Source organism: Halichoerus grypus, chromosome 13, assembly GCF_964656455.1.
Source record: "Halichoerus grypus chromosome 13, mHalGry1.hap1.1, whole genome shotgun sequence".
Classification (NCBI taxonomy): Eukaryota; Metazoa; Chordata; class Mammalia; order Carnivora; family Phocidae; genus Halichoerus; species Halichoerus grypus.
Genome location: NC_135724.1, coordinates 91,233,868 through 91,378,046, shown reverse-complemented (window position 1 = coordinate 91,378,046; position 144,179 = coordinate 91,233,868). Strand labels below are relative to the sequence as shown.

The 144,179-nt window shown below is 46.9% G+C and overlaps 2 long non-coding RNA genes across 5 annotated transcripts; both read right to left on the bottom strand.

The window, feature by feature from the left end:
- Positions 1-34,785: 34,785 nt before the first annotated feature.
- Positions 34,786-67,931, bottom strand: LOC118549926 (uncharacterized). 3 transcript variants are annotated; one of them, XR_013443563.1, is made up of 5 exons: positions 66,943-67,002; positions 49,747-49,787; positions 49,371-49,652; positions 42,603-42,781; positions 34,786-38,289 (listed from the first exon to the last, which is right to left on the bottom strand). It is a non-coding gene; the product is annotated as an uncharacterized LOC118549926 (long non-coding RNA). The 3 variants fall into 3 exon arrangements; XR_013443561.1 differs by lacking the exons at positions 49,747-49,787; positions 66,943-67,002 and adding an exon at positions 67,744-67,931; XR_013443562.1 differs by lacking the exons at positions 49,371-49,652; positions 49,747-49,787; positions 66,943-67,002 and adding an exon at positions 67,744-67,931.
- Positions 67,932-75,351: 7,420 nt separating this feature from the next.
- Positions 75,352-107,992, bottom strand: LOC144379814 (uncharacterized). Of its 2 annotated transcripts, none has more exons than XR_013443211.1 (4): positions 107,662-107,992; positions 106,625-106,795; positions 79,583-79,654; positions 75,352-75,627 (listed from the first exon to the last, which is right to left on the bottom strand). It is a non-coding gene; the product is annotated as an uncharacterized LOC144379814 (long non-coding RNA). The 2 variants fall into 2 exon arrangements; XR_013443209.1 differs by having other exon boundaries at positions 106,637-106,795.
- Positions 107,993-144,179: the final 36,187 nt, after the last annotated feature.

The following is a 144,179-nucleotide window of genomic DNA, read 5'->3' as shown; positions in this document are numbered from 1 at the left end:
GTTGGCACTACAAAGGGCGAAGATTTTGCTTCAAGTCAACTGACTTCCATTTGCATACTTCCCGTACTGGAACCAACGTAAAATGCATTTCCTTTATCCCCTGTTTGTCCCTATTCTTATAATCATTAAAGCCTGATCTTTAGAGTTAAATCTGGGAAATACAGGACCCATTAGACTTGACTTTCTGAAATAACTCTGTTAGGTATTCATGTTTTATTCAGACTAGAAATGTGGGGCCTATTGATTTAACTCTAAATATCACACTCTTCAATTAGAGTAGGTGTTTACTTTCCTGCGGGTTGGGGGGCTTTGTGTGGTCTAACAGGCGCTGCTCACTAAAGTTCCATAGATGAGTGCAATAGTGCAAATCACTGATTTTTTTTTTTTTTTTTTAGTGGACCAGTGAACAATGCAGAGCACAAGTAGATTCCTGTTGATCCAAACAAAAACAGATGTCTTCTCTAGCAGGGAGAGGCCTGGGTAGTCTTTGTCCATGAGTTTCTTTTCAGTAAAATGCAATTGCTATATGACGAGAATGACTCTCATGTGTTGGGGTGGTCCAAGAGGAAAGTGTTTGCTCTTGCCCAGTCTTTTCTAGGGAATCAAATTCTCATTCTAGGGCCCTGATTAACCTCAGCATTCATGGGTACCACATCCTTCAGTCTTCAGGGGAAAAAACACTAGGTACCGCCCATCATGTCCACACCACAAAGAGCACAGCCTAACTCCAATGAGAAATCCTTGAGATCCACTAAGTCTTTCCTAAGTGTTATAGAATAGATCATGGCCTGCACCACACACCCAACAGAGCACATATCGAAGAGTAAGGTAAATCCAAAATCAAGATCCATTTCCATTCAACATGAAGCCGCTCTGAGCTTTCATCTCCTTGTCCAGAAATTCGAGACTATATATTACTCATTATAAAGAGTTAGTGTGGCTTTCACATGAAACAACCCCCCCACCAAGTGTCAAAACACCTGGAAGATACTCAGTAAATCTGAGTCTCCCTTCTGTCCTGCTTCAGAATTAAGGGAGGGGGGTGAGGAAGAGCACTCGGAAAGGGGGGGGATTGGAAATTTTTAAACAAATAATTCTTAGTAAGAAAACTGACAGATTTTCACTTGGATTTACTAATTTTCTGAATATCTGATGTGATGTGCACCTAGATCTTGGCCACACAATAGGGAAGGTGCTGGGTGAGGCCCTGTTCAACCGCAGGATGATGACTCAATGATGCACAGTTCTGACGGTCTCTCTTCACAAGCACAGGATAGCGTATACTCATTTATATGGGGAGATAAATCCCTCTTGCGTTCTATGGATGACTAGGGGCCGTAAGAATTTTTTCTGCATGAGATAGCTGGGCCAGATACTGCCACCACTTTTCGGCAGAAGAGTAAAGTGAAGGCAGAGATGCTAAGCGGTTGGATAACGGCAGGTGGGTGGCACCGTAGGGCAAAGCGGGAGGCGAAGCCTCTTCTGCTGACACTGATCTACTGGTTTTTTTCTACTACCCATCCCTTTATAAATAAAAGAAATCCGTATGAGAAGAATATGCAATCATAGTGATGATTATTAACGGTTATTAGTGGCTTACCATATGCCACTCTGTAGTAGGTATTTTTAATACACTGGGCTAAGGGAGGCCCAGACAGCTGGTCAAATATTATTTATGGGTGTGTCTGTGAGGGTGGTTCTGGATGAGATTAGCATTTGAATTGGTAGCATTTCCTGGGCCTCTGGCTTGCACGGGGCAGATCACAGAACTTCTCAGCCTCCATAATTTTATGAATCCATCTCTCATAATAAATCTCTTTCTCTCTATCTGCATAGAGCCTATTGGTTCTGTTTATCCGGAGAAGCCTAATGTACCTGTTTTGTTTAGGGTGTCACAAATTTCTGGCACGGACCTGATAGGCTAGACCGCAGTTCCTTCTGCCCTGGGAGAGGCTGCAGTAAAGGAACGGTGAACTGTAACTAGCGAATCTGCAATTTCTCATAGCGCTGTGCTCAGCAGCCCGCAGGGCTGTCGATGGGGAGTACGGGAAACGCAGACCCCACGGCGGGGTCTCAGATAATGGATGTCTAGGATGTCTGTGCACAACTGCATTCAAAACAAATCGAGAGTGTAGCGCACATACTCACTGAACACGACACTCAAAGGATGTTAGGCCATACTTGATTTATTTGCCATCCCACGCTGGGCAACATGTCCCCTGGGAAATGGCAAGGTGGAAACCCTTGGTTAGCAAGAATGGTTTCTGGCCAGAGGAAGTGTTAGAAGTTGGCTTTATTCAGCAGAACGTGGGCTGGTGCTTTAATTTGAAAAAAAAAAAGGGGGGGGTGGGGAAGTGCCTGGGTGTCTCAGTCGTTAAGCATCTGCCTTCGGCTCAGGTCATGATCCCAGGGTCCTGGGATGGAACCCCGCATTGGGCTCCCTGCTCAGCAGGAAGCCTGCTTCTCCCTCTCCCACTCCCCCTGCTTGTGTTCCCTCTCTCGCTGTCTCTCTCTCTCTGTCAAATAAATAAATAAAATCTTAAAAAAAAAAAGAAAAAGAAAACAATCACATAGGGACTGGACAATGGGGCTTTAGCAAAGGTCAGTAACATACAGACACTTGATTTGTCACCACACTGACTGATCCGGGAGAGGCAACCTTCCAGAAGGCTGAGGCACACCGTGAGGGGGGAAGAGGAATTACGGATGGAGGCTCGAGGTGCCCTCACCAGTGTGGCCCCAGCCCTAGCGGTCCAACTACTTCCATGGCAAATCCAAACAGCAGTTTAGGAAACGTAATTAGAAAAGAAGGAATCAAGGATATGGATGGAAATGATCATCTTTGCTGGCTGCTTTTCCCACTTGACAATAACTAGAAGAGAGGATCCCTTCCCTGTTTAATGGCTGAGCTGTGTAAATCTGAAATCTCCTCTTGCTTTATCATTTCATGAGGTTCTCAGCTCAGCTATGATTTATATTTCCTCCAGCTCCTAAAGCCAGAACTACCATCTGAGCATCCGTATGATCGAAGTGATGTGCATCAATAAAAAGCCACTAAGTCACTAAATTCCCTGCATATTCGAGGAGCAGTAAGAGAGAGGGATCCTCTCTCATCTCTGCCTCGGGCGATGCAAATGCTTTTTGAGGAGGAAAGTTTTCAGGATCTTCCCTGCCAGATCTTGTGTGTGCCTTAATTCAGAATCTAAGCCAATATGTATTCAGTTGTTTGCAATGCTTTAGAAAGAAAAGGACACATGCCCAGCTCTGACACACAGTAACTCGAAACTGTCAGATCTTAGCTTAAAACAAGTTATTCTGTGGACAATTCAAGAGCAAGAAAATAAAATGAAAAAAGAAGCCACACCACTATTCACTCTGGGCTGTGCTCATCAGGGAAGGCCGGGGTGCCTGCTCATGGGACAAGGGAGATGAAGACAGCAGGTGCTGGAGCCCCTTGCCATCTGGGTCGCCTGGGGCACACTCCCCACCTTCTGTGTGCACTGGTTTCCCGAGCCAGGAAAACAGGATTCCCAATAGTATTCTCCCCACGGTGTCGTCGGAAGACTAAATGAGTTAGAATATACCGAGCACAGAGAATACCGCCGGGGACGTTGGCACGCACGCAGGGCCGGGTCTGCGCACACCGTCGCTGACACTACTACATACAGAGGTGGTCCCTGTGGCTGACTGTGCCCAGCCCATCACACGATCACATTCCCCCGTAGTGAGAACCGAGCCAAGCACAGAACGGAAGTCAGCCTGACTCCAAAGCCCTGCTCTCATCTCAGGACTAGGTGCATCATTTGCTGGGATAAATATGCTTCCCTAATGGGGTCATGCTGGACCCCTCATCTGATATAGACCCCAACGTCCTGGATTTTGAGTTGATGCTCTGGAAGGGTGAGTTTTCGGGTCTTGGGAAGGGGTAAATGTATTTTGCATAGAGGAAGAGTATAAGTAATCTGGGGCCAGAGGGTAGACAGTGGTTACTTTAAAATACGTCCACAAATCTTCAACACGTCTCCCTCAAACAGGTGGAGAATGATTCCCTCTCACTGAGGGTGGGCTGGATTTAGTGAGTAGCTTGTCTTGAATACAGTATGTCAGAAGTGACAGTGTGTGTCCTTGAAATTAAGGCACGGAAGTCTCTGTGTCTGTCTCTGTCTCTGCCTCTCTGTCTCTCTCAAATCGCTCACTCTGGGGAAATCCAGCTATCACGTCACAAGAACATTTAATTGGCCCTTATGGAGAGGTCCACGGGATAGGGTAAATTCTCCTGAGCAGCTGAGCCATTCCCAGATTCCTGACCCACTGGAAGTCTGTTTTAATACATGCATATTTTTCTGAGTAGCTAAGTTGTGGGTGATGTGTTATGCAGTTAGACATTCCGTAAGTCTTTGGTGGTGTAAAGCATTTCTCCAGTAGTTAGCAAATGGAGATCTGGAGATCTGCCATGGTGCCTCCTCGCGGTAGGCCTTCTAGCAACACCTGCTGGCTGCACTCTTCCTGAAGGAAAGGGAACATTCACGGGCACTCCTCATGGCGAGCTCAAGCCATGTCCGTCATTCTTGGCCTGCCCAGAGTGCAGGCCCCTAGTGGCTGTTTTCTGCTGAGCTCTCCTCCCAGTCCCATGTCTGGATACGCGAGCTAAGTCTGGCCAGCAGGCGTACCCCACCTCGTGTCCACGGCACTACTGCTCCGCACCGGGCCCCGAGAGCAAGGGCTTCTTGCTGAACCAAGGCTTTCCTCCCGCTGGACTCGAAGCTACGGTGACGTAAGCCCTGAAACCATGGGGGCCCCAGCACGTGGAGCCCGACAGCAAATGGGGAACCAGGAGCGAGACACAGAAAGAAACCAAGCCCCAAGAAAGCCCTCAATCCAGCTTCACCGTAAACCTTACCAGCCCTTTTCGGCTCTGGGATCCAACCAACGTCCTTTTTTAATGTTAATAAAATTCCATCTGAGTTTTCCTCATTTGTACGAGAAAAAGTCTAATTAATGTTGGGACCTGCGTGAGAGGTGCGGGATCCTGCTTCCCACACCTGTCCGCAGCTTCTCCACCTAAATCTTCGGGGAGGTCTCTGTCTCCGTTCCTGTGGTCCAAAGAGTCCTCTCTAGCAGATCCCATTCCGAAAACACACCACTGTCATCTTAGCCTCGTACACCCAGCCTCCAGGAGCTCGTTCCTAGGTGCAGTGCCTTAACCCATGTGATGCAGATGCTATTTCAAAGCCAAGGTCTTTCTCCCTTAGAAGCCGGCTTTCTACACATTTCTAAGCAAAGAGCAGGGCCATTTTAATTTTCCGTGAGACAGTTCATCCATCAGAAGACATTGCCTTAAGCGTTCTCAAGCCAGACTCAAAAACAAAGGGCTTCCCTGGGGCAGGGACGTCTTAAACACGTTAACATCTTTTTATTAGGTCTTTAGCATCTCATTATTGTCTAGTCCAGCAGAAACCAGAGGCCTGGACACAATTACCGCAGAGATAAGTTGGTGGGCGCTATCTCTGGGCCAGCATGGATTTATTTATATTTCTTTTTCAAGAAGGAGAAGAGTTAAGGGCTTGCTAATGATGTGTGGTGGGCCTCTGGGGTCCTGGGAGCTACAATTTATGCACAGTGTAATTACTAGCCCATAAAAGCAAAAACCCATCACTTCATCAGAAAAAGAGGTATAAAAAGATTGCCACTCTGGAAATACATTTCTCATCCTCCCTGGGAAGATCTTCAAAGAAATTTGGCAACGAAAAGAAAACATGCCTTTAACCTGATGTGGCTGAAAACAACAGTGTGTTACAAAAGGCAGCGAAGCTCATTACTTGCCCACTGACCCCTCCGATGGGGGAGCGGTGGGGACGGTGCCTTTCACCATGTCCTCCACAACGGCTGATGTGCTCCTAACAGTGCTTGGCCAACAATAAAATTTCACTATTAATACCCATTGTCTACATCCTACTACCAAGGGCAGAAACCACACGCGTTCTACTTTGGTAGCCCCCAAGCTCCAAGAGCGTTATGCTACCCATGGTGGAGGTTCGGTGAGTATCTCTGGACTACATGCACTCCATGGGGACCAGAGGGAACTTGGATCACAGTATCTAACTACTGAGGTCCAAGACCCCACCCACCAAAAACTCACTTGACCATAGAGGCTCCATATTTCTAGGATCACCTGCAGTGAAAAGGAATTCACAGGAGATGTTCCAGGAAACATATCAAGCATGGGACAACTCATGAAGGTGCTCAGGCCATCACTGGATCTTCCTGCTTTCCTTCCTCCTATCCTTTCCTCTTTCCTCCCTCCCTCCCTTCCCTGTGACGCAGTCCTAGAGCTTCTGAAGCTTCCGGTTGAGTGAGGTGAAAACCTATACACATATAAATACCTACAAGGACATATGGCAAGTCAAACATTTGTGAGGTCCTTTTTACAAAGGCAGCCTTTCCTGGTTCTCCTCCAGAGGGACTGCACGACTTACACATTTAACACGTGGCAATTCAATTACATATGATAAGAATAAAAGAAAAATAAAATCTGTCTGGGACTCCTGCTATACCCCTTTAGACTTCCTCTACCCCCTTTGACCCCTAAGGACCCAAGGAAATTAGCAACAGCCAAATGCAAGGAGAAAAAAGAAAATTCACTCTTGGGTCTTGAGTCTCAAAGAGCCCAAATCCTTGTGATTGAAATTTAATTTGAGGAATCTCAAAGGCTCGTTTGATGATCGGCAGGTTTGCCCTACACACTCGCATGCAGAGCTAACCTGTGCATAGGTGGATTCTGCTAGACCATTATCATCTCCACCCTACATATAGGATGTTAAGGCATCAGAAGTTAGTGGAACTTGCCAAAGTTTGAAGAGCTAGAAAGCCGTGAAGTCACATTTGAAACCATGCCTAAAAATCTAACTACGTCCCAGGGATGGCTAAGCACTTACATCCCTCAACTATTTCTCTGGTTATCTGATTCCCAGGGCCCTCAGCATCCCAAATGCTCTCTGGAAGAGTGCGTTCCAATCGCCCAACATCACTTTTATGAGCTGGAATGGGACAGAATTCTAGGACAGAGGGACAGACTGAGGTCTATCATTTTTGCCCACTTTTTAATAGAGACCAGTGTATATGAATTTCCCACTTTTCAATAAACCGTCCTCTTAGAAGTGTGGTGAGAAACGCCCCATGCCCCTCGGCCCCCGGGCTGGTGGGGGGCACTCAGGCTGGCTGGAGGGCTGTGTGATGGGGTCAGATGCTAGGCAGTCCCGGGTGATGCCGCCCACCAGGAAGGTGAGCCTCGCTTAAGCTTGTCAGGAGAAGCAGGAATCGATTTTTCTGAAATTGTCCATTTGTGCACGTGGGCTACCAAAGTTTTCTCCCATGGGAGGTGTGGCTGCCTCCAAAGGCCTCCACTGAAGGCTGGCTGAAATAAGAAGGAAATGTCTCTTCCCAGACCTGCTCTACTCTGGGAAAGCAACTTAAACTAGGCTTTCATTCTCTCCTGAAGAGTCTGTGATTGAGCCAAGTGCAATTCATCACATAGATGAATGTGGAGCCCGATGCGGGGCTCGATCTCATGACCCTGAGCTTACGACCTGAGCCAAAATCAAGAGTCCAATGCTTAACCGACTGAGCCACCCGGGTGCCCCAACATTTTAACATACAAAACTCATGTTTCTGGATGGTAGACTTGGAGTGTGGCTAAATTTAGGTGGGTTTTTTTTTTTTTTTCCTGAGTCTAAAGGGTGAATTCATTTAAAGAAAAACAAATAAGTATATAAAGGCACAGCGTTGTGTGCTGTTGGCCAAACTGTGAAGGTGGCATGAACACACATCAGGAAATGCTGTCCCTGGGAGCGTTATTTCTGCTCATGAGCAAGGTATTTATATCGCAGGGGGAGGGAAGGCTCCCTCCGGAACCCGGGAGGGTCCCTGCTGTCAGTCACCCACTCCTCAGCGTGCTCATCTGGGACAGAAGGAGGGACAATGAAAGGGAGTGAAGGTTGGACGTGTAGATAAGCAGAGACAGACAGCCGCAGCTTGATGTGCAGGGGGGAGGCTCAGGCTTGGAGGGCCAGAGGGAGGGGAAGGCAGGGAACAGGGGAGTGTAACCTTCGGTGCGGACCGTCTGTGCTTCCCGATAATTCCTTCCGAGCTTGTCTCCGGTTCCTTGCCTGGCCCTGCCTTGCACTTTTGCTAGCTCTGCTTCTTCTCCACGGCACCCTGTTAACGGCGTCCCTTTGTTGTCTGAAGAAATCTCCCCCCAGCTTGGGCTGGATTAAAATTTAATAAAACATTGGGTTGCCACAGGACTAACAAGCAACTGACAGCTGTTTAATTAAAACTTAAAACTTGATTAGATGGCACCACAGAGGGAAAACACTCCAGAGGGAAAGCATAAAACTGTTAAAAATCAAGCCTGAAGGAAAGACGTTATTTAAAGACGTCGTGGAAACTGTAAGTCAGCTGGTGCTTTGTGGGATCCGATGGCCACCCTTGGGTTGACTTCCCAGCCCCCATAGAGGCCCCGTGTCTGCCTGCCCCCGGGCTGCCCTGGGGGCTCCATCAAGGTAAGAAGGGGCCGATGCTAATTCTGTGTGCCAAAGTGCGGGAAAGGGCCCAAAACCCAGGGCGAGCCTCAAGACAAAACACAGAACAGCACAGCAACCACTCATCTCTCGTGGACTCCCGTCTGAGGTTGAGGGTCCAGCGCAGGGGGTGTGGGGGGGGCAGGGCAAAGCACACTGTCCCCTTCCTCAGCCCCGGACCTTCCACGGTGACCCAAGACCCAGCATCGAAGATGCATCGCAGAAGAGTACAAAGAGTTAAGACCCATTTGGGGAATATCCTACTGTTTAAAAAAGAAGAAGAGAAAAACACCATCCTTGAGGGAAAGTACAATGGAGAATTTTGATCCCTTCCCTTCCCCCAGATCAACTCAATCTGTCTCTTTTGGATAAGAACAGAGCAAGGAATAAGATTCTTTGAAACTTATATTGATGTGAATTATACATCACTCAAGGTTATAAGTTATAGGACTGTTTCTGCCACATCGTACTCGCCAAAAGGAAACACGTGGTGTTCGGTGGAGCCTGAGAGTATGCAAGTCAGAAGAACCTGAAGGAATTCTTTTTTTTTTTTTTTTAAGATTTTATGTATTCATTTGTCAAAGAGAGAGAGAGAGAGAGCCCACAAACAGGGGGAGGAGGCAGAGGGAGAAGCAGGCTCCCTGCTGAGCAGGGACGCGGGGCTCGATCCCAGGACCCTGAGATCATGACCTCAGCCGAAGGCAGCCGCTTCACCGACTGAGCCACCCCGTCATCCCTGAAGGAATTTTTCTGGTGCCTCATCCACAAAATAAAAACTCATGAGGACAATTATGACAAGTATTTTTTTTTTCTGTTTGATCAATGATTAACCACCTTCTCCTTCAGAGAGAAGAGGTAAGCAATATTAATCAACGGAAGCAGCTTAATGGCTAAGTCAGATGTTCTGCTAAATTACTCTAATCCCAAGAAATTCTGATGTGCCTTCCGGATGCACACATGTAATATTTCAGGACATGGGTGCAGAGTTATGGAGGTGCTTCCTGTAAAAGGCTCTCTTCTCAGCTTCCCTCGTCCCGTCCCATCCAACTACATCATGTCTTCTTCACCTGTGCAACAGACCTTCGTTCAATGAGAGGAAAATGCTCTATCATCGGTGCCTATCAGGCAGAGTTGTGGCTACTGAGCACTGGACATGTGGCCAGTGTGACTGAGAAACTGAGTTTTGAAGTGATTTAAATTCAGATCGCCACGCGTGGCCCTCATCCTGCCGGGCATGGTTGTGTACGCGTCGATGTATTTCTTAAGACCAACATAAAACGACACAGAAAGTAGACGGTCCCGTTCCTCTTTAGAAAAACACAAAAATGGTACTTACTACTTATTGAAAGAAAAGCCCAATCTTTCTCATCCTTTAACGAGACAGGAGGAAACCGTTCGTTTTGGCTTTTTATTTGCTTTTCTGATTTTACAAAGGACTCTTAAAATCCAGAAAGAGGGACTGTCCAACGCAGGCAGCTTGGTTTCCGTTACAAGAATCGCAGTATTTGGCAACCTACCAACCCGCAGCAATCTTAAGGGTGGCCCCCCTGTTTCCAAGGATCGCCCCAAGATTAGGATGCGTGTCTACTTTTTTAAGAGCCACGGACCATTAATTGAGCAGTGTCCAACCAGTACCCCTGTCCTAGTCAAAGCTGACAATCACATGCTCTTCCCTAAAAGATGCTACTGGCTGGGATGCCGGGGTCCATGGGAATTGAAGGTTTGAAATACGTTTGCTTTATAATAATAACCCTGCTTCTTGCTGTGCTCGAGGGGTCACTCCCTGGAAACTTATGCTCGGGCGGATACTAGCTGTACCAACCCGGAAATGGAAATGAGAGGGGCTAGTTAAATCGGCACAGCTGGAGATTTCTGCTATGCGTGTAGCTCGTGGACACCAACTCTTGTAAGTTCCATCTGAAAGGAGGGGGCCCCCAGCGAGCAATTTTCATCATTTGTTTGAAGCTGGTTCCGTTCCTGGACAGGAAATATCATGCATGTGCCCACTTGACACTTCAAGGTAAGGGCTCGTGTTCAGTGCTGCGAGGCCGGGGAAGCACGTCGGAAGGGTCGAGGCCATCGCCAGATGGGGTGACTTATAGCGTATGGTGCCCACTTGCCTCGTTTTCACACAGCCGCCACTCGCGTGGGGTCTGACTGCCTTTAAACAAACAAAACCATCTGGAGGAAAAAGAACAAAGCTGGAGGCTTCCCACTCCCTGGCCTCCAACTGTATCCCAAAGCGATAATAATCAAAATGGCATGGCACCGGCCTAAAGACAGACATAGAGCAACAGAACGGAACAGACGGCCCCGGAATGAACGGCTATACGGTCACCGGATCTTCCACAAGGTGGGCCAGGGCGGCGTCAACCGGACGGAGGGCTGGGTGGTCTCCGCATCCAAACAGCGAAAACAAGCAAGCCACACTACAGCCCACAAAGATCGCCCTGGGAAAGCTCTGGACAAGGGGCAAGCAGCCCGTAAGGCGCAGATGCCGCTCGCGTGGGCTCACAGACCCACAGATGTGCTTGTGGGGCGGGACGGCGTCGGCGGGGAGGCCGAGCATGCCTGCGGGTGGGCAGTGGGGGGATGCAGGAACTCTCACTTTTCCACGACCCTGAAATTGCTCTATGAATTGAAATCTATTCGAGGGAGAGAGGGGCCGGAGGCAGTGAAAGCCTCGGAGCTGTCTTACTTATGACACCGCCCAGCACCCTGTCACAGTGGTTTCAGCCCCCACGGAAACCTCAAAGCTCCTGCGTACTCAGCATATTTGGTTCCATCCGCAGCACGCTGATGGGGGTACAAGTGCCCCCAATGTGTAAGCCCACCCTGCGTGCCGCCCCCATGTGAACTGTCTGAGCACGTCCCCCATTGCTTCCACTTGCTCTGTGGTGAATACAAACACCTTTCCAGTTCCCCAAACACACCAAACACGCCCCCACCTCAGGGACTTTGCACCTCCTGTTCCCTGTCCTGGGAAAGGGTCTCTTCCAGACGAAGACCTACTCATTCCTTCACTTCCTCCAGCTCTCTACTCCGACTCCACTCGCCCGCGAGGCCCTCCACAACCACTCCCCAGAGCATCCCCCTTGCCCCACGCCCCTCCCCCCTGCCCCCCTGCTTCATTTTGACTTATAATACATACAAATCCTGTGGTCGCATATATTTATCTCTGGATCTTTCTATTTTGCATCTCCCTACTCTAAGGATTATTGATCTGAAGGCACTCGGGAGTCCAGAGATAGATTTCATGATCTCGGGTGCAATAAAAATGGCGTTTTTATGTTAGCAAACTTCTAATGTAAATTTAACATTTCCTTCAAGGATTCTATTATAAACATAGGCAACAAACCACAGTGGTATTAGCAGTATCTGCGACTTTATCACCAGTGGAAATCACAGATATTTTCATATCATGTTACAGTCACAGCAGATGTTTCAAAGTGTCAATTACACCCAGCCCTATTTCAAAATTAGAGTAGCTGTTGGACCTGCCACTTGATCTTGTTACTAATGCAGTAATAAAGAAGTGCATGTGTTCCTATTTCACGGATTTCGATAACGACATCTCCGCGTAATTCACTGCCTTTACAATGCTACGTATTTTAAGTACGCATTTAAGCGCATGAACGTGAGCTGGATCTACAGCCTACCCCACATTCTGACAAAAGGATCTACAGCGCAAACGAGATTAAGATGCACCCATGCTCACTTTGCTATAAGTTCCATGTGGTGTTCCTCTGTCTAGAACAGTGCCTGGCATGTCCTCAGAATCCAGCATGATTTCACTGCACCAAGTTACGGAATGACTTTTGTGGACGAGGAAATGGAAGCTAGCTCGAAGAATGTGGACAAGCTCACGAGGGCCCCGGGGCTGGGAGGTGGGAGAGGCAGGATTATCTCAGCCCCGGGGCACAGGCTCTCCCAGCCCAAATGGCCCCTCAGGCAACAGGGTGGGTCCCCCTTCTAATCTGCAGGGGTGGGAAAAATTTCCCTTCTTCCCTTCTGGGTTCTCTGGCCAGTCTAATAATGACATTGACACGAGGAAGATTAAGAGAAGGAAAACAAATTTAATTTCATAAGTATGGGAGCTCCCCAAAGATAGGAGACTCATGGCAAGTCGGGCAGTTGGGGCTTCTGTGCCATCCTGAGCAGAGGAATGGGGGAGGGCCTGGGGCTTCAAAGTGGAGGAGGCTGACTCCCAGGACAAAGAGGGGCGCAGGGGTCAGGTGATTAGGTGTCTGCCACACAGATCAGTCTTTCAAAGAAAAAGCTATCTCTGGGAATAGCTCTCGATCTAAATTCGTAAGGGGAGTCAAGGGGGAAGTAAAAGTTGTTCTTGAGTCTGCTGGGTCTTAATTGCCTTCAGCTCAAAAATAATCCACATGGCACAGTGGCACATTTTGGGGTCCCGTATTCTGCTCCCCCTCAAATGGACCAGAAGCTTCCATAGAACCACGCTCTGAAGCAGGAAGACAGAGAATCTTCTCTGCTGTGTGCCTGAAGACTGCAGATTGGACGCCACTGGGATCAGAGCCCACCCACTCCAACCCCTTCTGCCACAGCTCAGGACCATCAAAAGGAGATCTCAGGGGGTCTCCCTGGCCATATGAGGGCTTGGACTCCTGCCTACCCGTTCAAAGCCCGGCAGATCCCAACGCCGACAGCATCTTCAGCAGCCAGTGTGGACTGGGCTTGCTGCCCGTTCTGAATGCAGAGCCTCCCAGGAAAGAGGATGGGGTCACCCACTCACGCTGCATCCCCTCCAGCTGTGACAGGCTGGCCAGGACCATGTGCACACAGAACACCGAGCTCCAGCAGACCCACCACGCACAGTCAAGGTGGTTGTGCGTCATTCCCACACGCGAGGCCCCGCTCTGGCCCCCCATGCTTGTTAACTGATTCACCAGCCTCGCACACCACACAGAACTTGTAAGGCAAAATCCCACCCCCACCCCCTTGTGCTTTGTCGTCTGTAAGGGGCTTTCAGAGACAACCTCAGGTAAGCTCCAGACACACAGCACACAGCGGGGGTAAGATTCGTTTTGAAAGGAAAATGCTACAGAACAAAACAAAGGACGAGCAAAGCACAGTTCTCATCGGGCATCCCCACAGTCCTTGGACCACAGGTTTTCCTTGTCAATCTCTGGCCCATGAGGCTGGTGCTGGGAAATACAAACTGATCTAAACCTACTCATTGGCTGACTTGGGTCTATAGATGGTACTCATTCCCCCACTTGAAGAACAAATAAATAAACACATATGAAATCATTAAAAAGTCAGCTTCACATTGATCCCAAATGAATTGCTAGGTGAAAGCACAGACACAGAGCATCTCAAGTGTCCACGAAAGATTTCCCTTGCTCAGGCAGGGGTTTGGAGTGACTGAGCTGTAACTCAGCACTACTCAACGGGTTGATATAAATCAGCTCAGAATATTGGCTCCATGGCCCCTTGAGTTCCTCTCCCAACAAGCCCCTCGCAGGGTGAGGGGCCCTCGGGAAGGATCCACGGTAGCCTCTCTGGGAACATGACAGCTGAGCTGAGACCTGAATGAGAAGCAGGCTTACTAGGAAAACCCTTTGGGAGCAGGCTCTCCCAGAACCACTAGTGCAATGGCCTAAGGCAGACCCGAGCCGAGCTGGGGTGCTCACAACAGGGGGGCAGAAAGCCAGTGCGTTTGGTCACTCAGCAGGGGACAAGGAGGCTGTTTCAATCTAACACTGAAGAGGGAGGGGACCGGTCCCGACCGGCCGTGCAGACTGGAGAAAGTGGGGTGCCCTCCGAGCATGATGGGACACAAGAGAGCATCATAAGGCGGACAGTGTGTGAGACCCGTGGCCGTGGGGACACTAACCACCCTTCCCTTTGTGGATTAACACACGCCTTTTGCATATTAAAGGCTCTGAGTAGTTCATCAGTAATGAACCCATTTAATTTATTGCGATAAATAGAATAACGTCCCCCAGGATGCCTGCATCCCGATCCTCAGAACCTGGGAATATGTTGCCCAATGTAATCACAAGGGTCCTTCTAAGTGAAAGAGGGGGACAGGAATGCCAGAGTCAGACTGGTGTGGCTTGAGAAGGCCTCGACCAGCCTTGCCGGCTCAAAGATGGAGGGGGTCCCCAGCCAAGGGATGCAGGCAGCCTCTGGGAGCTGGGAAAGGCAAGAGAATGGATTCTGCCCTGGAGCCCCCAGGGGGAACACAGCCCTGTGCGCACCTTCATTTTAGCCCCGGGGGACCCATGAGGGACTTCAGATACACAGAGCTGTAAGATAACACATTCACTTTGTTTTAAGCCACTGTCTGTGGTTGATTTGTTACAGCAGCAAGAGGAGACGGATACAGTTTATTCCTTCAGTGATCCTCCAGCTTTACTGGACCCCAGAACACCTTCTGAAAAAGGGCTGAGAGGAAGAAGAGTGTCCCAGATGGGAAGTGAACAAAATGTCTGAACGACGATCATGTTATCAGCTTTGTCAAATGCTCGAGGAAAAGGATCCTCCTTTCTTCCCTGGGCGCCTCACGGGTGAGAATCACATCAGAGGATGTGTAACAAAGCGCTTGGGCATGACGAATCCCTGTAATAATGCAGAGTGCAATTATCACCTGGCCGCCCGTACGGCTTTACCTGAGATCAAAAGCCTCCTCTTAAGCTCTGCCCTTGTGACAAACATCACCGCCAAACACCAAACAGAACTGTCCAGAAGGAATTTAAACAAAGGACAGGATTAGAAATCTCCGAGCCAAACGGAAGCATTGGCCTTTTCAGTTCCAGAATGAGGGCTGAAACTGATGTCACCCGCAGGAAGTCAGGGGTTGCTCATGGAGACGTCTGCATGCTCGGGGCAATCTGGAGAGAAAGCCATCCTCCCAAGAGCACATACCACACGAGGTCCATTAGCTCAGACGACTGTCTTGTGCCTCGACCTGCTACAAGGCCCGATCTCCAAATATCTCAAGTCAGAAATCTCAACATCCGGTAAAATTCCTAACCTCCAGTCTTGAAAATGAATGCACAAGACATAACATGTTGGATGGTCAAACACAGCACGCCCACGGGCCGCGTCTGCCCGAGAACCCAAAATGCACAGCACACGCGGTGAGGCAGGCCCGTGACTCAGCGCTCCATGGTCAACGACACGGTTCCCTCTACAACTGATCCTGTTCACTAAGCACCAGGCATTCTGCTGTGCTCTCTGAGCCGGGCAGTATCACTCCCATAACCAGATGGGAATACTGAGGCTCAGGGAAACCTGCCTGGTGCTCACAGCCCGTAGGGGGCAAAGCAGAGATCTGAATGTAAATTTTCCTGAATCCAGATACAATTCTCTGAACTGCGGTGCTCCCCACCCACCCCCGATCCTTCCACTTCTCCTCCAGCATATCAACTCTTCAACCTCTCCTGCTCGGGCATAGACCACAGCCAGAGTGGCGACAGGACCAGATGACCCCGTGGCATCTGCAGCAGACCCTGGCAGGTGTCTCTGCTCCTAGCCTGCCACCCCCTGCCGGGAGCGAGCGTCCAGAACAGCCCGTCACAGAATGACCGAGCCCCAGCAGTTCTCGCTGGAGACGCACCTGCTACGTGTTAAGTAAAAGCTGCTGTTTCCCCAGCAGACGTCTCTGTTTGGGTTTGCATACATCCGCGTGCTACACACAGAGATCGTGTTTAATTAAACACGGCGAGCTGGTTCGAAGCATCCTGACCATCGGGGAGGTGCCGTCTCCCACCCTCTCCCGCCTTCCTGCTGGAGCTTCCCGGGAAGGCGCTGACCAGTGCGGCTCGTCCTGTCTGCGGAAGCAAGAGCGTCTTCTCTCTGCTTCATCTCTCCTTCCCCCCACCCCACCCCCGACAGAACAGGAAGCAACAGAGGCATCACCGGCCCCGGTAATCTCTCAGTAACTAACTCTCATCACTTACTATTTATCTCAGGTTACGGCTTTTCCATGGAAAAGCCCAGCGTGCTGTCTTCGGGCCCCACAGGTGAGGGTCTGTGGTCACATATGGGGATCGCCTTGCCGACTGCCTGCCACCCAGAAACTTCCGATCATCTTCAGAGTCATCTGTAGGGAGGACTAAAAAGAGACTGGGGCCTTCCCACCAAAGTAGGGGACTCGGGGTTGGTTAAAAACCGAAATCAACACTTCCGAGGCCACCGTAGGCACCTTCATCAGAGTGGCCACAACATCTCATGGCCTCGGCGTCCCTGAAGCAGGCTGTCTCCACCTCGGTCCTACGGACACGTGGGGCCAGACGCTTCCCTGTTGTGAAGGGGCAGAGCGTATCCAAGGCCTGGCCTCTGCCCACCAGGTGCCAACGGCAGGAGCCCCTGCCCTCGGGCAGGGTACAGAACAGTCTGCAGACCTCGCTGACTGTCCCCTGGTGGCAGGATCCTCCAGGCTGAGGATGACTGCCTAAGGCTACAGACATTGATCAGAACATCACTGACCCATAACCATCCACAGAGCTTGCAAATGTGGGTGCTGTTTGTTTGCTTGTATGTTTGAACCAATTTTTAAAATAAATAAATTTTTAAAAAAATAGCCAGTTGATTTGGGCGTGTGTTTGAAAAACTTGGAGGCTCTGGCTATCTTTGACTCCCCTTCCTACTCGGAGGTGATCAGCTGGAGCCGGTCCCCATCCCTCTTTTATTTAAATAGGAACGCGTTCTCCAGACTGCCCGTCTCTGTGCTTCCCTAATTTCTCTCACCCCTCCCCTGCATCACGTTCCATCACCTACGGGACAATTATATTTTAAGACTGTTGGACAGATGGCATCCGAAGCCCTATGCCGAGCACCGTGTTTCATAAACATGGGACCATGGCCATGCCCTCAGGAGCCAAAATGATCCCCACAGAAGTCAGGAATCATAGCGGGCGGGCGTCCTCGCTGGGTGAGTTTTCCAGTGCTCTGAAACCCTGTTTCCTTAAAACTTGGCAGGCAAAAACAAACAAACAAACAAACAAAAAAGGTCACAGCCAGCTTGATTTGGGCAACAAGGACAGCCTTCTCATACTCTGTCCAGACCCACGCAGAAGAAATGAGGCTAGCTGTAGAGGGCTACATCCGAAGTGTACACGTGAAAGAAGCTCACAAGTGACAGGCACAGGGAAACAGGGATATGGCCATGAAATCACAGTGTGGAGGCATGGCCCCTCTGAGATTAGACTGTGTTCTGTCCCATTAGGTCTCCTACCGCCTGGGCAGCTGACTGAGCTAATTTGCTACCTCTATCTGTGAGTTCTCCTACCGCTTGGAGAGAAAGCAGGACCTTATCATCAATCATCGCTTAGAATGATTCACTTTATCAGCCAAGAGTGAAAATTTTCCAGAGCTAGAGATGGTTCGGGGGACAGTGGGGAGGTGGGCAAGTCAGCCTGATCCCAGGGCAGACTTTCCCTCGGTTTCCTGGGAGTGGCCCTACTCCGGGTGCCATCCGTAATAAAAGCTCTAAGAAAACAGAAGCAGGGTGGGACCCCCACAACAGTAAAGGACAGTTATGCGAAACCTCGGTAAACATCCCGGGCAATGATGAAAGACTTCATTGTTGTTTCCCCCTCAGATCTGAAACAAGGCAAGGACGTCCACTCTCACTAACTTTATTCAAAAATGTTCTGGAGATCTCAGAGCCCTGCAAAAAAACAAAATTGAAATAGAATAGAATAGAAAGCATAACATCAAATAAGGAAAATAGGTCTGGAGGTCAGAAGACAATTGTTCCTACTTACAGGTGATAGAAAATCTCAGGGAATCTACAAAACAGTTACTAAACTTTTTTTTTTTTGCAAGATTTTTGCCAGGTTATGGATATAAAATTTTAAAATACTCAGTTGGAAAAAAAAATAAAATAAAAGAGTTGGATTTACAAACAGCAGTCAATTAGAAAATGAAATCTTAAAAAAGTTATGGTGGATCCAAAATATAAAATACAAATACTTAGGGATAAATCTAACAGAAACTTTCAAGATTTAGACACAACAAAACATTGTGGAGAGAAATGAAGTAAAATTTACGGAAGTAAAAAGGAATACCATGTTCATAGGTGGAAAATCTCAGAATGATTACAATTTTAATTCTCACCATGTGGATCTAAACTCAATGTAGCCCACATCAAAACAACAGCAGACCTGGGTGGAAATTGACATGTTGGTCCTACAGTTTGTGTGGAAATTCAAGCAACCTAGAATAACCAAAGTATTTTTTTAAAACAAAGTTGGAGGACTTAACATATCTGATTTCCAGATTTACTCTAACGTTATAAAACAGATATGTTTGCAAGAGGTAGACATAATCATCAATAGCATGAGATAGTATTGAGAAGTAGATCCACATACGTACGGTCTTGATGTTTGACAACCGTGACAAGACAATTCAATGGGGAAAGAAGAGCTTTTTCAATAAATGGAAATGGGTCAACTGGATATCTGTATTTAAAAGTGAACACCATCCTTATCTCATACCATACATAAAAAAATAACACACACTATCATATCACTAAATATAATCTTATAAAATTATAAAATTTCTGTAAGAAAATATATGACAAATTTTTAGCCAACTTGACTACAGTAAATGTTTCTTAGATGAAACACTAAAAGTAGGAATCACAGAATATGATGTATCAGACTTCATCAAAATGTAAAACTTTGGATCCTTGAAAAACACCATTAAGAAAACAAAAAGGCGAACCACAAGCTCATTCACAACACATACACCAGATAAAGACTCCCTATAAAGAGTTCCTGTGATTTCACAACAAAACAAACAACCCAACATGAAAATGGACAAAGAATTTGAAAAGACACTTTACAGAAGAGGAAACATGAATCATCAGTGAGCACAGGAAAAGATGCTTGAAATCATTAGACAATAGAGAAATGTGAATTAGTATCAAAACAAGAGAACGTGGCAAAGCCATCAGAGTGGCTAAATTTGAAGTAAACAGACAAACTGACCATACTGAGTGCGGGCAGAGATGAAGCAGGGGGCTGTTCTCAGACGGAAGACGGAATAGCAGAAGGCACAGCGCTTTTGGAAAACAGGTCAGCATGTTTCTAATCTTAAGCACATACACAGCACACGACCGTCCTTTCCTCTTCTAGCTATTTACCTAAGAGCAAAAAAAAACCCTCCCCCGTGCTCACAAAGGCTTGTGCATGGATGTTCAGTAGCTTTATTTTTAAAACTAAAAACTAGAAACAACTCAAATGTCGATCGACGGGTGATTAAAAAAACAAGTTTTGGTATGTCCCCATAGGGAGCATCATCAGCAAGAAAGAAGAACACCGTGGATGAGCCTCGAAGTCACTACAGTGAGTGAGAGAAGGCTGGGACCCCTGGGTGGCTCTGTCGGTTAAGAGTCCGACTCTTGATTTTGGCTCAGGTCATGATCTCAGGGTCCTGGATCGAGCCCCGCATCTGGCTCCATGCTCCGTGGGGAGTCTGCTTGAGATTCTCTCTCTCTCCCTCTGCTCCTCCCCCTCCCTGTGCACACTCTCTTTCTCTCTAATAAATAGATAAATCTTTTTTTAAAAAAAAGGCTTGCAAATAAGATTTCATAATGCCCACCTGTATAAAATTCTGTAAAAAGCTAATCTCTAGAATGTGTGTGTGTATGTGTATATGGGTATGTGTGCATATACACATGTGTGTATATCCATAGGGCCTATGTATGCACACACACACATAAAACATAAATTTGAAAGAGAAAGCTAATTGCAAATGGACCTTCCCAGTATAATAGTACAAGACTACCACATCATATCATACTATCATATATCATATGCCATCATATCTATTATATATGACATAATATATCTGCACCAAACCATTGAGTGGGGATGATAACCTTCCATTTACAAATACAGCATTTCCAGAATGTGTATATATATACAATGTATTAGAATACCTCTAATATATTTCAGAATGACCAAATTCAGGAGAAGAGCTCCCTCCAGGGAGGGAGAGACCAGAAGGCAATCCTGGAATTGGTACCTTCAGGCTTTGATTGCTTCTGTTATGTCTTAAACACGACAGTTTTGAACACGGGGTGTTAAAGAAAGTACAGGATACTTGGCAAAATATTAAGATTTGACAAACAGAATGATAGGTGCATGGGTGTTTGTCATACTGCAGTGTGTAGCTGTGGGTAAACAGGAAACAGAGTATTTAAAAATAGAATGCTGTCATCCCGATTCTCATTTTTTCATGGATGGTGCTCAGCCGTTTGAATGTCAACGACATACCTCATCAGGAACGCTCCCAGCAATCCCCTGACTCTTAATTCCTCTCGTAACAGCTACACCGAGCGCCTACCACTATATTACAACCACAGGAAAATTATTTTGGGTTCTTTCTGTTTTTCCTCTCCTTTACTCCATTAAAGCACAATCTACCTTGTGGATTGGTTTGGGTGACCTTATTTTTGCTTAGCTAACACTTCTCCAGAGCCAAAAACAATAACTCTTGATAATGAGCAAATGTGCAGGTGCTTCAGTTTCCTTGGTTGCCAAACCCACAGCCATTTCTCACACTAACAGCCCATGCTAACTTCCAGGCTCACTAGATTTTGTAGAAATCACCGTGACAAGCCTGGGTACAGCTAAGACAGTTGACCCAGTTGCATATTTTTTTTCTGTCTCTGTCTTTGGCAACATCCCAAAACCCTTCCAGGAAAGGGAGGTGCAGAAATAATCTTACACGGATTCTCTAAATGCCGCCTTTAGGAGTTGTCCCTCTCTCTGATTTCCCCATTAATGTCCAGAATGAAAGCTTTTATCGTGCATAATAATTTATACATCCCTTGGAAGCATAGCTATTTCGGAATCTACTAACGTGGAATGTGAAATCCGTGCTTACTGACTTAAGAAAGAATGTGATAGACCCTGACAGTGTTTGCAATGAATGGGTGTCAGTCTGTAAGAGTTTTCTCCTCCTTGTCCCTGGGGTGGATGTTTTTGGGTTTATTTGAGCCAGAAACTGGGGAATCTGCATTATGGTTTGTTTAATTTAATGATATTTTGAATAAATAACACATTCCCACACAATTAAAATTTCAAAAGGCATACAGCGGTGATACAGTGAAGACTCCGTCTCCCACTGCCGTACCCCAGATCCCCCACTCCCCTGCTTTAGGTCAGCAGTGTTAAGTTTCTTTATTAATCTGCAAAGATAATGCAATGCACCTACAATGAGTAAGTGTGCGTGCTCCTTCTCGTGCACAGAGCCATAACACTCGGTCTGGTCCAAAGGGAGAAGGAGTTCTGGCGGATCTCCAGTGGCCAAGGAAAACCCTGACCCGGGAGTGATGCACGACACGTCCGCTACAGTGTCACTGGCCAGAGGGGCCGCATGTCCCATCTGACCACAGGGGGCCCGCAACGCGATCCTGCCACCTGCCCAGAAGTCAAACGTCAAGAATGGTGGGTGAACAGCCCATGAACAGCAAGACTTAGGGGAGCCGGGGTCCCCACCCCGCTCTGAGGACTCAGAACCCGATCATAACTCTCCATCACTGATTCATGGCCCTCTCTCGGACAGGGCAGCACGTACAATAAAGGAAGCAAAGAGGAGGACCCTGGCATGGAGCGCTCGAGTTTTCCAAAGTCTCTGCTTCCGCGTGAAGCAGGCCCTCTGCCACGTGGAGCAAGGTTGCCCCGCCCCTGCACCAGGTACAAGCTTGCCCCGCCCCTGCACCAGGTACAAGGTTGCCCCACCCCTGCGTCAGGTACAAGGTTGCCCCGCCCCTGCGTCAGGTACAAGGTTGCCCCGCCCCTGCACCAGGTACAAGGTTGCCCCGCCCCTGCGTCAGGTACAAGGTTGCCCCGCCCCTGCACCAGGTACAAGGTTGCCCCGCCCCTGCGTCAGGTACAAGGTTGCCCCGCCCCTGCGTCAGGTACAAGGTTGCCCCGCCCCAGCAGCAGGTACAAGGTGGCCCCGCCCCTGCACCAGGTACAAGGTTGCCCCGCCCGAGAACCAGGTACAAGGTTGCCCCGACCATGCACCAGGTACAAGGTTGCCCCACCCCTGCGTCAGGTACAAGTTTGCCCCGCCCCTGCGTCAGGTACAAGGTTGCCCCGCCCCTGCAGCAGGTACAAGGTGGCCCCACCCCTGCGTCAGGTACAAGGTTGCCCCGCCCCTGCACCAGGTACAAGGTTGCCCCGCCCCTGCGTCAGGTACAAGGTTGCCCCGCCCCTGCACCAGGTACAAGGTTGCCCCGCCCCTGCGTCAGGTACAAGGTTGCCCCGCCCCTGTGTCAGGTACAAGGTTGCCCCGCCCCAGCAGCAGGTACAAGGTGGCCCCGCCCCTGCACCAGGTACAAGGTTGCCCCGCCCGAGAACCAGGTACAAGGTTGCCCCGACCATGCACCAGGTACAAGGTTGCCCCACCCCTGCGTCAGGTACAAGTTTGCCCCGCCCCTGCGTCAGCTACAAGGTTGCCCCGCCCCTGCAGCAGGTACAAGGTGGCCTCACCCCTGCGTCAGGTACAAGGTGGCCCCGACCCTGCGTCACGTACAAGGTGGCCCCGCCCCTGCACCAGGTACAAGATTGCCCCGCCCCTGCACCAGGTACAAGGTTGCCCCGCCCCTGCGTCAGGTACAAGGTTGCGCCGCCCCTGCACCAGGTACAAGGTGGCCCCGCCCCTGTGTCAGGTACAAGGTTGCCCCGCCCTGCGTCAGGTACAAGGTTGCCCCGTCCTGCGTCAGGTACAAGGTGGCCCCGCCCCTTGTCAGGTACAAGGTTGCCCCGCCCCTGCACCTGGTACAATTGCCCCGCCCTGTGTCAGGTACAAGGTTGCCCCGCCCCTGCGTCAGGTACAAGGTTGCCCCGCCCCTGCACCAGGTACAAGGTTGCCCCGCCCCTGCGTCAGGTACAAGGTTGCCCCGCCCCTGCGTTCAGGTAAAAGGTTGCCCCGCCCCTGCACCTGGTACAAGGTGGCTCCGCCCCTGCACCAGGTACAATATTGCCCCGCCCCTAGGTCAGGTACAAGGTTGGCCCGCCCCTGCACCAGGTACAAGGTTTCCGCGCCCCTGCGTCAGGTACAAGGTTGCCCCGCCCCTGCGTCAGGTACAAGGTGGCCCCGCCTCTGCATCACGTAAAACGTGGCCCCGCCCCTGCACCAGGTACAAGATTGCCCCGCCCCTGCACCAGGTACAAGGTTGCCCCGCCCCTGCGTCAGGTACAAGGTGGCCCCGCCCCTGCACCAGGTACAAGGTTGCCCCACCCCTGCACCAGGTACAAGATTGCCGCGCCCCTGCGTCAGGTACAAGGTTGCCCCGCCCCTCCGTCAGGTACAAGGTTGCCCCGCCCCTGCACCAAGTACAAGGTGGCCCCGCCCCTGCAACAGGTACAAGGTTGCCCCGCCCCTGCGTCAGGTACAAGGTGGCCCCACCCCTGAGTCATGTACAAGGTTGCCCCGCCCCTGCACCTGGTACAAGGTTGCCCCGCCCCTGCGTCAGGTACAAGGTGGCCCCGCCCCTGCACCAGGTACAAGCTTGCCCCGCCCCTGCGTCAGGTACAAGGTTTCCCCGTCCTGTGTCAGGTACAAGGTTGCCCCGCCCCTGCGTCAGGTACAAGGTTGCCCCGCCCCTGCACCTGGTACAAGGTTGCCCCGCCCTGCGTCAGGTACAAGGTTGCCCCGCCCCTGCACCAGGTACAAGGTTGCCCCGCCCCTGCGTCAGGTACAAGGTTGCCCCGCCCCTGCGTCAGGTACAAGGTTGCCCCGCCCTTGCACCTGGTACAAGGTTGCCCCGCCCTGCGTCAGGTACAAGGTTGCCCCGCCCCTGCGTCAGGTACTAGGTTGCCACGCCCCTGCACCAGGTACAAGGTTGCCCCGCCCCTGCGTCAGATACAAGGTTGCCCCGCCCCTGCGTCAGGTACAAGGTGGCCCCGCCCCTGCACCAGGTACAAGCTTGCCCCGCCCCTGCGTCAGGTACAAGGTTGCCCCGCCCCTGCGTCAGGTACAAGGTTGCCCCGCCCCTGCACCTGGTACAAGGTTGCCCCGCCCTGCGTCAGGTACAAGGTTGCCCCGCCCCTGCGTCAGGTACTAGGTTGCCCCGCCCCTGCACCAGGTACAAGGTTGCCCCGCCCCTGCGTCAGGTACAAGGTTGCCCCGCCCCTGCGTTCAGGTAAAAGTTTGCCCCGCCCCTGCACCTGGTACAAGGTGGCTCCGCCCCTGCACCAGGTACAAGGTGGCCCCGCCCCTGCACCAGGTACAATATTGCCCCGCCCCTAGGTCAGGTACAAAGTTTGCCCACCCCTGCACCAGGTACAAGGTTGCCCCGCCCCTGCGTCAGGTACAAGGTGGCCCCACCCCTGCACCAGGTACAAGCTTGCCCCGCCCCTGCGTCAGGTACAAGGTTTCCCCGTCCTGTGTCAGGTACAAGGTTGCCCCGCCCCTGCGTCAGGTACAAGGTTGCCCCGCCCCTGCACCTGGTACAAGGTTGCCCCGCCCTGCGTCAGGTACAAGGTTGCCCCGCCCCTGCGTCAGGTACAAGGTTGCCCCGCCCCTGCACCAGGTACAAGGTTGCCCCGCCCCTGCGTCAGGTACAAGGTTGCCCCGCCCCTGCGTCAGGTACAAGGTTGCCCCGCCCTTGCACCTGGTACAAGGTTGCCCCGCCCTGCGTCAGGTACTAGGTTGCCACGCCCCTGCACCAGGTACAAGGTTGCCCCGCCCCTGCGTCAGATAAAAGGTTACCCCGCCCCTGCGTCAGGTACAAGGTGGCCCCGCCCCTGCACCAGGTACAAGCTTGCCCCGCCCCTGCGTCAGGTACAAGGTTGCCCCGCCCCTGCGTCAGGTACAAGGTTGCCCCGCCCCTGCACCTGGTACAAGGTTGCCCCGCCCTGCGTCAGGTACAAGGTTGCCCCGCCCCTGCGTCAGGTACTAGGTTGCCCCGCCCCTGCACCAGGTACAAGGTTGCCCCGCCCCTGCGTCAGGTACAAGGTTGCCCCGCCCCTGCGTTCAGGTAAAAGTTTGCCCCGCCCCTGCACCTGGTACAAGGTGGCTCCGCCCCTGCACCAGGTACAAGGTGGCCCCGCCCCTGCACCAGGTACAATATTGCCCCGCCCCTAGGTCAGGTACAAAGTTTGCCCGCCCCTGCACCAGGTACAAGGTTGCCGCGCCCCTGCGTCAGGTACAAGGTTGCCCCGCCCCTGCAGCAGGTACAAGGTTGCCCCGCCCCTCCGTCAGGTACAAGGTGGCCCCGCCCCTGCGTCACGTACAAGGTGGCCCCGCCCCTGCACCAGGTACAAGGTTGCCCCGCCCCTGCACCAGGTACAAGGTTGCCCCGCCCCTGCGTCAGGTACAAGGTTGCCCCGCCCCTGCACCAGGTACAAGGTGCCACGCCCCTGCGTCAGGTACAAGGTTGCCCCGCCCCTCCGTCAGGTACAAGGTTGCCCCGCCCCTGCACCAGGTACAAGGTTGCCCCGCCCCTGCACCAGGTAGAAGGTGGCTCCGCCCCTGCACCAGGTAGAAGGTGGCCCCGCCCCTGCACCAGGTACAATATTGCCCCGCCCCTAGGTCAGGTACAAGGTTGCCCCGCCCCTGCACCAGGTACAAGGTGGCCCCGCCCCTGCGTCAGGTACAAGGTTGCCCCGCCCCTGCATCAGGTACAAGGTTGCCCCGCCCCTGCACCAGGTACAAGGTTGCCCCGCCCCTGCATCAGGTACAAGGTTGCCCCGCCCCTGCACCAGGTACAAGGTTGCCCCGCCCCTGCGTCACGTACAAGGTTGCCCCGCCCCTGTACCAGGTACAAGGTTGCCCCGCCCCGGCGCCAGGTACAAGGTTGCCCCGCCCCGGCACCAGGTACAAGGTTGCCCCGCCCCTGCGTCAGGTACAAGGTTGCCCCGGAGGCTCCATCACTAGAGGGCGGGTTGGCTCGTGCACGTGAGAACAGCTGTGAAGGAGGCCAGGGCACAGCTGGGCTCTGCTGGTTGGCTAGCTTCTCCACGGAGGCCTCGGAGGGCAAGGGAAACCCCAGCCACTCGCAGGGCCTCGGGCAGAGGAGGACCAAAGTGCCGCTGCGTCCGCCATCAGGAGCCATGCGCCCCCACTCCCGCCTCGCCCTGGCTTCTCGGGAGCAACACCTTCACGCGCAGAGGCTGGTGCTGTGCTTTCCATTCGGGAAATTCTGGTAACGAGATGGCACAGTCTTTGTCGGTGACTGCGCTGCAAAAGGTCGCACGTGGGCTGGCTGCAGAGAAGCAGGTCCGAAGTTGCTCAGACACCCCCCTGCAACTGCGTCGGGGTAGTCACTGCGTGGGACAAAGAGGTAGAGCTCAAAGTCCAAGCGCCGTGGAAGTCGTCGCTGCAGCCCAGACCTGGCTCAGGAGCCCCCAAAACCCTGTACCCAACCCCCTATTCTACCTCTCCACCGCATGCCTAACAGGCATCTCAGACTCAAAATGCCCGAGACGGAAGTCCCGCTCTTCACCACCTCCAGCCACCATGTGCCCTTCACGTGACCTTCCCCAGCCCGGTTAATAACCCCTCCACCCTTCCAGGCTGCAGCTGGGCCATCTTTGACCGCTCCTGTCCGGAGCAGCTCACAGGGCACCATCAGGCACCCGCAGAAATCCCCGTGACCACTGGTGATTCTTTAAATGTCACTAGAGCAAAGAAAGAGATCAAACACAAGACTAAAGATGTATGTGTGTCCCTATATATGTACATACACAAACATCCATACACGTGCACATGCGTGCATGCACACACACATACACACATACATATACATGTAGATTCAGGACAAAGAGCACAAGCGAACTACGCAAAAACTATAGTTCAAAGAAAGGACACGTCCTGAGCATCCCCTGAGTGCAAGGACACTGGGGTTGCAAAGACAGACCTAAACTCCAGGAAGCTTGAGGATTTAGTGAGGGAGTTACGATTAGCCCACCAGCAGAATGGCATTCTGAATGCCATTCGAGTAAAAAATCAAATCAGAATTCTTATAATGTTCAATTAACCTGGGGTCTCTCCAACACTTCTCATCTGGGCAGAAATTCCATGGAAGGGATTTGCTGGCTCTTGTAAACCCAAAGCGTGTAAATAGTCCTAAGTGATGAGCTCTCCTTCAGAAGAAATGAAACACTCTGTCTCCAATTAATGAAAATCCAATAATTTGGTCACATCTCCTACTGGGTTCATTGTGTTAATTACAAAAGCCTCAAACTCATTTTTAGAGGACATGGTTTCTCAACCTGGGCACTACTGATATGATAGACTAGATAATTATTTTTGGTAAGGCGGGAGGCGGGGGCTGTCCTGGGCTCTGTAGGATGTTCATTCAGCAGCTTTCCGGGACTCTACCCACGAGATGCCGGTAACATCCCAGCATGACAACCAACAATGTATCCACACTTCGCCCGATGTCCTCTTGGGGCTACAATGACCCCAGTGGCAAACCACTGGCCAAGGATAATTGCTCTAAAGTAATTCAGTCTAACCACGCAATTAGAATGAACTATGTGTCTGTGACTCTCCTTTGCTGATTGGCTCCATTCCAGCTCTCCTGAAATATTTTATGTGCAAATGCGCCCATATCCTCACCGGCAATTATTTGACGAGGAAAAATTCATTTGTTCCGACTAATTATGAGTGAAATGCATGTGTGAGGCGATGAACATGGTGATCAAAGTGGTGTGCTTCCCTTTTGTCCCCAAAACCAAAGTGGTCTGGGGTAAGACCTGGCCTCCACCTTCATCACCCGAGGAGCTGTTTTTCTGGGCTCCAGGAGAGGGGAAAATGAATTCGCTCGGCGTTCCGGAACACACCGACAGAGCTAGAGAGAGGGTTTCCGGAGACGGCCTCAGTAGCGCATTTTTCAGACGTGACGGAGATGCCACGTAGTGACAAAGTCGACACGGGAGTTGGTGCAAGACTCCGGAGGACGAAGGCCACTAATGAGCCCCAGAATGAAAGGTGACGTCCCTTCTGGCTGAGCTGGCCCGGCTCCATCCACTCTGCACTAATGAGGGGCTGTGGGCCATTCGGTGGCCACTGGGGGGCCGGACCTTTGCCATTAGGAGCGTGCCTCCCTCTCCCCAGCACTCACCACCACAGGGCGGGTGGAGAGCACACTGGCAAACAAACCGAGTCAGTATCTCAACAAAGAGTGCATTTCTACTGCAGCTGAGAGGAGTCAAGCTCACAGCCCTGGGAGCTAGTGTCTTTAAAAACTCTGCTGAGCCCCAGAGCAAAACCGTGTCCTCTCTCTGATCTAGGCAGACTGACCTGCCCCAAAGAAGGGGGTCAGAGCCCGGAGACCACGCTCTTTGAATAGAGAATCCAGTCACATAGTCTATTAGGCATTGCCTAATTAAAGAAGCATAATATCTGAAGTTCGGGCGGTCCTAGAAACTCCAGGTCAGCACTGCTATGATGAGGCAAGACCCGAAGACCCCCAGTCGTCACTGCAGGTCCCACGGGAGCACACAGCTCGGGCAGACTCACGTCCCACGGACATGCGCTCAGCACCGAACAAGGACCGCATGCTTGCTCTGTGCTAAGCACTCGTGAGCAGGGGTGACCCAGACAAGGGTGGCCCCTGTTCCTTCTACTTGAGTGGGAGGAGGTAACTCTTAGGCAGTGAGCGTGACCTGAGTCCTGAGTGCCCCTCCCCACGCACCTCCAGCCCCCCACCTCACCGGCACACGACGGCCCCCGTGGCTGGGTGGGCCCAGTGGCTAGATCTGCCACGACCCTGTGAACAGCGGCAATGTGTCTTCCTTGCAGGCAACAGCCTCTCATTGCCTTACCAGACACTTTGAGGCCCAGCGACATTCAAATCAGCAGGTGCTCCCTGAGCCTCGTCCCCTGGGCAACTATGGTGGTCAGAGTCACCCAACCGGCCCGAGGGGGCCCCCGTGGTCTTAGGGAGAAATAAACCTGTGTTATTTACAATCACTGACATTTTAAAGTTGCTGGACTTCAGCATGAGCTGGTCTACGAGGCCGACTCAGAGATCGTGTAGACACAAAGATGTGAAGGAGAAGAGAGTAATTCAGAAGAAGAATAACTCAGTGCAGGGAAGCTTTTCCGAGGGCATGATATCTGAGTCGAGATCTCAGCGTTTGAGACATGGGAAGAGCAAGAGCAAAGGCCCTGAGGTGGCAACAGCATGTCATGTCCAAGCAATCTGCACACACACACACACACACACACACACCCTTAACACAAGGGCGCAGGTGGGAAGAGACAAGTAGGAGGCGGAGGATGAGGAAGGACTGCCCTGTGGACCCCTGCAGACACATCCAGGAGATCCAGGCCATCAGTGGTGTGAGTCCAAGCCCTAGCTGCCTTTTCCGGAGAGCGTGCTCCGCGCTGGGCCTTCTCTGGGTAGAGAGAGCTAACACCTTCCGACTGACTGCTAGCACAAACTGAAGGCAAGACACGCTTCAGCTGCTGAAACAACCGGACTGAGAGGCGTGCATGTTTCCCGGGTGGGCCGCGGCTGACGGATGGATCTACATGGCCTGAAACCTGGCGTTTTAAACAGCATCCCTCCCTGCGCCCTCCGATGGGAGGGGCCAGGGGCCTTTTCTGTTTGTATCCCAAAAGTGCCCTCTGAGAAAGCTACTGTTACCAGCAAATGACACTAAATGAAACGGGATAGAAGAGTTAAGTGACGTCCCTGAGATGTTGCGTTCCTGCTCCTTCCGCACCACACGCATTTCCTTGGGACTGGAACTGCATCCCGTCCGGGGCTCACTTTTCAGCCACCACAGGAAACGCTGAAACTCTGCATGCCTGCAGGTGATCAGCCCTCAGAAGCAGGTGTGAGCATGCTCAGAGCGCACAACCTCCTTCAGCTCCAGCGATCGCATCAGCTTGCGACCCCTCCCTCTGATGGAGCGTTCTCCAACGCTCCAGGAACCCCCTAGCAATCCAGAATAGGGAAACCCGTTGTGCCCCTGGTCTAAAGTTTCAAAAGCATCGCTGTCACCTTTGGGCACAGTGTTCCCTTGGGTACTTACAATTCTCCAGCCCGTGCTAATCTACGAGCTCCAGGTTCGAACTAAAGGAAGAAAAAAGAAATCAAATCTCCCAGAACATCCCCAAATCTTTTGACCTTGAATTCCTCCCTAGACCAGGTATTTTGACCTGAGTAACAGGGTTATCACTGAAGACATTTCCCAAGCGCAGGACAAGATGACTTTGATTTCACGTGTCTCTGGGTGGTTCGCATCCCAAACTCTTGTCACTGTGGTTGCCGTGTGTGTGGACGAATAAAAATAAAACGTAGAGGATCTCACTTACTTCATTCCAATATAACATGATATAATTATATTGTAAATACATCAGATATTTTCATTAATTCCAAAGAACATATTTATTTGTTCTTGTTCATGCCGAATACAAGGCATCTCACCCCAAAATCGTCGGGACAGACAAGGGTACAGGGGAAGCAGCCTGAATCCGTCTGAACTCATCTGGACCTTGAATGCTGCCCTCTGAGCTCCCCTACCCAGGACCAGCCTGGCTGCCGTTTAAATCATCCGCATACAGATGGCCTTGTCTCTGTTATTTCTGTGTTGGGAGAGTCACGCCATGTATTGCTAATACTTGCTGATAACCACACTCCAAATGTGATGAAACACCACCAGCCAAGAACAGCTATTACGCTTAGCAGACTGATTAGCAAGAAAGGGGAGCTGTGAACTCCACACAGGGTAAACGGGATGTTTTAATTTACACTAGCTGATCTATCATCATTTTGTTTTAATGCAATGGCTTGTTACACATATAACTAATAATGCTAAACAGTGAAATGTCAAGCTTCAACTCTTAATAGCCTCATTTGAATTACATTTGTATTTATTGTCCCTCTAATTATTTTCCCGGCCATCTGAGCAGGACATGTCCCTACACCATAGAGCTGGCTAGCTCCCTGCCACAGGGATCGTTAAAATACCCAGGCCCTTGCGAAGTCAAAATGATGGCAGGAGGGACCTTGGCAAGAAACTCTCTGCTAAAGCCTACATTTTCCTTTCTTTTCAAGATCCCATTTTGAGAAAATGCCTTCAGAAATTGCAAGCCAGTCACTAACTGGTTAAATGGTCACTAGGCCACATTTTTAATTATACGCACAACTTTCAAATGGACAGCATAATGGACAGCTTCTCCTTCCAAGGCCTCTGTCCAGATTCACATACTAAAGCTCGCCGCTGTGATCTCCCTAGGAAACTCCATAGAATCTCTGTTTGGGCTCATTCACAATAAGCAAACAGTTCCTGAGCACCTGGAGCCAAATGCTTCCAGCCTGGAGGCAGGTACCAGCTGTGAAACTGTTCTACACGAAAGTGTATCTGTTCACAAACCACGGTGCAGTCACGCACGCGTGCTGGGTACGTGAGCTGGTTCCAACCGCTTCTAATCCCAGCCCTCCCCTCTTCCATGCAGTGTGGGTGGGGCTGGCCCTGCTCCCCAAGTGCAGGAGGGGGCACAGGCGCCCTGCCCATCAGAGCACTCCATCCACGTGGGTGGAGATGTCCACCAGACCCCCTGGGGCAGGGAGTTATGGGCAGGAGGTTAAAAAAAACTTTTAGAAATCATAGGTGGGATTTAGAGCTATGGGGAGGTGAGCTGGGGGCTTCCAGCTTTTGGTACATAAAGAAAGTCTGCGGAGATGAAGCTGACACAGGGGACAGAGCCAAAAGATGGTCAAAAAGTTGGTCCTGATGGAAACATTTTAGACCCTGGATCAAGTTATGTCTCAATTTTATTGTTTTCATAGACTTTATTTTTTTTAAAAGATTTATTTTAGAGAGAGAGAGATGGGCAGAGGGAAAGGGAGAAAGAATTTCAAGCAGACTCCCCACTGAGGGCAGAGCCCTATATGGGACTCGATCCCACGACCCTGAGATCATACCTGAGCCAAAATCAAGAGTCGAAAGCTTAACCAACTGAGCCCCCCGGGCGCCCCTCATAGAATTTACTTTTTAGAGAGGTTTTAGGTTCACCACAAAATTGAGCAGCAAGTACAGAACTTTCCCATGTCCCCCCTGCCCCCACACATACATAGCCCATCACCAACACCCCCACCAGAGTGGGACACTTGCTATAATCGATGAACCTACAGTGACGCACGACAGTCACCCACCAAGGCTCACTCTTTGCCAAGAGTTTTGGCAAATGGATAATGACATGTGTCTACCATTATAATGTCACACAGACTAGTTTCACTGCCCCCCAAGCCCCCTGTGCTCCGCTGCTCATCCCTCGCCACTAAGCGATGGCAACCGTGGCCCCTTGCGCTGTGTCCAGAGTCGTGCCTTTTCCTGAATGTCATAGAGTTGGAATCATCAGAGTTGCAATCGTATACCCTGTAGCCTTTTCAGATTGGCTTCTCTCACGCTGTCATATGCATGTAAGGTTCCTCAGTCTTTTCCTGGCTTGCTAGCTCTTCTTTGCATCCCGCAATAACAGTCCATTGTCTGCATGGGCCATAGTCTGTTTATCCACCCACCTACCTGGTTGCTTCCAAGTTTTGGCAATTGTGCACAAAGCTGCTATAAACATCCAGGTGCAGGTGTTTGCGTGGACCTAAGTTTTCAGCTCCTTTGGTGCCTCGGCTTTGTAGTTCCGTGAGCCTATCATTATCTTTATTAAGCAAGCCATTAGCAGCTGGGTGTGCTGTCATTTGTAATCACGGGAGTCCCGGTTCCAACGCGACTTCCCGAGTTATATGTGAGTCAGAAACTACCTGAGTCGCCAATCTTCACTCTGCCTGGTTTTGTCTGCTTTAAGGAGGGATAAGAATACCCCGGCTCGGCATATCACAGAATAGTCACCCTTGGTGACTGGGGGACCATGTCAGCACACGAGGTTCTCGGTGGGCAGCACCCCAGGGGTTACACGTGCCCCACCTGTCTGCGTCCCAGCCCTCAGCCCGGACTGCACATGGGCAGGGACCCCCTCCGTCACTCCCAGCACCACTCAAAGGGTCCGGGCGTCTGGACCCAGGCCTTTCGTGCTGCTTCATGATGGTAACCGGACATCACCACAGATGGAGAGCAAGATACCAGACCACCCCAAAACCAGTTGGGTGCGGGAGGCGGGCCAGAGGGTTATGAGTGAAGTCCCCTCTGGCTAAAGCTTCCTCAGCCAGTGGCCGCCATGTTGAATAGCAGGGATCCAGATCGTTACCATCATGGCAGAACGTTCCAGCAGTCAAGGCCGCTCTTGAGCCTTACGGTGTCATTTGAGACATTGGTTGAGCTTCTCTCCCTGTACTCCCTACTGCACACCTGGGGGCATGCAATTGTTGTTCGACTCCGTGCTGGATTTTAGGCTGGTCCCCATGGTTCACGGGCCGTTGTCATCAGACCTGCACCTGCTATAACCACGTCCCAGTGGGTGCTTGCTCGCACTGGGGAGAAGAAGATGATAACGCAAGGTGTACGAAGGAGGAAAACATGATGCTGTGCGGTGTAAAGAATGCAACAGAAGGTTCTCTCAAGTGGTGAGAAATAGGCAGCTCACACCAGCGGGCCGATGTCAGGCTGGAGCGCCTTCCCCACAGCAGCTGGGTTCTGTCACACATACAGCTGTGACTGGTAGAGTAACTTCACAGATGACGTTGAGACACCACGTGGGACACCGCAAGGCCAGGCTCCCGCAGCACATGGTCTGGTGCTCGCGGGCAGGTGGGACTTCCTATACGTGCGGCGTGGTGTGCTGCCGACAAGGCTGCCTGGCCACTGGCTCTGATCCAAAGCCGGCTCTGCTAGAACCAGCCTCTTCCCCCCTCACCCCTGCCCGGACCACCTGTGTCTTCACAGCCCGGGCGCTTTACCCCCCAGGGTGCGGTCATTCAAACGCACACTCATGCCCCTCTTTTCAGAATACTGTATGTTTTCATATAGTCACTTGGACGTACCTGAATAAATTATAAAAAGTTTCAAACTCAAAAGCAAGTGTATCCTCATCTTTCAAGTTGATCGGAAAACAAAACATGAGCGAACCCTCTAGATAGCAAAGTGAATTCAGCTATTGTCCCGCGAGGTGCCCATTCTCCCTGTCCCCCTCCACCCGCCCTCTGGCCTCATGAGGAGAAAATTCAGCAGAATTTTTTAGGTAAGAGAGATCATTCTTTATTCACTTTCTTTTTCTGTTATTCTTTTTTTAAAGATTTTATTTATTTATTTGAAAGAGAGATAGGACGAGGCAGGACTCGATCCCAGGACCCTGAGATCATGCCCTGAGCCGAAGGCAGATGCTTAACCGACTGAGCCACCCACATGCCCCTATTCACTTTCTTTTTCTTTTTCAGTAAAACATAAATTTTTTTCCTAGGACTTTAATTATGCTTCTTACTGAAATAAATTATATTTAGCTTTGAGAAACTTGAATTCTTTCAGTTTCAGTTAACATTGATCAACTGTTGAAATATTTGGTAAAATTCAACCACAATTCACTGGGTACTTTGGATTTTAATGACCTTCTTTCCTCCTTTCTTTCATTCTTTCTTTCTGTCTTTTTAAAAGATTTTATTTTTAAGTCATCTCTACACCCAATGTGGGGCTTGAACTCACGACCCCAAGATCCAGAGCTGCACACTCCACCAACTGAGCCAGCCAGGCGCCCCGGTTTGCTTATTTCTAAGTGGACAGGGTGGATTTTTGCAGAACTGACTACGTTCTGACTCTGATCCAGAATGCGACCATTACCTTGAGAAGAACAGAATCTAACCAGAATAAGGGTAAACAAAGCATAGCATTTATTGGTGGTACACTGGACTCATTTGTGAAATCAAACATTGTCATAATAAGGCCAAAAGTACCCTGAGCTCCAGAACCTAAGACGAAAGAATTCCTCCACCTGGTTTTTCAACTAGACCTACAGCCTCCAATCAAATTCTTTTTTTTTTTTTTTTAAAGTAGGCTCTACACCCAATGTGGGGCTTGAACTCACAACCCTGAGATTAAAAGCCTCACGCTCTGCCGACTTAGCCAGCCAAGTGCCCCTCAAATTCTCGAGAGAGAATCTGATTGATCCTTCCCCTCACCCTCCAGGACTATTTTGGGTAAAATAAATACAATATTGAAAACAGAAGTCCTTGAATTTGCTAGAATGGGAAGGTTTTCCTTCAGGCAAACAGTTTAACAGGAAAGCTCTAGGCGGCTTGTGGAATTACAGTCAGACCCCGTCCAGGAGTCCGAGCACCAGAAGGCTCTATGAAAAGGGGGAACACCATGAGTCCAGGAGGAGCGGTCATCTTTTCAGTTGGTTGCTGGCTTTGGAGCCCCGAGATCTTCCAGCTCGGCATCCCTCTCTCCTCCCGCCCAGACCTGGGGGCGGGACGGGTCTCTGCACACGCATCCATCACTGGGCCCACGGTGATGTTCCGATGGCAGCCGCCTCCTCCATCTGTCTCATGACATCCCCGCCCACAGCTGCTGTTCAAACGTTCGTTAGTGTCTGGAAGTGTCCCCCAGCGTTGTTTTATGCCTTTTAGACAGCTAATTAGAAGCATCCGAGGTCCGTCAGAATTAAGTGTGAATTTGTCTCTTCAAACCTGTCTTCCACCTTTTGATGAGACTCTGGGCCTGGGACGGAGAGGGAGGGAGACCCAAGGGTGAAGAATGGATTTGCCTTAGACGCTGGGGCAGTTCATCTGTTACCGCAGCGTGATGCGCTGGTTATGTTTGCAAGGTTTTGCAAAATCGGCGCAGGCCTTTAGGACTGGTTCCTCTGTGAACTTCATGAACAGAGGTAGAGAACAACCGGCCAGAAACTACCCCTGGGTATGGATTTACTTGCAGGGGCCCATCGGTTCTCTGAGCTACTAGGAGAGCTTTTAATGGAAGACCATAATGCACCCCACTAGTACACTCACACTCCCTCCTCCGTGGTGGTGTTGTCTTCCAGAATATTCCTTGATCCCCAGCTACCCCCTCAGGGTCTGTGGAAACACTCTTCCTCTCTTGTGTGAATTTCTGGGCTTTGGTTTTCCTCTTTCGTCTTGTAAAGGAAGATATGTTGAGATAATTTTGTTGTTGTTATTGTTAGAGAGAGAGAGCATGCATGTGCGTGCACGGGGAGGGGGGAAAGGGGCAGAGGGAGAGAGAATCCTAAGCAGTCTCCCTGCCTAGCACGATGCGGGGCTCGATCTCACGACCTTGAGATCATGACCTGAGCCAATATCAAGAGTCAAACCCCTGAGCCACCCAGGTGCCCCTAAGAGAATTAATTTTTTAAAACTTTTAAAAATAGATCCTTTGTGACATAGAATAATGTCCTTAATGTTATGGGATTCCATTAGGTTTAACATTTTAGGAAAACACCAGACCATCTTACATTCCCACCAGCAGTGTATGAAGGAGAATTCTAGCACCTCCATGCACCTGCCAACACTTGGTCCAGCCAGTCTGTCAGTTTAGACACCGTAGTATGCATGCAGTGGTTCTTGCTCCGGTTTTAATTTCCATTTCCTAATACCCACATACCCGTGCTGTTTATGCTTCTCATTGTTTGAAGAAAGAGGGTAGGCTGGACCATTTTATATATATATATAAATACTTCCTATAACTATATATTCCCTGCCCTGGAGAGTCTCTCCTCCTTGGAGGAAGCCTGTAGGTGTGCTAAAAAGCATGAACTTTGGAGTAAGACTCGGGTTTGAATCCTGCCTCCATCACCCAGTCCCTGTGTGGCCTTGGAAAAGTGACCACATCTGGAAACTGGAAGTAAGAGTATTGCCGACCTCAGGAGTTTGTGAGGCTTAAATGGGATCATGCACGTGAGCAAAATGCAGACCAGAGAGCACATGGTCTAGAAATTGCACAGGGTAGCATTTTACCCCGTGGGCACCTATTTCAACATCCGTGACCAGCTGCACATATAGTCACAAGATGGGCCATGGGATCGTTCGGCCAGCCAGATGGCATCTAACAGGTAACCAGCCCCGTGGTGCATTCCCAGCAGGAGGAGTCCAGATGATTTCCACCCGAAATGAGGCACAAGGCGTATGTTGTTATACTCTAGCTTGAGGGAAGAGTTTAATAATTCAGGCCCACTCAGGTACCTTCCCCAAATGTGACATAAGGGGTATCGCTCATTTGATGACTTCTGTCTGCAGAATGCACCCCGTCCCAGAGTGCACGGAATAGAAAATCGGAATTATGATTATGCTGTGAAGCAGAAAAGGCAGAGGCAATTATAACTCTAAAATCCTCTTCAAGCCTTCCGGGAAAGAAAAGGTATCTGAACACTTACTGCTGAAATGACGTAGGTGGGTCTATGCTCTTGCCTCTGAACTGGTTAACTGGAAGGTATCTTTTGGTTCAGCCAAAGAGTTCATGACAGCTCTCGAAACTACAGACGGGAAAGGCCCAAATCAGCCTCGGACGGTCACATTCGATTCTCCGTAGAACAAACTCCATCCCGGTTCATGTCCTGGGGCTGCAGCAGCCAGGCTGACTCTCAGGATGGGCAGACGACAGCGGCCTCCCAGAGACATTGAATCTCAGAAAGTTCTCCAAATTCAGAAGACTCCGGGAGACGGGGGGGAGGGAGAGGAGGCTGACAGAGAACTTAATTGTCACTTGTAGATGCTGCGGTGTCACTCAGATTCACCTCCAAGTAGGGAAACAACCAGAAAGATTTCACATGGCCCCGCCGTGCAGGAGGTCGCCAGCCATGCAATGTTATGTATGTGGGGCAAGAAGGCGCCTCCCCGCTGGATTCATTCTCTCTGCGAAGGAGCATTTAGAGAAATTAACCATGATGGTAAGAGAAACTGACTTACAGAAGTGGGGAAGAAAAAAAAAAGATTCTCGGAGGAAAAGGTAAACTTAAAAGTTGTCAAAGGATACACAGCATTTGGTGTCTCTCTGCCTTATTAATATTTATTTTTATTTTTTTAAAAGGTTTTATTTATTTGACAGAGAGAAAGACAGCCAGAGAGGGAACACAAGCAGGGGGAGTGGGAGAAGGAGAAGCAGGCTTCCCGCAGAGCAGGGAGCCCGATGCGGGGCTCGATCGCAGGACCCTGGGATCATGACCTGAGCCGAAGGCAGACGCTTAACGACTGAGCCACCCAGGCGCCCCTGTCTTATTAATATTTATTAAACCCAGGGAGGGGCAATGCCCCCAAATGAGACCCACCCCCCACCTCAGCTGCAAAATGACATCACCCGTGAGCCCCTGTTCACAACTGCTCTGTGCTGTTTCTTGCTCTGCAAACTTTAATAACAATTAAAGATGCCCGTAAGACAGAGCTCATAAAGCACCTTGGTACAGTAGTTCCTGTCCAGAGGATAAGGGCAAACAGGGAAATCTGCATTTAGATCCATTTACACGATCCATTACCCAGGACTCTAACTGTGCCACTGGGCGTCCCTAGCTCTAACCAACAAATTGGGATTTTTAACTTGGGCCTGCCTTCCAGAAATGGTGATTGAAAGAGAAAATATATTGTGCTTTAATGCTGGGGACTTAAGAAGCCATCCCTGTCTTGGCTACTTGCTCCTGCTGGAAAATGTTTCCCAGAGTAAATGTGGCCTCACGGACGAGGGAGAAAATCTCATGGGACACAGGGATCCGAGCTCACAGGTGGAAGGCGTGGAAAATGATACTCAGTTCTTGACACCAGCACAATGGCACACGATTCCCGAATGGAAATAAAAGAAAGAACGATGCCCCTGTCCTTCTGCACAAGCTCTTCAACTTCCAGACAACTGTTTCACTCAAGAGTTGCGGTTGGAGTATTTCCACTAAAAAATGGCATGAAATGAAACCAACCCAAAGGATCTTATCATTTCGATGGGGAGATAGAGTGGAGAGAAACCAGGGACAGCAGCGTTGGTGAGATTCTGCCCTGAAACAGGGTGCCCCGTGCAAGTCATGAGTTGTCCCTGTGGCTTCCCCTGGGAAGTCCCTGTCCCGCTCTGGTCGGCAGAATAACAGCCCCCCGAAATATCCCCGCTGTGATCCCCGGAACTACGAATATTCCAGGTTATGTGGCAAAGCGGAAGGAAGGTTGCAGATGAAATTAAGGTTACTAGTGAGATGACCTTGAGATGGAGAGATGCCCCTGGATCACCCAGGGGGTCCCAATGTAATCAGAAGGTCCCTAAATGGGGGAGAGGCAGAAGAGCCAGGCCGAGCGATTCACTTTGACAGGGACTGGGCCCACGACGCCAGCTTTGGAGACGGAGAAGATGAGGAATATGGGCGCCCTCTAGAAGGTGGAAGGACAGGTGCCCCCCCCCCCGCCCACCACCAGAGCCTCCAGAAGGATTCAGCCCTGCCAAAACCCTGGTATTAGGCCAATGGGGCCCATATTAGATTCTGTCCTACAAAACTGTAAGACAACAACTGTGTGTTGTTTTAAGCCACTAAATTTGTCGTGATTTCTTAGGGCAGAACAGGGGACTGACACATCCATCTATCCCCACCACAAGAGCCTCTAGATGACAGAAGGCAATGCACAGCAAGGTGTTCTGAAGAGCAGAAAGCATTTAACAAGTGGAGGGTTCTCAATATTGTCATAAACTAATATCCATTAGGGACTAACGCTTATTAGGCTTTAAGGAAACATCTGTTGCCTTATATAACGAGGGCATGGTACGTTACGTTAGAAAAGAGAAGATCCCACGTAACTAGGAACAATCATAAGCCACTCTGAGTTTGGCAGGGGTGGTCAGTGGTGGCACTAACAGGCTCCCTCCACACGCATCAGCATGGGAACCAGCAGGGCCTAACCCTGGCCAGAGAATGTGCAGTGACATCCACCGGGCTGTTACTAGAACTCTTTCTATATTCTCTCTCCTGGAGGCTAAGCTGGGGGAGGAGAACCCACAGACCCTGGCGGCGATGTCGTTCAGGATCTGGAGGAGTCACCTTTCAAGGAAGCAGACACAGAAGAAGGTGGAGCTCAGAGCTGTAGAGAGCCAGAATCCTGGAAACACTCCTTGGGCACCTGGGTCCACCCATTCCTGAAACTAGTGCAGCCCCTATCTCTGTCCCAAGCACCCTTGCTGAGCTTCCCTTGGGGATAAGCAAGATGAGGAAATATGAAAAGGTCTTCCTAAAAAGACCTTCAAGAGGGAAGCACCAAAGACACCCAGAGGTGCTTGAGCCAGCGGTGGATTTGTTCTCGGAATCCTACTAGGGGGCGACCTGGGGAACTGATCTGGAATGTCAATCCATGGAATTTGCTCTTGGAATCCTAGAGGGGGACCTGGGGAACCGATCTACAATGTCAATCCATGGACTTCGCTCTTGGAATCCTAGAGGAGGACCTGGGGAATCAATCTGGAATGCCAATCCATGGACTTTGCTCTTGGAATCCTAGAGGAGGACCTGGGGAACCAATCTGGAATGCCAATCCATGGACTTTGCTCTTGGAATCCTAGAGGAGGACCTGGGGAATCAATCTGGAATGCCAATCCATGGACTTTGCTCTTGGAATCCTAGAGGAGGACCTGGGGAATCAATCTGGAATGCCAATCCATGGACTTTGCTCTTGGAATCCTAGAGGGGGACCTGGGGAACCAATCTGGAATGCCAAGGGCCACTCCATTCCGCCTCCCTCAAGGATTCTGGGTTTTGTTGCCTGAGATATAGTCAAATATCCATCTCTATCTTCCTACCTGCTTATGCATTTATTTAACAGGACAGTGGAGTGAATAACTTATGAACATGGATTCAAGCCCCAGGACGATAAGTAAATTCAACTTTCTGTGTCTCAGTCTCCCCACCTGTAAATGGGAGTAATACTCCCTACCTCATCAGAGTGTTGTGCAGATCAAAAAACCCCACCTAGCAGGAGGCACCTGCTCAGCACATTGCAATCCCCAGGTGCGTGCCTGGAAGCTCCCTAAATTACAGGGAAAAAAAAAACCCAGGAACCAGCCTCCAAATAGCCACAGTTACATACTTCAACTTAACAAAATGATTAAATCAGATCATTCTTAAACCAAAAAGCTAATTTGGAAATTTAATTATTTTGAAAGACAGGTCTCCCGTGGCTTACTTATTCCATGATGCTGGAGGAGGAGAAAAAGTTAAAAGCTTTCTAATCATATCAACTTTCTGTTTTAAAAACCCGGTTCTCATTTATAAGTCTGTCAAGGGATTATCAAGCTAGTTGCTTTATGCTCTTAATTCACAAAGCAGAAATAAGTTAGTGCAAATGCATTAGATCATGGTCCCTTAAATCACTCCTTTTTAAGTTGAAGCGATTAAACTCATTCATTTTTATGGAGGTTGTTAATAAACCCATTTATCAGAAATTTGACTTTATTAAGTTTAGCCCGTAGTCTTCATGAAATAACTCAAGGAAGATTCTACAGCCCCTGCCTCATGTCTGTACACCTGACCTTACTTCATCAGCAAAGCCAATGACGAGAAAACAAAAATGCAGAATTCATCCGAGAGATGTCAAACAGAAAGATCTCCACTTTCTTATGGCTGAATAAGAAACGTGGAGTCTAAACAAACCAAAACCCACAGAAACAGGGGATGGATTGGTGGTTGCCAGAGGCGGTGGGGGGTGGAGGGGGCGGAGAGCGGTGGTTGAAGGAGGTCAAAGGACACCCTTCTGGTTATAGGGTGAATGCGTGCTAGGGATGTAACATTCAGCATGGTGACTACAGTTCATAATACTTTCCTGTGTATTTGAAAGTTGCTAAAAGAGTAGATTTCACAAGTTTTCAGTACACACACACATATTATAATGATGTAGGTGATGGATGTGTTAGTAAGTAAGTAAGTTAGACTTATCGTGGTCATCATTGTGCAATAAAGTGGTCCCCCCTTACCTGTGGGGGATCCGTTCCAAGACCCCTAGTGGATGCCCTACATCATGAGTAGTCCTGAACTCATAGTACGTACTATGCTTTTTCCTACATATACAGACGTGTGATAAGGTTTAGTTTATAAATCAGGTACAATAGTAGTTTAACAACAGTAAGAATGAAACAGAACAATGATAATAATATATTGTAATAAAAGCTATGTGCATATGCTCTCTCTGTCTCTCGAAATAGCTTCTGTACTCACCCTTCTTCTTGTAACGACGGTGTGGATGATGAGATGCCCGTGTGATGAGAAGTGAGGTGAACGACGTAGGCGTGTAACATCACGTTAGGCTGCTACTGACCCCGTGATGCATCAAAAGGAGCATTATCAGCTTCCAGACCCCAGTGGATCCCAGGTGACTGACACCATGGAAAGCAAAACTGCAGATAAAGAGGGAGAGACTATTGTATATACATACATAAAATCTCTACGGTTTATACCTTAAACTTACACAATATGATAGGTCAACTCTATCTCAACAAAGCTATAAAATGAAGAAGAAAAAAATCTGAATGTAATAACTATCTATGAGATACCACTTGAAATTATGGTTCTGAATTCTTTTTCCCGTTCACACTTTCCCACGTGACCTCCTGGCCACATCGCGGTGAAAAGTCAGGGGGCAAGAGGACGGGACCCATTCATCCAACAATGGATTCTGGCTCTAGATCTTGGAGATACAGCCTTGAGGACAACGCTGCCTGCTCATACGGACATTGCCTTCTTGGGAGTGTGACCTAAATCCAGTTGTCTACTGGTGTGGAAGGAAGGAAGGAAGGCCATGAGGAAGGAAGAGGGTGAGTAGCTAGACCGCCATGTAACCTGGACAGCCAAGATGAGAGGGGACCGCTCTTTCTGACTCCTACACACAATGTTCCACACTCTCTTGCACATTCTTCTACAGGCCAGGCAGGCACAAGCGTGGATGAACCAGTGGACTGAGCCACCACAGGCCCCCATGGCACCAGCACCATTTCATGAACATGGACTAGCAAGCAGAGGGGCCCCTCAGCTGACAACAGGGTCTGAAACGGTGGGGACCAGAGTCTAGGGTCTGCACTTTTCATCTTCAGAACTGACAAAACATAACAGGTAAATTATATCCCTTAAGTTCCATCCATTTTCTTGGCAATCCCTAGTTCTTAGGAGAAATAAGAGACCGGGATCTATCTACAAGAAGGTTTGACCGGAAGAATTTTCTCGTTCTTTTATTGTCTATTGGCTGGCCACACTGGGTACCTGGGAGGGGTGAGGTGTGGGCAGATAAACAATGATGGAAATGGAGCCCAGGAAACTGGGCTTAAAAATACGTGTGCACAAGTGTGCTTGGGTGGTTCAGTCAGTTAAGTGTCTGCCTTTGGCTCAGGTCATGATCCCAGGGTCCTGGGATTGAGCCCCACATTGGGCTCCCTGCTCCTTGGGGAGCCTGCTTCTCCCTCTGCCTCTGCCTCTCTCTCTCTCTCTCTCTCTGTCTCTCATGAATAAATAAATAAAATCTCTTTTAAAATACGTATGCACGAGCATGCACGCATGCACACACACACACATACACATGTGTGCATGCACTTAGTTAAGGAACGTAGAAATCACTGAATTTCATTGCTTGATATCCCTCTAAGAGATCAATGAAATTTTATCCCAGGTTCTGTATTCATTATTCCCTCCTCCTGGAATGTTCCTCTTCCAAAATGTCTTTTTTCTTTTCCTTCCAAAACTCCAAAACTGACTCCTTCTAATTTTTCAAGTTTCTGTGAATATGTCGGCATCTTCAGAAAGTTGCCCCTGGCCATCCTCCTCGTAGTGGGAATTCCCAAGTATTTCTCAACCAAATCCCCCAAATTCGTTTGCCTCGTAAACTTCTACGCGGCTTGAGCTATCTTAGGTCTATGTTCTGTTTTCTCCTAGTAGAGGATAAGCTCCTGCACATCGGGAGTCTGGTCTAGCCCCATTTTTGCTGCTGTAATCCTGGTGCCTAGAAGAGAGCCCAGAGCACTCCGCATACGTCTGTTGAACCAGTGAACGAATGTAGTTATGTCCTAGATGAGTAGACGGGAGCCCACAAATGTTAAATATCTTGACCCGACCATGAAGGTCACTAGTGGTAGGGCTGGGATACAAATGTGTGACACTTGACTGTTAACGTGCTTGAGTTTGTGGACTCCTGGGGGGAAAAAAATCCTCACATTTGCATTTTTTTTTCTTTTACATTTGGATCCTTGATGCTTGTAAAGACTTGAATACTGATGATGTGGAGACGCCGAGAGATGTCAAAAATGCATTTTTTTTCGCACCATCAAGTCTTGCCACCCGGGAAGAAATTAACATTGAGGATTTTCTGAATCACTAACATTTCACCTCCACAAGAGGTTTTAGGAACTCTCCTCTCCCACAAACGACATTAGCAATTTAGAAAATGATTTAAAATAAAAGGGCATTTCCGAATATTGCCAATAACAGTTAGCAAATCTCATTAATGAGATACTCTGATGTGGAAATCACTACAATTCTTTTTCGGAGCAAAATACTGTAATTAAGCCATTGTGTGTCTGTGTTATTTAGCAAATGAATAACCACACTAAGCCCCTGAGGCTTACTGCTCCTTTGGAGCATCAAGCTAATACCCTCGCAGTCTTGTCTGGAACTCAATTTAATGAGCAATATATTCTGAGCCATGCTCAGGGCAACTGACTGCTTTATGCAAGGAGATAGTAGGGCAACAGCAAAATTACCCAGTGCACTGCAGGCCATAAAACAGGAAGGACAACGGATCCCTACTTAGACCACCCTGGTGTCTCCAACGACGGCCACCGCGCATCCAGCGTGTGAGACAGCAGGCATGTTCCCTGCTCCGGGAAGTCCACTGCCTGTGGCATTTACAAAAAGCAGAATATCCACTTGAACTACGACAATGGCATCACCCGTGCCCCGTCCAACCTCCCCTAGTCTAGGCCCGCGGAAAAGCTAAAGACGTGCGTGCTGGACCGAGGAGACGGGTTACAGCTGGACCCCCGAACAGCGCGGATTTGAACTGCGCTCATCCACTCGCAGGGGGGCTTTTTCCGATGAATACAGTCCAGTCCTGTAAATGTATTTTTCTGCCCCTTATTAATGTCTTCCTTTTCCCCAGCTTACTTTACTGTAAGAATACACTACGTGATACATACAACGTGCAAAATCTGGGTTAATCCACTGTTTATGGGAGCGGTAAGAATTCCGGTCAGCAGTGGGCTGTTAGGAGTTAAGTTTCTGGAAAGCCGAAAGTGGTACTCAAATTTTCCACTGTGCAGGGGGTTCGCACCCCTAACACCCCCCGCCTCCGTGTCCAAAGACCAGTGGTAATGAGGCATGGAGCCCTGTTAGGTCCAGCTAGCCTCACAGAGGTACAACATCAACCACGGCGGAGGACGGCGCAGTGAACGAAGAATGAACTCCCCAGAAGACTGGCCTGAATGGGTCCTAAAAAAGGGACCATAACAAAGCTTGTGCTCAGTATCCTTCTATGCGGTCATTCCCGGGGACCCAGGGCTGATGAGTAAAAGATGACCGCGAGGTGGCAGTCCCACACAAAGCGTCTCTTCCGGGGCAGCTTGGAGAGGATTGCATTTAGGGATGTCCCTGGCAGCCTGAGACCTTCCAGAAGCTGCGGGGGGTGGGGGGGCACCGCCCACGAGGGAGGGGGGCAGGGAAGTGCTGGGGGGAAGGGAGGCTGGGGGCGGTCAGAGCTCCCCGGTGAGGGGAGGCAAGTGTGAGACCAGCCACCTCCCACCAGCTCTCAGCCCTACAGGGAGGGAAGCAAAAACAAAAGGATCCGAAAACCCCGGAGAACCCCCCAGCACAAGTCCAGAATGGCCCTTCACACAGCCACCGGAGCTCAGTTCTTTACGGGAAGGGAGCCAACAAGTCAACCACATCTGCGTGATGTTTCCCTCCTCTTAAGAAACGTTCAGAAGCCATAATGGCAAAATGGCAAAGTCTATAACGAAGCTGATGGGAGAGAAGCGGATAGTTGCACGATAACCGCTGCATATGTAAGCATGCTTGAAGTAATTCAAAATCTAAGAAATAAAATTAAAACCAAATTTCTGCTGAGGAGAAAGCCTTTCACTTCCAAGAAGATGCGGGGCACACCGATGAACCCGCAGCGGGGCTGGAAGTAACTACCAATTTTTTTTTTCAGTTTGCCTCCGATGTTGCCGTGTCTCTTAGCACTGCACAGTTTTGCTTTGCCTTCCTGGCTCTCTAAGGGTGGCACCTGTCCCAGACTGGATCCAAGGCTTGTCCCCATCACCACGAATCCTCCCATTTCCTATCGCCTAAGTCCTCACCCCCTGGAGACCTCAAGCTCCCATACACATCAGCTCCTGTCAAACAGCATTGCCTCCTGGAGTCTTAAAAATAGGTTAAATTCTTAGAAAGCCTTACTAAAGGCGAACGGAGTTGAATCTTACAGGAGAGTTTAGTGTTCAGGGTGCATATGGTAAAAAAAAAAAAAAAAAAATGAGCCACTGTTAAAAAAAAAAAATCACCTCTGAATATCCCTTAAGCCAGGCACAAAGTACCTAACCCGTAGCTTTTGCCAGGGAAGATCCACACTTCCTCCAGACCCTGAGACCCCAGAGTCGCACACGTGGGAGATGCCTGGGCCCTGAGCTTCCTGAGCAAACGGCGAGTCACCCAGGAGAGCTGCTTCGCCTGCCCCCGCCCGCTCCCTGCCGCAGACGCCTCGGAGTGCAACGGCCGGCAGAATTGTATTTAAACTATTATTTCAGTCTCCCTCTTTTCTACAAGTGCTTACAAGTAAATGTGTGCGTGTTCGGGGTGTGTAGCCTCGGACTCTGCACGCTTTATCTGCCAGAGCAGCTGAGCCCCCAGCATTCCAGGACTCCAGGGTGACAGGGCCTCCAGACAAAGTCCCCCAGGTGGCAGAAAGAGCAGGAGCCTTCTCCCGGTGAGATGATCTGGGATATCTGGAGACCTGGAGGTTCGGGAGGAGCCAAGTCCCGTGCACAACGGCCTCCGGGTCTGGGGGGTGGGAGAAAGGGCAGAGGGTGAAGAGAGAGCACTCACGCACAAGACAACAAGCCCAGGATTTACCGAGAGCCGCCCAGTGCCACGGACTGACTTCTCTGGCCGGACTCACTCGGCCTACACGAGACATGGGAGTCTGGCGGCCTTGGCATTCTAAGGGTGGGCCGCCACCCCACGGGATGCGTCCCAGGGAGTGTCTGGGCTCAGGGCTCTTGCCCTCCCTTCCTCCTCTCACAGCTAGAAATGCTTCCAAATCTTCACACGTCTTGCTCCTCCTCGGCCTCAGCATTAAACTTCGGGTCAGCGCTGCCGAAAGTCACACCCACCCTAGCCAGTGACTGGCTCCTCTCCAAGTGGCCGTCCTCCCAGGACACTCTCCCCAGCAGCTCCGCACCCAGCCTCACCACCTCCACTATCAATGCTCCCGCTGCCCAGAAAGCGATGGGCCTCCAGCTCATAGACAACCCTTGTTTCTGCTCAAACGCCAGAAGACTTTCTGGATTCAGAAACCCCTGCAAACAGAAACCCCAGAAAGATGGCCTTTAGATCTCCAAAGAAGACAGCAGCGCCCTCAGGAAGAATGCGGCTTTGTTCTTCCTTGTATCTTGAGCTGGGATTATAATAGAACCCAGTGGGTGGGATCTTTAAAAAATGTATCTTAGGGCTCTGCTATTCTCCCAGACTCTAGAAGCACACACTCTTGTTCCTGGGGGGGACCGCTGAGCTTTTCACTCAGTGCCCATTCCAATGGGGAGGTCGAGGCAGGCTCCATAGGGTGGTTTCTGGCCATTCAAGATGATGCAGTTCATTTCCTTTGAGACTTGCTTCCCAATGGCACAGACAGAAGTCATGCAAGGAACAGCCCCCTGTCCTATCTGGTGGCACAGGACAAGGAGGGAGACAGGATACTGAAATGTAAGCTTGTCTCATATTGATGTTACTCGGTTTAAAGGTTTTTGTTGTCTTCTCCCATAACCTTCTGTCCCATCTAAAGAAAATAAAGAACTCATCCTCACAAACCAAAATGACCATGATTTGTATTATCCTCTCTTTTTAAAAACATTTACAGTTCACTCAGTCCTAGAGTCCAACAAACTATGTATTTTTTTTTAATTTTATTTTACAAGGATTTATTCTGGGTGGGGGAATACAGAGATGTCGATCACAACATTATTGCCCCCAGCAACAAATTATGAAACAAGATAACCAAAAGAGAATTATGGGATTTTATAGGGTAACTTTCATACTGTGGGAAAGATTTTCTTCCATGGTTGCAACGAGATGCACGAGAACGACGTCCCCTATTTCTGATAGAGCCGTGTGTGCTGGTGATGTCTGGAGGCTCTGCAGCCACATTGAGATCATGAGGGAGTCAGTTTACTGGTGTGCTTGAATGCAAAGACCAAGGAAATCCTCCAGGTGTCGTTGTGGCCTGGAAGATGCATGTTCAATAAATGGGGTAGGGGCGCCTGGGTAGCTCAGTTGGTTGAGCATCCGACTCTTGGTTTCAGCTCAGGTCATGATCTCAGGGTCATGAGATCAAGTCCAGCATCAGGCTCTGAGCTGGGCGTGAAGCCTGCTTAAGATTCTCTCCCTCTCCCTCTGCCCCCCCACCCCCACTCTCTCTCTCTCTCTCTCTCTCAAATAAATAAATAGATATTTTAAAATAAATAAATAAACGGGGTAGCAGAAAGCCCAGAGGATTCCGTGGATGGCTTTCACGACAAAGGTGACAACTTGTCTTGCCTGTTGAATACTTTGAGGCAAAGCTCCTATCTGCTTCCGGGTTTCACCCAGAATTTAGTCCCATAAACTCCAAGAATGACCTTTAAGAGAGAGAAGAAAGCACGCCAACTAGAAATGCCAAGCTCATCTGCTTAATATTCTGAAGTCTTGAGATACCACTGGTCTTAGCAAAGGGCCAGCGCCCGGCATTCCTACCTGCAACACGACCACGTCGGAGCACAAAGGGCCAATTACTCCAAGGTCAGCATCCCCTTTGCTTTGCACATGACATGTACATCTCATTCCTGCTTTGTACATCATTTCTGTTTTCTCCAAGCCTCTCCCCCTGCACCTCAGGAAAGGGACGATGGGAAGAAGCCTGCCAAGCAGAAGTCTGAGATATCCAGTGTTGGAAACGCTATTCTGATTCTGCTGAGGTTCTCGTTCTTCCGGCTCTCAACGAGGCCTTACTTCCCGCCGGCTACTGTACATAAGCACCTGAAAATAGGAAGATGCATTCTCGATCAAACAGAAGGCTCATTCTAGAACAGTGCGTGTCTGTTTTGACCACTGTTCATTTTCCATGGCTTACCTTGCCATGAGGATAGCAGATAAAAAACTGAGCAATGAAAGCTAAAGAGAAGAAAAGGAAGAAAACAGAGTGATGTGTTAAACTGTCCATGAAGACCCTCGACTTGACTACCTAATAGATGGAACGCAATCAACATGGCCAACTACTAAGATTTTGCCCCCAACCAAGTCAGCATGCCCTCTGCCCTCCGCGGTGCCTTCCACGAATAAATAATAGCATAATGATCCCACTCAAAAATAAAAGCACTAAATTTTATTGAGCACCTGTGATGTGTGAAGCACTGTTCTAAACATTCTACATTTCCCTTCTCATTTAATCTTCCCCAGGTCTCCACGGTAGAGATGGCATTACGATTCCCATTTGCCAGATAAGGAAACTCATCTGAAATGTCCCCACGGAAGGAAATTGGACGGTGATGATGACCAGGGGAGAAAAAGTTTGTACCCTGCTTTAGCAAGTGGAAGGTAGCAGAGCATCTTTTGAACAACAATAGACATTCTCCGCTGAAAATATACTCGCTGAAGTATGCAGATGTAGTGACCAAAATACGCCATTTAATCCCAGACATTCTATGTCTCAGAAACCTAATAAAGTTCGTTATCCTTAGGAGTTGGCGTCAGGGAAAAAAAAAAATGGTTTAGGCTTGGTGGTATTCATAGCATTCGCCACAGAAAATCAAATAAACCTACAACTGCACAACATGCCCGTGACCTCCCTACTCACAGACACACCGACTCCACATCTTACGTTCTATTTATATTTCTGCAGGATATTCTTCATCCATGTATTTGTTGATCGACCCCCTCACGTATGAAATTACATAAAGATAGGAAAGTCGTCGGTGTAAGAAAATACCCACTGCTGAACTCCTGGCTAAGAAATTAGTCCTGTGGGAAGGAGCCATCACATCAACATCTTTTTTTTTTTAATTTTTTATTTAAATTCAATATAGTAAACATATAGTGTATTACTAGTTTCAGGGCTAGAATTTAGCGATTCATCACTTGCATATAACACCCAGTGCTCATCACATCAGGTGCCCTCCTTAATGCCCATCCCCCCGTGACCCCATCCCCCCACCCACCTCCCATCCAGCAACCCTCATTTTGTTTCCTAGAGTTGAGTCTCGCGGTTTGTCTCTCTCTGTTTTCATCTTATTTTATTTTTCCTTTCCTTTCCCCATGCTCATCGGTTTTGTTTCTTAAATTCCACATAGGTGAGATCATGTGGTATTTGTCTTTGATGCCTTCACGAGCAGACTCCAGCCAGCTCTCAGACATAAATGGGGGGGAAACGATAGCGATGTGACTCTCCTACCTTTCAAGATTTCCTGAGACACGCCCGGGGGAGAGTGGAGAACTCTCCGAGTCCAAGCAAAGCTACAGACCACGAGGATCCAGCAGGATCCAACCCTTCACACCACAAGTGTTGGCAGTTATCAACCGAAGACGGGAAGAGGCAGCAGAGAGCCCAGCACGCGCAGTGGCCCCGGGCAGGTGCTCTGGGACGATGCTGACGTCCTGCGCGATGGGAACGAGCGCTCCTCCTTGCGGCACCTGGGCCTGGCGCCCGTTGGCCACACAGTTCTCTCTGTCCACACTGCTCCTGAAAATGGTCATTTCATTCTCTTCACTCCATTCACTTGCATTCATCCTCTAAAAGTCCGTGCAGGAAGCCTTCCATGGGTCCACACAGCTCTGGTCCACCTCTCTCGCTCCAGTGTGCACTTAATAGCAAACTGTAGTTCCACACCTCATCTCTTAACTGATTATTTAATACCCCTTCCCTCAAGAGCCTATGATTCCTCTAACACTGAGGACCGTGTCTATCGTGGTCATCACTGCAGTCCCAAGCCCTTAACACTGCTGTGCAGCGGGGGCCATATGGCCGGCAAGCGCTTGCTGGATTATCCGGTGAGTGAGCCCCAGAGGCAGTTGGGAAAGTAAATGCTCATTTTTCCAGGTGTGAAACAGCCCTGACCAATGAGACAGAACCAGGTAGGGGCTGGGGGCTTCTGGAATTACTTGACTGTCCTGATAAAAGAGACAAGCATCCCTGGTTTTGGCTCCTTCCATACTACGTCCTGCCTTGAATATGGCTGTGATGCTTGGTATTAGGCAGCCATCCTGGGACCATGAGGGAAAGTCAGAGCCAATCATATGGCATGGGGGCCTAATGTTTCTGAAAAACCAAACTGACGTCAGCAGCTGCTGAGATCCAGACATCTTGCTAAGTAAGCAAAACAAAGCACTATCTCAAGTGGGTTAAGTTACCCGAGTTTTCTGCTACTTGCAGTGAAAGCATTTCTAACAGATGGTAGTATGTGTTGGGTGAAGCTATCTCAACACCTTGAGATTTCATCATCTGAAATTAAAAAGGAGATCAGATACCTTACACTCAGTAGATCAGATATCTCTAACACTCACTAAAACTGATTCTAAGGCAATCCACAATCCGATAGCTGGTGGAGAGAGAAGGAAGAGATATAAACACACAGTTACAAAGAAGGTGTCTTAATTTTTATGCTGGTCTCACTAAGAGGGAGGCTCTCACTTATCTCTTCCTCTAACATTACTACGAGTACTTCACCCACAACAAACATATAGTTGTTATCAACGAAGTACATAGAGGGTGATGTGTAGTTTTTAAAGCAGCCTCTCGCCCCTCCTTCATCCCGATATTAATTATGTAACTAGTTATGTAACGGATCGACATCCACATACTTGAATCCTGATCTTTTGATTTCATCATGTCAGTTCATTTCCTTTAAAATTAAAAAAATCGAAGAACAATGTTTCTCTAATCTATGACTAGCTATAATTAACTTCAAAAATATCTGTCCTTCAGCCACATAGAGTACTTTTTATAGTTGTTGGAGGCGTTACTGGTAAAGTACACATTGACACTTCATTCGAAGAGCTATTAATAAGGCAAGACTTGGATGTTTTTTCTGTGCTGAAAGTTCATTCCCCACCTCCCAGCCTTTGAGTGACTGCTGTATTTTTAGCCAACCAAGCTTAACCGCTGTGATCACGGAGTCAGGATCTGAGATTGAGTTTCTTACAGAAATCAAGAATGAGCTGGAGTTTTCCCATGCGCATATACAAACAGGCTGTCTTTTTTTATATCTGAGCTCAAATATTATACTGTATTCTGTTCTATCTAATTGCACTAAAATTTCTGACACAATATCCATTAGATATGAAATTTACATGCAGATAGCAAATAAATAGAATTTTGCCACTGCTCCTTGGTCAGTGGTTCTTATGGTCAGCAAATCCTATTAGGGGCTTTATTAGCCTGCTCCGTGATGGAAATGCTTTATCTGATCCTAGGACTTCAGCTGTGGAATCCAGCCCAGCTGCATTGCAAAATGGAATCTAACTCCTATGGCTTTTTTTTCTCCAACAGGAAGCCACCAAAATTGAGTTATTGAATTTACACTGTCAGTAGCATTAGGAATATCTGCACAATCTCATTTCTCACTAAGTCACAAATGTTCTCCTTTTCCCCTCCATTCCAGAACATAATTATAACTGGCTCGTGAGCACGAAGGTATACAAGTTGACCGATTCAAACCTGAAACTACCACAAACCGAGGTAAGACTAAGCCAGAGGAAAGGGACAGGGGTCTGCAGGAGAAGCTGCCCTAGGAAGCCTTGCAAGACTACCCCACAAAACTTCCTTAGTGACAGAAGCTACCTGTCTCCCACCTTCAGGTTGAACTCTGGCAAGAAACAGCTCAGATTCACAGAATTGACAAATCACAAGCAGTCCTGATTTAGTGCGACCTTTAAGACCAGCTGCCTTCTGTTTCTACACAAGGAAGGAAAAAACCTATTTCGAGATGAGCTGAACTCAGGTGTGCACCACACAAACCCTAAAAATAAGCTGAACACTGGAGAATTCCTGTGTGTCTCAGGAATTGAAGTTTAAAAAGTTATTTCAGATTTTGGGGGGGGGGAATTAAAAAAGAACCCACTAAAAAATAACAATAATAAGCCCATGAGATGCTAACATAAATGACGTATTTATGAAAAATAACTATTTTTAAAAAACAAAAAAAAATCTGTGACAGGAGGGACACAGTTTTGCATTTTTGCAAATCTCTAAATGTCTGGCTTAAGACAAGATGACTGGATTTTCACATCAGTTTCTACATTCAATCTGTTGCAATACCACACATCATGCTGCTTCTGGAAAACTTCACGGCATACACATGAAGAATGAAAGTGAAAAAGCTAATAACAACACGCTGCTGCTGATAATAATGGTGATGATTAGAGTGTTAGGAACCCCAGGGGTCCCTGGAACCCACATTGAGAACCACTGCTTTAGCTCAACATCATTTCACAGATGAGCAGCATCCTTTGGGTGTAAACGGCCAGTTATCATCACTCTGATGTCCACAGGGTTGGAAAGCTGTTCACAAGAGGATCTGCTTGGCTCAGGATCACGTCACACCCTCTGTCACATCCCTTTCATCCAACCCTCTGCCAAAAGAAGCAAGTAGCCCATTTTTAGTGTCTCTAAATTGGTTCTACCAAACCTCGGTATAGGAAGATGTAGAAACTGAGACCCAAAGAAATCATGTTATGTCCAAAATCTAAGCCCTGATAAGGGGAACAAGAAGATGGCTATAAAGTCACGGAAGATGATCATGGACCAGTCCCCAGCCCTCAGCTGCCTTGATGATGGTTTGGCTGAACTAGGTCTATGGCTCACATGTTAATCTGCTTCATCTTCCCTAATGGACTGAAGGATTCTGGGATTTCAGGGTTTGAGGAAGAAGATATTCCGGAGAGACAAACTTCAGGGAGTTAGAGGGTCTTGAGAATATCTTTCTTCCCTTGCTAACCATTTCTTCCGCATCAGTCCTAAAGGAAAGTCCCTAATGAGGAGATCCCAAATCTGGAGCAGGATCCCCTGCGTCATCCACCTGCCAAGCAGAGGCACCAACACATCGATCCGTCCCACAACTAACATCTGCCCTCCTGAAATCTTCACACGGGCGATAAATACGTATGAAAAATAGGAGTCATACAGGTGGGACAAGGAATGGGGGTTCTGACTTGGAGCATCTCAAATTTGATAGGATTTGTCAAATCGCACGTTACTACTTTCTATCACAAGATAGCACAGCACATGAGTTCCCTGTTGGATCCAAAAGCTGAAGGGGTGTTTGTTCCACAGATACTTATGTATTGAGCCCTGTTCTTCGCCCTGGGTGAAGGTGAGGAACTCGGGCACAGTTTCTGCCTGCACGAAGCTGACGTTCCAGTGAGCATCACCGATGCTAAATAAATAAGCAATAAGACCACCCCAGGGAGGAGTGATGAATGCAGGGAAGACAATGAAGCTGGGTCATGGGAGAGACTGCTTCACATGGGATCTCTTTGGGACAGAAGAGAAGGCTCTTCAGAAAGAGGGGGTGTTGGGGCTTGGACCTCTCCGAGGAGGAGAAACCAGCTATGCAGAGATCCACGCAAACAGCATTCTAGGCGGAGGGAAGAACAATCACAAACTGTCTTGAGATGGGGACAAGTGTGGTGATTCACGGAGCCCCCGGAGGGTCCACGTGGCTGGAACCCGGGAGCAGGGAACGTTGCAAGAGGAGGTCAGAGAGGACGGTGAGGTTTTGGAGAAGTTCCCGAGTTTGAGTTTCCTCACCATCTGCCATGACTCCTCTGTTCAAAATCAAATCCTTCTCAAATCTGCAGGGAAAAAAAATTGGCGTTTCTACTTTATATCCAAGCCAAATTTCAAATACTCCAATCAGCATTAAATCAGATCCCAAGCAATTCAAAATGGTCACTTTTCTGGCTCAGTGAAACTTCTCCTTCCTCCAGAGAAACAGCTCCTAACATTGATCCTGACGCCCCAGCCCCAAGGGCAGGCAGAAAGTTTCTTAAGCTAAGCTCAGGGGAGCCCAAGGACTGTATAAAAGTCTTCATTCCCATTTAGAGGGAAAGCCGCAATGTATTTATTAAGTATGAATGCAAGCATATTGCCACGATAAGAACTGCGAAGGACCCTGCAGGTTGGGGCAAGATTTTTAATTTAGTATTTCAAATTTAATTCAATTCAACAAATATTTAATGAGCTCTAACAAGCTGCCAGTCCTGTGCTGGGGATGCAGAAATGAGCAGTCAGTGACCCTCAGTGAGAAGCATATAATCAAAATGACAGACACAATTCAGATAATCAGTTCTGGTGTTGGGAATAAAATGTAAAGAGAGCAAAGAAGAGGGTGGGATAAATATTTGCAAAGAGCCTTATGGGGCTAGACCATGTGGATCAAAAAAAAAATGCATGTCTGCATAATTAAAATATCTCATTATATAATTATGGATTATAAATTATAATGGTATGTAATACATTATCTTCTTCCTTTCTCTCATTAAGTGATCTCTGAAGTCATCTGTCTAAATGACAGTGAGCAGTAGTCAACCTCAAACAGGACAGAAGTATTTTTAAAATGAAATTACCAGAGACAAAGGCATATTCCGTTTATGGAAGAGATCCAAGGCAAGTGTCACCAAATGACACCAAACTCCTCTAGTTGGGATGAAATCACATAATGCACCCCATATGCCTGATTACTGCTGCCCCTTTGAATTTTTTTAAGAACTGTTTACTGCATAGGGTCATTGCAAAGAAACTATAAAGCTATAAATGTGGAACAGGTCACCTGACCCAGCTACCTATCGATGAATTCGGTGAAAAAAAAATAACACGTCCTTGGCAGAAACTGGTGTTGCTGTTGTTATTTCTTTAAGTTAAAAAACTCTAAAGTGAGCAAAAAAGCATTTCTTAGAAATCCACGTGGAAACCTGGTAAATCCTCTCAGACCCTCAGGAAAGAGCCTGAGCTTTGCTTCTCCCTCTACACAGGGTCAGGCTTCTGGAAGCGTTTACGACACAAGAAAACTAATTCAAGTTAGACATGCAGCCCCATGCAGCTCGGCCACGTACCGGAGGCAAGGTTCCTCCGTGCCCTTCTGTGCTCCGAGGCTCCTTCAGATCCCGCTCCTCACACGAGTGGTTTGTGCCATGCTCGACCTGAGGGCCTTCACACCTCTAGGCTTCATCCACCTGTAATGCTCTCCCTAGGACTCTCCATGGCTGGCTCCTTCCCGTTGTTCAGGTGTCTCAGCAAAGCTTTCCTTCCTAAAGCACGGATTCTGACCAGCTCCCCTCACTCCCCAAGCCCTGCTGATAATTCTGGTGCTTATTATTTACCAGGGCTCACATTCTTCACTGTGCTTTCGTCCTGACTTTCTACGGTGTGAACAGCTTGGGACTTGGTCAGCCCTGGTTCTGCCGTATCCGCATGGACTAGAAGGGAGCCTTACACAGACACAGCAGGAGAAGAGACCGAGGGTCTGGACACAGCAGGAGAAGAGACCGAGGCTGCGAAGTTAGTGATTCATCCAAAGTTGGAGAGCTAGGGAGTGTCGTGCTGGGATTCCGGCCCAGATGGTGCTAACCAGCAGGTCACACTGCCCCTCACTCACACCCATGTGGAAAGCAGCTCACAGAGGAGCTAGGCTCACTGAGCCAGGGTGGGCATTTTCTGTCCTCTCTGGGAGAGGGGACAGAAATACACCTGCTCTGTTAGCAGCAGCCTCCCAGTGTGCACGGGTAAAGGTCAGGAGCTGAAGTCAGGGGATGGATTCCACGACCTCAAATTTCCACTCCAACCCTAGCCATCCACCCCACTTCGACATTTCAATTAGCCTCTGTGATAGGCGATGCCCCCGCCAGACATCCTTGACCTACTCCCTGTGACATGCGAGTGAGCAGGTTACACTGAACGGCAGAAGGAACTCTGCAGATGCAACGAAGGTTAGGGACTGAAGGTAGGCAGCTTGTTCCGGACTATCCCCATGGGCCCTAATCACATGAACCCTTAACAGTGGAAGACGAAGGCAAGAGAGTCAGCCAGAGAAATGTCAAGGCAGAAGAAGCAGAAGAGACCAGAAGCGTGGCAGGGACTGCACCTGCCATGTTTGCTTTGAGATGGAGGAGGGGACCATGAGCCCAGGAATGAGGGCTTCCTCGACAAGCCGGGAACGACCCTCAGTGCACAATCAGCAAGCAAACTGGCATCAAGAGCAGTCATCCCAGGGAAGGGAGCTGCTCCCCTCTCCTGGGAGCCCAGGGCTCACAGCCCACTCGTCCAGCTGGGAGCCCAACATGGCAAGCAAGTGGAGGGATGAGTCCCGGTTCACAAGGAGTTTCCAGAGGAACCAAGGCAAAAGGGAAGGCTGAGCTGAACTTCGGGGAGGGAGAAGGAGCTTGGAGATCATTTCAGATCTCCCCTCTCTGAGACCGTCTGTCCTCCCCCTGTTCTCGGAAGAGCCCCTTGTTTCCTTCTGGGAAATCACCCTGTTTGGATTTAGTCTGTGTGGTTTGAATGGAGCCCAAATGTTCTAAGGGTGGACCTGTGACCAGGGTTAGAAATAGACAGACATGTGACCAGGCAGAGCCAATCAGAACATCCATCCTCTGGGTCACAGTCATTGGTTCAGGGGTGAGCCTCTGGCTCAAATCAGACCAATGAGAGGCAGGCCTGGGATCTCCCCCGGGACCTCGTGTTTAGGATGGCCCCTGACACATAGTAGGTGCTCAACAAATAGCATCTAATTAATTACTTAATATGTGCTGCTATTTAGCTGCAAGCAAATCAAACTTTGCAAATACATATGCTTACTTTGGCAATGGTTTAAGTAAGGTTCCTAATTATGATCTCTGGCACTTCGCTTACTTGTTTTCCGGAAAAGGGTGGATGTCTCCCTTGATAGAGTGAATGTCTCCAGCGGGACAAGCATTACATTTCTGCTGCGTGCGGCTGCAGCCCCGGTGTCTAGGAGAAGACCTGGAACACCGCAGACACACGGGAAATGTCCGTGGAATGAACGAATGGCACGGTCTACGCCCAGCCTCGGAACTGTTGCTCCTCCTGGACTTTATGCTCGGGCTTGTCTGGGAATTCAGTTCAGACTCTGATTCTCCGAATTGAAAAGAGTGAACACACTCAGTGCAATTCAACCAGAAACAGGTGCCAACAACAGACCTCACTGTACTTGGCCTCTAAGAAAGCCCCAGCCCACGGGTGGGGGCCACTGATGCGAGATTCGGTTCAGTGGACCAAATAGGTCATGTGCGTTACACGCTGAGCTGAGCCAAAGCAGGTGTTGGTTCCATCTATCGATCACATCAGGAAAAGCTTCTTGTCTTGGAGTCAGTCTGGAAGAAAATGTGCAAGCCTGACCACTGGATGACCATTCACCTAATTAAAATTTTAATTATTAAATACATCAGGCAGCGAAAGAGTGCAGAAAATCACACAGCACCCCTGTCCCCACCCAGGTCAGGAAATAAGATACCGATGTGCTGAAGTTCACGGGAACCCCCACCTCATCCCAGCCACGCCCTGCCCTCCTCAGACACAGCCGTTCTCCCGACGCTTATATGATTTCCGTGTGTATTTTTTTTTATGTTGTGCTTTCTCTATGTGATTATGTATTCATAAAAATGTATGACATTTTTTGCATGTTTTAAATCGTATATAATGATATCTTGTTCTAGTATGCTCTGGCAACTCGCTTTTTAATTTTTATATTCAATTTTACGTTTTAAAGGCTTTATCCCTGCTAAAACATGCAGCACTAATTAATTTTCATGGCTGGTTAGCATCTCCCTGGATGAATACGGGAAGGTGTGCCTGTCTCTCGTGCTCCTGCTGGTGGGCATTTCAGCTTCAGGGCCTCCCTGAGCACAGAGTCCTGGTGAGAAGTCAGATTCTGGGGACGAAAAGGCTCAGCTCAAACTCGCCTTCCTTAACTTTGCTCCCTTGTGAAAGTCACTTCACCCTTCTGAGCCTCTGTTGGCTCATCTGGAAAATGGGGATCACAATCCTGAGGATTTCTGAAGACTGTGAGGAATTAAATAAAATGGATGGGTGAAAAGCATCTCAGAATCTTCAAAATGCTGAAATAGGACAGAGTTGAAATCCCAGGGACTGGAACGTCCAATCTCAGTTGACTAATGCCCCATGAAAAGCAGCAGCCGGTCACCAGGTTACATTCATCAAGCCAAGCCCTGCTCATCCACCCAAGCCTCCTCCTCCAGGAAGGCTCCTCTGGTTGTCCGCTGGGACTGCATGGTCCTCTCTCTTCTCTCAGGTCACTTGCTGTCCACATCACTTCCTCGGGGACTTGAACAGTAGTGTGCATGTTCAGACAGTCCCTCACTCAGAGGGTCTATGTCCCTTGAAGCCCACCATACAGGCTTCTGTAGTAGATGCTCCGCTAAATCATGCTCATCGACAGTCTTCTTCAATTCAGCATCCAGCAAGACAATCCTGATGCCTTCTGCGGGATCTCATTAGTATTGCTTCATTTCATTCTCTAATTCCTAAAACAGAACTACTGAAACACAGTCCTATCTATTTCTAGACTCATTCATTCAAGTTATACTTTGGCCTGGGGAAAAATATGTTAACTTATGCATTTGCCTTTTCTCTCCCTCTACAGAGTCTGTGAGTTCCATGAGGGCTTGGTCTATTTCTCAGAAAAAAAAACAAAAAACAAAAAACAGAGAGAGAGAGAGAGAGAAGTGAAGAGGAGAGGAGAAAGAGTGGGGGGGGCACGGAATGGGAGAAAAAATAACCAGGATTTGTACACAGGACAAGCTAGACACACCTGTAAAAGGGAAAGTATATTCTAGCAGTTTCTAGGAATCACACACACACACACACACACAGGGGCACAAGCCCCACAGAACTGAACGGGGTTTCTGGAGTCAGCAGCCGAGACCTTGGGCAACTGAGGCAGGCCAGCAAAGGGCCGTCTTGGGTATGTCTGCGCCTGGACTGGTTCTAATCTCTCTGATGATGAAAACGGATTTTCCAAGGCCTGACGATCTAGATTCGGTTCTGATGGTGCAGAGACATGACCTTAAGCACCACAAAGTCGTAGAGTGAGACAATCTCCTTCAAGATCTCCTTCAGCCCTCCAGTCTGGACTTCAGGGAGAAAGTCTCTGGTCGGGGCTAACCTGTCTCCTTTCAGATGGAGAGAGAGCAAGCCTCTGCCCAGGCCCTGCTGCAGGTAACAGTAACTCAACTGAATTTCACTTTGTTGTTTCCTATGTGTGGTCTTTATATCTATGATAACCTTATCTTCATCATAAGCCGGTCTTCTATTGATGGTGGTAAAGGTCAAGTTTCCTTTTTAGATGAATTATATGTTTTGTAAAATGAATTGACTTAAAGACAAAGTAAATAATTATACACAGGATGCATATCTGGTGAAACTCATGAAAATCGCACATCGTTGATACGGTAAAAAGCAAAACCACCAAATGGTAGGTAGTTGGCATTAAGGAAACATCAGACAAAGCACATTAGTATATCTGAAATGATAAATCAGCCGTAATGACCAGGCAGGGGGAGGAACTCTCTCCCAGAATGAGACAAAAGCCCCAAAGTACCCTAACCTTCCATGCTCATTACATTTTATTGGCTGGGTCGCCAACTGTTGGCAATCCACATACCTTATTCGGGATCAGTCTTATACTACTTCTAAAGTCAATCGTCCACCCAACAAATATGCATTGATCACAGAGAGGTCATGTGGCATGCCGAAGATTGCACAGCTCGTTCAGGGGTGACTGGGATTCACACGCAGATGGCCCAAATTCAGTCCTCACTCTTATCCGCTCTGCCCCCCGTCCCATGAGATCTCACAGATCTGAGCAGCCCCTCTGTGACCAGAGAAAGGGCTGTTACAGGAATCTAGGAATGAATTCTCCCAGGGTCTCCCTCAAACTTTCTTGGTACCACGATCAATCCAATTCCACCCTGACAGTGCCCAGCCCCACACAGTGTGTGTCTCCACCCCCCTCAATGCTGGAGGTTTCTCAAGGCATTGTCAGATTTAGATACCAATAGTTAACCTGAACCTAATTACATGTCACTGAAAAAGAAATTCAATTCTTGCTAAAATTGGGACTTCTCAAAATCAGACTGAAATAGCAAAGGGACATGTAAGGAGAAAATTAACAAGAAAAAATATGAAAAGGGCTGTCCAACAGATGAGAAAGTGTTCAGACTCACTCATAATTAGGTGAAAATTAAAACAACACTGAGATGCCACGGCTCGGCTAACAGAATGGCAAAAAATTACAAAGCACGCTAACACATGTTGCTGGCGAGGCTGTCAGCAAACGTGGCAACTCTTAGGTAAACTGCATATGCACTTATGTCTTGACCCAGCGATCTCACTTCTAGGAAGCCGCCTGAAGATATTCCCCCCAAACATATAAAAATATGTGCACACAAGCTGACTCCTTATAGCACTGTTTGTAGCTGCAAAATATTGGAAACAATAAAACAGTAAAAACATGTCCGGACATAGAGGAGTGGTTGAATAACTTGGGGTGCATCCACAAGCGAAGTACTAGGCAGCTACAGCAGAGGATGGGGGGCGGGATGATGGTAGTGGGGGAGGCGGTGTATGGGAACTCTCTGTTCTTCCCACTCAGTTTTGCTGTGAACCTAAAACTGCTCTAAAAAACAAAATCGATTTAAAAGGAAGAGGGGAAGGAATGAGGAACTGAATTGGGTGTCATTTCCAGGACCTAGTGTTAAGCGTACACGTGAGCATCTGTAACACACACCCCCTTGGTGCAGAAGGAAGAGGGTGTAAGAGAACACACATGCATCTGCTTATTGGTGCAAAATAATCATAGGGAGGATAAACCAGAAACGAAAAAGATTGGAATGGAATGCGAACAGCACTGACGAGCCTAACCATATTACAAATGAACAACACAGCCACACTAAAGGATATGAGAAGGAAAAGATCCGGCCTGAGTAGCTTTGGAAACTGTCTCTTAACTGGATACTGTAAGGCTAAAGGCAATGAGCACTTCTGAAACAGCTTACACTAGGAATGAATAAGTACGGAAATATAGACCATGGGAGCTGGGTTTCTCGATGTCAGAAAAAGAAGGTAAAAGTAAGAAAAGGGGAGAAGGACAGAATGAACCCTGGTGATTTACTGCAATCAGAGGTATCAACATGAATCAGGTTTGTGATGGATGGATGGATGGATGGACAGACAGATGTGTGTGTGTGTGTGCACGCAGATACATGGTTTGGTGTGCATATGTACATTTCCTAGCTCTGTCTGCATACTGGGCTTTGGAGCAAGCAGCCCACCTAGCACTGAGACCAGTGAAGTGCAGGGCTTGGCAACGTCCCCTAAACCCCCTGGCACAGCTTAAGAATGTTCTACATTTGAAGTAAGGAGACACACAGCCAGCCAGACTGGAGGGTAAAATGCTCAGATTGGATCTTCTAAGGAAACTGTTAACTTCTCCTTGAGTTTCATATGCAGAAAAGGAAATGAAAGGAAATATGAATCTTAAGGAAGTTTTCTTTAATTATAAATAGGTTTGTGACACCTCCCAAGGATTGATTTACAAGAAATTTAAGGCATGTTCTCCTTAATGACCGTGGCAAATTCCTCCGGGAATCCGAGGAGGTTTACCCTCCTGTCCCACCCTGCCTCAAGCATAATGTCAGACAAATTTTATCTAAAACCTTATATGGAAAGTCATAAACATCAGCAGGCAGGTCCTCATTTTGTCCCGGAACGAGCTGACCACAAAATGTCCTACCAGGATTTAGGAACATGTTATGAAGCCACAGGGACATGTATTGATAAATGCCTCATGCCTGGGCAAGCCATCATCCCCCTGTTTAATCTCAAAACCCAGTGCGGTACCATCAGTCTTTTTTTCCATTAATAGGTGGTACAGCCGCTGCCCACACACTGAATGAGAAATGAAACTATACGGGCTCCAGCATTTTCTGAGATTGCCTCCACCACCCCACTGCATGAGGCGTGTCCTCAGAGGAGAGCGTGACAGCCTTCGGGAGGCCCAGCTACCGGCGGGCTCCTGTCGCTGCCCTCATTACGAGCCACGAGCTGGGAAATAGGTATACGCGTATTCACCCATGCATCCACGTACACACGCATCCATCTATCCATCTATTGCTAACCAGACTCACCTTGAAACCTCTGATTTAAATAAGAATAAGCTCAGAGTTTCCAAAAGAGAGCAAGAGCCCATGTCCCACGATGGGAATGTTGACACGTTAACCATTCACCAGTGAGAGGACACGAGGGTTGTTTGCAGTTTGGGGGTTATTGCCCATAAAACTGCGATGAATATTCACATAAAGTTTTGGTGGGGACATAAGTGTGCATCTGCGACAAATGCCCGGGAGTGGCTTGCCTGGTAAGTGGGTATGAATTTTTAAGAAACACTCAACAAGGGGCGCCTGGGTGGCTCAGATGGTTAAGCGTCTGCCTTCGGCTCAGGTCATGATCCCAGGGTCCTGGGATCGAGTCCCGCATCGGGTTCCCTGCTCGGCGGGGAGCCTGCTTCTCCCTCTGCCTCTGCCTCTCTCTGTCTCTCTCTCTGTGACTCTCATGAATAAATAAATAAAACATTTAAAAAAAAAAAAAAGAAACACCCAAATTTGGGCGCCTAGGTGGCTCAGTTGGTTAAGCAACTGCCTTCGGCTCAGGTCATGATCCTGGAGTCCTGGGATCGAGTCCCACATCGGGCGCCCTGCTCAGCGGGGAGTCTGCTTCTCCCTCTCACCCTCCCCCCTCTCATGTGCTCTCTCTCTCCCATTCTCTCTCTCAGATAAATAAATAAAATCTTTAAAAAAAAAAGAAAAGAAACAGCCAACTTTTTCCAGATTGGTTGTACCATTTCACATTCCCACCAGCGACGTAGGAGAGATCCAGTTTCTGCGCATGCTCACCACCATTTGGCAGTGTGCGTGTGTCTACGAGGTCTTTATTTTAAAGTCAGTGGCGAGTTGGTCACAGAAATCAATTCAGGGATGCCCAGGGGACCCACAGGGAATGGAGACTTGCTCTGGGGAGGAAGCTTTACACTCATGCAAGAACCTGAGTGACCAACGGGGCGCCTGGGTGGCTCAGTCGTTAAGCGTCTGCCTTCGGCTCAGGTCATGATCCCAGGGTCCTGGGATCGAGCCCCACATCGGGCTCCTTGCTCGGCGGAGAGCCTGCTTCTCCCTCTACCACTCCCCCTGCTTGTGCTCCCTCTTTCGCTCTCTCTGTCAAATAAATAAATAAAATCTTTAAAAAAAAAAAAAGAACCTGAGTGACCAAGAACCCAAGAGGTGCCTGAGCCGTCCGCACAAGGTTCCCCTGTGCCTCCATCTTGAATCCGGGACCTTGGTCTTCCCTAGAAGCCCCGCCCCCACGGCCTTCCTTCGCATCCCATTGGGCAGATCAATGTCATGTGACCACCCTCAGCTGCAAGGGTGGCTGGGAACTGTATTTTCCTTTCATCGGGGCACACTGCTCTGCAAAAAAATCTGGATGCCGTCAGGGAAGAAGGGGGAGTAGTTACTGACTTAGGGTCAGTCACATTAGCAAACAGCCCTACAATGAAGTCATCACCAAAAGAAATAAAAAACAAAACCAATAAAGAATTTAAAATGGCTTCCCCTTAGGAGCAAGGCTGGAAAGAGAGAGAAATGCACGAGGGCGATTTCGTTTTTCATTATATGCCTTTCTGGATGATGGATGTTTGGTTCTTAATAAATCACTTACAGTCCCATGAACTGAGAGAACTTAGCAATACTTCCACAGGCATTCCTCACCCTGCTCCCATGTGATAATTGCACTTGACATTATTTGTTCCAATTCTGCAAGTACTTTCTCTGATCTGGCCTCCTAGTTGACTTAAAATGGAATCTCTCAAAAGGTGCTTCTCTTTTTTCTATACAGTCTCCTTGAACAAGAATAGCTATTTGCATTTATGAGTGGGAGGGGGGATAAGACCGTTAGATTCTAAAACAGGGATGGTTTTACACACTAAGTGTTGACCCAGTTGTGCAGTGTCTCTTTCAAGTAGGAGATATGAGAAGACTTGTTTTTCACCTGACCTTGGCAACTTAGTTTTTTTACATCAAGATATATGCAGAAGCCCACTTAACAGAGGATAAATTACCCACACACTATAAACTCCACGTTGTCCAAACAGCTTGTTAAAACCCATCCTTCTCATATGACGTGGGGCTCAATTTCTAAAGTCTGCAAGTATGGCATCAAAATTACTCCCGAAAAGTATCTTAAATCTCCCATAAAGGACAAAACAATTCCACCTCTTAATATATCCAGCATAACCAGTTTTTTCTTGAGTGTCGTACCAGATTACTATTTCTTTGGTCCATCTCTGGATGAACTTCAGTTTAGGCAATGTTTTTATAAAATAAAAAACATAAATACACAATCACACACAAGTGAATGCACACACAGACACAGTCTGAATCCCGCCTCTAAAGACTAGACTGATAGTCAAAACCAACAGAGAAGGAGAGAGATGGGAGATTCACCATGTGCTCAATCCAGGCACGCACATATATACTCAAATGGAACAGACAAGAAAGATAACCCCCTCCACACTATCACACCTCCGCATATGTGGGGCCTTGTTTTTTCTAGAGTGTGGAAAGGGGCACCATTATAAACTTCAGGGAACACTGCTGGAGACGACGCGGTGTATTGAGTTGTCAGGAACCTGAGAAGGAGGGTGGATTTCTCTGGGGTTCCACGCTGTGCATGTACATTACTGAGAAGCAAATGCAACTTTTCAGGATCAGTTGGCAGAGGGTCCGGGCGTCCTACCAAAGTGCTTCAAGCCCAGCTTAAACCGTTTCAGGAAGAAGAGGAAAATGATTTCCATGAAGGTGGATTTGGCTTTTGACAACCAATGGGTCCAGAGACGGGTGGAGCCAGGGGCCCCAGAGGCAAAACGCAGAGACGCGGGCGACCGGCGGGCAGTTTAACCCACGAGGCCCTGCAGACCCTCACCCCTGTGCAGCGGCAAGAAAGAGGTACTCTCTCTTTTTTCTCCTCCTGGACCCGCACCCCAGGACCCAGGCATCAGCTGTGGGCGCAGGCCCTGTCCCTGCAGAGCTGAGGCCTTGCTCCCCCTGCCGGGGGGGGGGGGGGGGGGCACCACGGCCTGCAACTCTCCCCGCCCCTCCCGCGGCGTCCCCGCGGTGACCCCAGCCCCACGTGCGCAGAATAAAAACAGCAAGAGCCATAAGGCCAGCTGGTCTCTGGAACACTCACGGCGCTGTGCTTCGTGCCCAGCGTGCCCGCTAAATCCCCTCAACTCCAAGAGGTGCATTCTCTCCGTGCAGGGGGACTGAGCGACAGCCTCAGGTATGAGCCTCCTGGGAAAACTAGTCCTGTAAGATAGACTCACACCTGCTCGCCCCAGACACCAGCGTCTTTGAGCCTGACAGTCTCTACTGCAACCCCCCAAATCACATCGGACTGAATCTAGGGTGTCGGGGGTGGTTCCCAGATTTCTGCCAAGCCGGAGTTTTCTGTTAGCTGCCTAGTGATCCAAGATCTGCTCCAGGACCTGGCTTGGAAGGAACAGGCGCAAAAAGCCAGGCCCTCTGCCAGGGCTCCCCAGTCCCAATTAAACAAGCTGGGGGTATGGATGGGGGGCCAGGATGTGAGCGCGTGTTTGTGCATAGGGGTTCACATAACCTGCCCCACTTCCTGGATCCCAAATGCCACAACGTGTTCAGTGTGGAATGGGAGTAAGACCCCATGGAAGCCCGCCGTGGGGGACAGTAAACGCTTCCCCTCAGCCATGCTCCCTCCTCGCTCCTGGGAACAGAACCTAGTTTGGTTCCAGGTGCTCCACATGGTTCCCGGTAGGGGTGCTGAAGATCCTGGAACGGGCAAATTTGTCCCAATTCCCCACATGGCTGCCCATCCAGGGAAAGGGCCGCCCTGAGCCCCGCAGAGGCATTGCTGGTGTTATCAGCGCCCCCGCCAGATTTCCCCAACAAACCCCAAGTTCAGGCTGCCCCGCCTGCGGAGGGCCGGCGCGACAGACGCCCACTCCGGCCTTACCTGTGCCCGGCCGCGCGCCAGCACCAGGCTTAGGGCCCCACACATCCCCGGGAGGTGGGTCTGGAGCGCTCCCTGCGGCCCCGGGCTCACGCCGCGCGCTCTGTAGCTGCGGGATGGTCCTCACTCCGGCGGCTCGGGCTCTGGCGGCTGCAGGCGCGTGGATCCCCGCAACTTTTCTCCAGCCCCTCCCGCCGCCCCGCTTCCCGGCCCCGCCCACCTGCGCCCCGGCCCCGCCCCGGTCCCAGATCTCACCCCGCCCACCCGCGCCCCGCTCCCGACCCGTCCCAGTTCTTACCCCGCCCACCCTACGCCCCGCCCCCTCCCCCGCCCGGTCCTAGATCTCACCCCGCCCACCTGCGCCCCGGCCCCGCCCCCGCCCCGGTCCTAGCTCTCACCCCGCCCACCTGTGCCCCGTCCTGGCCCCGGCCCCAAGCTAGGTGAAGGTGAAGAACCAGAGCCCTCCAGCCGGAAGAGGAGCCTGGGAGAATTCCTCTCGGCCAGGAGGGGCTGCACGAGAAAAAGAGGGAAGGGGCGCTGGGCTGCTCCGGCAGACCCCACGGGAATTCGTTACTTTGCCCCTAATTTCTGCTTTACCCGCTTCTGGCCTTAGCTCTTGGCTTTAGCCCTGGAAGGTTGGAACCCGGTTCTCCGCGCCTCTGAGTGGAGGGTGGTAGGCGCTGTCTCTGAGCTCTGCGGGTGTGTGTGTGTGTGTGTGTGTGTGTGTTTGTGTAAGCACACAACAATCCGGTGAGGCCACACCTGCACTTGGAAACCGCGGTGTCTTGAGCAAGGGGACAGGACAGATGAGATGGGGAGACGGCCAGGAGGAGTAGAATGCGGCTAAGAAAACGTTCCGACCCAAAAGGTGGTCTGTAAAATACTGATTCTTGGAGTTTTCGATGACAGCAGAGAATTATTTTCTTGAACGAGTGATGCTAATTCCCCCGTTGTCCTCTTTGGTGGCTGCTGCAGACGGAAGCGAGGGGAGAAGTCGGAAGGAGGGGACAGGGAGCTTGTTTTTGCAGCCCAAAGGGCTGGGGGATTTTTTTGTTTTCATCAGAGGAAGTATTTTTGGCCTCTCCAGATCAGTGGGAAATAAAATAGATCCTATTATTCCTGGCTGAGGGATGGGGACCTGCTTTACTCTTCCTCCCTGACCTGCCATCCATCTGTAGGTTTATGATTTGTGGTTCCCCACACTCATCATTTTTTTCCTCTCCGTGAGAATACCAGCCTCCCAGTTGGAGAGCCAAATGCAGATTCCAGATCAACTACCATGAGGGAGTACTCTGGGAGGTCTCCTAGGGGGAGTGACTGACTGAGAGAAGGCTCCTCTATGACCTCTTCTTGCTGCACCCACCCCACTCCCTCCCCCTGCCGCCAGCCTATCTGTCCCCTAGGAGCTGCTTTACATCTATTAATCCATTGAGCTCTATGGGATTGCTCTTTTTTTATTGTCCCTTTCAAAAGGTCAGGGAATTTAGATACACAGAATGTAATCCCTATGTACAGAGGATTTAGTTGAATAGGCAATTCACTATCTATTATCGTGTTTGTTTGGCTCTTTGCATATAATCTGTCTTCAACTCCTCTACCTGCCTTTCCTCCCATCCAAAATGTAAGCCCGATGTGGATGGCTTCCTATGTTCTACTCTCCCCACCCCAGAACTCTCAACAACTCAAACAGTGTGTACTGCAAGTAAACAATTGTCAGACGGATGAATCTTGTGTATTTGCATAGTATCGTGGCCCATTTTACCAATGAGGGAATCTAGATTGAGAAATGCCAAGTGAAATCACCTAAAGGCAATATTTACTGAGCATCTGCTTCAAGTTACAACACTATTCTAAATGTAATATTTGGGTGAAGTCAGTCTTCGTGGACACCTGTGTGCATGTGCTCTTATTACACGCATTTTTTAAGATGTAAGGAGATTCACTAAATTGCCCAGGGTCACACTGGTAGCATGTGATGGAGCTGGGATTCAGAGACAGGGAGTCTGCCTTCAGAGCCCACATTTGCAACCCCTTTACTAGAATCATTTGGGCTAAGAAGGGCCTGGAAATCACACCTGTCCTTTGCACCAGGCATCTTGATGACCTGTGTTGACTCTCCCTTCCAAGGTCACCCCTCTGTGTCAGGTCTTGTCAGCTAGATTTTTCTACCTTGAAGAAAAGGAGAAACGTTGATTTATCAGTCCTACTGAGCAGTGCAGGAAAGCACCCCAAAGCAGTTTCTTCTCAGGGGTTGAAGCTTAACTTGAAGTCAGCCTTTGTGGACATTACTGTCCGCACAAGGGACCCTTACCCAGTGTCCCTGAATAAGATTCGGGCAGCTTTTGTCTGCGCAATCAACTATTATGATTGGCTCCCAAATGCCCACTCTTATTCCTTGGCCTGGTCCGTCTTGGAACCCGTCTGCTTGAAGCACAGGGTCTCGACAGAGCAGAGCATGAACGGTCCCCGCACAACCTTCCACTCTGGGTTCAAGCTCCGAAAAAACACCCATGTGGCGTCAAAGATTGCATAACAGAGCTCAGATTTTGCGGCAGATGGAGTCCGTGCATTACATCCACCTTCCCTTTATCCGATTTGCACACATTACAGTAGGAACTGACACTCAGATGGCCCTTCTTGGGAGCCGGTTTGACATGAACTAATTCATTGAATCTCTACGACAACGCCACCAGGTTATTATTTTTCCTAATCGTTTTCGAAGATGAAAGAATGTAGAGACAGAGGAGTTTTGTTTATCAAAAACCAGTCATGAGAAGGCCTGGCGTTCAAACTCAGGCAGTCTGGCTGCAGAGTCCACATTTCAGGCCACACTGCTAGCTTACATCTCTGTGCTCTTCCTCAAGAAGAACGTGTGTTCTTCTGCGTTTCCCTTTACTCCCACACTCACCCAATTCTTCGGGCCACCAAATGTGTGGGTGTTTTTCCCACCAAGCAGTTCTCCAATTCCTTGTCGACACCAAGTGGATGTCCTATGATTCCATTTAATTCTGCTACTGTCTACCTGGATCCCACACAACAAGGGCTCAGTCCCGCAAGACTGCCCCCTCCAAGACGCCAGTCACAGGATTGTCACCCGTGCTGCTGACCCACCTGCTATAAATCAGTGGTTCCTACAACCCCCTCCACGGATTCTGTCATTCCCCTGAGCGGCTCACAGAACTCAGGAAAACAGTTTACTTACTAGATTACCAGTTCATCGTGAAAGGACATAACTCAGGACAGCTGGATGGAAATGATGCAGAGGGCGAAGGATGTGGGGAAGGACACAGGGTTTCATGACGTCTCCACGTTCGCCAACCAAGCTTATGTTTGAGGGGTTTTTATAGACATCTCTTCACATAGGCATGAGAGATGATCACCTCAGTCGCCAGCCCCTCTCCCCTCTCTGGGGCTGAAATCACTAAGCTTCTAATCATAGGTTCGTCTTCATGGTGACCAGCCCCCATCCAGCACCTCACCAAGAGTCACCTCCTTAGAACAAAAGACACCCCTATGAGCCAGGAAATTCCAAGGGATTGAGGAGGAGGGAGTCAGGAACTGGGGAGAAAGACCCCAAGATATATGTCTTTTTATATCACAATAGCACAGGATAAAATCCAAATCTATCCATAAGTACCACTTTTGTAAACCCATTTTTCCTCCCTCTCGCACATTTGCTTTTAATGCACCTCAGTGCTTTGGCACGGTTCTATTACAATGCCTTACTTATCTTGCAATCAGATGACGATGTTTATTTAGTATGTATCACATACAGAACCCAAAATTTGGGGTGGAAATATGAAAAGGAGATCCTGTCATGAAGGAACTAATGAACGCTAGGTATGGCAGACAGAATAATGCCCCCCAAGGATGTCCCTATCCTGATCCCTGAAACCAGAGAATATGAAAATTAAGATTAAGGACTTGAAAGTATGGAGGTGATCCTGCATTATCCATGGGCACCTGCATGGGGCAGAGGAAGGCAGCCGAGGGCTGAGTGATGCCATGACAGAAGATCCAGGAAGGAGTCTAAGTGTGAAGGTTTGACCCACGGTTGGTGGCTTTGAAGATGGAGCAAGGGGGCCACAGGCCAAGGAATGGCCAAGGGCTCTCGGAGCTGGGACCAGCCTTCCTTCAGCAAAGATATGGAGACCTCAGTCCTAAAACCAACGAGGAACAGGGTCCACACAGTAACCTGAATGAGCAAGGAAGAAAGGCATTCCCCGCAGAGCCTCCAGAAAAGAATGCAGTCCCGCTGGCAGCTGGCTTTCAGCCCTGTGAGGCTCAGAGCAGGGGAAGAGCCAAGCCCCCCGGACTCCTGAACGTACAAAGCTGTGCGATCATAAATGCGTGTTGCTTCAAGTGGTTGAGTTTGTAGCAGTCACGGCAACCACAGAAAACAAAACCCCCTTTGTCACAACGTGCTGGCTTTATTACCCAGGACAGGCTAGGTCATGCTGTGACGAGAAACAACCCCGTCACCTCCGTAGTGTTAACAGAACAAAGCTTCTCCCTCGGGCTTCGTGTCCAGGGCATGTCAGCTGAGCGCTCTGCACCATTGTCTTCCTCTTCGGAACCAGGCGGATGGAGCGGAGACGTGGCAGGGAATGCACTGGTTAGAGCTTCTACCCTGATGGCACCCAACATCATCCCCACTCACATTTCTTTGGCCCACAAAATCCTATGACCACGCCTACATTTAAAAGGATCGCGGATGTGCAATCCCACCCCGTCTTGAAAGGAGAGAGAGAGCCACAGTGCCACACTGCGTCAGCGGTAGGTGAGGGAAGAGTCAGGGGGGCGGTCGGGGTGGACAGCCTTGGATATTTGTGCCCGGTGTTGCTCCAGACACGCTCAGTGGGGATGTTTTGTTGTTTTTCAGTGTTGCAGTGAGTCATCTTCCTTACGTTGGTTGGACGTAGAATACGTGAATGTTATTAATTACACTCCGTATGCATTTGCTACCGAGCAAGTGCGAGGAGAGAGAAAAGTGCAAGCGTATTATGTTGTCCAGTTGTCATTATCCTCTCTGTGCCGCTGGTGGGATCACAGAGGCTGGGGAGATGTAACAGGCACCCTCTTGGATAAAGTGTTTGGAGCTGAGTTTTTAAGTAAAACGGCAGCCGGCCTTGTGATGCCTGGAGGGTCAATGTCCTGGGCTTGGGGGCGCACGCATGGAGGGTGATCGTGTCTTCTTGCAGAATCGACCCTTTCTCATAACGTCCCTCCTCCTCCTGATAACAGCTCTTGCTCGGAAGTCTACTTAGCCTGATATTAATATGGATACTCAAAACTTTCTTTTGCTTAGTGTGGACCTCCTAATATACCATTATTATTATTTTTTAAACTTTAGCCCAAATACGGCTTTCTGTGTGTCATGGGCTGGAAGCAGCAGTAACTGACCCCTCTTTCACTGATCCTTTAAACTTCATGTAGTCCATTCCAGACCCTCCAGATTCCCTGCGTGACTCAAGAGCAGCCATTCTGTTCTATCTTAAGACTATGCATGCCGAGATTAGTCTTCTTCCTGTGCACCTGGTCAGAGTGGATGCAGCTCCTTGAACTTGAGCTAGGTCTGATGACACTGATGATACATGGGATGGTACAACCAAAAGATAGGGGGAACATGGCTTTTGGTACTATCACTGAACTACATGATGTATCAACCTCGGAGCTGCTCCCAGTGTGACCGAATGTTATCATTTAAGCCACGTCAGTGACTTTTCTGTGATTGAGCCAAATCCGCAGGCTCAGGACCGTTTAGACCTGCACGCTCAGCCCAGCTCTGCTGCTAACTGGTTTTGTGACTTTGAGTGGGTCACTCATCCATATTGGCTCTCTTGTTCTCGTATCTGCAAAATGATCTGTCTAGCCCCAGACAATCTCAAAGCCCCTCCGGGTTCTAAAATTTTAATCTCTTCTAGTTTAATTCATTTGGCCTTCAGGATTAAAGCACTGGATTTTCCTGGCAGCAAACTCCTTTGGAGGGAGCTGAGGCACATGCAGGAGCCAGCTGGCATGCACCGGGATCTTTAAACAAGATGTCCCACTTAATCCATCAGAGTAAGCCCACCAGGTGCTATTACGTGCCCCATTTTACAGACATTATCGTCAAGGCCCAGAGAGCTTTAGTCACTTGTCCAAGGGCACCCACTGGGAGGCTGACAGAGCAAGATTTAGAATGCAGGTCCATCTGAATCGCAACACCTGTGGTTGTTCCTGCTTCCCGAATCTCTGGGAGAGAAGGAGAGGGATTGCCTTTCTCTAAGACCATAGTGAGAGGTGGTTTTTCACACTAGAGCCATTTCAGAGTTATTTGTAAAATATTTGCACACCCAGACAACATCATAAAACCAAGATGTTTGGAATGACAGAGAATTAAAGGAGCAGAGCCTTGGACATCTGGCAGGTTCCTGGTCCCCATGTGAAATGTACACTCTTGCAAGTAGACTGAGTCATTACAAGAAACTCAGCCTGTCTACACAGCATCTACTTCCCTCCTCTTCAGAGATTGGACTCGATATAATAATTCTCATCAGCACTAAATTCAATCAGGTCGTTCAGCCATCTGATCAATATTGCCAGAAGGGGCAATTCATAAGCTCCGGAGAGGTGACTTGGGACTGGATTGATTTAATCTGGTGAATAAATAATGCTATATTGGTGCCTTTGTAAGCGGGATCCATTGTGTTTGGTTTTTTCCGTAATAAAAAGAGGTGTAGTGCTTGGATGGAAGCATCTAAGTAATTTGAAATATGTGTTTGAACTTCTGAGTCATAAATTCAACTATATGTCTTCAATTCACATACACATTTACCTAAACCTTATCACGAACATGAACTGGATCCTAGCAGAAATCAAGACGTCCACAGGGATGACTGATACAGCTACAGCAACTGTGTGTCTTGCTCCCAAGGTCCCGTCATCTCCTTTGGGTCAGGTTTTGTGAATTCAGGGTATTTGATTTCTACTTGCATAGGTACGGAATAGGAGCCCCTAGACTGGGACCACTTGGAAGATGTTTTCTCCAATAGCGCAGAGTGCAGCAAAAACTTCCAAATTAAAGGTCCCAGATTCCATATAAAGGTCCAGAGATACCTCGTTAATTTTACATCCAACCCAAAATATGAAAGCCCTTTCTTGACTGAAAAGGGAAATGATGATATTGTGTCACCCTATTGAGCCTGCTTTATGAAATGAGAATCAGGTCAAATTCTACTTATTCTGACAGGTCAGGAGCCTGAGATACCCCTATTACCTGTGTGACCTCATTAGGCTCCTCACTGGCAAAGGGATAGAACAAGATGATGCCATTTGCCGTGAGGGTCCATGCTCTGAATTTACATGCAACATGGGAGGCAGAAGAGACAAAAAGATGAGTCATTACCGTGGGCTAGAGGGAGCTAGGGGATGAGAAGTTGGAGCCCCTGACATAGGTGGGAAAGGGATCCTCCTTTTCGTCTCTCCTGGATGTGCCCTTAGGTGCTGAGAACTCTGGAGCCCAAGAGAATCTGGGTCTCCCTGCCCTGTCTACCTCTGCTTAAAGAATCATGTGTGCATTTGGGAGGGATTAAAACAGTCACAGAAATAAGAAGGAGCCATGTCAAGTGCATCAGGAAGGATTTGGCAGAATTAGCAGAACAGTTTGTTGGAGTCATCGTAAACAAACAAGGGTTGTTTGACTCCCACAACAAGGGGTGTGGAGGCGGGGAGCCCAGGACTTGTGGGGTGTCCCGGTTTTATCGGAGAGCCCAGGACCATTCCATTGTCCAGTGCCATCACTATCAGGGCTTGTCACATCGTGGTGGCAAAATGACTGTTGCACGCCCAGGTATGATGCCCGTTGTCCACACACAGGGAAGGGGGATGGCCAAAAGGGCAGCAGGCCTGCCTGTGGAGGAACAGATTGAAACAAGACATACCATTTGAGACAGATGCTTACTTGTGACATGCCTTGTTTTTTTATCCCAAAGAATAGAAAAGAGTGGGTTGGAGGAAAAGGGGGGTCCAGAGGAAGAACGGGGGCTGAGATTGGAAGGGGAAAGGATGAGGGGGGCTGGGAAGGAGCCCTAACTCAGCCGAAGCACACAGACCTCCCCATTCTGTACTTGCCTTGAGTGGGGACCTCCTGGAGATGTCACCCCAGCCAGACACAAACAAACACGGGGAACAGAAGCGTAGGGTTTGGGCCACGTGGGGGTGTCGGGGGTGGGAAGAGAAAAACCTCACCCTCTGACGGAGGCAGACATTCTGCCTAAGCCTGGACAGGGGTGGCCACGCCTCCACGCTCCCCTCCACATCCCCCAGGGACACTGCACCTGCTCCCAGCAATGGTGATGTCAGTTACCATGGTTATTTCACTGGGCTGTTTTGAAGAACACTTTGAAAAAGAAACATCAAAGTCCATAGAAAAGTGCCATGTTCAAGCAGAAGATCTCTAGTAAGGAAATTAAAAACAAAAAAAAATTCAGGTTCTTCCTTAATGTCCACAGAGGTTGATGGAGTGGTTTTGAAAAGATCATGCTGACTTTAGGGAACAGGCAAGATGCTCTCCCGATTACAAGTAACCATTAATTCATCCAAAACAAATCTTGTTTATTCAAGTAGGTCAAACGGCTTTCATAAAATCTTACTCAGTTTTTAGAAAACCCTCTGGTTGTACAATAAAATAAAGATTCTAGTTTGTAATCCCTGTGATCCGGGTAACTAATTCTTACCAGGATGAGAATTTTAACTAATGGAAAAAGGTCCAAAATGCGTATCAGTATTCTAGGCTGGGGATCGTCCTGGGCTGTCAGATGTGGGCTCTCTGGGAGGTGCAGAAGGAAGGTGGGAAATCAAGCAGGTGGATTAGCATTCTCGAAATTATTAAAAATGCTAAATACCACCAAAACGGACAGAGTAACTTTCCAGCATGCCTGCAGCTTTATTCTCCACTCCCCAAAACGGAAATACAACACACATGAAAATAGATTTGCCAAGTCTTAAGTCTTTCAGTTGGCATTGAGGATGATCAATACTTTCCCTTTCATCTGATGCTAAGACCTTGGCTACTTTATGGGTTAATATCACTTCATAACAAATTACTCCCCCCACCGAGTCTCATCGCCTGCCACGTTACAACATCAGCTCAAGGTCCAGAAGCCCATCATCGAAGTGAGCCCCACAAGAGGATATAGTAAATGCAGTCAGTTGTATGCAGTTCCTCTCCATCCTCAGACTTTTGAAACTAAAGAGGTAAGTTACTTGCTCCCTCCCACAGACCACTGAATGAAGTTTAAACAGATATTACTGTTTAATAAGTAATTATTACGTAGACACTCCTTTTCGAAAGGAAGGAAAACAAGATCCATAAAGGTCAGTAGTAACCCTAAAATAGAGCCAGGCAAATGCTGGAAGTCTCTTGTTATTAGGGCTCAAAGCCCAGAAATAATTCTCGTGGCTCTCCATTCCACTCTCTGAGCAGAGAGTACATGAAAAAAATAAGTAAACACCTGTTTGCTGCTGAGTTCTTTTCTCTGCCGGCTTCCTACCCTGTAGGGTTTAGGGGATCCGTGTGCTTTCTTGAATTTTTATTTTCTATATTTCTTTAAGTTGAAGATAGTGGTGTTTCTGCTGATAAAATTCTCTCAAACTGTTTGTGGACCTCCCATGAATCACACTGGGGCTCACCGCATTCAATAAAAGCCACCTCTGTGAGCTGCTTCCCTAGGATACAATCTTACACACTTTGATTGTTCAATTAGGAGGCAGATGTGAAGTCTCTCTACAGAGCCTCCTCTGAATGACTGAACAATTCTCTAAGGCACTCTCTTTGAACTTTCTAAGATTTTAACAAGTGTCTTACGATCAAATGCTCACTCGTTTCAAGACAACATTTTCTTGGGAGAGCCTGGGATTTCTTCCTTGCTTAGGGAACTTTTCTTAATTTTATCGTTGTTTGCCATTGGGGGAAGCTGAGAATTTTCAAAACCACCGATTGTTCCCCCCCTTTTGTTAAAGATTTTATTTATTCGAGAGCATGGGCGAGAGAGAGATTGAGAGTGACAGAGAGAGAGAGAGAACGGGAGCAGGGGTAGAGGGAGAGGGAGAAGCAGACTCCCCACTGAGCAGGGAGCCGATGCGGGACTCGATCCCAGGACCTGAGCTGAAGGCAGACACTTAACCCACTGAGCCACCCAGGCACCCAGGACTGTCCCTTTCTTTATTAGATTTTTTCATCACACACTATACCATCAACAGCGCCTTCACCACTTTGCTCAAGAATCTGCTTAGCTAGAGCTCCAAGGTCATTGGACATATTTTCTACTCTGCAGAATATTACAGGTGCTGCCACTCCATGACCAGACTCTCCCTGTTCCCATTTCTGATATGTTCCTCGCTCCTTTGTGAGCCGTCTCTGCCATTGTCCTCAGCATCCAGAACCAGACTTCTGTGGCTGCCTGACCAGGCCATGTGAGCTTTCTCTGACAGGCTTCCGATCCCCGCAGATGCTGCCCAATGCTTGGCTCCGCGCCACCCCTGAATTCCCTGAATTCTTAGGTTTCTGTGGGACAGGACCCCACCTGCAGGCACTAAAATATTCATTTTGTTAGTGTTCCGTAGGAGCAGAGAACAGAATGAGGTGCCGGGTCTTGGGGTGGCGGGGGGAATGGGAAGACATTGGTCAAGGGCACAGGGTTTCAGTCATATGATGAAGAAATGCTGGGGATCTGGCATCCAGCCCCGTGAGCATCGTTAACAGCACGCTAGTGTATACTGGAAATTGCTGAGAGTAGATCTTACGTGTTCTCACTACAAAAAAAAAAAAACAAGAAGAAGGAAAGGAAAGGAAAAGGATAACCATGGGAGGTGAACAGCTGTGTTAGATTGATTCTGGGGATGATTTCACAATGCACCCATACATCAAAACATCAAGTTGTACCGCTTAAATATGTACAATTTTTGTTAATTATACTTCAATAAAGATGGGGGCAAATTACTTCAAATTATCATAGCTTAAGACAGCAAGCGTTTATTATCTCCTCATTTCTGTGAGACAGCTTAATTGGTGGCCCGTGGCTCCAGGTCTCCAACAAGCATGTCACCAAGCTGCGGGCCAGGATTCGCTCACATCCGGGCTTGCTGGGAGGTCTGCTCTCTCATGAGCAGCCGGAGAAAAACAAGGTGCAATGTCCTAAGCTGCCCAGCTGGTGAGGACCTGCCAACAGCCATGTACAATTAAAACTTGGCTGGAAACAGAGCTGGAAGATCATACTTGGAGGAAGATGCATTCGTTTGGCCACTGGAAGGAAGCATGGTTGCCTGTGATTTTATAACAAATGAAAAGCAAACAAAGGACCCTGGAATCAGGGAAAAACAGAAGCAGGAGAGTTACTGGGGGCCTCCTTACAGATACCCCAGAGCCACCACCAGCCCTGTCCTCGCTCCAGACCCCAGGGCTGGCTGAGCCTGGGGCTGCTGGCCTAGCATAGAAATGCGCAGAATATAAAAGAAGCTTTCCCTAAGGTGTTATCAGCTGGGGTCCCAGTAGGAAACAGGTGCACAATCCAGATGGGTCCTTTGAAGACAGTTAAATCAAGGGACCCTTTAGAAGGCAGGAGCGGTGTGAATCCAACGGAATAAAGGCAGACACAGGGCTGGCGAGAGCTGAGAGGGTCTGTGCCTCCTGTGCCTCAAGAGGAGAGACGAGTGGTTTCCAGAAACAGGAAATGGGGGCCACGGGATGGGTCCATTTCACAGGAGCTGTGGCCTTTGGTAGAGGGACCCGTATGGAATAGCCCAGTGACCTGAAGGGAGCAAATTGGGGGACCCAATTCCAGGTGGCCTGATCATCGTTCACTTGCCTTGGATTCTGAAAGCTCCGTGCCTTGCCGTGAACGTGGCTCCGGGTCGTGGCTCCGGGTCGTGGTTCCTGGTGAGAGAACAGAGCCCTCGTGTCCTTCCAGGGACAGGTGACACCCCTGCACCCAGACCTACCTCCACCTCACTTTCTCTCCTGCACCAAACACACTCAAAATGTGAATATCAGATGATTCCCAGAAGGTCAATCTTTGGCTTCCTCTCTAAATTCTTCAGATCGACATATCTGGGTGATAGATTTTTATTTTTAAAAGACCTGGGTTTTGAAATATCTAGTGTCCACCTTTAAAAAATACACACAAATCCCATATCTTTCTTCACTACCATCTTTAGAGAGTACTGGAGGCGAAAGTCGGGGTATGCCGGTACAAGCCAAGCCTTCTCACCGAGTTTTAACAAAGACTTAAGAGGACATTTGAGATTAACGTGTGAAAGATATTCTCTTTAGAAGCTCAGTGACTTCTCCCGAAATCAGGCAGTAGTAACAGGAATTAGATTTAAAAAAAACAAAAAACAAAAAAAAAACAAGAAGAAGAAGAAAAAAGAAAAAACAAATCGAAATTTCCGTGCAGATCTGGTCGTGAAAGACAAACCATCGACATGCTGGCTTCTTTGTGGTACATAGTGGTTCCTCACAGAGTGTCTTGGGGTTTTGGGTTTTAACCCAGCAGACTGAAGCAAATGCCTGATTAGAAAGCATTTTTGTATGCACAGCCCTTAAAAAAGAGGAGATGTTTGCAACTAAAACACTGATCATCAGGCCCACGTGTCCCTGTTGAAGTCAATGAGAAGAGATATTTCTAACACTAACATCAGCAGGGGATAGGCTGGGAGGCTAGCTTGAAATCTCCAAATGTTTTCATAAATGCAGGGATCAGACTCCGGGTCACCCATATTCTCCCAAGTTTTAATTTATTTCCAGAAAGAATTATTCCATCAATTTAGAAAGCCCTCGGGGCTTCGAATGCTCCTTCCCTGTATTCCAGGCTGCACTCCTAGCAAGCTATTCGGTGCCGTGTCCAATTGTAATTATCCTTGAATCATAGATATAATTTTAGTCTGGAATGAGCGAATGCGCAGTAAGATGAATGACTCCCCAGCTGGGTCCAACTTTGAAAAGACTTTCAGCGTGAACACTTGCATTTGGAGAATTAATGAAGACAGTGATGGTTATTCGCATTCCAAAAGAGACTCCCTTTCTTTCTTTAAATGTGAGCCCTCCTGGTCCACGGCATTATACTTGCTTACAGATCATGAGCTATAAACGTCTAGCCCCATGCGGACGCTCACATGGAGCTGGCTGGAATTTAAAAGCTGGGCTGTGTGAGCCTGGGAAATGCAAAGTGAACCTGTTCCATTTGCATCACAGATTAAAAGACAGAGGTGACATTTTCCTGCTAATGTGAAAAAAAGGGACGGGGATTTATCTAAATTAGATCCCAAGGCTGTGTCTGTGACTAAAATGCCTTTGGGCCTCTCTTTGAAAGGAAAGCAGATGTTAAAGGGAGGTCTGTCCCCAGGGACCTCCTCTTTTTCGTGTTGTTGCCCACCCCCCAAAATGGAGGAATGGGTAGAGAGTATGGGGAACCTTCCACAAGGGGCTAGGAGCACCGACAACTTATAGAGTGTTGCCTGGCAAGCCTCACCCCCTCCACCCTCCTGCCTCCTCTCCCCCATTCCCTCAGCCCTGTAGGCCTCAGCCTACATTCCTTTCCCTTTCGCCAGGGTGCCACCTAAATATTATTTCACACATCGTGCATGAATCACATTTCGGCAAAAACCACTGTAGTAGAAATATCCCCCTTACTGGAGATAAGCAAGAAGCCTCACCAGGTGCCTAGGCCCTGTCGTTAGCAGGATCGTGGGCACGAACGCTCCATTGGCACAACACAGTTGGGGGATAAGGGGACAACCAAGATGGCTTCCAGCATGCGCCTTCTGCTATTCTAACTTATAAACCCATCATCTCATGCCATATAAAGTCAGGATAGTCTTCATTTTGCTGTATTTTCAGACATGAGAGGAAAGACTATAAAAATAACCTTATTTTAAATTTTAAGCATCCAAGTCTCTATTTTGGAAGCAGCTGCAAGTTTCCCACACTCTCCCAAAGAACTCTCTTCTTTACCGGGGGAACACGGAAATAAAAGGGGAGTGAAGACAAAGCCATGCAAGTTGGAGCCATCCAGGGTCATTTGAGGAGAGGGTGACCAGATTTAGCAAATAAAATACAAGACACTCCGCTCATTTGGAATTTCAGTCGAACAACAAATGGTTTTTGTGTAAGGGTATCCCATGCAATATTTGGGGGTACACTTATACTGAAGTCTTTGTCATTTATGTGAAATTCAAGTTGAACTGGGTGTCATAAATTGTACCTGGCAACCCTGCTGAGTTTACAAAAATGTGTGCTTAGTAAGTGCTAGTTTCTTTTTATTCATTTAGCATTCCTTGCAGAACAATCTAGAAATAGTTTATTTCCTAGTCTATAAGACATAGCAGAGTGTAAAACACACTCTTATTTCTTTAAGGAAATATTTATGGGGGGAAATCCAAGTATTTTATATCACACATGGGTGGGAAATGCTTTTAAAATGATATTGTAGGGAAAATGTATAATGTTGCTCATGTAAATACAATATGCTATATATTATGTATAACGAAATAGTTCTGGATCTGAATTAATAGCCAACAAGTGCTGAGAAATTATAAACATCACATAGTTAAAAGAAATATATTGGCATCAGTGAATGAATCACGGAAGGCAGCAGCAGAAACACCACAAATGTGCTAGTAAATTGAGCCTATCCCTTATGTTTATTATTATGAAAACAAAAGCCAGTATGGTAGCTCATAGAATATTGGTGACCGAAAAGCAAGGTACCATACAAAATAAACGACAGGGGCATGAATTCCTATACCACGTTTGCAGTCCGGGCAAATCAAGCAACAAAAACAGCAAAAATATGAATGTGAATCCATGCCCACCCAGGTTGTCAGATGAATGTAGACAAAACAAATATTTCAGCCAAAACAGAAGAATACACAGAGGATAAAAAAAAGAACTTGGTGAAATACCAGTGTTACACTCATACATGCAGAAAAAAATAAATATTTTGCTGATAATTAGTATAAGACAAGCAACAAGGGAGAAAAACTATCTTGATCAAGAACTCACTGGAACTTCTATTGCTCTTTGAGACGTATATTGTGGCAGTAATAAATATGAATCACATACAGGTGGTAACCCAAGTAATAAATATGAAACACACACAAGTGATAACCCAAACCCCACCTATAATTGTCTGAGTATCCCAAGTCTTAATTATTTGGTTGATCAAGAACAAGATGTAAACACGATAATAAATATTATAAGTCAACCACAAATTTCTTAATTCAGTCCTGATTAAAATGAAGAACAAAATCACAAAATTTTCTAGCAACTTTGAGAGCAACTGTAAGAGGAAATAAAAGGAAAGGCGAGCAAATATTTAACCCCTTACTGTAACGTTTAAATCAGATTAATTCTTTAGGTTTCTTTTTTATAAATCAGATCATGCTTATTCTGTATCATGTCATCATAACTCTTGAGTTTGCTTCTATTATAGAAAGGCAAATGATTTTCTTGTAATATAGACAAATTTATTTAATGATTATAAGGACTGCTAATTTTTAATCGTGAGACTGTGAGTATTGTTATTGAAAAACTACATTCCTAGACAGTATGTTTGGAAAACAACTTTGTTTACTTAAAAAATGGAAACTAGGTTTTCCAAAAGGAGGTTGATTTTACCCAAGAATTTAGGCTAATGAAACCACTAATTCTAACTTCACAGATCTTGCTCTTGGCAATTCAACCAGAAGGGGACTGAACAAAATCTCTTTTCTTTCATCCAGACCAATGGAGGGCTGCCCAGGAAGGAAGCAGTAGATGGAACAACAATGTTAGCCAATTGGGACCTTTGAATTTTTTTTCATTTTGCAGAAGGAGATAGTGAAGGTCAAGTGCAATTGGTCTATGCTCTACATTTCTACATTGTTCCCCGTTTAAGAGCTTCTCTGATCCTGAGGCCCTTCATTTCTCTCTCTTTCATGATTTTCTTATTCATTTTCATGAAAATAATTATTTCCCTTATTATATAAATGCCATTTGTGTTTCATTGGTCCTTGTATTTCTTAAAGGCAAGTTTCACGCTTTAGCATCTCCCAGAAGCAGCAAGGAGAGCTCTCTGGAGAGCTGTCCAGAGCTCTATGTCTCTGGACATAGGAAGTTTTCAGAAATGTTCTTTGAGTGAGTGTTGGTTTAAGTGCACATCTCTTAGGGGAATTACGGCATAGCAGGACAACAGATTATCTAAAAGTATCGCTTCCTGTGTTCCCCACCCTTGTCCTCCAGGCTTTCCTATGCTGCTAAATGCACCACTCTCCACCCAGCCCCCAAGCCAGCACTTTGGGATCATCCATGACACAGTCTTTCTCCTTCCCCGCTGAATCCAGCCACATCCTGATGGTCTCTAGTCCCAGCTACTAGGACTAAATCCACTCCTCCTGCATTCACCCATTCTCCTCACATTACCAAAGAGGGGCTTGAGGAACACAGCAAGATCACATCGTTCCTTTGCCAGAAACCCTTCAACAGCTCACAGTCTGCTTTGGCGGTAAAGCCACCTCCCTTCACTTTGCCTCTGAGGCCCCGTGTGATCTGGTCTCCAAGACCATCTCACTCCTGCCCTACTACTTCGTGGAGAGGAGAATGGAGCTCTAGGAAAGCATGAACAATAGCAATGAATTAATTCAACAAACACCCACTGACTGTCTACTATGCGTCTGACCTGATGCAGGATGCTCAAGATTCAATGGAAAACAACTGTGCATATACCCAGTCCAGTCAGTACCCCCCACCTCACCTTACCAGTGTATCACTCTCTCCGAGTATCTCTACCATTCCGACAACTGTGTGTGAAACACAGAGGTGCCCTTAATGTCAATGGGAAGATTTTGGAATGCATTTCAAATACAACAGTTAGTACCCACTGATTACTATAAACAGTAACACAAGGCACTTTTCCTTCCATAATGACTCTGTAATTGTCTACATTATCTCCTTAAGTACTTTAGAGTGATTATATATTTAAGTCTATGTTCACAATCAAAACGTAAACATGATTCACAGCTTCATATACTTCAAGCTCTCAGGCCATCTCTTTCCCAAAAACAAATAAACCCAATAGAATATTAAGGAAAATAATTTAAGCACACAATGCAAATAATACCCCTTCACTGAGCAGAGGAACACGCCCCTGCCACGAGCCAGCCGACCACCAGGGGGCTGACAGCAACCACAGGACTGCACACTGCTCCTGTCTTGGGCGGCTTAGGGACACCCAAAGGTATCCTCAGAATGGATGTGAGCAGATGGACGTGTGTGTGTGCATGTGTGTGCACATGCACTTATGTGGATATGGGGGATGCATTAGGAAAGTGACCTCTCCAGGATATAATGTGAACATTTTGAAGCCATGAATGGCAACCAAGACATAGTTTAATTGCTCTGTAAACAAATTGGCAATGAAGGAAGAGAAAAGGGGAGGATGGGCAGAGAAATAAGAGGGAGACGTGGCCAGACAGCAGGTCAGTGGCGGGGGCTAGGGAGGAAGAGGAGAGATGAGGTCAGTTTGTCCGCTGTGATGTCATGGAAACCCCATCTTCTCTCCAAATATTCAGGGAAATCTACTATGCATACAAATGACAATAGGGCTTTTTTCTTTCTTTTTCATTTTCCTTAAGCAGAATTTAAATCTGCTTGGCTCCAACCTGGAAGGAAACGACCAAGAATTTGAAGCGGAAATTCAATATACAGATTTAGTAACTATAACAGGAGAAGGGGTAATGGTGGGTTGGCTAGGAAGAAGCACAGAGAATTTTAAGGAATGTCAGGACCGCGGCCACGACTCCCGGGGCTGAGACAGAGCCCACACCCACCACAGCCAGGAGGTACCATGCTGGTGGAATTTGCTGGAAATCTGCCCCCTGGATTTCCTGGACAACTGCCCTCTAGGATGCCAGGGAAAGCTACTCACGGAGCAGTGACTCACCAGAGGCCATCCACTACAAAAGGACAGGAGAGGGAAGCTGCTAGTGCTTTGGCCTCTGAGCACCCCAACCCCGGGCGGAAAGGGTGAATTTAGAGCCGAGAGGACAGACATTTAGAACTGGCACGGAGATCAAGTCGAAGGGACTGTGCGCCCTGTGAGCCTCAGTGGGGCAGGAAACAGCAGAAGCTGAGGAGGAACCAGGAATCCACTAGCACACAGAGCTGGAAATCCGCTCTGCAGGGAAAGAGCCAGGAGGCGGGGCCCCGTCTGCTTGCTGAGGTGCACCTGCCTCGGACCAGGCTCCCAAACCGCATTCGCGGGGTGAATTCACAGAATGAATTCTAATTCCCTCAGCAGAAATTCAGGGTGAAGACAGAGCACTTCCCTAAAGATGTGGAACAGGAGGGATTGCTAATTAGCTAAATACTAAAGGTCACATTGACTTTGTATGTGACTTTGATTTTGTCTGAGGTATGTGTGTGCATGTGTGCGTGTGCACACGCGCACACGCGTGTAAAAAAGGGGATGGACTTGGGGTGTGTCAATTAAAACCTAAGTCTACTATCTTCAAGTAATATATTTTTAGGTGTTTTTTTAGTTATATCATTTTATGATGAATACATATGATTTTATAATTTAAAAAATAACATCCAGTGAATTAATAAAAGAAGATACCACAGCCTAAGTGACAAGCGAACGATGAGCAGATGGGATACTGATCCTCGGGTCACCAGCTTTGGCCCTAAAGTGACTTTCACTCCAAAGATCCCAAACCTGGACATCCCTGAGAAGATACAGGGGTAAGGAAGGTGGGCAGAATGCATCATTGCTTCCAGAGTGATTATGTCCCAGGGGCCGTCCCTCCGACTAGGGAAAGCAGCGCGTCTGGTTTCAGAATCCGATCACCAGCTCATACCTTCCCCACTCTTGGGCCACATTTCACAGTTAGGACCCCAACCCGCCTCCCCCATAAGTTGGTCAGACACCCAGATTTATTTTCAGGGAGGAGGCCCTGGTGAACTTGGCGGACATTCACCAAAACAATAGTGATTTTCTCAGTAATTCTGCCCAGAACACAGACAGCATCTCCCTCTGGCTTATGTTACAGCCTAGGGCTGGGTGTGTGATGATGGATGCCACAGGTGAGAAAGGCAGGCAGCGGCTGGGAAGCAGGGTGCCCCCACCCACTGGGCACCAGAGGAGGGGCTGGGGAGCCCAGTACATGCTCCATGTGGGAGGACCCCCCCACAGTCACAAAGCCGCCCCGCGCCCTCCCACTGCCCACCCCGCCCCCCAGAGGGAGACAGGTGGACGAGTCTGAGAATACTGTGGTTCTGATAAAACTTGAGCTTGGATCTCAGCGGCCGCATCCACCAAAGTCCAAAATCACAGAGTGAGGCCGAGGCCCTGTTACCCACACAGGCCAAGGGAGCTGAGGTTCTTTCCAGAACTTGCTTAAAATAGAGCAGGAGGAGAAGGGGAGAAGAACTGTCATTTTAAGCATAAAAGGGGCTCACATATCCAGGGAGGAGGGAGATTGAGAAACTCCTACCCGACCGGGTAACATAAGCAGCGTCCTTGATGAAAACAAATACGGGCATATTTATCAGTTCCGGATAAACAGCCAGATGCTCACGAGGGCTACCGTCCCTCTTCAGTAAGTCTGCTTTTTTGTGTGGTTTTATTTAAGAAGCAAAACATCCTGTAGCAACAGGTGGGTGGGTGAGTGCGCCTTATCCACACATGCTCCTGAGCAGGATACTCCATCCTAGGCAAGAACCCAGAGATTGCCTTCACCCCCGGACTGTCCCTGAGTGTAGAGCAGCCCCATCAGCTGGCATCCGTCACCCATGTCCCCGGCACGGGGAAGTTCCCACAGGACACATGCAAGCTCTTGGTGGCCTACCGAGGTTTCTGGTTTCCCTTGGAAGAGCCGATACTCCAAGCGCACCGGATGGCCATGCTCGCGCATCGTCTGCCTCCCTGCCTGTGGTCCCCGTCATAGAAGCTGAGCACCCGTGTCATTTATCATGCACTTGAGCTGTTATTTCCATACAGCTGAGCTGAGAGAATCATGAAAGGCATTTTGTGCCCCTGTCCCTAACCACAGGAGAAAATTAAAAATGGGGTGGCCCCTGTGTTTCAGGCAAAATGGAAGGGAGCAGATCTCTTTGTGGAAATGGCACCTCTTCCTTCTTGTCCGATACGCACGCGGTGTCTGTGCCGCAGGGGGTTCTCTGTGGTACTCGTTCAGCTGCCAGCCTGGCCCGAGCTGATCCCTGCTTGGGCTCCTGCTATAGGGCGCTCTGTGCGGCCCGGAGGAGCAGTTATGTGGGGGGAGGACACACTTGCTGATTGAGGGATTCATGGAAGGTTTTTACGGAGTTATAGAGGTCGGTAGAGGGAAATATAAAACTGGGCTTGAAATTGGCTGCTTCGTTATGTTCAGAGGGGTGCTTGGAGGCAGTATGAGTGCAGCGGATGGGGAGCCTGCTCGAAAAGGTGAGACTCTATCCAGGTCTTAGAGGGTGAGCAAGACTGGGTTGGGAGCAGCCGGTCAGCCCCGCACCTTCCCAGCTTCGTTTTCCTGATGCACAGTGAGAAAAGGCATTTTACATTGGGAGGACTCACCACACGTGCACATGCACATTGTTTCAATGAACATTCCATTAAAAAGAGTCTGTTAACTTTGTTGCAAGAATATACCCTGCTATCCTTTTATCCTATTCCATGTATCTAAAAAAGGGATAGATGAGATCCCTTAAATTGATGTCATGGCTCACTAAGAATTGACCCATGGCTCAGACCTAAAAGATAGAACATCCACTGAATTTGGACCTAGAATATTCTACAGTTTAGACACAAGTCAGGTCTGGCTATTTTCTCCTCTCTCCTTTTGTGGATTATCCCATCCCGAGCTTTCTAAGACCGTTCAGGTAGGAGGCACCGCTGTGGTGTAGACCTAGACTTCGAAGCACTCGCTGCCAATTCGTTGTATGTGCGGCTTGTTTGTCTGGTCAGCCTGAGACCTCGCAAAGCTGCTGGCTTCCTATGGGCAGAAGCCATCTCCTGTCCCAGGGTGTCCAAGGCTCAGGAGGCCTCTCTGTTCTGACTGAAGCAAGGTGGGAGGAGCTCTTTGCCTTGCCCTAAGGGGAAAACAGCCCCAGGCTGTCCCTGGATGATGAGGTCCCATTCAGGGCCATCGTGCAGGACATCAGCTCCCTCAGGCCACTGGCCAGTCTCCAGCACAGAGAGAACCACTGGGGCTTTAGTGAGAATAACCAGTGCACCTTCTCCCTCTTCCAGATATAATGAGCATCCACCCGCCAGGGGTACATGCAGGTGCTTACCTTAGGCCAAAGGGACTGGAGTAAACAGCTTGATTGTACATGTGACTGCTTGAGACATTGCCTTCCACTTTGCCAGGAAAGGAATTGCTAATTCACAGCTAAAACCAGATAGGAAAAATCAATGCCGGAAATGTTGGTGCATGGAGCCTTTTCAGGAGCGGGCTTCTAACCCAAATCTGATAGCCTGAGACAGCCTAGGCTCCGTGGCGCTGGGCTGGGGCAAATGCCAAGGGCAGGCTGACATCACCATGTGGAAGCCTATGGGTGTGCCGAGATGCTTTACTTCCCACTGCCTTTGTCCCTGGGCAGGACACAGCAAGTGGGACTCTGCTGAGTCACATGACCACCTCGAGCCAATCACCACTGCTACCTTGATAGACTATACTGATTGACTAGACTTGGGTCAAGTTCCCATCCTCGAGGGCATTGATAGTCAAGGTGAGATGGGGGTGGCCTGACTATTGGAAAATCGGGGCATTATTTCCAGAATCAGGGCATAGGAATCCAGGGAAGAAAAAAAATAAATCATTCCAATTACACGGGGTGTAGCCTACCTGCAAATATTCCCAAATTCTCATGAATGCCTCCTAGTAGAAACTTAAAACCTAGTTTCTGGATGTTCTTTGTAGATGCTAGACTAAAATATAATATCATCATTAGATTAAAAAAATATTCATTTATCCTGCACAGTACAACGTATCTTTAGGAAGAAAATAGCACAAAAATGACATATGTTCACACAAAGAGACAAATAATGCTTCTCTCTCCCTCCATGTCTCTGACACACACGCACGCATTCTCTCTCTCTCTCTCACACACACACACACACACCAGCAACTTGAGAAAAGAGTAAGTATATATTTTGCAAAACCAGACATTGTCCCAAGCATTGACCCTCGTCTCCGGGGACACACTTTATTCAGGAAGTGCTATTTAACCAACACACACCTCCTTCCCTCCTAACTGTTTCTGAAATGCCTAATGTGATTAGAAGTTTATAAGAAGAGATTTTTCCCAAGCCTCCTGTACTAATGGACCTTTCAGAATGTTAATTGACCCAACTTGACATGTGTCCTTGAATTGAGGGGGTTTTTTTTTTTCCCATTATTTTAAAATGCCTGTCATTTTTTGGTAGACAATAATTAGTTCAAAGAGGCAAACTTCTGGCAAGGATGCAACTCAAAACTAAGTCATCCTTTCCACCGACAGCCTGTCCTCCAAGTGCCGCTGTTTCCAGGAAGGCAAACTTCCCTCATCTGGTTCCAAAATGAGCTCATTGCTGGCCCACTTTAAGGATGCCTGTCTCTCTCTGACTGCAAGTTGCTTCCCTGGATGGGGCTGATGATCACAGTACTGGTGGCCATGTGGAGAAAGCTGAACCATATATATGGGGAGTTAGGGTGTTGGGAATCTGGGTTCTTCCAGGTTCCCTAAGGAAAGGGCAACCATATAATTATAACCAATCCAAGACACATTGAGAGTGGAAGGGAGCACTGTTAACACCATCTTGGGACAGAAGGCACATGTCAGGACTGTCCAGGGCAGAACGAGATGTGTGGACATACTACTCTGCAGCATTTCTGAACCCCCCTGCTTTCACTCTTACTATCCATTCTCCTTGGAAGCACCTTCTCTCTCTATGCTTATTTCCCATCCAGGCCAAATGCCACTTCTTCCATGAAGATGTCCTGTCCCTGGTTGGCATGGGTCCAGTGATGTCTGGGTCTTCGACTTGCCTCACACTTTGCCTTTTGTATTACTGATACTAGAGTTGACTTTGTTGACTTAGATCCCCTTTGTGTTGCTAGTGCCAGAAACTAACTCAAACCAGCTTAATAAAAAAAAAAAAAATAGGGACATTAAATGGCTCATATCACTGAGAACTTTTGAATATTGGTTTAGGCACTGCTTGATCAGGGGACTCAACGGCTGGAATCTCTCTCATTACTCTTGGCTCTGTCTTCCTATGCTTTGGCTTCAATTTCAGGATCTCTTCTTTGGAAAATCAAGGCTGTGGCACTACTGGGACCTCATGCCCACTGAGTAGCAGCTGTCTCCTTTGGATGGGACACACGTTCCCTTCCTCACTGCAGCCCCCACCTCTCCTGCTGGGGAACTTGGAGGAAGGATGCTGCACAGGAAGATAAAATGATGATGGGGAGGCAAAGAGAGCAGATATCAACCACCCCATCCTACCTTCTGCTGAAAATATGGCCTCTTGGGCTGGAAGGAGTTTTGACAAGAAACAAGCAAGCATATGTCTAGCTGGCCTGAATGTGAGGTTCCCTCCATGACCAACTGTGCTCATTCCTCGGAGACCCCTCCGCTCTCTCCACCTGACTGAGGGAAGTACTTGTCATTGGACAGCTCCCTCTTTTGAAGTCAGCAGATGGCAGTGGAATAAACTTTTCTATTAACACTAATATTCTGCTCCTGCCCACTCCCTGGTAATTTTCCTTGCCAGGAAAGAAGGCAAGAAGCACATCTAAATCAAGCGCTATGTGCTTAATGAGACTGACCTCACTGAACAATCATCATCGGTGGCAGAGATGTCTTAATATCACTGCACCCTTTGGGTTGTCTGTGTGTGAGCAGCACAGCTCCCAAGGCTTCTAGAGTCTGGGTGTGTGTGTGTGTGTGTGTGTGTGTGTGTCCTTCTTGTAACTTCACCCTCTCTGACAACAGCTAAGAGCTCTTCGTACAAAACAGCAGAAAAGGTGAAAGGTAATGTTTGGGTTACTTGAGTCATTAGAAAAATCGTCATTTCTCTCTCATTACATATTTTAATTTCCTGAAATCCACTTAGTGGCTGTATTTAGGACTTAAATGCCACGTTCAGTTCATTCACGCATGACCTTCAGTCGTGGAGCAGAGAAGAGGTATCCATCTGTTTTGCCACTTCCAAATTTGATCTCTGTCATCTTCCTTTTCTTTGTCCTTGTGGGAGTGTGCCAACTCCCACTTTCCTTATAAAGTGACTTTACTGTAATTTAACAGTCCCTCTGAAGAAAGTAAAATAAAGAAACACCAAATAAATAATTGTGTTTAACTGAAACCTACGCAAACTTTCTTTTGGACATATGGAATAGAGAGCTGGAGAGGACAATTATATGGACAGCTCAGTGCTGCCCCTATGCGTGGAGGTCCCTCTGTGGAGAGAACTGCCCTCAGCAGGTGGTCTGATGAGGTGGGTCCAAGCACCTGCTCATTGGGTGACCTTGAGCAAGTTACTTTGCTTGTCTAGATTTCAGTTTCTCCATTTGTAAGATGAGGACGATCATAGTGTTTTCTACCAAATCGGACCATTGTGGGGATTAAATGAGTTAGCAAAGGAGGTAGTATTGGCATGAGTAAATGCCATTTTTGTATTTATTATTATTATTATTATTATTCAGGTGGAGGAAGGGTCCCATCCACACAGACTTGGGGGCACTCACTCAGTTTGTTACCAGCTACAAAGCAGTTTTGCCAAGATGGGGAAGACCAAGCTGGGGTCCGGATTATGCTAATTGTTCCCTCTTCTTGCCTCTCCCATTAATTCCTGACCCTCGGGACATGAATTAGGGGAATGGTGTCTCTCTTTATCTTTATGGCCTTGTTTTCCTTGGTTGGCGTCACACCATTAAGCCAAATGCGCATCTTGGCCTTTGGAAATTCAGCATACCAGAACTTTAATATCTCTGCAGATGGATGAGGGCAAGAACAGTCAGGAAGATGGCTTGAAGTGAGATCACCTTTCCATTAGCTCAGGAAGAAAAATGACACAGGTCAATTGCCACCAGTCAAAAGGTCCATTAGCATTTCCTTTATCTTAGAAGTATGCCAGGCACTTCCTTAACTTTAGTCCAGTTAGCCAGCTGGGTATTTTATATGTGACATCCTTGCAAGTCTTGCCCAGTTGTCTGGAACCAGACCTGAGAGTGACCACCGAAAAAGTGCCATTGGACTTAAAAGAGAACAGTGACCAGATTGGTTCAAATGGTTCATTTGATATTTAAGACTCATCAGCTTGAACTCCTGCTACAATGTTGTTACTTAAGTTATGAGGTCCCCTGCCTTTTGTTAAATGTCAACTTACTTATGGCTCAAATTTAAATTCAAAAAATATTTTTAACACATAGTATGAGCTTTTATTTAATTTATCCTTTTTTCATTCATTTATCCATCCATCCATCCATCCGTCATTTCACACAAAGTGTCTGAGCTGTGAGAAGCAGGGAAAAAGTAAGTGGTGCTTAAATGAAGCCCAAGACATAGGAGATGGTGAAGAATAGCAGGTGTGAGGCTCAAGAAGTAGACGTGGCGATGGACCTAGCGCTGCCAAATCCAATGTCATTGAGCTAAGTAGGTATCACATATGTAAAAAGATGCCAGGGTAAGGCATAGGGAAATGGTGGGGATGGGGGTGGACAGGACATTCTCATCCCATGTAAAAGTAAGCGTCATGTGAACAAGCAATCCACACTGTTGTGCTCCAACCTACAGGCTACACTGGGTCAGAGAAAAGCTCTAAAGAGCGGAGGTGACATAATCATGCTTTTTGTACTCTTGAAGTGGATCTCTGTATTGGCACCAGGCCTGCTGCCCAACAATGCAAAGCTGAGCTGAAGTGGGTAAGACAGACTCAGTACGTCTCCTCTCTCTATGCTCTCCTGGACGTAGGGACCAGAAAAGGATTCTCAGTGGTCTGACCTTCCCATTTCCATCCTGTTTGTTATCACCAGTTCCAAGACGGACTGATTTTCCAGGTATACTGTCCCTCAGGAGCTCTTCAGTAGGAGACCCATGTAAGATGAGAGTCCACTCTTGGGGCAGCTCCAGAGATGAGCTGCTTTAAAGAAATGGCAGGTAGGTCTACACAAAACAGGAGTGCTGAAGAGACATCGAAAAGTATTGGGAGAAAGAGGGTTTCCTTATGAAACTAAAAAAACTTTATTGTTGTGTGGTTGTTTTCCCCTTAACAAAATCCTGGCATTGACAAAAAGATTCCTGGAGCACCTGGGTGGCTCAGTGAGTTACGCGTCTGAGTCTTGATTTCAGCTCAGGTCACGACCGCAGGGTCGTGAGATTGAGCCCCAAGTTGGGCTCAGCACGGAGTCTGCTTGAGATTCTCTCCCTCCCTCTCCCTCTACCCCTCCCCCTGCTCACGCTAAATAAATAAATACATAAATAAATAAAATCTTAAAAAAAAAAGATTCCTGAGTGGCATGAAGTTCCAATTTTGAAGAGATACAGGGAACCACAATAGATCAGTTAGAAATTCATTTGCCTGCAGAACCCGAATAACCTTGGCTTAAACCAACAGGGGCACTTTTTTCTCCTCTAACAAGAAGTCCAGAGCCAGGCCATCTGGACCTGATGTAGCTTGCAGTGAGTGAGCGGGGACCCGGGCTTTTTCCTCATGGTCCAGGGATATTTGAAAGCTGTCATGTCCAAAGCAAGAAGAAGGAAGAAGCTGAGAGAAAGAATGTCTGGATCAGCAATGCCAACAGCCTCCCAGAAACCCACGCACTCCCCCATTCTGCATGTCGGTGGTCAGTGTATGTCACAGCATCATGCCAGGCTGCAGGGAAGCGTGGGGAATGAAGCTTCTCTCTCTCCAATCTTCTACAGGGAAATAAACCAAGGAGGAAAGTGATTCAGAACAGGTGTTGAGAGGACCAGTTTTTGCTATCTGCCGAAAATATCCAGAAGGATGTTGGAGGACCCAACAGTGGACAGAGTCCTTCAGCCATGCTGAATGCCACTCACGTCCTGGTTGTTCGGAGCTTACCTACCCTTTAAGGCAGAGATAGCAGTATGGCTTCTCACTGGCCAGAAACACCTCACAGAAGAGTCTCTTTGGCTTGTCTTCCTGCTCTGTGCCTTTTTTTTTTTTTTTAATTTTTGAATTGGTTGTGGATATCAATAAAATATATGGCCCACAAAGAAAATTTGCTCTTTCTCTTAAACAATTGGAAAGTCTGACCCTAGGGCCCCACCTGCCCCTGTGGCAGCAAATCACCCGGAGCTGGGACATCTCTTGTCCCTTTCAGTGGGATTCCCTGCTCAACAGCCCCAGGTTTCTGTTGCCCCTGCTCAGTGTTGCTATGACATCACGAAAACACCCATAGACAGCCCATAAATGATCGAGCGTGGTTGTGTTCCAATAAATCTTTTTTTATGAACACCAGAACTTCAATATCACATTACTTTCAAATGTCACAAAATATCTTCTTTTGACTTAATTTCAACCATTTACTAATGGAAAATTCAGCCTCAGTTCCTGAGTGATACAAAAATAGGTAGCCGATTGGATTGGCCCTTTAGACCAGTTTATTGGCCATGGACCTAATCCATATAAGCATACTCTGAGCTCCTGGAGCTCAGCTGTGGAAGGTGGTCACCTGTTGAGTGAAGACATTCTGTCTTTCATTAACAAGAGCTAATATATATGGAGAAATCAATCTGTTTTAACTTAATCTAATGTGGTCATGAAGGGCTTATCTCCTTTTATTATCTAATACCGAAGTGCAGGCAATAAAATTCTACACTGGCTCCATTAGGAAGCCAAAGAATTAAATAACTAGACAATCAATGGAATAATTAAGAAGTTTTCCGTCATGTTATGCAGGGCCATCAAGAAAGGGTTGGGCTTCATAATTCAAACACCCTCTGCAAATGTCATTACTTAGAGCCAAAGGCATTTACTCATACCGGTGTGCAGGCAAGATTGGGGGAGCGGCGGGGCTCACCCTTGGGGGTCTAGAGGACTGATGAGCAGGTGGCAGCACTGAGATGCCATCGAGCAATTTCATTGTTCACCAGAACCTCTACTTTTCATCACCTCTGAAAATGCATCTGAACTTCCTTTCAAATTGTCCCTAAAAGGAGCTCTCAGACCACATGCCTCCATGGCCTCTGATCACTGTCATTTCTTCCTTATATTCCTTTTTCCCCTTCTAGCATCACCCCTGTGAGAACAGCAGATGCCTGTCTCCAGGACAACCCCCTGCATGTGATGCTTTGGGGTGTGTCTCTGCCCTGACTCCTGGCTCTGTGGTTGAGAGAATCCTCAAATCTCAGCCCTCTGTTTTCCTCTGCGGGCTCCTCCCCTGTGTCTTCCTATGTGACATGCTTTTTCTGCGTTCCCTGATGTAACACTTCTCAGTGTAAAACAAAACTCCAAATACCCTCTATACAGCTATACTTTTACAAAAATGATAACCGAGCACCTTTTATAGGCTCATCATAATACATACAATGGTACACTTCCTCTGCTTCAATCCAGCAGGTTGTCCTTCTGGTCGGTATTCCCCGACACACCACCGGGGAGATGGCCACTCAGCTGGGACCATCAGGGGAGGCTCACACGGAAGTTGGCATTTGAAGTGGATCACATAGAAGGTAATAATAATTAATAATAATAATAATAATAGCAGCAAACATTTATATCACATTTACTGCAAACCAGGCATGTTCAAATATTCTATTCAGCAACCTTATAGGACGGTATTATTGTCTGCATTTTACAGATGAGCAAATTGAGACACAGTAAGGACTGTTCAATGAAAAAGAAGGTGTGGAAGAAAATAAGGTGCAGAGGTCAGAATATTCAGGGAGCTCGAGACCTGATGAGCAAACTTTTTAAACCCAAGCGAGTGAGAGGTATGCAGTAGGGAAAGAGGTTGGAGCCCACACTTTGGGAACCTTGAATAATGGCATGGTGGTTTATTTTTCTATCTCATGATTTTTTTCCTAACTCTTAGGTCTTGAAATATCCTTTTCTAACCCTCGGTGTGGGCCATTTTCCCCGTATTACAACTGCTCAAACAACCTCATGTCTTTTTTTTCCCTTCAGAAAACACATCTTTTTTTATATTTATTCATTTATTAGCATGATATTTGATTAATAAATAATTATTAAATAGGTAAATAAAAAGCGTATTTCATAACTAAGTAAAATCTTACATAGAAATTACTTTTCTGGGCGCCTGGGGGGCTCAGATGGTTAAGCGTCTGCCTTCGGCTCAGGTCATGATCCCAGGTTCCCGGGATCGAGTCCCGCATCGGGCTCCCTGCTCAGCGGGGAGCCTGGTTCTCCCTCTGCCTCTCTCTCTGTCTCTTATGAATAAATAAATAAAATCTTAAAAAAAAAAAGAAAGAAATTACTTTTCTTTCTATTCTAGAATAGACTTCCACTTTTTAATAGCAGTTTTCCTTCACTAATATTAGAAAGGCTTCCTAATTCCCAAGATCATACCCAAACTCACCTATGTTTTTCTCTAGTAGTTTGATGAGAAGAGGGAAGATGAGTGTACCTAACACGTATTGAGCTCTTACTCTACACTAAGCAGCATTCCATTTGCTCTCCATAATACCTCTGCCACGTAAGTAGTAGAGGTCTTCCATTTTACAGAGAAAGAAAGACACCTTAAACTTTCAAAGAGCCTTGACCAAGTTTACAGGGCCGACTGAGTCGTGGAACCAAGATCCTGAGACAATTTGACTTCAAAGTCTGGGCTGATGTGTTACTGATTCTGCCCATTTATTTTTCAAGTCACTGTCAAAGGAGTATGATTTCCATAATTAAATGTCCCTTCGTCTCCTCCTCCCTGTGTTGGCCGTACTCCCTTCCTCTGCAAAGCGTCTGCTGTTTCTAAGCCTTCAGTCCTATGGAAACACTGGGCTTGCTGTCTTTTCTCTCCCCGTGTTTATAGGCCGTGCAAACAGACTGTATTCACTGGTGCTACGGAAAACCCTTTTAGATCAAGGCAGTCGTGACAGCCACAGGGGGAATAAAAACTTAATTTCCCATATCTTCCAGATGGAATTATTCAGTTTCCAGCAACATCCCTTATAACCCATGGCAGTTGTTTTCAGAGTGGTCTCTGGACACAGAACCTTGTTGGAAGTAAAAATTCTCAGGTCCCAGACCCGCCTGTCAGAAACTCTGGGGCTGGGGCCGAGCAGTCTGTTTTCACAAGCCTTCCGGGTGATTCTGAGGTTGATAACCATTGACCTATAATATCTTCACAAGTGGGGTATTAAAATAACAGCATAGAAAGCATGCTATGGGCTGTCCTTTGCAAAAGTATCTGTAGGCAAGTTCAAAGATGGTAGCCTTAGAGAATCACACTCCAATGACGTCAGGTGCACTGTCACCTCCAGCTGGGATCTCCGTCTGCTTTTGTATGTCAAAGGTGAGTCCCTGCATTGATCAGACTAAATTAAAACAGGTGCTATAATGAATTCCTTGCACCCACAGACATGACATTTGCAGGCTAGTCACTAAGCACACATGTCTTGATAATGTTCATTCATTTCCAATGGATTCTCCTCTCATTTATCATCTCGTAGGAAGGACCCCGGCTAATGAGGACTGGGGCTGGCTGGGAAAGAAAAGATGAAGAGGAAGAAAGCAAGTGTTTTGCAGTGTTCATAACAGTCCTGAGAACCAACAGGGTCAGATAATTGCCTCCCGATGTGATCTTTCCTCTGAGACTTGGATTGTTGACACCCTCACCAAGCATCCACGGGGGCTCTGGTTCTGCAGAATTTCTAGATGCTGTTGCCTGGCCAGGCTGAATTTGGGCTGGTCCTAAGCAGATCTCTCAGACCCCTCTTGATTTTCCTGGCTCTGTCTGCATGTGAAAGACTATAAGAAACAGCAGGATAAATCTGCCTGCCTTGTTTTCTCTCCTGCTTATACTCCATCGTGCTCTAAATAAGCTATAATTGTAAGAGCTCTTGTCTGCAGAAAGGGAGCTAAACATAAAGAAACATAAAAAAAAAAAAAATGTCCCGAGATAGCAATTAGTCTCTGGTCACTCATCTCCCTGCAGGGACCAAATTGTTTTGTAATTTCTCACTAGGCGTCAGCTAATTAAAAACACACAATCAGTAATCATTTTAATTATAAGTTGCTCTCCCAGAAAGGACTTAAGATACAGTTAAAATGGAAGCAATCAGATACACAGATTGCCGGGAAATACAAAGTACCTAAGACAGGACTCTCCCCTAGAAGTCATTATACGGATAGCAGGTTGCAGATAATTAAAGAGAAAGCCGGTGTTTCTGCCCATCGGCTTTGCTTCTAAGAGGTGAGTACTTTTTTTAAAATTCAATGCTGATTTTAAAAATCAATAAATCATTATACTCTTGTGAAAAATAGAATAATTTATCATATCTGAAAATTAAAATGAGCAATGTTGGCTCCGTGTACATTTGGAGTCAGGAATGCATTTTCGAAATCTGCTATCAGATCAGGACTCCATTCATGTAAATTTTAGGAAATAAATACTATTTCAGCATTGTAAAAAATAAAATAAGCTCAGGAATCTGACATTTGCATATAAATAGAAAACAACTTGGATCCCAACTACAAGAAGAAAAATGATTTCAACATTCTTATATAATTCCCAGTAAATTCGCCTTTACAAATGTCCTTGTCATGTTATTTTAAAATGAAGGTTAATTTTTGTAACTTCTTTTTTTATTTTTTTTATTTTTAAAGATTTCATTTATTTTTTTGACAGAGAGAGACATAGCGAGAGCAGGAACACAAGCAGGGGGAGTGGGAGAGGGAGAAGCAGGCTTCCCGCAGAGCAGGGAGCCCAATGCGGGACTCGATCCCAGGATCCCGGGATCATGACCTGAGCCGAAGGCAGACGCTTAATGACTGAGCCACCCAGGCGCCCTATAACTTCTTTTGAAACAAAAATGAAACAAGGTCTTCCAAGAAATATCTGCATGATGAAGTTGAGCCCAATGGGATTCTTTTTTCCTCCAATTTCCAGCCAAATGAAGAGAATATTAATGCTGATCACTTCCCATCTCTCTTGGTTTCACTGATTCCACATGTATTCCTAGATTTCTATCTCATCGTCATTGAAATCTAGACATCCAAGGTGCCAGGAGGCCACCTCTCCTCATCCTGCCTTTAGGATAACTGTCCTTGTGCTCCTTTAAAATCTCTCTGGACCGGCATCTACGTCATCTCAAGCATTTAAAGACTTTGAAGCAGAGACAGATTTCCTTGTTTATCAGTGTCAACACAACAGGACTGACAGACAAACGTGTTGAGCGAGCACAGTTAAGTGTTTTGCAGTCAGGAAACCCTCATCTAAATGGTCCTGGTGGAGTTAAAAATGGGAAATTAGGGCCAAGTCTTCAGAGGGCTTGAGCCCGGGCTGGGTGATGGCGAGGCAGGTCTCACACTGGGATATGGATGTCCAGAGCACAGCACAGCATACGTTTATGATGACGAAGTCACCATCTTCCACTCCATGCCTGAGCCCCACAATCTGTCCATCATGGGTCCTGTGGGTGATCCTATCTGACAGGGACATGGAGCTCTCCAGGGACCTGTCGGGGTGTCATCCCAGGGGAATGCAAGTTTCTGTGTGTCCCCGTGAGCCTGGCACATCATGGAATGTTGAACACTGTTCAGATGCCTATTCTGGAACTAAGCAATCACTAGCACTTATTCTCAGGGCTGTTGAACACAGGGAGAAAGGGTTAGGATGGCTGAAGCTTATTCCCTCCCATTCCCTCCTCTAAGGAGTCTTTGTAGATCTTTACCTAACTCCTTCCTCCATTTCAACTAATGCAGGACTTAAAGAAGGTGAGTATATCATGTACTAAAGTGCAATGCATATCACATTCACTGTTTTTCTTACTGCCATCCAGTCTGGCTCTGCTCCATCCATCTGGTTTTGCAGGAAGTAACCTTGGTAATTTTCAAGGGACTTTTTCCCCATCTGTCATGGAACTTTCTAGATTCCTGGAGCTTGCTCAATCCAGAATTGAAGAAATACTTTGGTCTTCAGTCCATCATGGCTGCCACCCTTGGGTGCCCCCCGACCTATGTCCATAGAAGCCACTCAGAGACATCAGCTCCCCCACCTTTAAACCACACCGGGGCTGGAAAGATTCCCAACTGCCTCCACTTGACATTCGGGCCCTTTTGGGTGCTATCCTTGAGTTACAAGATGGAATGAGCAACCATCCCAGCTTGCCTTGCCACAGAAAGTCAGAAAACCCCAATTTCCAGGAACCCCTTCATTCTGGGTAAACCAGGACAGCTGGCCAATCTAACCACACCCCCTGCGTCCTCCTCCAAATTGGGTCACTTGCCGCAGAAACCCTCTAATTGGGCCACCCCCTTCAACTGGGAAAATCCAGCCACCTACCACCAAACACCCAGACTTTTGAAAGCCCAACTTTCTTATCTATTCCCTGTGGCCAGGAAAATGCAGACCTCTAGGAAGAGAAACCCACAGTGTGAGCTTTTTCCTTGAGAAGGGAGTTAAATCACATGTCCCATTCTCTCAGCATCAACCTTCTGCTAGAAAAGAAGGCACAGTTACATTCTCAATCAAGTCATGTCAGCACTCAGGGGGCTCCCTGTGGAGGTGGTTTTCAGCCCTGGGTATATGTAGAATTATCTAGGAAACTTGAAAAATCCCCCCATGCCCAGACCCTCCTCCCAGTCAATTCAGTAAGAATCTGTGAGGTGTGCCCTGGGCATCAATAGGGTTAAAAACTTCCACTTGTCAGGGCTGGTAGACAGAAGGTTCTCTTTGATTTTAGTTATACTCATAAGACATTCAATAAACAGATAAAAGTGGACAACAATTTCTATGAACTATGATCCTTAAAGTCTCAACTACTGACCCATGGAGGTCAAGGCAATATAGCTCATGTAAAACAAAAAAAACTAGCCTATGTGCTGAAATTCACTGACAGTGAAAATCTCTCGATCCATGCCACTTTAGTGCTCCATTTCTGGGCTGACGAATCCTGCAATCTCAAGATTTGGGGGTGGAAGGAAGTTCCCCCTCCCCCATCTTCTCCTGCAACCCAACAAAACTCAGATTATTGACATTATTATTAGTAGTAGTAGTAGTGTTTTAATTTCCTGACCTCCTTCAAAACCTTGCCTAGCAAACTGTGACTTTCTTCTCTAAAGAGTTTCTCAAAATTGAATTTTGGTTATGTCAGCTCTCAAGAGTACACAGGAGTGTGTATCTTTAAGTATATATTTAATCATAAATATAATAATTTACAACAACTTTCAAATGCTTACTCTGGACTGCATCACAAATACCATACTTTTATGTTATCTTGACATATTTATAATTGCCTGGAAGGATTTCTTAGACAACTAACACTTTTATCGGGTCAGAAAATCTTGATGTGACCTTAATTTTATATACGGCTATTTCTGTTGTTGATGCAAAATATTGCAATAATTTAAGATCCTGCTGAGTGGGAAAAATCAGAAGAAGTAAATGGCATGATTACTGCTTTTTTTTTTAATTCTAACTAAATAATTCAAAGAAGTTTGGATAAAATATATGATACAAAATAAAACTACCTAGAAAACGTTCAAGACCATCTATTATTTAAAACCCGTATGTGTGAGCAAGAATATTAATAAGATTGTGCCGATCTGGGTCTGTTCAAATGTGGCCACTAATGAGAACAGGCTTCAGGTGTTGAGTCTTGAATTAATAACTCATCAGCCAGAGACTTTGGAGCAGACCTTTCTCTTCCAGGAGGGGTGTGGTTGGCGCTTGGACAGAGCTTAAGACCAGTGGGGGCAGACCCTAGGTGGGACACCTGATGTCTTTCCTCCGTGGCTTTTTTTGGGGGTATATAGGCTTAAAAACATGTAATTAAGAGGAAAAAAAAGAACATAGATTGGAATTTTAACCTTATTATTATTATTTCTTATTTCTTCCAATTCTGTTTAAGCCTCTAAAGCAGAGGGACTTCGGTCCTGGGTGGGACGTGATCATCTAATGTCGCTTGCTTCTCTCAGCCACTGTGTCCAGGGAGATGGGCAATGGCTGAGGTCAAGGGCTTCTTCGATGCATCATTCCGAGTGAGTTCACAGACAAAAGGACTTACCCTTCGATGTTCCTCTGCCGCCTCCTTTCCAAGTTCTAGAGTTCCTTTGATGGCTTCTATTACGGAGACACACAAAGGAAGGCAGAGTGCAACTGATCTGCAAGCAATCTCCCTGCGTCAAGGGTCTAACTGCTCCGTTGGTCTGGGACTTCCCAGGGCTGGCACTGACCGCCCCATGTCCTGGGAAACAGTGCAGTCTCCAGCACCCAGGTGCTTGGGCCCCTTATGTTCTGTTTTCACGTCCCCAGACACAGACAGGTAATGCTCCCTGCTTACAGTTCTCCATCTGAAGGACTGGGAGACCGAGAGAATGGAATGTGAGATGTTCACAGGACGGAGCCCAACCTGCTTTTCTGCACAGCCAAAATGATTCAAACCGCAATGTGGGTTAAAATATATGCACTCATGGCAGCTGAGGCCCTTGAAGAAGATGAGGTCGCCGTCTTCAAATCGAGAGACAAATTTTGGAACGAAGTGCCACAGTCCTTTCGTTGCTTCCCTAACTTAAAACGAAACCCCATTCAATCTGAGCCACATCGCAGTGAGATTTCACCAAGGACCTTTGTCAAGACGGGGAAGAATAGTAATTCAGCCATCTTAACTTATTCTGGTGGAGACCTGGGACATAATCCAACATTTACTCCCATTCATTTTAGGGCTGTCACAACACATAGAAATATGACAGAGAAAAGGGAGGGTCTCCTCATTGCCTAATAATTATACGAGGAAAGGTCTGGGGGACTTTTCGTGTTGCATTTTTCTCCTCCCGGACCTCTGTTTCCAGACTGCTGGAGATCACAGACCGCTGGGTGCTTCCTGGATGGTTGGGGGGCTGGGGTGGGGCGGGGGATACAATTCACAGCAGCAAGTGATTCAGAGTTAACTCCTTGGGTGTCTGGAAAGGGCTGACGAAACGCAGTGCAGAAAATTAGCCCAGTAAAACAGCTATAAAATCTGAGTCACAGCATCATAAAAATGCCAACCGACCAAGAACAATAAATATCACAAGCAGCCAGGAACAAGGCCGGTTACCATATGCACAGACCTGGAAATACCATTCCCTTTCAAAACCTCCTTGGGGCGCCTGGGTGGCTCAGTTGTTAAGCGTCTGCCTTCGGCTCAGGTCATGATCCCAGGGTCCTGGGATCGAGCCCCACATTGGGCTCCCTGCTCAGCGGGAAGCCTGCTTCTCCCTCTCCCGCTCCCCCTGCTTGTGTTCCCTCTCTCACTGTCTCTCTCTCTGTCAAATAAATAAATAAAATCTTTAAAAAACAAAAAACAAAAAGAACCTCCTTGTTATGCTTTTAATGGAGCCAGCTCTGAAATAAAAGTCAGTGTATCAGAGGATGGATCCACCATGAAAAGTGGAGGCGAATGCTAACCCTGTTCTATCTCTTTGCATGAAAACTGTTAGATAGAATGTTCTATCTCTTTGCATGAAAAAAAAAAAAATCCTAAGGATGGAGAAACAAGAATCATCTAGACTCTGTTTCCCTGCGTAGAAGCCGATTCTCGTCGTCCGCGGTAGTTATGTTCTATACAGTCCCCACCAACATCAGGTTAGCAAAACCTGAGCTATTTTTTCTAGAGGAAATGCAGATTTAAATTTCTGGGTGTCTCTTGGCACACTTTCATCCACCGATCAAAATGACCTTTTTTTATATGTTTTTGTGACTAAAGACGCCTTGCTTAACGTATATTGTTGGTTCGTTAATGCTGAACTCGGGGCCAATGTTAGAACGAGTATTTGAGGGAGTTTATCTAGAGAAGCTTCTCGGGGAGCCACATGGCAGCCTTCTTGCTCATGGGACCACTAGACAGCTCCTCAGTGCTAGCTTGACAAGAAATCACCATCAGCACAAAAATGAAAAACAAAACAAAACTGTGGCAGTAAATAGATCATGGAAAGGGCACTTGCTTACGGTCTGAGAGCTGAAACAAAAGGCAGAGGGTAACCTTGCTCGCCCTCAGCTGGGATCGGGCACATCCTCCACTTAGATATTCTTTCCTGCTCTGTGCATATCTGCCAATAACCGCGAATGTGCCGTGAGTATTGATAATAAATTTCCTGAATCCACTGAATCGACTTACCTACCTCTGAACAGTCAAAATGCCAGTATTTGGGGAAGAATGTGCAAAACCACTAAAAAGGCATATAGCACCGTGAGGACGCTTTCTCAGCCCCGGAGAGAGCGGACCCCCCTCCCCACCCCCAGTTATGGACCGAGATCCCTCCTCCCCTCCCTGCTCTCCAAGTATGTCCAGGCTCAGCTTCACCACAAGCCTGACTCTCTTGCCTGTCACTGTGGAAGACATGCTTCGTCTGCTTCAATTTCTGGTTTGCACTGAGGGGAGAAAACAATCTATCATCTTTTGGGGGGGAAAGACATTGGAGGAATCTATTTTTGTACATTCAAAACAGTACTGCTGGTTTTTGATGAATATCAAATAATGATAGTAGAAGGAAAAAAGGAAGAGGGAGAGGGAGGGAGGGAGGCAAGAAAGAAAGAGGGAAGGAGGGAGGAAAGAAAAAAGGGAGAGAGAGAGAAAGCCCTCAGAGTGGCCTGTAACCTCTGGACAGCCCAGGTAGTCCCTGGGAAAATTTGCTTGCTTCTTTTCATATATGGAAAAACAAGCCACATATGTAACTTTTCACATAAAAGTTCATTGAAGGAGCGCCTGGGTTGTCCAATCGGTTAAGCATCTGACTCTTGGTTCGGCTCAGGTCATGATCTCAGAGTCGTGGGATCGAGCCCCTCGTGAGACTCCACACTCATCGGGAAACCTGTTTGGGATTCTCTCCTTCTCCCTCCCTCTGCCCCTCCCCCCTGTTCTTGCTCATGCTCTCTCTCTCTCTCTCTCTCGCTCTCTCTCTCTTTCTAAAATAAATAACTAAATAAAATCTTTTTTAAAGAAAAGTTCATTGAAGTCACAGTAAGGTAAGCACAGGGTATAAACATTTCCTTGGAGTTTCATAACATTATTTTGTGGCTAAAATAGCTTTCTGAGATATTATCATTTTTCATGATCTTCTCCTTGTGCTTCCCTTTTTTCTCATTTTCCTGTCCAGCAGAATCAGCCCTTGGTCATGGTCTCGTGGAAGGCAGGAGGGGCGAGTGGGAAACAGAATCACTCTATCCTTTCTGGGGGCACTTGATTTATACCAGGCTGGTCCTTAGGGGATGATGATAGTGAACACGTATATAACACATGCAATATGCCGGGCACAAGTTCTTCATATTCTTGCCTTATTCAACAAAGGCAGTAGCTCTGGCATCATCCCTATGTTAAAGAACAGGAAAATGAGGCACATGGAGGTTAATGAGATTGCCCAGGTGTGCACAGCTGGGAAGTGACAGAGCCAGGATTTGAACCCAGGCCGTCCGGCTCCTGAGTCATGCTTCACACACACCCCTCCCCCACCCACCACCAGGTCACAATACTGTGATGCTACACCACACTAAGATGCTTTTCCCAAAACCTAAGTCGAGTAACAGTCAACGACCATGGTAGCTACTAGATTCAAGCAAATTCCCTGGAATAATGCAGAACTATTGTTCTCTGTTTCTTAACCGAGAGGTACAGCAATAAAGTTATGGACACAGTCTCCTTACTTGCAATAAGTCAATCAGCTAATGGAATGGCAGACTTTATAAGGATCATTTGTTCTTAGGTACCCACCTTTGTACCCACCTGCTGTGTGGTTGCCCAAGTCGAGTCTAGTGATAAAGCAATTTCTGCGTCAGCGTGGTCTGTTTGGCCCAACGTTCATCTCTTTTAATTGCCTTAAATGTCTGTGGCTGTCTTTACTAAACAAGCAGCCTCCGTCCTCACAGAACGCAGATTCGCTTACTAAAAATTCAACAATGCACACGTTTAAGTGTTAAAAAGCACACAAAAGCACATTGTAAGCTTTCGCCAAGCCCAGCCACATTTTTATAATGGTGCCTCAGAATAAGGGATTGAGTGTCTGTGGGCAGCAATGTATTTTAAGTTTGATTGACATCAAAAGAGTCTTAAAGGCAATTCTTTAAAATCCTTTTTTTATTTTCTCTTATGTGTTTATACCCTTTAAAATCAAATATCCCCAATTGCATCTGTGTATATCTCAACTTTCTGACAAGGCCACTTAATTATCAGCTGCCCTGACTGGAAAGCTCCCCCTTATCAGCACGGAGGCTGCTTTTCTTTGTGTGGCCAGCAGCCTCTAAAACGCTTTTCAGAGCTAAATCCTAGTGCCAGGAGATTTTCGTCTTTCCGAAGGTCGCCTGTCATTGTGACTGGATTATCTGGCTATTAAACACTTGTCCTTCTGGAATGCCAACCCTCCAAAGAGATTGTGCTAGAAACTCCAGAGATAAGCAAGCGACTTTCTGTAAGTATAAACAAGCTGACTTGAGCCTTACTACTGAGAAACATGGGCGTTCCAATGTGCCAATTATTTAATGTGCAAACAGCTACTGGGCGCCCAGTCCATGCGGGAAGCTGCCGGAACATTAGCACCATGCAGGATGACATTCATTAGAAGAGGATTTTAAATATGATGCCATTGAGTTAAGTTGGGGCTTTCTTTGTTCTAATTTTGCAGTTGGAGAATTGGAGAAGGGGGGATAGAACAGACAGACCAAAGACTACGTGTATTTCCTGCTTGTCATGGGGAAGGGAAATAGGACAATGTGAATTGTAAACAAACAGGATGGAAAGTCAGAAATACTTACGTGGGATGAGATTACGGTTGATTGTGGTTTCTTTTTTCTTCTTTTCTGTTTTGGCTGGTTGTTAACCAATACTGGCATGGTTAAAAAACAAAACAAAAGTGCAAATATTATCTGTATTACTTATAATGCTTCAGCTCTAATGGGATAAATACCCATCCCACAGTGGCTTCAGTGAAAAAGACATGAATTGTTTTCTTCACAGAGAACTTGGGGTTTTGTGACTCCATGACAATGTTCACGCTCTCCGTCATATCTCTGGGATTCAGCCACTGTCCATCTTTCTTCTTTGTATCATTGGCATGTTGACTCTTCATCCTCTTGGCTGTCACTTCATGGTGATTAAAGGGCTGAAGAAGCTCCAACCATCCCACGTGTGCATCCCAAGCAGGAAGGAAGTGGATGACAAAGTGGCTTTCATCCGAGAGGTTCCCCAGCAGAGATTCCTCCCTGGCTGCAACAGAGATTAAGAAAATGAGTGTCTGATAAATGGGATCAGGGTGGCCATAATTATCTGTGGCCAGTCAGAACCCAAAGACTGTGGATGGGCATGTTGCACCTCAAGCAAATCCAGGATTTTACGGGCAAGGAAATGGGGAGATTCACTGATGGACAGGCAGCAGTGTAAGCCCCTGACTCACTACTTGTCATGTCTAGAGCCCTAAAGATAACCCTGGTCTCCTGATTCTCACTGGAGATCTTTGATGGTGGGTCAATATCCGCAAGGAACATGACTTAAAATCTTTGATTCTGACTTTATTGGCTCAGCTCTCGACACTTCACACAAGGCTGCATACTAGAGCCTCACTTGCTCAGAGGACAAGTCATCAGAAGTGAATCCAAAGCTTATGTTATTCTGAATATTTGTTTGTTTATTTTGACCGTGGATCTGGGGATCTCAACAAGTCTTCTCGTTACTTGTGTAAGGCTCTGTGAATCCTCTGGTAGAAAAGAGCCATGCGTCTGATAAGGCTGAGAACATTCTGCAAGAGAAATGAGAGAAAGCATTTACTCTGCTCAAGGAGATCCTGCAGGGAAATGTGTATCTTTTACAGGAGTGTGGGAGAAAGAGAAATAGGGAACTGGAGAGCAGAAATAGCAACCTCTGATCATTTTATCAGCCAAAGCCACTTTTGGCAGAGATGGTCATGATTAGTCATCTCCATGCAGATGCCTCTGCTTTATGCTTAGGTTTCAGATGTTCTGTGAGTGAAGACTTCTCTCTAGATGTCTGAAGTTCTTGAGATGAAGCATTTCCCGTAGTAACCTTCTGTTCTGAAAGCGAAAACAGTTTTTCTAGGGGCCAGGGAGGATAAATAACACAGGGAGAACCTGATGCTACATCCATGGGATGAGACTAAATAGGCTTTATTCCTTGTTAAAGAAAAGGAAAGAGCATCCAAATAGATACAGTGGAGCCATTCAAGAGGTCATGTTTTATATGCTGTGTGGTTCTGGAGACAGTACAGATGTGAAAACTGCTCAATAAACCCACCAAGCCTGCTGTCCCTCCATTGCCACTGGTCTCGGGACTGTTGATTGCACAAGAGGCCCCATAACCTAACACACATCCTACCTTGCCTTCTCCTTATTAAGACATCGCTAACCCTTGGTCAAGGCAGTGTTTCCTTTGCTGCAGTAGTTATAATAAAAACTCAGCTTTGTTTCATCAATGGTGTGTCTGGTGGCATTTCTGGGATAGTTGACACCAGGAAGCCTAAGATCAGAGCCATAATTGCACATTTAAGATATCCTGGAATCCTAAGTGTACTCTCCCTTTTGAGGAGATCATATCAACCCTACACATTTCAGCCATTGCTTTATGGCTCTGTATATGAATTTTCTCACGTCATCCGTGAAAATCTGGAATCCTTGTTGATGGTGGCTAGGAAGGGGTTATTATGGCTCCAGTGCCCAGGGAGAGTAGAAATACCAGTGAAGAAAGAAACAGGCTTTAAAGGACCAGGAGGAGTGAAGCCCCTCAGGGACCTATACCCTATGACATAAGACATAGAGATGAATTTCAGTTGAGCTACAATACCCTAAATGTCAAGCCAGCCTGCCCCATGCTGACTCCTAAGTGTTATCGTCCCACTTCCCTGCAGAAAAATAAAGACATTCCTTTGTGGTAATTCCATGAAGGACATGTGGCTCTCAGTCAATCTCAGCCTGAAGAGAAAGTACAAAGAGACGTTTAAACTTTGAGAAGGTTAAATTTTCCTGGAAGTGGTGAGTGGTCAGAAGATTCTACAAGATAAGAAATAGGACCTTCTTAATGCTGAAGGCTAGAAAGAGAAGATTGGAAAAAGCAATGTTTAATCTGAACAGGTCACTAATAATGGAACCTCAGGCATTTCGAGAGGTCACCACTTAACTCATTGTAGACCCAAGACCCAAGAAAAGGGTTGAGGCTGCCTCGGTGGAGGAGGTCAACCATGAAAGGCAGGTGCAAGAGGGGCTTTCCATGAATAACGTGCTGGAGCTCAGCAGCGTGCCAGGCTCCCCACTGGTCCAGCTTTGTTCATCTGTGGCCCCTGGAGGGGTTTAGATTCGTGACCACAGATTTAGGCAAAGAATCAGCCCTTGGCCATCTGTTGATTGGTCCCACCAGCAGGCATGATGCCTCTAGGTCGTTGTGGTCCACGCCCTTGGGGTCTCACCCAGGACACCGACCTAAGGGCTGCAATCCCATTGGGAGTTTTCTCACACTTTCCACATTGATTGAGGGCAGTGCCCCCTGCAAGTTGCCTGTCAGTTTGGTCTATAGACTTAGTAGCCATAAGATACTGCTAGGGTGGTGTTTCTTCTGGGGTCTGATCATTCTCATGTGTACACGCTGGTGAATGTGCTCTTTTTCATTTTATTTAGGTACATCAGTTCCTGCCTGGTGGTAAGTGATTGTGAATCCACCCCGACTCACAGAGCAGCCGTGCATCCCTCCCCCACTGGCCCCAGGACGCTGCTCTATGGCGTGTCCATATTGCAGTTACAACTGAACTCAGCAACTTACACATGGAACCACTTGTTTTTCCTTGTAGAAGATTTTCCCAAATACATAAACATGCTGCATGGTTTGAGATCTTTGCTTCCAAAGTGCAGTGCCAAATCGCTCATCACTGGCCATTCCTCTTGGAACTCAATGAAGAATCTTTAAAAGACATGGTGTATATGGGATTGTGTCATCTCTTTTTAATTTATCATTTATTACTGGTTCCTTATTCTCAGTAGCCACCATATACAGCTTGAGCAAGACATGATTGGTTACACTCTCCAAAAATTCTTGGGACATTCTTCCCTCAATATCAGAACATATACTAAGTGTTCAATAAAAATCAGCTAGTGCTAGTATGAATGACATTTAAGTCCTTCATCTATTCACTCAGTAACTCTGCACTGCACATCAACTATGCACAAGGCCCTGTGTTTACCAGTCAAAAGAAAAGGCATGTTTATTTCGAGTAGAATTAATCTAGTCCAGCTTTTGAGGTCGCAGGATATGGACAAATGCTCGGCGCAGGACAAGGCAAGTTTAGACATGTTGCATGAATGCCCAGAGCTTCCCCCCTGTGCATTTAATTCTGGAGTTATATACCAATAGATCAACTCTGGTTTTATCTGTGTTTATCCTGGAATTTAACCTATGAAGGGACTGGGCCACGCCTGGGGAAACAGGAAATGACACTGCTAACAATGTTACTACCAGATGATAATTGACACATTGCCCAAAGCCAGAAATAACGGTCCCTGCCCCCACACCATCAACCATATGCCCCCAATATTATCATTCTAAAAATTCCAGTAATAGCAACGTTAACTGAAATTTATCATTAAGTGTTATCTCCATGATGGATATTTCATGTATATATCTTATTCGATCTACAAAGACCCTGGTGAGAGATTATTTTTATTAAATGTGGGAGGAAAGAGAGGTTCAAAGAGATTGATTAACTTGTACAGAAGAAACTGTAAGTGAGCACTGGATATGGCCAGTCTCCAAATCATGAGCTCTTTATATAGAGATTTTGGTTTTTTGCAGGATTTTTCCACTTTTTGCCATTTTAGGTAATAAAATTCATATTTAAATAACTGAACTTCATACTACTAAGTCTTAGTTTTAATATTATAGCGAGAGGAACCTCTCCAAAAAAGAGAGCAAAACAAACAAAACCTTACCTAGTTTGGTGCTTCCTCATTAATTCTTATTTTATTTTCTATTATGGTTTCAAAGAGGGAAAATATATTTTCTAACCTTTTATTTACTAGTTTGGGTTTGCTACTGGCCCCTCCAGGTGTTACCTGCCCTCCCTTTTCCCTGTGTCTCTCTTGGGTCCCCCTCTGAGCTGCTGGAGGGGGCAGGCCACCTGCCACATGCTTCACACTTAATTGCTACATGTCCTCAGACTGGTTGAAGAATCACCAGGAACTGCAAAGGCAGACTGGAGTGTCCAAAGCCCTGCTCACATCTCTCTTCCCTGTGGCCAAAGTCAAGAGCAAGAGGAAAAAGTATGTAAAAAGCCCCGTCTTTGAAAACACAAAGACTCCCACTGAGGACTTATTTTTTCTCATTCGGAAAGTAGTGACCTTTCACTACCCTCGTAAAGAAGGGAGAAACGTTCTCTGCCCAGAGATATCCAAGGGGATCGGTACTGGTTACTAACTGAAATTTAAATACGGCATTCGCCCCTGCCATCCTAGCAATGCCACATGCCTCGGGACCTCCACGAAATGACCATGGGCAAGACAGCCCTAGACTTGACTTTACAGGACGATGCTGAGAACTCTCCAATAGAACATGCTTGAGATGAAACTTCTTAAGTAAGTGTTTCTGAAATACGTTTGGAGCAATATCCTTGTATACCCTCACTGATTTATCTAGATTCCTTCTTTGCCAATGTCAGAGCTTAGTGGCACAGACTTCCAAGACAGGGAGTATCATATACTCACTTCCCACTGGGAAGAGTAGCTTTTCCTATTATCTCTCCTTAAATTATACCCTTTAGGAGGCTGGAGGGTAGTGGGAGGAAAGCTCAAAGGGTCTAATCATGGGAGTGTTCTAATTCTAATTTCAATCAGCTATTATTTATGTGGCTGTGAAGGAAAACTAAAATTATTTAATCTTGTGGATAAACACCGATTTTTGAAACCATTTAACAATATTTAGCCTCATCAGCCTACATAAAAGAAATAATTTTGCATTCATAGTATCTAAGGCGCTAAAATACACTCAGGTTAAAGATACTATTTTTGAGCTAATCGCAAAGAATATGAACTATCAAAAATGTAATTCACATTTCAGTACATCTTATCGCCTATCTTCCTAACGGCTGCTTAAGGCAGAGTGATGTCCCCTTGGAAAGCAGATCTTCGATGCATGGCACCCACTTCCCGGGTCTATGTCACTGATTTACCTACTCATTCGTTGCTTTGACAAAGGTGAATTGAGGACCAAGAGCCAGGTATTTTGTTAGGCTTATTCATGTTTGTTTTCTAAATTCACATAGGCTACCATCATCACTTTCCAAAAGAGAAGACTGAGAATTATAGAATTTGAGTATAATTCCCCAGGAGTGCTTCAGTCACAAGATTTGAATTCTTTTTTTTAAAGATTTTATTTATTTATTTGAGAAAGAGAGAGAGAGCACAAGTGGGAGGGGCAGAGGGAGAAGGAGAGAGAGAAGCTCAAGCAGACTCCCTGCTGAGCACGGAGCCCGACACGGGGCTCGATCTCACCACCCTGAGATCATGAGCTGAGCCAAAACCAAGAGTCAGACACTCACGAGCCACCGAGGTGCCCCACAAGATTCAAATCTTGATGGTTGGCTCCCTTTGCCACCAAGTCCCGGCAACTCCAGCGTCCACTTACTCATTGCAGAGGGCAGACAATGGAGCGAGCACGCTGCTTATCCCTCTCTCTCCTCCTCATGCCACTCGCCTTTCTTCCCTTTGTCATTTCTCTCTCCTTTCCTCCATTGTTCCTTCTCTCTGTTGAAGCATCCATGAAATCGGTAACTCTTCAAAACTGAGCTGAATTTAGCCCTTTATGGGTCTTCCTTCCTGTTGGATTTTGTTTTTAGAAATACAAGTTTGCCCGAACGAGAGACCATTCCTGTTGATATTTTGCCTATGTGACGCAAAACGTCTCTACTTGTCGAAAGCCTTATTTTAAAATTCCGAGTCTGCTATATACTTGGGGATGCGCCCCTGAAGAGGAAAGGTTTGATCTAGAGGTACATTTTTGGCAGTTACCATCATAGCGACCGTGGTTTAAAAAAACATAAGAACGGGGGTGCCTGGCTGGCTCAGGCAGTGGAGGGTGTGACTCTTGATCTCGGGGTTGTGAGTCTGAACCCCACGTTGGGTGTAGAGATGACTTAAATCAATAAATAAATCTTTAAAACAAAACAAAACATGAGAACGAATGAGAAAGATACCGAGAGAGAGTGTATGCATTGAGAAAGCAGATGGCCGAGGCAAAAGATAACCAAAGAACCAACCAACCCAAATCAAGCAAACCCTAGGAGCAGCCTCACATAAATGGGAGGCAGAGGCCATGGAACCACATGGGAGCTGGAGGAGGGCAGGTGACATCAGAGAAAGTCTAGGGCTTGAGGAACCCCATGAAACACAGAGGAGGGGTACAAAGACTAGTATGTTAAATTTAAATTATCGAGGTCAACATTTAACCTAAATTGCTATCTTGAAGCGGCCCATCTGCCAACCACCAATGCTCGTAGACCCCAGATTCTAGCCTCCAGCCTCAGATCAGCCAAAGGAATCCAGCGCTCATGGGAGAGAAGCCGATCCTAAGCCTTAGGGCAAAAACAAAGTCAGGAGGGTTCTGCAACTTGTCACTGTCGTCAGAAAGCAAGAATATGTTTTAAATCTTAAAGGCAATTCTAAAGGGGATGAGAACTTTAATTAAAGGCTTTCACTGGCCCAGTTATGAAAATCTCGAGCATTTAAAAACCAGAGTACTCACGGTATGGTATGTGGTTAATTGAAATAAAGTGACTCTGTGAAAGACAATGAGGTAATTATATTCAGAGGAAAAAAATTGGATTCAAAAGGAAAGATATAATAGGGTATTTTTATTTAAGTGGGCACACACAGTACTTGTGCCCACACATACGTATGTGCATGTATGAATTTCATTTATTCTGTTAATCATACAGCTGCATATGTGTGTGTGACTAAACTGATTACATCAATTATATGGTGTTTTAGAATATGCTGGAATGCAAGTACAGTAATAAATTTTATAGTAATTGTAATCTTTATGTATTTGCTAGTAGAGTCTATTAAGTAATTTAAAAAGAACAGCCGTTTTAAAATGTCATTTCATTTCTCTGAAGACATTTAATGAATGGGCTACTGCATGTTCAAGAGCTTAAAATATTTTTAAGTCATGTATGTATGCATATATATATACACACACATTTGTATTTATATTTTTGTATATAATCTAGAGAGTCTGGATTAACAGAGGCCTGATTTAAGCAGGAAATTATCCACAGTGACGAAATAGGACTGAAAATATTCACCTGATGCACGGGGAGACAGGACAAAGCAGATTTAGTTGATCGCAGGTTAAAGATGAAGGCCCAGAAAGTGAGTGTCCTTGGAATGACCTTAGCCACTAAGACCCAAGAGGCAGGCAGAAATGTGGGCGCATCCCCGTGTGTGTTCACGGAACCATCTGGAAGCCAGTGGCCCTGATTGGAAGGAAGAACTTGAGAGTGATGCGAACACAGCCGAGTAGCAGATGGATTAATCTAATCGAGGGCCGAAGCGGTCTGCCATTCTGTGTCCAGGGCCTTGGGCTGTGAGATCCTCCACATGGAAACAAGGGTCTCTCTATTAACAGACATAAAGTCACTTATAAAGGCCTAGCAAGAAAGTCCAGGTGGTGAGAGTGTGTCTGCTCCTCGGATCCCCTGTCCCCGCTGAACATCTCCAGTCTCCAGGTCACCTCATCCCACTGAGGAGGGGGCTTCACCAGTGTTTGAAGAATAAATTTCAATTTGCTTGGGATCTCCATTTTCTGGAAATGTTAAAATTATATCCTTAGTAGCTCTTGAAACCCAAGAAAGCTTAGAATCAATAACGGAGGTGATAAATTCTATTACACCTGCATATTTTATTTTTCTGTTAAGATAAGGAATTGTGGAGACCATTTGTACTTGAAGTATTTAGAGTGGTGAAGATCATTTACCACATTATGTTACAGAACCAACCATTTTTCCCAGTTAGAATGCGATATGAAATCAATTTTTTTGCCTTGTGATTTTAAGTTGAAAAGTAAAAGAAATCTAGCTAAATACTAAGATTATATTGGAATGTTAAAGACAATTTGCTCATTTATTAAATATATTATGCTTGTTTAAATACATAAGATAGTTTTGCTTTTAAAATGACATCTGAACTGCGTAAAAAGAAAGCAGGTATTTTAAATTTACAAATACAGTTTAAAATATGCAAAGAAATTTAATTAACTGGTCTTTTAAAGAACCCCTTAAAATAAATGTTAAAATGTATTAGTTTTGGGGTAGCCTGGCTGGCTCAGTCATTAAGCGTCTGCCTTTGGCTCAGGTCGTGATTCCAGGGTCCTGGGATCGAGCCCCACATTGGGCTCCCTGCTCTTCGGGAAGCCTGCTTCTCTCTCTCCCACTCCCCCTGCTTGTGTTCCCGCTCTCGATGTCTCTCTCTCTCTCTCTGTCAAATAAATAAAAATAAAATCTTTTAAAAAAATGTATTAGTTTTGTACATAGGATATTAGGATTTGTCAGTTGTACTGAAAGACTTAAGGAAAATCTTGGGTTTGGGAATTTTGCTTTAATATTTTGATTATTGATTTGAAAGCAAGTGGCCACAGATGGTCTTTTCTCTGCATGAAAACCACCCTGAGGGCACCTGGGTGGCTCAGTCAGTTAAGCCTCTGACTCTTGGTTTCAGCTCCAGTCATGATATTGGGGTTGTGAGATTGAGCCCCACATCCAGCCCCAAGCTCAGCACAGAGTCTGCTTGAGATTCTCTCCCCCTCTCCCTCTGCCCGTCTCCCCGTGCTTTCTCTCTCTGTCTCTCACTCTCTCGCACTCTCGGTCTCTCTAAAATAAATAAATAAAATCCTTAAACACACACACACACACACACCCTGAAGGTAGCATTGCACACAGAGTGGACCCGGCGTCACTGAGTAGCTAGAGGACTTCGTGGGAGGGGCAGGGACCCGGGAGCCCATCCACTGAACCGCAGTCAGTACCAACACATCCTGGGTTTCCCCTCTCTCTGGAGTGAGCCTCATCGGACCAGGTGAATGGGGATAGGTGGAGGGCTTGGGATGGGAAAGCTACTAGCCTGGAGTGAGAAGGCTCAGAACTAAAGGTAAGAAGCCCTGAGCGGAACCCCTCACTCAGCACAGCCAGCTCTCACCAGCGTTCCCAAAAGGACCCAGGAAACAAGAGGGCCAGGGCGCACATCCGGGGGTAGGGACCCATGTGACTGCAGTCCCCCCCACCCTCGTTCTGTCTCAGATCACCAGAATGAGGAGGCGGAGACTCCTGGAGCCCCCTACCCAACTCAGCATCCTGGTGGCGATGAAGAGCATGGGATCTGAGTGGACCACATAGGCTCCCCTCAGGCTTCATCCCCAGAAACCAAGTGAACCTTGGGCAGCTAAAGAAAGAACCAAACCCATGGGTCTGTTGTGAAATTAAATGAAAAAAAAAATTTAATTATAAGCTGTTTGCATTAGTCCCTGGCACAAAGCGCTCAAAAGTTGGTGAAGCTAAAGGAGCGTGGAAGGGCCATGACCCAGGGAAGGAAGGATGGACTAGAGCACTTTCAAGCCCTTCCACCAGTATCTTGCACCCAGGCATCTCCATGGCACCTGCTTCATGCTGCTCTTAGAGCTTCCCCGGTTAGGTGCCGCCCTCTCAGTGACCCCATGAAATGGGCGCTCCCTCCATCTCCATAGCAAAGACGAGAAGCCAGGCTCAGAGAGGTTGAGTGGGCTGCCTGAGATCACACTGGCAGCAGGTAGTTAAGGGAAAGTCATGCCTTGACTGGGCAGCTCCAAAGTGCCCATTCTCCACCACTACATTCCCCCCGCCCCAAGCCGTGTGAATTAGCACTTCCTCCTCCCAGCAACCCCATGAGCTGGGTACCAGTGTGGTCCCCAATGTGTGCACGAAGGACCTGAAGCAGGAAGAGGTTAACTGGTTTCCAGGAGGAGAGAACTTCCCCTGAGCTTACCATTACCGATGCTAACCCCACCCGCAGGAAGAAGGACCCGCATTTACCGTGAAGCATCATGTAACAGGCACCATTCTAGCCACTTTGCCTATCATAGATAAAATATTAACTTGCCACATCTTTTTAGTTACTCCCGGCACAGATTCTGTTATGACTTCCCTTGATGTCTGAGGCCACCCGAGCACAAACATTGGAAGTGGCTGCTGTGGGTCATACCGGTGGTGAGGGGCAGACCGAGACTTCACCCCAGGGCAGGCTGGCTTTAGACCATCCCTCAAAACCCCTGTGCCCCCCCACACACACACTAACCCATAATCACACAAGATACAATATTGAGCTATGTTCTTAACCACTATTCTAGGTGTTAAAAGTTGAATCATGGGGCACCTGGGTGGCTCAGTCGGTTAAGCATCTGACTTCAGCTAAATCATGATCTATGGGTCCTGGGATCGAGTCCCACATCGGGCTCTCTGCTCAGCGGGGAGTCTCCTTCTCCCTTTCCCTCTGCCGCTCCCCCTGCATGTTCTCTCTCTCTCTCTCTCTCCAATAAATCAATAAGATCTCTTTTCTTAAAGATTTGTATTGATTTATTGGAGAGAGAGAGAGAACAAGCAGTGGGGAGGGGCAGAGGAAGAGAGAGAGAAGCAGACTCCCCTCTGAGCAGGGAGCCTGACATGGAGCTCAATCCCAAGACCCCGAGATCATGACCTGAGCTGAAGGCAACGGCTTAACTGACTGAGCCACCCAGGCGCCCCTAAATAAATAAAATACATATTTTTAAAAAGTTAAATCATGAATTCCTCCAAACATAAAAATTTAGGATCTGCACTCTTCAACCCACACGTGTCCTATAGGGGGGTGCTTTAAATGGCTTCTGGAGCCACTTTGCACAATTCCTCACACCAGGAGAAACCTCAGCCAACACTAATGAGTTTGACACCAGCATTTGTGGGAGGTGGATTTGCTGTTTCTTTTTCCTATTAAAATGGAGTCTTCCCTGAACAGGCTGAGGCCCGGCAGCGATGAGAGCTAACATCCCCAGGGTTGTCAGTTTTAGTCAATAAAAGTACCAGAGCTCAGTTACATGTGAATTTCAGATAAACAACAAAAAATGGTTAGCATAAGTATGTCCCAGATTGCAGTCCATCCTGTATCTTATCTGGTGACTGTTTTTAATCTAAGTGTATCCCACATCACGTTGTGTGTCCTATCCTTTATCTGGTCACCCTGCCTCGGAGCACGAGGACAGAAATTTCACACAGAGTGAGGTGAGGGCTGCCACTTACTTCTTGAATTTTGTGTCAGAAATGGAGTTTGGCAACACAAGAGTCTCCTAAGTATATTATTTCTACCTCAAGACCATCTGACTTGCTCTGTTGGTCAACTTTATGCCACATTCCTGTTCTGCCAATTACAGAAAACAAACCTACAGAAGCTTCTATCCCCAGAGAGAGCAGGTGCATGCAGGATCAGGGGAGAAACTCATTTGTTGTCAGCCTGATTGGCTAGAAATGCCCCCGCCACCTTAGATTCTTCTTTCCTGTGTAGCAATAGTAAAATACACTAATTAAAATACTTAGAACCCTCGTCCTGCATGGTTCATCGTGCAAAATCAGTTCTTTAGAAACAGGGCTAGTTGTTCATGAAATGAACTACCTTTGAGGAAGTGAATTTTTCCTGATAAGATACCTTACACTTCCTAGTAATAATTATAATTCCCATTATAATTATTCACTTGGTTGTGTGAACAGAACTATCCTATTATGTAAATTGTGTGCAATTGCTTAATAACATAAAAGAAGTTTTAATCCATCTGTTTTTCAGAGTAGAAATGACCTGATCTAAATATTTCTTTTTGACACAGGTGAATTTTCCTCAGCTAAGAATCAGGAAGAAGTAGCACTTTGAAAAAGCTCACTGAACAAATGTGATTTTAAGTGGGCTTCACCAAATATATCTTGGGATAAAAACAGTGTCTGTCTTTTAGTCCCGTATGATTTAATGAAATTCATGCACCACTGCTTTGTTATAAATTAGAGATTAGTGTCATTTTTGGGTTTGGCTTAAAATACAAGGTGCCAAAGATGAATTAACTTTACACATGTTCGGAGAAATTGTATTAGGTTCACCCAAGTAGAACAAAAGGGAGGTAGTTATTAAGGAAGGAAAAGGATAAAATCGGAGACAGAAGGGATCTGAAAGAAGCAGTGATCTGTTTGGTTGTTACAGGCAAGGAAGCTTGCAGAAAACACTTATGAGGGCGCCTGGGTGGCTCAGTAGTTAAGCGTCTGTCTTCGGCTCAGGTCATGGTCCCAGGGTCCTGGGATCAAGCCCCGCATCGGGCTCCCTGCTTGGTAGGAAGCCTGCTTCTCCCTCCCCCACTCCCCCTGCTTGTGTTCCCTCTCTCGCTGTCTCTCTCGCTGTCAAATAAATAAATAAAATCTTAAAAAAAAAGAAAACACTTATGAATTCACACCTCCAGAGGAAGCCCCACCAGGCTCAGGGTCTGATGATACTGTGGATCATTAGCCAGGGCTGAGCATTTCAAGAGCTTCCACAGTCCGAGGGATCAAAGGAGGAACAACAGGCCACTTCATAGATTCTCCTTTTCCTACCTTCTCAAGTTCGCATGCATAGAGCGGTCAGACCAGAAATTCGAATCAGGACTCCAGGTTAAGCCCGTTGAACCGGAGAGTATGTTCACTGAAGGGCGTAGATCCTCCCAGCCCCGGCTGGCTGCCCCTATGAGCGAAAGATCTTCCAGCTTCAAGAGACTCCAAAAATCTAGATTTTTATGTGAAAATTTCCAAAGTTTTAATCTTAGATACTAATACAACCAAAGTTAAAAAAAAAAGAAAACGTAGTGTTGAATAAGGAAATAAGGCTACAGATGAATCCAAGCTATTGATCATTAATTTGTTACCTTTGCATGAGCTCATGGTAGGACGTATTTTGTACAACATAAGGCTTGAGAGAGGCTGTACTTGCAGTGTAAATAGGAGATGGGGGATTGGGGCATCACAATTCCCTTGTTCTAGAAAGTTCTGTTGTGACACAGCCAAGTAGAATCGGGTGCCATAGGTTTGATGCATGAATTCTCTTCCTTGGCCGGTCCAAGGTTCTCAGTTGCCTTCCTTGTCTCCTGGAGCTGCCCTGAGTTCTAATATTTGCCCCCCTTTTCCTTGTAATATGACTTTGAGCTGGTTTTCTAGATTATCTGGGGCTTCTTAAGTGTCCTTGGAAAACAAGACAAATATCCATCCTAGGCAGAGGTTTTTAAGTGACCCCAAACAACGGAGACTCCATTCAACTTGGAAAAGCTCATTTAAAGAAACACTCCAAATATCTTCAATACCCTGTTGGGAGAATTGCCCACCCCCTCAGCTGGTGACACTGGGTTTTGTCCAGCCCACCTCCTTCATGCTGGAATTAACAACATGCAAGAACGGTGGGCCAGGAATCACGAGGATTCAGTTCTAGTTCTGTGTCAAAAACCACTAACTAGGTGACCTCGGACATACCTTCTTCCTCCAACTAATTGGACTGAGTTACTGTTTCCATTCACAACGGCTAAGAGGTTGTGCCGTATCTCTGCATCCCTCGGTGGGATGGGGACGCGTGCCCTCAGGCTGCACTCCCCAGCTACTCCATCAAACGCTAATCCAGGTGTGTTGCTCTGAAGGCATTTTGCAGATGTGACTAATATCCTTAATCAGTTGACTTTAAATACAAGACATTATTCTAGATAATCTGGGTGGGACTGACCTCATCAGCTAAAAGATGATCACCTACAAAAACAGAGTGGAAGGTTCCCTGCCTGTGGATCAGGAGCTTCATGCCATGCCTGAGAGTTCCAGTCTGTCCCTCCCATGGCGTGCCCCGTGGATTTCAGATTTAAGCGTTCCTAGGACTCAATCTCTTAATATACACTACCTACTGCTTCTGTCCTCTGGCTCATGCCTGTCTGACATGCATGTGTTATTATTTACTCTGTATATACATATATATATATATATGCACAAAGTATATATATATATATATAGCAAAGTAAATAACAACACATGTTATTATTTATATATATATATATATATTTGCATACGGTCACAGAAAGAAAACTGTAATTATACTTATTTAAAAAGTAAGATTTATATCACGACTCTAAAGTAGAAGAGGGCATCATTTGATATTCAAGGCATGAGTCGAGGTTTCAACAAGAAACAGGACTCTCAAATAAGGATTGATCAAAGAAGGATTTATTTACCAAAAAACAAAACAAAAACAAAAACAAAAACAAAAAACTAATCACACAGCTCTGGGTGGGGTGTTCCAGACCACAGGTAAAAGTGCAGGACCCCGGTCTCTGGCAGGGAGATCCCTAAAGTCTGCCCCCTTGTGGGCTTTCTGGTTCCTGCATCTCCAAGGAGGTATGTCCACCTCCATCGGTAGTCACAGGTGCAGGTGGGGGTGGGGGATGGGAAGACATGATGGTGTTCAAGTGCGAATTAACAATATCTACATGAAACTCTTTTTCTCCCCTGCTTCACTGCCAGTGAGGTAAACCCTTCGATGTTCACGGGGTCTTGAGAGGCATCCAACCACACACACACACACACACACACACACACACACACAGATGGCCATGGAAGGCAAGGACCCTACACTCAATCCAGAAATGGTGCTCTTGTCATTCTGTTTGGTTGGGGGCAGATGTCTGCTAGATGAGTTCGTCTTCACTTACCCCCGAATCTGTGCTTGTCCCATTCAGTGGAGGATGAGTTCCGACCAGACCTCATCTTCATCCGTACCTCCCCTGAGCACGATGCTGGAAACAGTGCAGGTGCTCAGGGTTGGTTGTATGAAAGGATGGGTGAGCGGATGCCTCCCTATCACACTCACCCATTTATGATCTTCAAGCAGTCAGGATCTGTTGCCCTCCTGTTATGTAAATGAGCTGGAGAGGGTCCCTATAGATTGGTCCCCAGACTGTGTATTTCTTCACAGCAGGCTGGGACGCATTAGTTCGAAAACCTGCTGGCCCCAGACTAAAATTTGTATACAACCAATTGTTTTCAACAGAGCCTAAAAAAGTGCATTTTAGCTGTTTACAGCATGCCTGCTTTGCAAACGCCACAAAACTGCACCGACATCTGCTAGCCGTAGATAAGACAAACCCCGTAGCCACAGAGACTAAGCCCCTGCTGGCCCTTGGATCTCTGTGACCAAGACGCGTGCCATGCTGCTGAACAACATCACCTGGACACACAAGCCCCCTCCGCAGAGCTTGCTCATCCTCCTCCCCTTCTGGGTAGTGGCCCCCAAACTGTAGCCTCTGGATGGTTGCATGCAGTGGGGGAGTTTTGCCTGCAAACCTGACAGCATCCCCCAAATAAGCCCACTGTGTGCTACTGCCACCTGGTGGTCGAATGTTTTTCCGAGCTCAGCCCCCAAAGCTCTTGAACTCCCTACATCTTGTTAGCATGTCCCCCAATGAAGGCAGTCTGTCCCCCTCACTGCCTACGAACCGAGGGGCATTTTTCCACTGCCCCAGCGTACAGAGTGAATGCTCAGTCCGTGCTTGTTGTATGAATGAATGGACGGATGGGTAGATAGATGATCCCTAGGAAATCTGGACATGCAGTCCTCATTAGGGTGTCCCCAGTGACAGTCCTCTGCCATCACCACCCTGGAGCCCTGAGACAATCCCCCCTGGCCAGTTGTACACAATCAGTGCTTAATGGGTGCTGTTAACTGATCAGTAAGAAGAGAAACCTCATGCATCCAAGCCATCCTAGATTTTTGATAAAAGAAGGACACGGATAGAGCTACCGTGCCTGATGCGCAATATCAGCTCCAAACCCTAAACACAGGTCCACTGGCCACATGCGTCTCTGTCCTGGGGCTTCATGAGGTTCAGGAAGCCTGCCCGGGGCTCCCAGCCACAGAGCGAAGCCTCTTCATTCAGTAAGAGCTGGACTAGCTGCACTGATGGGTTCGCTGATGCTTCTGAGCTCAGGAGGGCGCGAGGACCCAGCACTGCCCCACACTGCGTTCTCACTGTGCCTCGATGTTTCCACCGTTGCTTCGGCTTTCTGTCTACATCTTGATGTCGGTGCATGATGCATTCAGCCACCGCCGACGAAGCCTGAAGCTGGTGCGGAGCCAAAGCCACGCGGGGGAGCTAGGCAGAGTTCCCGCTGTCTTCTTCCAGTGCCCCCGCTGCCATCTGGCCATCACTTCAAGGGTTTATATACAGCGGCTTCTTCATTATTTTCAGATTTGGTACCCACAGACCGGAGCACGCCCGATGCTGCAAGCAAGCTTCCCTGAAACCAGTGGGAAGTCTCTTTAGATTCTTCTGTTCTGCTTTCCCCACCAGCCAATCATCCAGAAACTCTTCATCCAACATGAATGTTTGACTTCCAGCATTTGGGGAAAATGAAATAATACCCTCCTCATGCTCCTGATTTGACTTACTCCCTAATTACAGAAAGCAGAATTCTTTTAAAGGGGAGTTTGAATATGGGGACACACTAGAATGAAATGCTGTGGCTGGAACAGCCCATTAATGCTGGCGAGAGACTGTTCCTAGGCAGGACTATTTCCCATCGTCGAGGGAAGCCCCTTTTTTAACTTTGCATTTGATCAATTAGGCTTTGTGTTCTTAAGGGTTATGCATTATCTGTGGCTACAGATGACTAGAAGTTCTCAGTGTCTGAATACCCTTGGGCAGAAGGTAAAGAAGCAGTTGTCCTGTGTTGACGGATCTGATGGTATGAATGGCCGCCAAGATCGATACCAGGAGAACCGCCACCGGCCACAGACGCAGGTCTGAATCAATGAGAACTTGCAGAATCATCACAGGTGCCACACACCCGCTTCGCCCAGCTTCCAGCTGTGGACCTGCTCATACTACAGTACGGGAGATGTTCATTAAAAATAGACGCGCCCCCACCTGGCTCTACCTGGCGCCATGCACCACACTTCACGCTCTGTCCTCTCGAGAACGTGGCTCTCATCTAACAGAGCCGTGCCCTTGAAGAAGCCTTTTTTTTTTTTTTTTTAAATTTTTGGCAACTGCAGCTTTTGGCTCCGACCCACGGAGTTAATGTGGGTGGAGACCATTTTCCTCTCTATGGACATTCAATACGATGGCCAGAGGAGGTCATTATTTCTCCCTTCGAAATGAATTAACAATTTTAGGAAGATGTCACTTTTGTCTTTGCATAAGGAAAATCAGCTTCCTCATTATCCTTGAACCCTGGGACCCTTTCCCACCGTGCCTGTGTTGGATTTCTTTATTTAAAGCTCCCCTACAGCATTAACACAAGAGAACCATCTGGATGGATAGATTTTTGAGAGGGGCTTTGGCAGGAAACAAGAATTTAAGAGCTCCACAATATAGAGGGATCTACTCAGAAGTATACATAGTCAGTGCAAGAGTCAGACAATTGCTAGGTGTCTTTAGAAACTGGTAGAATTCAATTTAATGTGATAGGTGATTTGGGATATAGGAAGAGAGAATGAACTCATAGTGGCTTTTGCCTCATTACACCTAATAATTTCAGTATAAACCTTTCATCAAAGTTTTATCAAAAGGAATTTCTGTACCCGCTGTTTTATTTCTAGCTACCAAACAGCACGCACACCATTAATATCCTCGGTGTGACAAATTCCCGACCACTGGGTGGTCCGAGGAGGAAAGAAAGAAATCAACAGACAGAATTCAGATGAGACCCAGTCGTCTCCTCATGGACTCCGGGAGAGGTAAACAGATGCTTTGGGCACCCATGCATTTCAGGGGAAAATTAAATGGGTAGTGGGCTTCAGAAGTTGGCAGGAAACTGAGCTCCCCCCCACCCAGAACTGCTCTTTGATAGGAAGGACCAGTGTGCCTTCTGGTAACACAGCTCTTGTCACACTGGATCAAGCATGTGTTTGTGCAAATGTCTTAGTGACTCCCATTCGAGGCCATATGGCGCCCACCAGCCGGTGACCTTTTCCTGACACTGGAAGCAAACCTGTCAACAACCCAGATCTTCTAAGCTTGACTTTCCCCCCTAAGTCTTGTTCAAGTGCCTTCTAAAGATCCAGGGAATCATGGGAATCAGTCCCATCAGGCTCGTGTCAAATGGGAAAGGAGAGTTTGCTGAGTCCAGATTTTTCAATTGTGACATAGACACAAGCAAGTGGGTGGGTATCCCGTGTGAGCATGTGCATTCCCCGGGAACGATCCCTGAGAAAAACTCCCAGTTCTATGAGGTACTGTCCCAGTGACATTATTCTGAACAAGGACGTTTGTTCTGGAGAAGACACTTGATCCTACATCAAGCTTGGCTGGTCCTGGATTTAGAAACGTAGGAGGTAAATGGAAACCAACGGTAAAAAAAAAAAAAAAAAAAAAAAAAAGAGCGAGACAAAGTCATTAAATATACACTTTGTCATTTGATCCCTGGAGGTTCAAACTCACTACCTCGAGCCTTAGGGATTTGCTCTGAACGTGCAATTTCAATATCCCACCAAGATGCTGTCCAGGGATTGGTGGCATCGTGGACAGAGCCCTGCAGGCACGGGGCCCCCGCCCTCGTGGAATGTTCTCACTAATAACATCACAGCTGCTGAGGCTCAAAGGACTTGGATGCAAAAGTGGAGCCTTTCCAAAACCCCGAGCTCAAGGAGTCCGAGGTGCTAATGAAGACCCTGTTGTCAAAGGTGCTCGTGAAGAACGCTACCTGGATCCACGGGATGTGGAGATGTAAATGAATGCCGGCATTTTACATACATGGCTTTACATACATACACAGATCTGAGTAAATAACAAAAATGTGTATTTGACCATTTTATCTATATCTCCAAACGTCTATATATTTAAATTGGCAATAAAAACCTTTTAAAAAATATTTACAGTGGAAAACCGTGGCTGGTCGCCTTAGGTTTGGGTTGCCGCAGAGTGGAGATTTTACGAAAATCTATGTGCACCCGTTGGAAATGTGTCAAATATTTGAGTGATAGGTGAGATATCAAATTCAGGGGCCAGAGGAAGCTGGTGAAGCATGGTCTGGATCCCGGGTGACCCAGAGACTGGATCTGGCTCTCAGAAATGATTCCTTTGTTCTTCTCAGGTTTTTAAATGTTTGAAGATTTTGCGTTAAATACAGGAAAATGGGGTCTCAGGAAAATAACTGTAGCTGTGTTCGCTGGGTCTGCAGGTGTGACCACTGAGTCTGCACCACACATAGCAGTGATCGGATGCAAGTGAGAGCAGACACCGCCCCCTTTAGGCAGGGGCGTGGTCCACTCACTTGGCTGCAGTCTCCACCATTCCCTATAGCCTCACAGCCTCCCTCAGACAGATGACCTGCTCTGGTTCCTGTGGGCATGTGGATTTGCCAGGTCTTGTCATACGTTCTATTCCATCTCAGAGGAGACTAAGCCCTTCAGGACCTGCGGGTTCCAGAGCCCACCTTAGAAACCTATAAAGCCTTGGGTGGCTCAGTCAGTTGAGCATCTGAATCTTAATTTCAGTTCAGGTCATGATCTCAGGGTCGTGAGATCAAGCTCTGCATCGGTTCCACACTCCATGGGGAGGCTGCTTGAGATTCTCTCTCTCTCCCTCTGCCCCTCCCTCTGCTTATGCTCTCTCTCTCTCTCAAATAAGTACATAAATCTTTTTTCTTTAAAGATTTTATTTATTTATTTGACAGAGAGAGACACATTGAGAGAGGGAACACAAGCAGGGGGAGCGGGAGAGGGAGAAGCAGGCTTCCCGCCGAGCAGGGAGCCCGATGCGGGGCTCGATCCCAGGACCCCAGGATCATGACCCGAGCCGAAGGCAGACGCTTAACAACTGAGCCACCCAGGCGCCCCTAAATACATAAATCTTAAAAAAAGAAGAAGAAACCTGTAAAGCCCTGTAAATAGGATTCACTTCATCAGATATGTGTTTACACCCATTAGTTTGTGGAATGCTCTTTAAAAATAAATGTATTTTTTATCTTTTAGGAATGTTGCGCTCAGGTGCAGGGCTGACCTGGCCACACTCCTGGATCAATGTTACATTATTACCACTGAGTCATGGAAAGCCTGTTTCTTTTTTCATTATTTTTCCCCTTCATTCTCCAATTCCACTCTTTTCCTTTGACCTCATAGGCACCGGACCAACATACTTATGTTTGCCCAGAGAAACTCGCCTGTCCTTGTAAAACAGATCATGTTATTTTATGCACGGGTGTCGCTCATCGAAATACAAGTCGCTACACCCTAGCTCCCATCCCGTTTCTGATACCGTCCTTCCCAACGCGCTGTTTGTGATTTGCTGCCAACACTTGCAGGCCGCTCTGCCCACTTATACTTGAACGCAAACCGATAAGAATCCGAAAGACCATCTTCACCAATTATTCCGTGAATCCTGAGCAAACAAGAGTTAAGGCTGAAATGTCAGCCTGCACACTGGGGGCTGGTCCCCACTCTGCATCCTCCCAGAATTCAGTGTTTTGGCCCCGAAGCTCAGCTCAGAAAAACCCTCCTCCCCAGCTCTGGAGGGTGCTTTTCTTTCTTTCTTTCTTTTTTTTTTAAGATTTTATTTATCTATTTGACAGAGAGAGAGACACAGCGAGAGAGGAAACACAAGCAGGGGGGAGTGGGAGAGGGAGAAGCAGGCTCCCCGCTGAGCAGGGAGCCCAATGCGGGGCTCGATCCCAGGATCCTGGGATCATGACCTGAGCCAACGGCAGACGCTTAACGACTGAGCCACCCAAGCGTCCCTGGAGGGTGCTCTTTATTCAGGCACTTCCTCACTCCCTGGCTTTACATACTCAGAACGTGGGTCATTGCTCCGAGGCAGTGTTTTTGTTCATTATCTGTTCCCACTATTGAATTTCCTGCCCTCTTGACACAAACATCCTGCAAAACCCAACTTGACATTTACCTCCCCAAACGCCTGGGTCATGCCCATGTCCTGTGGGAACCCCAAGGCTCCCACCCCTGAAAACCTGCAGCGTTAGGCCTGCCCCTCGTCCTCCTCCTCCTCGCCTGTGTCTGCCTTGCTCCGTGGAAGTTTCCACGCACGCCGAGTCCCCTTCCCAGAACCTAAGAAACCCCAGGGCAGGGACTGGGTCCTAGCACATCTCTGACCTCTTTGCCTGACAAGGTCTTACCTGGAGCTGCGCGGGGAAATTTTGCTAAAAATAAAAATCATGCCCGTCAGGTGAGAGCCGTGGGGCCATTCGCACAGCCCTCCCTCCTTCCCTGGTGTCCAAACGAGCCCACCTCAGAATGATGCTGCCTTTGGTGCCATATAATGAAGCGCACACACAGAACCACACGTGCGCGTGACAGCCCCTCTGCTACGGCCGCGGCGTGCGCTTACTGAGTGCGTTTGATCACCGCAACAAGCAGTGCTTGAAACCTGGCATCGGAGTTTAAATCAAAGTGGTGGGACATCTCTTTTCTCCATGATGGGATTACAAAGGGAAGAGATCCCCGGGAGTAAACCCTGAGAATAGGGACGTGGCTGAACCCTGGTCCTCAAAGCGCTTTGCCAGACAATTGAGGACCACTATTTTGTCTATGGCTAAAAATATAAAAGTAGGGCAAGCTATAGGAGATCAATTTTAAATCATCTGAAGCTACGAGAAAGACATTTTCTGAGGTACTTTTGAGATGGGATAATTTATGTTTCTGCCGTGGCCTTTTAATAAAGGGGGGGGCAGAGCACCACCTGCGTTTTCAATACTCCTTTCCTGATAACTGTGCTTTGCCCAAATGTTAACACTTCAACCAATTACAAGCCATCGGAATGGTTTTTATTTAAGAATATGGATATGAGGGGCGCCTGGGCGGCTCAGTCGGTTAAGCGTCTGCCTTCGGCTCAGATCATGATCCCAGGGTCCTGGGATCGAGCCCCACATCGGGCTCCCAGCTCCGCGGGAAGCCTGCTTCTCCCTCTCCCCCTGCTTGTGTTCCCTCTCTCGCTGTCTCTCTCTGTCAAATAAATAAATAAAATCTTAAAAAAAATATATGGGTATGAGTTATAGTTGTTTCTTATGTGTATGATGTCATTACTAAAATAAAACAACTTACAAATTGTGTCATTAACTCACACTGCTGGTGGAAAGGTAATTTCCCATGTTTCTGCCTCCGGAGGAGCGGAAACCTGAAACTGGAAATTTTACGTGTAAAATGGAATTCTTTCTTAGGGGACGTGGGGCGGGGCAAGATCAACAACTGGATGCAACATAGTCCACCCCTCACAACAGCCCAGGAGGTCATCAAGTCATTCCCATTTTACACAGCAGGAAACAGACCACCTCAGGCCCCTTCTGGAAAGAGCCCCCAGCATCTGCTGACCTGTCCCGGGCTGTCCCTGGGCACAGCCGCCCCAGAGTCTCCCTTGACCATCACCTTGGGGATCCTCTGCACCCTCTCCTATGGCAAAGTCCCTCCCCCTTCCCTGTGTATTTCTCTTTCTTGGTTAATTACTTCATTTTGATGGAAAACTTTATCCAGTAGCTTCCCTAGCAAGAGGGCAGGCTTGATCACTTTTAAGACCATAATCTGACACTTTAAAACCAAGTAATCCCCCCCATTCCCGTGTCCATATCAGTGCCTGCATTCAGGATCGTGTCGTCACAGTACAAATATTCTAAAATATTCTAGGAACCACAGCGTGTCGGGGGCGCGGCAGCTTGGCTCAGTTGAGGGGTTTTTGAGCAAGTGAGGCTGTCTCTCCAGTGACACTCACCGTTCTGCTCATCACCCGGGAACAAAATCCAACAAGTGGCCTGGATGGAGAGTGTCCACGGGGAGACGGACAGGGAGAGTCTGGGTCTGATGGCTCAGGATGGGCAGGATGTCCATTATTTCAGACCGGACCTCCCACCCACACTAAACGCAGTGGTGATGAAACCAAGATGCAGGATTATCCGCTGGGCTTTAGCAAGCTGGTTCAGCACAAGGAAAATCGTTTGCAGTCTGGGGAAATAAATTAGAATATGCAAAGCTTCTAAGTACAATCCATTAACACAGAAGATAAAAAGGCGCATAATTTGATGAAGCCAAACATAAATGCCCTCCCTCAGCTTCCCAATTGCTACCTTTTTCTTCTTACCATAGTTAATCATTTTCATTGTGATTGCCGTTGTTTATGGAAAGAGAAAAGAATGTTTGTAATGGAAATTATTTGCATATTCCACGTTTGCTATCCACCTTACTGTTCGCCCTTAGCAGAAGTGGATTCTAACATCTGGGTAGGGATTTCTTTAAGATGATCTGTTACAGTCGTCCCTCTTCTCTGGGGTTGCAGTTACCCTGGTCAACCGGCCGGAAGCAGGTGATCCTACTTCTGATGCATCCTTGAGTCAACAGCAGCCTAACGCGATGTCAAGTTCCCACGTCACTCACCTCACTTCTCATCACGGGGGCTTTTCATCATCCACACCGTCACCACAAGAAGAAGAAGGGTGAGCACAGTATAAGAAGATATTTTGAGAGAGGGAGAGTGAGAGCATTTTCACACAAACTTTTATTATAATATATTGTTATAATTGTTCTATTTTGTTATGAGTTACTGCTGCTAATCTCTTACTGTGCCTAATTTATAAGTTTCACTTTATCACAGGTGTGTATGCACAGGTAAAAGCATAGCGTATATGGGGTTTGGTACTATCCGTGACTCAGGCATTCGCTGGGGGTCTTGGAAAGGATCCCAGCAGGTAAAGGGGTCTCCTGCATGTATGCACTTCTGCTAATGGTGAAGTCTCTTCTAAAGAGAAATCTCAGACTATTAGATCAATATTTTATTCTAATGCTGATCAGCCCTCTACATAAGTGTCATCTCTCCCCACCCTCCAAATAACACAAGATAATGTTTTCCTACAGAAGAATTGAGAAGGCCTGCCTATTTTTGCTCCAGGGTAATGGAATATATTTATTGATGCAGAATAAATGATATGAGTCAGAGTTCACTGTGGAGACTCCCATAGCTCTTACTAATCTTATAAAGATGAAGTGTGCTGGGCGTCTCCATAAATGAGACCCATCTAGTTCTTAAAAGCATATTCAATTCATAATTTTAACCCACCATCCCAGCATTTTTCAGGGTCAATAGCAAAGTGTGATATCCGCCACTCTATTTGGTCTTTAGCGATCTCATTTTTGTGGATCTGAATCTCATCAGGGAAAATGAACTCGCAGATAAATCTGCATAATTACACATACTCTCTGCTTGCAGCAAAATCTCTAACCGTTCCAATTTCTCCCTCATGCATTGTTACGGGGTCCAGGAGAAACACAATGCAAATTCCATAGACAATGGAATGCTCGCCTTTAGAGCTCCAGAGAGAATATGGCTCATGACATTCAAGATTTGATTTGAGACTTCTTTTCCTCATGTACATTCTGAGAAAATAATACAGTAATGTTATTCCCAGGCACAAATGCAAATTCATCACTGTTTATGGCAGGCTACAGAGCCCTGCATAAATGGCACAAGTTTGTCCAATAGTTTTTACTTAACTATTATGGGACTGACACCTACAAATAATTTTTGAAAGCTTTTTTTATTGGGCACTAACAGAACTTCAGAAAGTACATATACTTTCAAAAGTGTATAGCTTGATGAATTATTACAAAGCAAACCCACACAGGCAGCCTCCACCAGGGTCAATAAATAAAACATGAGGGATGTCCCCAGGTCCCCAGATCCCCCATGGTTTGCCTTCCTGATCGCTACCCAGACTTACCTTCTTCTGGCCCCATATCTTAACACCACCGGGCAGTTCTGTGTGTTTTGAACTTGACACAGATGGATTTGTCACAGTAAGTATATTTAGCTGCCTGGCTCCTTTCATTCTGAACTCACTTGGTGAGAACCACCTACTTGTGGCGTGTAGCCGCGATGCATCCGTCCCCGCTTTAGACTCGGTACATTTCATCCTCTGCATATTTGGTACAAATAGACCAAAACTTATTTTTACTCATTATCCTGGGCATTTAGGTTGTGTGTGATTTGGGGCTATCTTAATAATGTTGCTAGTAGGGCGCCTGGGTGGCTCAGTTGGTTAAGCGACTGCCTTCGGCTCAGGTCATGATCCTGGAGTCCCTGGATCGAGTCCCGCATCGGGCTCCCTGCTCGGCAGGGAGCCTGCTTCTCCCTCTGACCCTCCCCCCTCTCATGTGCTCTCACTCTCTCTCTCATTCTCTCTGTCTCAAATAAATAAATAAAATCTTTAAAAAAAAAAAATGTTGCTAGTAACACTAATACTTTTGTACATGTATTTTGGTGCACATTTAAAATTGCTGAGTCCGAGGAGGTAAATATGTCCCATTTTAGTAGGTAATGCCCAATGCTTCTTCACGGTCGTTGGACTGGTTTCCATTCCCACCAGAAGTGTGTGAGAATTCCAGTAAGTCAAAATCCTCACCCATACTGGACATTAGTCAGGCTTTCAAATGCATTAGCCATACGTACATAAGTAATCTCCTGGTGGTTTTAACTTGTACTTCTATGGCAAAGGAGGTTGGAAATATTTTGATATTTTTGCTGGTTGAGGGATTTCAATCACCACCACCCACTCCCTGATATTTGAAAGCATCTTTTCAAGAATCTTGGCATTTTTCTAATAGGTTTGAACGTCGTTTGCTCATTGATTTGTAGAATTCTTCTATGTCCTGGATATGAGCCTTTTGTTGATTTTATATGTGCTAACATTTTCTCTCATTCTGTGGTTTATCTTTCCATGTTCTTGATGTGGTCTTTTGATGAATAGAAGGTCCCAGTTTTAGTGTAGTCAAACGAATCAGTGTTTGACGCTGTGTTTGTTGCTTCTTTGTTTGGCTGAAGAGATCTTTGTTTATACAAACACCATGCTTTCTTGTAGAAATCCTGAGTCTTACCTTTGCATATAGCTCACCAGTTCACATGAAACTGATTTTTGTGTATGGTGTGAGGTAATAGTCATAATTATTTCTTTTTCTGAACCCAGCCCCATTTATTGAAAAGGGACCCTTTCCCCAACACATTGCAGGACCACCTTTGACATAGTCAGGTGTCCACACAGGCACAGATGTGTTTGGGGGAGTTATATTCTGTTTCTTTGGTTGATTTTTCTATCCCTGGTCCAACAGGATATTGATACAATAACTAAGGCATTTCATTGTATCTGATAGAGTAATTTCTTTAAATTCACCTGTTTTTTTAAAGATTCTCTTGGATGTTCCTGGCCATTTACATTTTCACATAAGTTTTAGAACCTGCTGGTCAAGTATCTTCTGGGATTTTGATCAAAGTTGCATTGAAACTATATGAACACATTTATAATATTAAGACTTCAATTCGTGGGGGTTCCTGGCTGGCTCAGTCAGTGGAGCGTGCGACTCTTGATCTCCGGGTCATGAGTTCGAGCCCCACATTGGGTGTAGAGATTATGTAAAAATAAAGCTAAAAAAGAAAAGACTTCAGTTCATGCACTACGATATATCCCATTTTGCATATCTTTAATTCATCTGAATGCTGGTTTATCCTTTATACTGTTGAAGTCTTGAATATCCTTCCCTACATTTAGCCTTCGTTTTTGTATCTTTTGTTCAATTTTATTTATTTTTTTTAAAGATTTTATTTATTTATTTGACAGAGAGAGACACAGCGAGAGAGGGAACACAAGCAGGGGGAGTGGGAGAGGGAGAAGCAGGCTTCCCGCAGAGCAGGGAGCCCGATGCGGGGCTCGATCCCGGGACTCCAGGATCATGACCTGAGCCGAAGGCAGTCACTTAACCGACTGAGCCACCCAGGCGCCCTCTTTTGTTCGATTTTAAATGGCAACATTACTTAATTTCATTTTCTCAGTCTGCTACTGTGATACAAACACATGATCATTTTTTTATATTGATCTCTATGCAAGTTACCTTACTACATTTACTTATTAATTTAAAAAATTATTTGTATGTTCTTTTAGGTTTCCTGCATACATAATCGTGCCATCTACACACAATGACAGCTTTCTTTTTTTCCTTCCCAATCATCAATTATTTTATTTCTTTCTGTTTATTTATCAGAGCGGTGAGGACTTCTGCACAATGTTTAATAGAAATGGTGATATGGAAGATCTTTGTCTCCTCTCCAGACTCAGAGAGATAGCTTTCACTCTTTTGCCATTAGATATGATACTTGCTGTACGTTATGTTTTGTGGATATTTTAGCACAGGTCAACCTGCCTCCCTTCTATTTATGGTGTTCCATGTTTACTTTTAACATCATGGACAATAGAACTTTGTCAGATGCTTTTTCTACATTTATTAAGATAATTATAGGTCATTTTTATGTGCTGATGACTCTGTGTCCTTTTCCCATTTAATATTTCAGAAAACATTTTATATAGATTATAAACTAACCATAAACATTTTATTTTTACAAATAGCTTTACATTGAAACATTTTTTATGAAAATATGAAATCTTCCCTTTTCTCACCCTTCCAGCCCCAGAAGCATTCACATTCCAGCCTTTGGGGCAGAATCTTCCTGACTTTTCATTTATAGGAGTTCGATTTTAGAGGGAATTAATAAATATAATCTACTTTCATCTTAGCATATTTCTCTTTAAGCATATTACTCTAGCTGAATCTGTATTCGATTACCTGATAGAAAAAACACTATTTTTACTTTGTGATTTTTTTCAGACTTAGTAAAGAGAAAAGTTATATAACTCGCCAAAGAAAAAACCAAGTGAGCTCTTGAACAAACTCATCAGACCAGTTAAGTTAATGCCAGTCGGCTGGATCTGGGAAACTCATATTTTAGGATCCAAACTGAAAATGCTCTGATGATGGTTTTAAAAAATATATTCATGGCATCAGTCAGCGATGTACTGTGGCAAAGAGGAAAAAGCGTGGGCTCTGAACCATTCCTCTATCCATCCTTCCAGCTGATGTTGTGGGGCCATAAGCCACATGCCAAGACACACGGGGTGCTGGGTCGCAGCGGCCAACAGGACAGATGTGGCCCCTGCCTTCACAGAGCGGGGGACAAAGAGGAAACTGAGTACTGTAAACTGTGCCAAGTACCACTAGCGTGATCTGGGAGCGCACAGCAAAGGAACATAAATACCGTCATGAGCTTCATCTTGGAGCAACCAGACCCGACACCTGCAGAGCATTACCGTGACTCCTGCAGGCGGCAAGCCCAGTGGGAACGCCGAGCTCCCCCACACCTGCCCGAGGTCCTTAGGGATGTGCCTGCCCATCTCTGGGCCTCAGGTTCCCCACCTGTAAACTGGATCATGGGCTTTCCTCCTGCCCAGGGCTGCTGGGAGTTGGAGCGGTTCCTGCCCTAACTCTGGGAATCACCACGGACACCCCCGGGAGCAGCAGGGGCCGCCACGGGCAGGTGACCATGCAGAAATGCAGGGCTATAACTTGAGACCACCCCAAGGCAAGGGCCCTGGGAGCTACCAGCTGCCACGTAGCTCATCTTTACTTCAAAAAGCCACTTGCTATTTCTGCCCCTTTCTCTGCATGAAACCCCATGCCGGTCAGGAGGGACCATCAATTACCATTGGCTGCCCAGAGGCCTCGCAGCTCCAACTCAGGAGGCTAGAGGAGTGAAGGATTAATTCAGATAATTCATTACAGACAGATTTAAAAAAAAAAAAAAAAAAGGAAGGCACAATTTAAGGATATTTAGTCGAGGTAACATACTTATTTTCTTGAACTTTTTATAGAACTTTTTTATAGAACACTTCTTCCAGAGCCAGGACTAGCGTGAAACAGGCCCAGCACCCAGGGCTCAAAATTGAAGAAAGCATCCACCCTCGGGTGCCAGGCCTGGGTCCGCACAGCAGGAGAGCAAGGGACTCCAGACATTTTGCAGCCTGGGGACTTGCTCGCTTGGCCCTGGTCTGGCCCCTGCCACCTTCACTGGGTTAGAGCTGTCCTGTGATCGCTCTCAGCAAACCGCTCCAGCCCGCATTAGAGCTGGGAGTGGGGGTGCAGCAGGAGAAGAAAAAGGGGCCTCTCTGACCAAGACTGGAGGCTGGTCCTCTCTCCCCCGGCTACGCCGCTCTAAGCCGCGTCTTAGAGATCTTCTTAAATCTCCGCTCAGCAATTCCCTGACAAGGGTACTAGAATAGCTGCTAATATGCTCTTCACAAATTTGCAGCGTGGATCCCAAGCTATAAAAATGCCATATTCTTTGCCTTACAGAAGGGCTCGAGGTGTGAAAACCACCTGAGCTTTTCGGGTCCAGAACGTTTCCTGGCAGAAAGGAGCCTTTTCCCGCCCGGAGCTTTGCCCTGCAGACCGTGTCACCACTTAGAGCTTTGCAAGAACTTGAAATTGATTCCCTCGGGGTCGAAGTCGCCTTGATATGAGTGTCCTTAGACCTGGAAAAATCACGGGGATGGCATTAGTAGTGAGTCCTAATATTTGGTCGCTCTCCACGTGCCAGACCCTGGGCTTTTTCACTTTACCTGTGGCCTCCACTATATGCAGAGGCGATTCGGTTATGACCACACCACCGATGGAAGAGCAGCTAGGCGGGGTGTGTGCATGCACACGCGTGTGTGTGTGTGTGTGCACATGTGTGCATGTATGGTGCTCCTCCAAGGTCTGTATGTCTCTCCATTTGTATCATCTTCAGAGCTTCCCCAGGTGCTATTACTGTTCTGTCTTCACAGATGGGATTGAAGAAGACATAGGCTTGACAGGGTACGCACATAGGAAAGAGGCTTTAAACATCTGCATCCGCCCACCCTAGAAGCAGCTTCACGTGTTCCAAAATTCTCTCAGATCCCTTTCTGAGTTAACCAGAGTTTAAGAATCCATAAATATGCAAACAGAAGACCTTTGTAACTCTGCACTTCCTATAGCATGACTATTATTTTCCCCTGACAGGGAGGGTGGTCAGAGTCACCGGGAATGACAAGGGTATATTGATTAAGGCGCTCAGAGGGGGGACATAGTCCCATCCTAGTATAAATGTGCAGATGTGGGCAGGCAGGAATTCTGTGCTGGTGTAGACACTGAACCTGGAGAATTCTGCACAGAAGCCAGGGGGAGGAATTAATGGTTGGAGGGATTCTTTTTAGATACTATGGTTCTTTTTCATGAACTACCAAAACCCCAAGGATTATATCACCTTCCTGAGTGGAAATGAAGTGAGAAGGAATGGATAGGAGAACAAGGAATGTGGGGAAAAGTGGACGTGGATGTGAGCACTAGGTCAAGAAAAAAAACACCATAGTAAACTAGGACCCATCTGTGCCTCTCCCATAAAAAAAGCTGTCACAATGCTTCATGTTCAGCCTTTGTTAACATGGATAAAACATAAGCTCTTAGTAACAGAGAATAATGATTTGAGATTTGTTTCAATATATTATTCATCACTTACGCGACCGGTGCGCTGAATATAGTTTGTCTCGCAAACCCAAACTCAAGGGCAGAAGAACGTGCAGCCGAGGTCCTCAGCGGCTCTCCCACTGAGTTTAAACTGTGGCCCCGCTGGGTGTTCATATTTCACATATGAAATGTCTAAGAGATTTCTCTCTTCCTCGTCCAGGTGTAGGGCATTTCACTCAAGACCTGCTGAAACACTTGGACTTGAACATAGGACCCGAGTCCTATGGTCTGGTCATCTAACTCTCTGTGTCTCAAAATGAGATGATGTATGTAATACAGAAAGTCTGGCATATGTTTTTAGCCATTAACTTTGTGGTCATCATTTACATGAGCAATAGGAAATGAATAAATGTGGCCCTTAGCCCTTCAAGACGCCTGATAACTAACAGGTGTCACAGCAGACACGAGCCATCGTGGATGGAGTGACACCCGCTTGCTGAGTGGGGGAAATCTGCAGGAAAACCCACTGCCAAATGTCATTTCCGTTTTATCCTAAGTCACATTTATGTATATGTAATCATACTCACTTATGTTTCTATATCATCTCAAAATGTATGATGAGCTTTTAGACGAAAGACTACAACTGCACTTGCCAAGGTAAGTAAGCAGAGGGTTTCATCCCTATTTTACATGGAAGAGATTGAGGCCGTGAGAAGCTAAAGTTTCTAACCACACTCAACTTTCTGTTGGTCTTCCAATATGCCATTTGCTTGGCACTTGCTTCTTCCTGGATCAGTTATTTCCCCAGATTTTGCGTAGCTGGGTCTTTCCCAGCCTTGGGGATTCAAATAGAATCTCACCTCCTCGGAAGGACTCTCCCTGACTCCCTAACTGCATAAAGCCATGGATCCCTCCCTCACAGCTGACGCCCTAGAGACACTCAATTCCATCAGTCGGTTCTCTTGTTGGAACATCACATCATTACTTAAAATTCTGTTAGTTCTTTCCGTGTTTGCTTTTCTGCGTGTACCCTCCATATTGGAACATGAGCTCCTACGGGCAGGGATCTTGTATGCTGTGCTCACTGCTGCCTCTCCCACCCAGAACAAGGCTTGTTACAAGAACATATTGATAAAAGACTTGTCAAGATGAACAGGAAGGAAGACGCTCCCACATTACCTTTGGTAAGGACAGTTTAAGAGAGGGAGACATGTATGGGTTCTGGAATCAGACTGTTGGGTCCAATTTCCAGCTCCTTGATTTACCAGCTCTGTGCAACCCTGGGAATCTGCTTCAACTCTCTGAGGCTGTGATGTATCATGTCTCAGTGGTGGCCACTTTGCCTCTAGCTGCCAGGGTGGCCCTGAGGATCTAGGGACATAACTCGTGCAAAGTGCTTTGCACGGCGCCTGCTCATATGAAAGGTCCGATGCGAGTCATGGTCAACAAGGATGCTGCATGCACAGAGGGCATGCGGTGTGGGGAGAATACCTCACTGCAGCGGTATGTACCCCTAACACTCCCTGCACTCCCTGTATTGACGATGTAGGCTACCATCCCTTGTCCTGTGGTCTGCAGTCCCCCCACTGTGGAGAACCACACTTCCCCATCTCCCTGATGCTGTGCTTGGCCATGTGACTTGTGAGCAGAGGTCCCAGAGCTGGGATGAGACTGTAGGAGGCAGAGCTCCCTCCCCTATTCTCCTGGGATTATTAGGAGAAGGGCTTGCCCTGAGCACCGCCTGCCCCTAAAGCTTGTCTGTGGACCGGCAGAAGCATCACCCAGATCAGCAGGCATAACATTTCTAACACCCAGGAATTCCTCATGCTTCTTTCCAGAAAATGGCCCACCTCTCGGAAGCAACGCTGTTTCTGACTTCCATCACCTTGGATTAACTTTGCGTTTCCTTCAACTTCATATAAATGGAATCACAGAATACTTTCACCCCTCTCTTTCCAAAAAGTAAACATTGCTCTCTAGCAAAAGGAGTCAAGATTGCCATGGAAAATGTTGTGATTACTCCAAGTTCAATTGTACTTGAAGAGCGTTCCTTCTCTCAACCTTGTATGTTTTATAGCCCATGTCCCTTTCAGTCTCCTGTTCTCGTCCTGCCTATAAAAAATATATATGACTCCATTGGTTAGCAGAAGATTCTAAGGACGCCCTGGGGAAAAGCTTGATGCGTCAACATTCAAACCATGCACACTTCTGGCTTCACCCCTGGTGATTTTGATTTACTAACAACCTGAGTAAAGGAATTTGTTTGTAAACAATTACGGTGTCAGGGGCACTTTATAGTCTGACAGCTCCTTGGGGTCCAGTGCCCAGCCCATCTTACTTTTGTCTAGGGGAGCCATCTCTAAGCAAAGGGTCCCGACGGGAAAACCAAGGGGCAAGGCTCTCCTCCAAATGCAGCACCAAGTGTACCCACCAGCCCCTGCCTGCCTGATCATCAATGAGTAAGAGACACCACAGGTCCCAGGGAAGCACCTACTTCATTGGGATGAATGACAACCTCTTTCAGAAAGAAGAGGCGCATTTAAATGTTGTAACGTGCCCCAAGCTTCCATCGTGTGGCAAACGGTGGACCTGGCTGGTGTTAGCTGTCATTAGGAGTCCCTGTGCTCTTTCTTTACTCTTGCACAGATGGGAGTGCTAAATCCTCAGCGACACCCCCAGCTTTTTGTTCTGCTCTTTATCACCAGGCAGTAAACTCCCATTTAATACCATTTTCACCTCCAGCTTCAGATCGATTTCCTCTCCCATTTGTTTCAAAGGGGGCATGCCTTTTGGAATAATCTCATATGTCATTTTTACATGCTAGTGGAAATGGTCTCAATGCATCCTGTTGGAATCAGTATTCAAATTCATCTGTAAATGTTAGAACACATCAGAGAGACTCCAACACCATCTGGGATTTTTGTTCACTGCTTAGGGTCCTGGAAGCAAGGATTCTTCCATTTATTGTAATTCCCTGCAGCAGACACCTTGGATTATCTCCTCTATTATCACACACAACTCCCTTGCTTCCATCTTCCTCTACTAAAAAAACCAAAAAGCAAAATATTCATCTTTGCAGCTCTATTGTGGTTGAGGGTGGCTCTGTGACCTCATTCAAGCCACTGAGATTTACGTGGAAACACCTAGAGAAGCACCTTTCCTCAAATACAAAATACACAGGTTGCAAGGAGAAGCATTTTAGCATCTCTGTCTTTCTCCTGCCAGAAATGTGTATGTGATGGCTGGAGAAGGAGCAACCATCTTGTGACCATGAAGACAGAAGCCCCTGGCTGAGGATGTTGGGGAAAGAAGAGAAAAGGGACTGGTTTCTTTCTTTCTTTCTTTCTTTCTTTCTTTCTTTCTTTCTTTCTTTCTTTCTTTCTTTTTTTTTTTTAAGATTTCTTTATTTATTTGAGAGAGAGCATGAGCCAGGGGAGGGGCAGAGGGAGAGGCAGAGAAGCAGAGCATGGAGTCTACTGTGGGGCTCCACTCCAGACTCCACTCGGGGCTCCATCTCAAGACCCTGAGATCATGACTCCAGCTGAAATCAAGACACTTAACCGACTGTACCACCCAGGCACCCCAAGGGGCTGGGTTTTTGAAGACAATGAGGAGACCCCTCTAACCATGGACTCCCTAGATCTGGACTTACTGTCATGTGAGAAGGTAAAACCATTAGTAGATGTTGATGCCCCTGCAGCAGGGCTTCCTGCTACCTCCCGCTGAAAACAGCACCTGCTGGTACAAACACCTCATCATCAGAAAAACATTTCCTGCGACAGAGTTCCCTGTGTCATCTCCATAAGGCAGCCCTGAATCCGCCACTTTCTCTTCCCAGCAGCCTGTCTCCAGAAACGTCCCTGTGGGCAGTAGAAAGAGCAGGTGGTTAGTGTGATGGGCTCCAGGGGAAGGCCGGCCGCACAGCCTGTGTGGCCCTGGGGAGGGCACCGAAACCTCTCTGAGCCTCAGCAGACTTCCCAAGAGAGGGGTGGGGTAGTGCATTTCTTACGAGCCGGTCAAGAATATAAATGAGACAACACGTGTAAAGTGCCCTTCGTGGAGTCTGGTATAGAAAACCCTGGTCTTTGCTTCCCCTTCTTTCATCCTTCACAATACACCGTGTGTGTGTGTGTGCGTGCGCTTACATTCATATATTTTATATACATATATACATATATATTTTATATATATAATTTATATATTAAAGAGGACTAAATGTACTCTAGGATTACATTTATATAAAGTTTAAGGAGATGCAAAAGAATATATGTGTGTATATATATTTATATATACATTGTGTATATATAATGTGTATGTATACATATGTATGTATGTACAGTTACACACATTTACATGTAATATGCATATACACACATACATATGTACATGCATATATGTACATGCACATATATGCACTTATATATTTATATCTACATATTTATATATACACACACATATACCATGAGTTTTAAATTATTATTTTAAATTTTTTAAGTTTTTTTTTTTAGTAGTCTCTACACCAACGTGGGGCTTGAACTCATGACCCTGAGATGAAGAGTTGCATAGTCCTCCAACTGAGCCAGCCAGGTGCCCCTAGATTATTATTTTATTAATTTAAAAACTTTTGCTTCCTTGGAGTATGTCTTCTTGCTAGCATGTATGTATTTGATTTGACATGATGAGAACCAGAGGTTACATGGGATGCTATGTTAATTCCACAAGACACCTGCCTAAAAATGTGCTGAGGTCAAATTAAATTTGGAAATGTCTTTCCCTGTGTGGATGCATAATTAGCACTAGCCTATTCATGGATGCAAAATTCCAGCACCATAAAAAGCATTTAACTACTATGGTAGAATTCCAAATAATTTATGCAAATACTCTACCTTCGAGTGATGAGAGCCTGACCCCCCTCTCCATGGGTATGGGTCATGCATGGTGACCTCCTCCCAAAGGGACAGTGTGGAAAGGGTTTGGGGATGAGTTACTCTGCATTGAAGAACCTGATTTGTCAAGACCTCTGCCAAGTGATCAAGGTCAACATCAACAGTGAAGTCATGTTGACAGTATGTACCGTTGATATGATGTGATGAACATGGCTCTTTGTCCCTGGATCTTCTTCTCAGTAACCCCTAACCCAGTCTTAGCGTGAGAAAACCATCAGACAAATTCCAATGGGGTGGAGCATCAATACAAAATGTCGAACCAGTACTCCTCAACACTGTCCAGATCATCAAAACAACAAAAATTTGAGAAACTTCCACAGCCAAGAAGAGCTTAAGGAGACATGAGGACTAAAAATAATACAGGATCCTGGAAGGGATCCTGGAACAGAAAAAGGACACTCAATAAAGAAAGGAAATCTAAATAAACCATGAACTTAGCGCATAGATATTGGTTTATCAAATGTAACAAATGTATCACACAAATGTAGGACGTTACCAACAGGGGAAGCTAAGCATAGAAACTCTGTGCTATCTTCTCAATTTTTCTATAAATTTAAAACTGTCCTTTAATATAAAGTCTACTTTAAGAACAAACTTAAATTTGTGTAATCCCATATTGCCTTCATGTGTTCGAAATGGACATATTTTTCCAGAATATCTATAAATATTACCTAGAAGACATTTTGGAAAGTTATTAATTAGATTATGCTTTATTTTCCTAATGAGAATTTTTGAAATAGTTTTTCACTGTGAATGAAATAACCACATTTTTATTATCACCCGTTAATTGCTTACTTTAATTGCACATGCATATTTAAAGCAAATTAATTAAAAGGCTATAACAATTTTAAAACATGATCTTTTCCCTCTCAAGTTGTATGAAATGATTTTGTCAGAAGTTTCATAAATATTTATGAAACAATGCATGCAACCAAATGAGTTTGCTTAAGCTACTGTGCCTCAAAGTGCCATAAAAACCAAGTGATTGAGAGGCTCCTT